Source organism: Podarcis cretensis, assembly GCF_951804945.1.
Source record: "Podarcis cretensis genome assembly, chromosome: 2".
Lineage (NCBI taxonomy): Eukaryota > Metazoa > Chordata > Lepidosauria > Squamata > Lacertidae > Podarcis > Podarcis cretensis.
This window is the reverse complement of record NC_137171.1, coordinates 123,456,857-123,599,644: the sequence shown is the minus strand read 5'-3', so window position 1 is coordinate 123,599,644 and position 142,788 is coordinate 123,456,857. Positions and strand designations below refer to the sequence as shown.

The 142,788-nt window shown below is 43.1% G+C and overlaps 4 protein-coding genes across 4 annotated transcripts; all 4 read right to left on the bottom strand.

Annotated features, from left to right (window-relative positions):
* Nucleotides 1-2,271: 2,271 nt before the first annotated feature.
* On the bottom strand, nucleotides 2,272-14,755 carry LOC307210981 (vomeronasal type-2 receptor 26-like; the record flags this gene model as incomplete). Its single annotated transcript, XM_079967179.1, has 9 exons — nucleotides 2,272-3,182; nucleotides 4,005-4,131; nucleotides 5,073-5,300; nucleotides 7,215-7,465; nucleotides 7,775-8,021; nucleotides 8,331-8,622; nucleotides 12,257-12,605; nucleotides 13,065-13,247; nucleotides 13,756-14,755. 9 exons carry the CDS (start codon nucleotides 14,753-14,755, stop codon nucleotides 2,272-2,274), a joined length of 3,588 nt encoding a protein of 1,195 aa, XP_079823305.1.
* A 10,515-nt stretch (nucleotides 14,756-25,270) lies between these two features.
* Nucleotides 25,271-72,486, bottom strand: LOC307210980 (vomeronasal type-2 receptor 26-like; the record flags this gene model as incomplete). Its single annotated transcript, XM_079967178.1, has 16 exons — nucleotides 25,271-26,169; nucleotides 26,771-26,897; nucleotides 28,136-28,363; nucleotides 29,732-29,798; nucleotides 30,372-30,541; nucleotides 30,822-31,061; nucleotides 36,595-36,654; nucleotides 38,195-38,422; nucleotides 40,827-41,120; nucleotides 62,520-62,759; nucleotides 66,582-66,641; nucleotides 68,183-68,393; nucleotides 69,406-69,510; nucleotides 70,918-71,102; nucleotides 71,404-71,642; nucleotides 72,474-72,486. 16 exons carry the CDS (start codon nucleotides 72,484-72,486, stop codon nucleotides 25,271-25,273), a joined length of 3,366 nt encoding a protein of 1,121 aa, XP_079823304.1.
* A 13,091-nt stretch (nucleotides 72,487-85,577) lies between these two features.
* LOC307210979 (vomeronasal type-2 receptor 26-like) lies at nucleotides 85,578-115,137 on the bottom strand (the record flags this gene model as incomplete). The annotated part of the gene is made up of 4 exons (XM_079967177.1): nucleotides 85,578-86,476; nucleotides 87,078-87,204; nucleotides 99,625-99,852; nucleotides 114,964-115,137. 4 exons carry the CDS (start codon nucleotides 115,135-115,137, stop codon nucleotides 85,578-85,580), a joined length of 1,428 nt encoding a protein of 475 aa, XP_079823303.1.
* A 5,660-nt stretch (nucleotides 115,138-120,797) lies between these two features.
* Nucleotides 120,798-131,805, bottom strand: LOC307210978 (vomeronasal type-2 receptor 26-like; the record flags this gene model as incomplete). Its single annotated transcript, XM_079967176.1, has 5 exons — nucleotides 120,798-121,427; nucleotides 125,485-125,544; nucleotides 127,439-127,666; nucleotides 130,679-130,917; nucleotides 131,793-131,805. 5 exons carry the CDS (start codon nucleotides 131,803-131,805, stop codon nucleotides 120,798-120,800), a joined length of 1,170 nt encoding a protein of 389 aa, XP_079823302.1.
* Nucleotides 131,806-142,788: the final 10,983 nt, after the last annotated feature.

Here is a 142,788-nt window from a genome sequence, read left to right as displayed (position 1 = left end):
TTATAAATAATGAGTATAAAATTATGTCAAAAATGTATAAGATATTGCTGGAATGGAATACGAAAGATGAAGAGGTCAAATCGGTAATGATACAGTGGGCAAAGGATTTTGGGTACAATATTCAATTTGAAGATTGGGAAAAACTGTGGAAAGAGCATTTAAAATTTACAGCATGTATCACACTGAAGGAGAATGTGATGAAAATGTTTTATAGATGGTATATGACACCTGTAAAATTAGCAAAGATGTATAAGGTTGATAACAAATGTTGGAAGTGCAAAGATAAGGAAGGGACATTCTTTCATCAGTGGTGGGAATGTAAGAAAGTGAAAAGTTTTTGGGAAATGATATATAATGAGTTGAAAAAAATGTTAAGATATACTTTTGCGAAAAAACCCGAAGCTTTTCTTTTAGGTATGGTAGGAAAGGACATCAGAAGAAAGGACTGTAAGCTTTTCCAGTATGCGGTAACGGCAGCCAGAATCCTGTTGGCTCAGAAGTGGAAACAAGAGGAAATACCGACGATAGAAGAATGGAGACTAAAAATGACAGACTATGCAGAACTGGACAAATTAACTGGGAAAATTAGATATATTAAAGATCAAAAGTTCATCGAAGACTGGGGGAAATTTGTGGATTATCTGAAAAATATATGTGGTGTGAACACAACGCTAGCGGGATTTAAAGAGGCACTGTAAAAAAAGAAAATAAGTATTGTTTATGAGAAATAATAGGAGTAAGGAGGAAAAATGGCAATACGAAAGAAGGGAATGTGTACTGAAGGTGTAACTACGGATGATTGTCAGAGACGTTGAAGGAAGTCAAAAAATAACTATGATTTGTTGTATGCGGGATTGAACGAAGAATTGGAGGGAATTTTATAAAATGTATAATAATAAAAATTATTAAAAAAAAAAAAAGAAATACAATGAATGCTGGCATGTATAAAAGGTGGAATAGATTGGTTTAAAGTGTATCAATGGGACAAAAACATTACAAATCCCCATATAAATCAATGGGTAACACCAGCCACCCAGACACTTCATTCAGGCTCCAGCAATAAACACAGACCCTTCAACCAAGACTGGAGCTTAGTGGAGCTTGGGAGATGCCAAATTATCACTCCAACTAAGAAGGAGGAAGTCTTAGGGGGAGCCCCTGCAACACCACCTTCCCTGCCCAAGGAAAAACTTGGTTGCTCTATTCCTGGAAAAACTTGGTTGCTCTATTCAATAAGCGATCTGTCTGGATTGAGAGGCAGACCAAGGTAGAATCACTTTCAGCTACAATACTGAATGTCATTAACTGCATAAGCTACTGACCTTCCTTGGGCTCTAGGGATGCTAAAAGAACTGTGTTGTACATAGTTGTTCTACTATGTGCCAGTACAATATACTACCCCTGACCTTAGTTAACTGTCTGAGATATTTTCTTCTACAAGCAATGTTGTGGCTTCAATTACGCAATCCACTGGCAAGCTGACTGCACACTGCACACACCCCAACGTTACAAAAACATTTTCATCATTCATTATTTATGGGAAAGGAAGAGTAAAAACGTTTTGAAAAATACATTGAATTTTGCATAGCTCGCTGTTGTCATCTGTTGTCACATTTGTAAAATGCACTTTACAACACGTCTGAAATGTTTTACTTGCAGCTATTTAGCTGAGTCCTTAGAGAATCACATGACATATTTATTTTTTGTTGTTAGGTGCTCCTTTGTATTCAGATCAGGCCTCAGTACAATAATGTGGCACAGATTGGCATAATACGCTACAAGAATTTACTGAAATGGCGCAGTTGACAAATAGCCTGAGAGGCAACTCAAAACAAAAATTTATGCAAAAGTGGGATAGATATAAGATATATCTTCAAAAATACAGTAAGGGGTCACTATCTATGCTAGCATTCAATTGACGTTGGAGAGAGACTGAGTTGAGAAATAAGACCAAGGGTACATATTGATACAGGAATGTATTAGATAAAATGCAAAGAAATATACAATAATAAGAGTACATTCATTTGTAAAAAAAGAAAAAGAAAAAAGGAATATACAACAGGATAGACAGGAAGTCCAATGTATGGGTACATATATGATTTTGGAATAGGTTTTTGTCCTTGTTTTTGCTTCTTCTTTTAGTATATAAACTTTGTATACATGTTGAAAATTATAGTACAATAAGCCTTGTGATGTAATATGATAATGTTTACTGGTGAAACATAAGAACTTTAATAAATAAGTAAAATGTGTAGCTGAGCCCTTAGAGAATCATATGGCATCTTTAATTTGAGTTGTTAGGTGCTCCTTCGTATTCAGATCAGGCCTCAGCACAATAATGTAGCACTTAGGGAGGAAGATACAACCGAGAAGCCCAGCACTGGACGCTAAAATAGAGAAGACCTGCACGGCTACCATGTATTTCCCCCTGGTGCTCAGGTAGGTGGGCACAAAGGACACCCAAACACTGCAGAAGACCAGCATGCTGAAGGTGATCAGCTTGGCCTCATTGAAGGCCCCAGGCAGCTTCCTGGCTAAGAAAGCCACCATAAAACAGATGGCAGCCAGGATGCCCATGTAGCCCAGGGCACTGTAAAACATAGCAACAGACCCTTCATTACATTGCACAATGATCTGTCCAGCCTGGGAGTGCATGTCAGACTCTGGGAATGGAGAAGAGATCCCTAGCCAGATGGTGCAGATAACCACTTGGACACTGGAACAGGAAATGACAATGGAGTTCATCAGACTCTTCCCCAGCCATCTCCTCAATCTGTTTCCTGGCTTAGTAGCAAGAAAGGCCAGCACCACAGCGATGGTTTTTGCCAACACAGAAGAAACTGCAGTGGAGAAGATGATGCTGAAAGCTGTTTGCCGGAGAAGGCAAGTCACTCTCTTTGGCTCCCCAATGAACAGGAAGGAAGACAAAAAGGAAAGCAGGAGAGAAATGAGGAGGATGTAAGAGAGGTCCCTGTTGTTGGCTTTGACGATGGGTGTTTCCTTGTATTTAATGAAGATTCCCAAGGCAAAGCCTGTTGTTAAAGACAGGAATAGGGAAAGGAAAGCTAAAATGATTCCCAAGTAGTCTTCATAAGCCAGGAAGGTGATAATCTTGTGGATACATTGATCTCGGTCTTTATTTGGATGTTGATCTTCTGGACATTTGATGCAATGATCTGCATCTAAGGAGGAGGAGAAAAGAGGTCCAAACATCATTCATATGAATAACCATCTGTGTTCTACAATACGAGGAAGAATAATGCTGATGCAAGGGTGATCAGGGAAGGAGGCATTGTAGGGAGGGAGAGGCAAAAGTTTGTTTATTTCCTTTTTCAATGTTTACCATAGCACCCTGACTTTCTTTCAAGGAGAGAGAGGGTTTCCTTGCTTTTTCTCACCCAAACAACCTTGGGATATAGGTATAGCTGAGAAACTCTCACCTCCACGGACATGGGCCTGGTGTCGACATTGTACAGCTTTCACCAAATACCAACGACATGCCTCTTTACCTTGAGCTTTTACAGTTCATATTTTGTCTTCTGGGGCCCATATCATTTGGGTGTGTGTTTTTTTCTTTTATTCTTCTGGTCTATTTGCAATTATTTACTTTTATATATTTATCTCCAGCAACATTTCAGTTAGCTGGATTGGAGAAAATTTGTTAGAAGTATAATTGTTCACTATTAAGTTTGTACATATGTCTTTAAGTAGGTAGCACAAACATTTTTGTATTTCTTCCATGTAATAATTTTAATATGATTTATTTTATTTTGTATTGTGCTTTCACTAAGTGAACATTTACTATTGTGTTTTTAATATGTATATTTTTAAAAAAACCTCATTTTCTTTTTGGTGTGGTTTTGGTTCTTTTCTCACTGAGGGCACCGTTTAATATCCCTAAATAAATGCATTGTGGGCAGTGCATCCAAAGTTCTCCACTTCGCTCTCCACTTTTTGGCCAGAGATTCCTATTCTTATTCTCCTTCTAACTTGGAGTCACCCACCTTCACAAATAGAGATTGTCCCTTCTGCACATGGAGCACAAGAATAGCAGCAAATCGGCTTTCCTTCTTGAACCACTTTGGTGTATCCAGGTAGACAGATTTTGGTACACCTGGAGAAAGGCGCGGTCTAGCCATAAAGAGAAAAAGGAACATCAAGGGGAAATTGTTAGGAATTTTTGTGTCTATAGAGGTTATTCATAGAGTTTGGAAACAAACCAACTGGATCTCTGGTTCCACTGGCTCCGAACCCTTTGCTCACAAGAGCGCTTCTGTTGCAGAACAACATGGCAGGGAAATCTCTTTGGTGTGTTTCCTTCAACATTCATATCCCAGATAAGTATATTTAAGGCAAAAGATACAGTAACAATCTCTGAACAGCAGCAACAACAAAACAACAGCAATTAAACAGGCAATAAAACATACCAGCTACTGAAGATGCTAGCTTAAAAAAAATGATTCTAGATTCAGGTAGGTAGCTGTGATGGTCTGACGCAGTCGAAATAAATAAAAAAATTAAAAAATTGTCCAGTAGCACCTTAGAGACCAACTAAGTTTCTTCTGGGTATACGCTAAAGTGTGCATGCACACGAAAGCATATACCATATTTTTGCTCTATGAGACTCACTTTTTCCGTCCTAAAAAGTAAGGGGAAATGTGTGTGCGTCTTATGGAGTGAATGCAGGCTGCGCAGCTATCCCAGAAGCCAGAACAGCAAGAGGGATTGCTGCTTTCACTGCACAGCGATCCCTCTTGCTGTTCTGGCTTCTGAGATTCAGAATATTTTTGTTCTTGTTTTCCTCCTCCAAAAACTAGGTGTGTCTTGTGGACTGGTGTGTCTTATAGAGCAAAAAATACGATATTTCCTCCATGGATATAAAATACCATCCACACCACATACTCCTTTTATGCAGTGGAGCCCCCCTGAGCTGTCAGTTCCAACCCCTGCACCATATTCAATGAGATTTGCTCCCTGTTAAGCGTCCAAAGGATTGCAATTGAAGCCTCACATGAATTATTCAAAAATATTTACAGCTTAAGGAATGTTACATGGAATCAAGTGTCCCTTACCTGGTTAAACCGTTTTGGCCACACAATGGCTTCTGGGCTAATGGTGAAGTTCATGTCAGCGGATGCCTTTCTCTGTATACTCCCTATTTTCACTCTGACACGAGACTTATTGGGAAACATCACCCAGTTCTCAATATCAAACTCGGCTGGCAGCTTCCCATTTTCATCCAAATGCAGTCCATCGATGGAGCCATTTGAAAACTGGATTTCTCTTAAGAAAGGGTGAAGCTGCAGTGACAGGGAAACATCAGATAAACTGCCTGTATTCTGTACGGTGTTTTATACTATATTCAGTTCTTTTGTATCATTTTTAAAAACTGTTTTGTTTTGTTTTACTGTATTGTAAGCTGGCCTGGCAGCTTTTGACAAATGGCAGTATATAAATGCTGAGATAAAAATGAAAAGAGAGCCCATCTCAACCAAGTGTAGAATCCTATGGCCAGGAGACCTTGTGCCTATGCAGTCTGTTTTCTAGGTGCTACTAACTGTTGATGGGCATCTTCAAGACTCAGCAGGGACAGAGGAAGAGGTGAGAAGGGTCCAACTTCAGCTGAGAAGGCTGGATCTCTCTGTGGGCAGCAAGGAGGAACCACCAGAAAGTGTGGGGGGTCTTCTGACAAAATTTGACCTCAGCCAGAAGCCTCACAAAACTGGATTTGCTTCAGTAACGGACAGACATTTTGTCTCACTACTCAATTGGATTCCAGTTGGTTTTGGGGTTTTTTAAGTGTATACAAAATGTGGAGTTTGGGGGGGGGGTGTCATACAGTTGGAATGCTGCATATAAGAGGCAGTCAATGTTAGGGACAGTACGTACACAACTTGTTTAAGGGTAGAATTCACTGGGGTGTGTGGTGTGTTAGGGAAGGTAGTTTGTCCACCTTTGATCCTCAGCTCTCCCTCGTGGCTCCTAGAAGGTGCCAGCATGTGACAGCAGCCACACTCTGGGAAATGGCTTTGACTAAACCAGGTGAGGGGGGGCTGATGGGTCTCAAGCTCTTGGTGAGTTAGGGACCTCCTTTGTATACAAAAAGCCAGGCTCCGGAGGATTGAGCGGGTGAGACCAAGAGTGGCTCCTATGGTCAAGAAGGTGGTTACTGCATGTGCTATAGAGGGAAATGAAAGCTGGATGGGGTTTTTGCAACCTGAGAAACTAGCCAGGGCCGTCTTAAGTATATCTGGTGCCGTGGTGCAAAGATCCCTCTGGCGCCCCCCATCACTCTGTATCCCAGAGTTGCTGACCTTTCTACGGCGCTGCCAGTAGCTTTGTGGGGCTGGAGGAAGGGGGCAGCGGCTGGAGGGGGCTCCTCCGGCGGGGAAGAGATGGAGGTTTCGGGCGCGGCACTGCTTCAGCGAGACAGGTGAGGGGAGCGAGCTGATGCCGGGAGGCCCAAACAACCTCCACCTCTTCCCTGACGCCCTGGTGCCCCACACCACTTTCCTCTATGGGCAAGACACCCCTGAAGCCAGCCCTTCTAGGAGAAGGGAAGCTTGGATGCAGCCTTGCAGCCATACACATTTGTGAGAAAGGTTTCAGGAGTAAACCCTGAGGAACAGCCCATAACTGCTGCCCTGTAAGGCATCTTCAGGAGAAGGAAAGGCTAAGGAGTAAACCCTACACAAAGCTGGAGTCCCAAAGCAGGTTAAGGGGCATCTTGTGTTCCTCCTTCCGCCAACTCCTGCATCCACCCTAGTGCCCAACACATTGTTTTCCTTTCATTTGGACCATAACAATGAGAGTGAGGGGAGGGTATTCTTCTGCTCTAGGTCGCCCAGGACCTCCAAACACACTGTCCACGCTTGCATAGTAGATGTCAACCAGTAACTCCTACTGATAAAGGGTGTAAGTAAGCAGAAACAATGCTTTCCATTCATTTGGCTTTTGTTTTCTATGTATGTTGAGATGGGGAACTTGTGCAGTTGGAATTTATTATTGTAGTTATTAGTAGTATTTCATTTCATTTCATTTCATTTCATTTCATTTCATTTCATTTCATTTCATTGTACCTTGCCCATCAGACTGGGTTGCCGCAACTTCCAATATACAAAAACAGAACAGAACATCATACATTTTGTAAAAAACAAAACAAAAACCTGGCTGGGACAATGAATTTCGGTGTGAAAAAATGGGGAAAGAATTACCTGCCATGGCTGCAGCCTTTGATGTTCCAACCTGTCTCTTCCACCTCCCATCACCATCCACTTTGATTTAGATGAATAGGCAGCATTTAAGGCATGTGCAACAACTTGGACATTGAAGTAAGTGTTGTAGCTATCTTGAGACAGGGCTGTCTCCATCTCTTCTTTGGGCAGAATCTCCAGTTTCTCCTCCTCTGTGCATCTGGTCTCGCCTTTTGCAGCCAACACATGCTTTGAATATGAACAATGAAATGCTGTGTTCCAAAATTGTTGGAGAGCAGATGAGTATGGACTATTGTAGCCACAGCTGGTCCTTCTTTGAGCCTTCAATACAAAGGACAAAGAACCATGGATGTACTGGAACAGAGCAGGAGGAGAAGACATATATGTATTGGTGTCCTGAAAAGCTGCCGCAATCCAGATTTTTGCCCCAATTTCTTTCCCAAATGTCCCTTGTAGTGTCATGATTGGAATCCATCCCATTCGATTTATTTCGTGGTAAACAATGACACTGACTTGTGTCCAGGTAATGAATGGTTCAATTAGACCAAGCATTTGATGACCATTCTTTTCTGGAAATCTTTTTGATAATGCAATGCAAATTCCTTTCTTGATCATTAAAGACCTCAAGGCACTTGTGAACCTTTCTCCGTTGTCATTGTCTGGAGCAATGAGGCCAATCCACGTCCATCCAAAATGCAGGAGTAACTCAACAATCCCATGGTACTGAGTTTCTTCTTTGGGGACGATCCGGTAGACAAAAGGGAACTGAACTTCTTCAAGTGCCTGAGCAATAAAGCCATAACTGATCTAGGGGGGAATAGAAGAGTTTGGTGTTTTACTTTGCTTTCAGAGGAAAAGACCAGATACTAACCTGGGATGATCAATATCTAACAAACTGTGTACTGGCTGAAGCTGAGAGTTTTATTCTGAAGCATTGGGAGTGTATGAGGTGGGAGGGGGGCTTGGTTTTATTAAATCAATCAATCAATCAATCAATCAATCAATCAAGCTTTGAAGAAAAACCCATGGAGCCATGGCTCAGGATTTTCTTGCTCCTGTTATATTGCTGAACTTCTCCACTATCCCTCCATTCCTGTGCCCCACCCCTGCAAATACCTGAGGGATTTTGTAGGAGCCTGACAAGACTGAAATCCCTTTTGAGATGTCAGAATTTGATCCTTCAAGAACAGCCAGGAATTTGCTCTGTTTTCCACAGTGATAGTTGGGAATATTGCCTTCCCTGCCTGCAACCAGGTCTAGCATGGCCTCAGATGTCCTCCGGGCATCAAAGTAGTTCTCATAGAGGTTGTAGCCCAGGGTGATGTTGGGTAAGAGCCTAGGATCCTGGTTGATCTCTTGAATGGTGAACAAGAAGGACAAGGCATACCAGTAGGAAACAGGGGTGAACCTGCAATTCAATATAATCATTAATTGTCAAACTGCTGTTCAGCATTTAATAAAACTAAACACTATTTGAACCCCAAATAATGGTCTGTATGCTTGTGTGAGACATATCCTTGTTGCAAATGTGAAAACTCATTTGCCGCTTAAGAATAAAAATGGGCGAATTCACACTTCATTGCAGAATAGAAGCACACAGCCTTCAAATAACTAAACACAACACACACACACACAAACGATGCACACACACACACACACACACACACACACAAACGATGCCTTATGAGGAACGGCTAAGGGAGCTGGGCATGTTTAGCCTGGAGAAGAGGAGGTTAAGGGGTGATATGATAGCCATGTTCAAATATATAAAAGGATGTCACATAGAGGAGGGAGAAAGGTTGTTGCGTGTTGAGTTCCACAGTGCCACCCACCAAATAATTCACACTACACACTTCCATTTTTGTTTAAGGTTTTTGGCATAATTTTGGCCACAACTTTATTCAAATACAAAAAATGTGAGTGGTTGCTTAGGCATTGGTTATGACTATCTGTCCATGCCCTCAGGGACAGAGCTGGCAATCCGTACACCAACGGAATCCAGTGTGGGAAACAAGTATTGGGTGAGAAAGTGGAGCTGGGCATCAGTCCCGCACTTCTCCCCCTCATGTTCCTGCGGGGCTTGCACGGCCCAGGTCCAACGCCATGAACAAGGACGAAAAGAATGGCAAGCCCCTGGATTCCTTTAACGGAATTCCCTTCGCATCATTTGGAGGGGTAGGCACTTACCCCTCCAAGCACCATTTAACCAATGCCTAACCGCCAACCTTACAAGTTGTGACGATTTGCTACGCAGTAGGCAAAAACCAAATGGCACAAGCCAATCAGCCAAATGGCAAAATTCCTACCAGGCCCCCGCACCAAGGCGAACGACCCCATGACAGGCATAGCAAGGTCAAGCGATATGACAAAACCACCCTATAAAAGGGAGGGAGGGCGGGTGATCCGATCCAAACGGCCAAGAGGACGTCCCCTCGACTGGCCCCTATATTTAAAGCCTCTGACCCCTCCTTCAAATTAGCAACATCAAAAAATCCCCAGCAACCCGTTTAACCATTTAAAGGCTGGGTTATACCAAATTTGCCTAATCATGCCAGGGTGGCCTGCTCCCCAACCGCAACACGTGCTCTCTGTTAGGGAGAACACGCTTTGCGTGTTGAGTTCCACAGTGCCACCCACCAAATAATTCACACTACACACTTCCATTTTTGTTTAAGGTTTTTGGCATAATTTTGGCCACAACTTTATTCAAATACAAAAAATGTGAGTGGTTGCTTAGGCATTGGTTATGACTATCTGTCCATGCCCTCAGGGACAGAGTTGGCAATCCGTACACCAACGGAATCCAGTGTGGGAAACAAGTATTGGGTGAGAAAGTGGAGCTGGGCATCAGTCCCGCACTTCTCCCCCTCATGTTCCTGCGGGGCTTGCACGGCCCAGGTCCAACGCCATGAACAAGGACGAAAAGAATGGCAAGCCCCTGGATTCCTTTAACGGAATTCCCTTCGCATCATTTGGAGGGGTAGGCACTTACCCCTCCAAGCACCATTTAACCAATGCCTAACCGCCATGGAGCCCGCAGCTCACCGCCAACCACTCACAACCCCAACCAAGCCCTCAGCTTGGCCACCACTGCACCCAGCCAAGCCTCATTCCCTGAGGCAGAAAGATGCACACCGTCATCTCTGAAAAGGGATACAGCCTGAAAATGAATCATTGGATGTGAAATCACATCTCCGCCCAGCTCAAAAATCTTCTTAACCACCGCTGAATTGATGCGCTTTCTGGCCCTTTCCGTGGCTTCTGGGCAACGACTGCCCAACCAGATGCGGCGGCGCAACAGCTTAGACCAAAATATTTTTGCTGCTGGCACCCATGCCTGCAGCATCTCCAAGTCACTCAAAATTGCCGCACGTAGGGAAAGACAGTCCATGGATACCAGGTCGTTCTCGCCCAGCTGCACCACTATAGCCGAGGGAGGCCCCTCCAAGAGCAACTGGCTCCGGATTCGCGGCAGGAACTCTGACCAGCGCATTCCCCGTCTGGCCAGCCATGACAGCCGTACATGTGGAGGAAAGCCGAGGCCTGGACCCAGTCTGGACTGACGTGCTGCAACACCAGCCCAATGGATGATGCTGTGCCCCACCAACCAGATGCGGACAGCCGCTAGACCTGAGGTAAACAAAGCAAAACAATGTAAGAATCCAAGATTATTAGCGAACATAAACTCGAAACGCATCAGACTTCCAGCGGCCCAAATCCTTTATTCTATCTGCCGACAAGCCCCAGTGAGCAGCCGTCGTTGCAGCCCCAATCCTGAAGGAATGAGGGGCGAAACCAGAGGCCGTGCCATCACAGGCCAAAATCGCCTTTCGCATCACCTGTGCGAACTGGCGTCTCGTTAGGGGCAACCCATTTTCATGCTTGAACAGAGGCCCATCACCTGAGGGGCGCACTGCTAAATACTTGCTGACGTCCTTTACAGGGCAAGGGCCTGACTCCCCCGTAGCAGGGAGCCGAATGACGGCACCCCTACCCTTCTGATCAGTCTTGGAGCTCCTGACTGTGATTATTACCTCTGCCGGGAATAACTGCAGATCCCGGACCAAAAGGCCCCTGGAACGACCATTTCTGTGGTCCTCCAGCACGAGTTCACCCACTCTCAACGCTCCAAAAAAGGCAATAGAGAAGGCAGCCGAGAAAAGGCGAGCCTCATACCCTGACCAGCACACCACCCGCAGCCTCTTACGCATCCTACTCAACAAGTCAAAAGAAATTGGGTGCCGTGATGCTGGCCGGGGAGGACGAAGCCTCCCCCAGCCCTCCAGGGCCTTGCGCACGACAAACTTTGAACAAGGGTCTTTATCAAAAAATGTCTTACAGAAAAATGCTATAGCAGCTGCCTGTATCCTAATAGTCTTAGCTGCACGCCCCAACTGAAATAAATGTGCCAAGTAACTTAACACCTGTGAGGAGGTGGGTGGGACTCCTATTAAATCGGTGGCTGCCTGTCGCATAAATGCCAAAAAATCAGTCCAGGCTTTTGTGTAAGATCTAAGGGTAGAAGGTGAAACAGATGCCGCTACTCCCTGCAAAACTAATTGCTGCCAAGGTTCCAGAGATGATCCGGGAAATATTCCGGACGTATCCGCGCCTCTGGAACCAGAAGTCTGAACCGCTCCATCTGAAAACGGGACAGAGCATCAGCAATTTCGTTAGACACCCCGGGAATAAAACGTGCAGAAAATACTATATTAAAACGTAAACAATGCAACACGAAGGCCCGCAATAAGGCCGACACCCTGGGTGAACGTGACGACAGCTTTGCCAGCACCGACACCACCGCCTGGTTATCGGTCCAGAAGCAAACACGACGGTTCCTGAATTCCTCGACCCACAAATGCACAGCCACTGCAATGGGAAAAAACTCGAGAAATGTTAGGTCCCGTGTAATCTCTCCTCCCTGCCACGCAGGCGGCCAACGTTTGGCACACCATCGGCCTTTCCAGTAAAGACCAAAACCCAGGGAACCTGCAGCATCAGATTGAACCTGAAAATCATTATGCAAATTTAACGTGTCTTGCCATAACGACACCCCATTGAAATCCTCCAGGAATTCAAGCCACATGGAAAGATCGGCCTTCACTTCCTTAGAGAGGCGCACTCGATGGTGAGGAGCCTTTAACCCCACCGTGAGACGAGCCAAGCGTGAACAGAAAGGGCGCCCGGGCGCCACCACCCTACACGCGAAGTTCAGGTGCCCTAACAAAGACTGTATTTGTCTCAGAGATACTTTCTTCAAAGGGAGAAGTTCCTCTATGACCGACTTCAAGGCCACCAGCTTGTCGCTTGGTAAGCTAGAAGTCTGGGCAACTGTGTCCAATAGGATGCCCAAGTAAGTCAGCTGAGTTGATGGACCCTCCGTCTTTTCTGCTGCAAGCGGAACCCCCAGCTCCCGCGTAAGATCCGCAAAGGCTTGAAGCAACACCAAGCAATCCCCAGTGTTGTGACCCGAGGCCAGTAAAAAATCATCCAGATAATGCGTGACCCCGCCCAGCCCTGTTTTAAATTTGAGGGCCCACTCCAAAAAGGTGCTAAAGGATTCGAAAGCGGCACACGCTACTGAACAACCCATAGGCATGGACTTATCAAAATAAAACTTTTCATCAAACTGGAAACCCAGCAACCAGAAATCATCTGGATGAATCGGGAGAAGGCGAAATGCCGACTCAATATCACATTTAGCCAATAGGGCAGCGCGGCCAAACTTCCGAATCATCTTGATCGCCTGATCAAGAGATGCGTATCTTACGGAGCAGAGTTCTGGAGGGATGACATCATTAACTGAGGTACCCCTGGGATGTGATAAATTATGAATTAAACGAAATTCACCCGGGGCCTTCTTCGGCACGATACCCAACGGGGACACGTGCAACTTAGGAAAGGGAGGGGCATCAAAAGGACCAGCCATCCGATGCATGGCTAGCTCTTTTGCAATCTTCCTGCGGGCTACCTCAGGTAGCTCACGTACTGATTTCTGGTTAAAAGGATTCCGTGCCACGGGAGGCATGGCTACTGGAATCCGAAAACCAACAGAAAAACCATCACTCAAATACCGTGCCGCGTCCCTATCAGGATAAGACTGCAACAAAAGTTGCAGAGCCGGCAAATGGATGGGGGTATAAGCCAGGGAGGTCAAAACCTCATTTTCCTGTGCCTGAAGTCGAAGGGAGAGAGACGTTTTGCTTGGGGGGTTGCTGCGAGCCCCCCTTTCCACCACGAAAGGGCCGGCGATACCCAAAGCAAGAGGAGGCAGGATGCGTACCATTGCATTTCTCGCATAAGTGCGCGTATTTACACCCCTGTCGCTGACAGGAACCCTTATTAAAATCCCAGCATGGAAGGCGACGGCTAGGCCGAAACGCCAGGGACCTCGCCTTCTGCTGCTCTGGCACCTTCTTATCGATGAGTGGAGCTACATGTGTTGTCCACACATCGAGATCCTTACGATCCCATCTAGCTGAGGGAATCTTGGCAGCACGGCGCCTGAAGTTCTCATCATATTTTATCGCAGCTCTCTCACCAGCATTGGTGAAGGCAGAGCGAACAATAGATAGATAAACGATTAAATGAAGAGATCTCCGTGGATAAGCTGCCACCACAATGCCAGCAAAGACCTGGAAACAATCGAGCCAGCGCTCGAAAGTCCTGTCTGTAGCGAGGGCGCCCTGGCGTTTCTTTGACAAATTCCCCTTCTCCTGGTCCTCCGAAGGAGGGGCCAGTTTAAAAATGTCCACATAGCGACCGTTCAGTATCCTAGATCGCAGTTTTGTTGACAAGTGCGCACCTGGGATGATGTCTCTGGCGGAATTGGTAGAGACTTTAACGTCAGGTACCAACACGCCATCCCTGCACTCTAGAACAGCCCCATACCTTGCCCGGTGCGAGTTGGCCCTGCGATCCCAAGCCCACCGAGGCAGCCCCGATGCAGATTCTCCAAAACCCCAATAAAGTTCCCTTGCAGCGCCAGTCTCATCATCAGAACTGGAAGATGACGTACCAGAAGAAGTGGAAGATGATTCACCCCTCCTCCTCTTAGCGCGCTTTCGGGAAGACCTCTTGCGGCGACGTTTTCCACCTGAAGACTTCCTGGCAGGGACTGGCAGACTGTCCTCAATGGAAGTCTCAGAATCAGGGCTCAGCTGCGAAGTACCTGGAGCTGATTGAGGAGAAACAACAAGTGAGAGGCCAGAACCCAGCGCCACCTCATCCGAAGGTCGGGTGCGCACACTTCGGCGGGTGGAAACTGCCAAAGGGTTTTGCCTCCCCACATCCCTCCCAGAGGGACGACGAGGCCTCCGTGAACGACCGCGAGAAGCAGGTAAGTCACGGGGCTGGGGCAGCTGGGAATGAGTTATCAAGCCCCTAGACGAGCCATCTTCACTAGAAGACGGAGACACCGGAGACGATGCCACCACTGGACGAGGACGCCCTCTGGACGTGGAAGGCTGGTCCGAGCAGTGTTGAAGGAGACCATCCATTTCAGCTGCGAAGCGAGACAAGGCCGCTGGATTGCCCGCCATACTTTCCACCAACGATTGCACCCGTCCCACCGATTGGCTTGGGGTGGGAGACCGAAGTGCCTGCGATGGACCTCTAATAGGCCGTTTTTCACCAGAGGCCGAACCGTGACGAGCGGCAACTTTCTTAGGAGCCATACCTGCTAAATGGAATCAAATTGAGAATTAAAAATTGCAGTAGCCCAATGACACCGCTGGACCCGGATAAGGAATTACAGGAGGCAGAAATACTCCAAAACTATAATAACGCAAAACAATACAAAAGCAACAAGTGCCCAGTATTCAAGACAGTGACTACTACCTATCTATATATCTAACTATTTATATATCTCCTATCTATATGTTATTAATTTATTATTATTTATTAATTAATTTATTTATTATTTATTATGTATTTATTAACTATTTTAATTTTATTATTTATTTTATTATTATTATTATTATTATTATTATTATTATTATTTTATTATTATTATTATTTGCCAGGTACCCTAAATGTTGGAAAATAAACAATTAAATGGATGCACCTCCTTCCTCTACCAGCAGGGGCACCATACAGCCCCCAATCTCCCAAACCAGCGGATGCAGCGCTGCCCTGGGCCACCAGGGGGAGCCTGAGGCAGAAGAACCAGCTGCAGTAACTGTACTTGGCCACCAGGGGGAGCCTGAAGCAACCACGACAGATTCTCCTCCCGCGGTGGTGCTTCACAGGGGAAACAAAATGGCGGGCGCAAGCTCAATCCGCTGCTCCCGATCCCGGGAAGCGGCCCCCAGCAGACCCAGCAGGACAGAACCGGGGGAACCGGGAAGCCTGGTCCCCAATCACCGCCGCGCTGGCCCCAGCGGCGCTACCGCCGCGGAAACCGAGCCGCCCGCTCAAAAGCGAGCGGCCCACGCCACGCGCCGCCCGCGCCGAGCGGCCCGCGAACGCAGGGGCGAGGGGCACCCCCCTAGCCGACAGGCGCCGCTGCGGCCCTGCAGCGGCCAGGAAAATGACCGTCGCGCCGCGGCTCGGAAGCCGCGAAAGGTAAGGGGGGAAGGGACGGTTTTTAAAAGAATATGGGGGGGGGGGAAACGACTGCCAGGCCCGAGCAGCTCAGCGGCACCACCACCAGGCCCGAGCAGCTCACCTGAAACCTAAACGGAGCTCCAGGCCCTAGCCGAGAAGAAAAACGGGGGGGGGGGGGGAGGGGGGGAGAGGGAGAAAACTTTTAAAATCGGGCCCCGACGGCAACAGGCAGCTGGCAGTGGGCTCCAATCCCGTTAAAACCCGATGCCTAGCCCGAAGGCAGGGCCCGGTAGGCCGGGGAGGGGGGAACCCACCCTCTAGCCTTGAGAAAAGACTACCTTTTTCAGATATAAAGAAGGAATCTAAATTAAAGGGATAAAGGATATAGTTAGTGATAGGGCGGGGAGGCAATGGGATAAAGGAAACGAAGGAATCAATTAGAAACGAAGGAAAAAAGGACGAAAACAGCAATTTAGGGTAGGCCCCAGTAAAATGAAAGCCAAGGCAGAGTACAACCGTCTCCACGCCGCTCCTGATCCGATCCAAACGGCCAAGAGGACGTCCCCTCGACTGGCCCCTATATTTAAAGCCTCTGACCCCTCCTTCAAATTAGCAACATCAAAAAATCCCCAGCAACCCGTTTAACCATTTAAAGGCTGGGTTATACCAAATTTGCCTAATCATGCCAGGGTGGCCTGCTCCCCAACCGCAACACGTGCTCTCTGTTAGGGAGAACACGCTTTTTCTGCTGCTCCAGAGAAGCGGACACGGAGCAATGGTTCCAAACTACAAGAAAGAAGATTCCACCTAAACATTAGGAAGAACTTCCTGACAGTAAGAGCTGTTTGACAGTGGAATTTGCTGCCCAGGAGTGTGGTGGAGTCTCCTTCTTTGGAGGTCTTTAAGCAGAGGCTTGACAACCATATGTCAGGAGTGCTCTGATGGTGTTTCCTGCTTGGCAGGGGGTTGGACTCGATGGCCCTTGTGGTCTCTTCCAACTCTATGATTCTATGATTGCATACATTACTTTGTATCGGGGGATTCGGGGGGGGGGTTCGTGTTATTCCAGTGGGGGGGGGGAGTTCTTTTAGATTTGATAATGTTTTAAGAACATGTATATAGTAGCTGTGTAACCAGAGGATTCCTGCAGCAGAACTTCAAGATCATTACTCTTTACCATTCCTGGCCATTTCTGGGTTGACAATGAAGAAAATTCCTTTCCCATACAGTTCTATTTACATGTGTTTTTTTATTGCCTCAGGTGATAATTGCTGCATTGCAGGGGGTTGGACCAGATGACTTTGGGGTCCCTTCTAACTCTACAATCCTATGTCTCTATGATTCTAAGAAGACAACAATTTACACTATATGCATAAAGTTAGAAGCTACTGGTGTATCATGATCCACACACTATAAACTAACTAAGTCAAGTAGATTAATCCTTGTCTCAGTCTGTATCAGAGTCTACAGTCCATCAGGTTGTTGTAGTCACACTGGAAGCTTGACTCAGTCTGAAGGCTGAAAGGCTAATGGATTCAGAAGACTATAAATTAGCCAACACACACACACACACACACACACACACACACACAGAGAGAGAGAGAGAGAGAGAGAGAGAGAGAGAGAGAGTTTTCTCCTTCAGTGAGAAAAAACTGGGGGGACGGACCCTTTCATAATGAGTCATGACAGATGTCTATATCCTTGACCTGTTTTCAGGAGGTCCACCTCAGCTGGCCTTCGAACCCTGAACAGAAATCAGAGGATAGGCAAGAGACAGGCCCAAGCACGATTAATGCAATTAACACCCATATTTAAATGACACTAACATGACTAACGTTGCTTTCAGCTATAAAGCAGAGACCCACAGAAGGAGAGTTGCCTTGTAATTCATTTTTTTATCCCTGAGGAAACTGCTCTCTTCTCAATCTCATTATACTTTGACACCAATTATGCCAACATCTTCCAGGAGTAAGCTCCAGAAGGCGGAAGGGGAAAAGAATGACAAAGAATCTAATTTTCACCCAAATATCAGGAGAAAATATTTGTAACTGTCACCCAAGTTCTTACACCTATCAACACTGTCTGAGTACCTGAGGGAACTTGATCCATTTTGTTTCCACCTATATTCCTATTAAACTTGGGGGTACATTTGCCAACAATGGTCACCTTTGATTTTGCGTAATTAATTCTGAGTTGCTCTGATTGGCAAAATTCGTATAGTTTGTTCAAGTTTGTTACAATACTATTAATATGGAGGTTGAATAGGGGTGATTCTAGCAGACAACCTTGTCTGACTCCTTTATTAGTCCTGATTTCCTTCGTCAGACCTCCTTCTGTACTGATCCTTACCCTTATGAACGTATTACTGTGTAACTCTTGCACATGTTGCTTTGATATTCAGCACTTTTCCTGAAGACAGAAGGGAAACTTCGCAGTATGATTTTTGGAAGGCCACAGCCTCTTCAGCCCTGAAATAGGGGCTATTTCCCTAGTAAATAGGAACCAATGGTGTGGAGACGCAGAAACATGAGATCCACCAGAAAGTACTTACTTACCCCTCAAGTCTGGTTAGCGGGGTGTCGGAAAATACATATGGAAGTTGCCTATGATAATTTCTTGGGGATATGATTCCGCTGATGAGGAAGTCTCCAGGCCGGTAATAATTGTGTGCTTTATTTTCATCCTTGATCAGATTCAAGGGGCATTTTGTTCTTGGGTTCTCACAGACTCGAAAGGGCATCAGGAGAAGCAGCAGAAGCAGAAGCAGCAGGACTCTCATTTCGGCTCTGCCTCCTAGACCTCCCCTGTGAGTGGCTCCTCTCTCCTCTAGAGCTAGCCAATCAGCAAAAGAGAAAAGGAGTTCTTACATCACCCAATCTGCTGTGGTTTCACCAATACAGTTCTTCTTCAGAACCATTAAACTACATGCATATCTATCTTGACTCAATCACACTCTTATTCTGGACACTAATCTTCCCGCTCCCACCGGTTCAGTGCAATAAATAACCTTGTGCTACCTTGCTTCTGATGTTTGTGCAATCCCTAGAAATATCTCTTGAGCTTTGGCAAGAATAAGGATAAATTACCATGATTTTGATAATTATAAAGGTGGAAGTTCACTTCTGCAACATCTTTGAGTAGTTGTGTGACTCAAGTGGCTGGGGCAAAGCTGGGAGGTAGGGGGAAACATGTTTGTGAGAAATCAGAGGTGTAGCTCCCAAGTTTAACAAGAGTCAATTGGAGTGGGGTGAGTTTGGGCTGAAATTATTGTGGGAATGTTCAGGGTGGAAGAAGAGGACATATTGTTTATTAATATCCATCCTTACTTGCGCTAGCAAGTTCCTTTACTTAGCAGAGTTTACATTCCCATTCTCAGGCACAGCAGAAATCTGGTTGCAGGCTCGTTAGAACCTCTTACTATTATGCAATTCAATCTCCCTCAGATTGAATTGTATGTTCCTGGTAAGATCCCTTTTCAAATCCCTCCCAAAAAAATAACGACACCACGGATGTCAGGGTACTGCCTCAGCTCAGAGGCGAGAGGCAGAAGGGCAGTTGGGTTACAGGGAGCCTCCGAAGATCATGAGAAGCAGCACTTCCTCCGCGGAGGGGGGAAGCCACGCTTCCAGTGGGGAAGGGGTGCAGGGCTCGGAGGATGCAAGGGAGAGCCAGAGCATGAACAAAGCGGGGGGGGGGGAGGCAGGTCCCCCTCTGCCCACGCCCTCTCTGCACAGTCGGTTTATGCGCAGAGACGGGAGGCGTAGGATGGGGGTCAAGAGACTACTCTGCTGGGGAAAGTTTAAAGACCTCCCACTCCCATATTCTGCTAGCGAGTGAGCAGACATGGAATTGAGTCGATCTGCATTGTGAACGTTTTGGACAGACAATAAAGCTTTGAAAAGACCACGGGGAGTCTTGCCTGTTTGCTCTCGAGCAACCACGCTGGCACACATCACAACAGTCTTAAAGGTAAAGGTAAAGGTACCCCTGCCCGTACGGGCCAGTCTTGACAGACTCTGGGGTTGTGCGCCCATCTCACTTAAGAGGCCAGGGGCCAGCGCTGTCCGGAGACACTTCCGGGTCACGTGGCCAGCGTGACATCGCTGCTCTGGCCAGAGCCAGAGCCAGAGCCAGAGCCGCACACGGAAACGCCGTTTACCTTCCCGCTGGTAAGCGGTCCCTATTTATCTACTTGCACCCGGAGGTGCTTTCGAACTGCTAGGTTGGCAGGCGCTGGGACCGAGCAGCGGGAGCGCACCCCGCCGCAGGGATTCGAACTGCTGACCTTTCGATCGGCAAGTCCTAGGCGCTGAGGCTTTAACCCACAGCGCCACCTGCGTCCCTAACAACAGTCTTATTCGTAAGCAATAAAAAGAAAGTTTACTCACGATCAGGCAGAGCACAGTGTGCTCCCTGAAGGCAGGATGGAGGCTTAATGTTACAAGCCTATACAAACAGGTTTACCCCATATGTGGGTTGACCTAGTGACTGCAGTTAGCAGTCCGGGAAGTTTTCAGGACAAAAGGAAGATCGAAAAGAGAGTGAGTGGCGGCATTCCTTGGCCTTTTACCAGGTCTGGAAAGGTCATGCCCACCCACTAGTCACATGCAAGGAACGATGCTCCAGGCCAGGAGGAACAGGAAGTTTTGACTGGCTGGACCAAACATTCCCTTGCATGTCCACTCTAGCAAAACAAGGAATGTTGTATTTGACTGCTCCCAGTGGGTTTCTTTATTTTATCCTGGGAAGTTTTGATATTTTTATGTGAAGTACTGTCCTGCACTGAAGAGTCCACTCCATTCCTGTCTTCCATGAGGCACCAATTTTCAGATGCAAAATCCGTCACCCTTTCCATAAGTCCCTTATAAAATATTGGTTTGTCTTCCTTGGGGGCATATACACCTACAACCAAAATTTAATTTTCTTGGATATTAACTTCCATCTCAACATATCTACATTGTTCATCAGAGAATATCCATTTGGGGCAGAACTGGGAATGTGTATATAAAGAACAACTTCATTTACCCCCTTCAGTCCTGCAAAGATAAATTCCTCACCCAATCTTTTTAAATCAAATATCTGATACCCTTTTCCCTAAAATGTGTTTCTTGTAAACAAATTTGATCCAATTTCAATGGTTTTCCCCCCAATAACGAAATATCTCTTTTCTCTTTTGAGGAGCATTTGCATCATTTATATTCCATGTTAAGTATTGGTAATCCATAGTTGAGCAGATTATTTTGTGACGCCTGTACCTGCACCCCCCATTTGTGATTTGCAAGTGAAATCTGTTCATCCAGAAATGGAGGTGTAATTGAGGAGGTCAAGTATGGGAGAGAAGTTGGGGGAGATCCTTCTCAGCTTGAGATCTCAGGAATCTCCTGTTGGTCAGAGCAGACAATATTGATTCTTGATGGTTCCATGTTCTGACTCAAGAAAGCAGGGCTGTGGAACCATTGGCCAAGGTGGTCCTCTCTATCTGGTCCTCTGTAGGCCACATACCCCTCCCTAGCCATGCCCCTTACTGGTCCTGCTTTGTGACATTCCTGTGTGTTTTTGCATGACTGATGTGCTGCCTTGAACTCTTATATTGCTCCTTGCTTGTCTGGATAGAGAATAGACAGGGGTGTGCATATGTATGTAGGAACTAGGCTGCAGCAGAAAAGGTCAAAGGGGGGAGTATTCATTGTGCTTTCCACTTTTGCCTCTAGCAATACCCACCATTGGCATATGCCCCCCCCCATAAGGTTGCCCAGAAGGGACTGTGGCCTGGTTTCATGAGCTCAAAGTAGCTACTCCATGTTGTGTGTGTGTGTCTGTGTGTTCACTTACATCCTAAAGGAATATCTTGGTCCTGGCACTTATGAAGGTACTTGGTTAGTTCAAGGCCAAGCTGACCTTTTCCCCACACTGACCCATGTCAAAACCGGGGAGCTACTTGTGTGAATTCTCATAAACATGTTTTCCTTCACCTCTGCACCTGCGCCTCAAGCCACATAGAAAATCGATGGTGTTGCCAAGGTGACGTTTCCTCTCGTATAATTATCCTTACTCTAGCCAAAGCTCTAGGGATTGAGCCAAAGATTGCCTGTGAGAAAAACCAGCCCAATATCAGAATCAAAGGCAAGGTAAGATCATTCATTGCATTGTGTCTGAAACTCCTGGTGTGTTAAATAGCCCCGATGCTGCTGAGAGTCTGTCTTTTCCATTCCCCAGTGCCATGAATAATCATGTTTGAGCATCTGAGGTCTAGACTTTTGAGTTTTGATATTTCTTTTCAGATGCATTGGGATGAGAAGTTTTCTTTATTTCCGAATTTTGTCCCATCGTATCCTCAGTAGTTTTGCTAGTAAGAAAAATAAAGTACATGCTCTGTATCACAAACAAAAAGCAACCAGTGCACCTCACTGAAAGTCTCACCCATTGTTAGGATTGTGCTTGTCTTTAGGAATCCTCAAATGGGCTATTTTTGGGTGTCAACACAAACATTTTGGGGGGATCCATGAAGAAGGGGAGCTGGGTCATTCGAATTGTCAGATCACCCACATCCACAGAGGGAAGCAGCACATCTAAGGAATGTTCACAGCGATGACACAGGCCAGATTTATTCAGGGAAAGCCCCATGGAGTCCTTGCTTTCCACAAAGTCTGAGCAGTCCCTTGTAAGATCGTGTCGGCATGCATGTTAAAATTCCCTTGGACCTCCAGATGAGGTGTTTCCAGGAGAACATCTGGCAGAACCTCAAGCAGCTGAAGTAGGGAGTTCTTGGTGCAGCAGGGAGGCTGGTACACCAACAGGAATCCTGCACTGCCCCTTTTGCCAGAGTTCCAGAACATGCACTCAGAAAACTGTGTCCTCCTAATAGGTCGCTTCATGAAAACTAAAGACTTCCTAAAAAATCATTGCAACCCCACTCCCCGCCAACATGACCTGAGTTGCTGTGCGTAAGAGAAACCTGGCATACAAGCAGTGGTAAGAACAGGCCAAGCTGCTGTGTCCAACCAAATCTGGGTTACTCATGCCAGGTCAATTCCCCCATCCATGATCAAGTCATAGATGGCACTGTTTTTATTGGTCATTGACATGGCAGTTAAAAGTTAATTTATTAATTTAAGTTACCACTAGTTGTGTTCTAAGACCAATTCACTGAAGCCCTAAGCAGCAGGAACACAGAACATAAAGCAGTTACACCTTCAGGATTGGACCATGGCACAGATGTCCAGGGAGCCCTGTTCGGGTTGCCATTGTCGGGATCTCTGCTCGGCCAAGCTGATAAATCTCATCTTCCGGAATCGCCCTCCCAACGAATAATTAACGACCTGAGCCTTTGATGAGGCTCCAAGGCACATTCCCCCCTTCAGCAGAGTTTCCAGCACAGGAAAGAGACAAGAGGTTTGGACTACACTGCAAAGACTTTTATTTCCAAGCTACACAGACAGCAAAGAAATATACATCCTCTCTCTATGAAAGCAGAGAGCAACTCAAACAAAGGAACAAAGGAAACATGACACCAGTAAACATCACATCCGTCTCCTGCCTCCGTGAGACTTCCAACAGCCTGGAAGGTCTCTGGAATGTAAACAGAGTCCTGTGACTCCAAGCAGCTGCTCAGTGGCAAAGAGAAACTAGCAGACATATGTCCTCTTTTTCCAGAGCATGAGAGCTGTCATAGCGATAAAAGTATAAGTTGGCAAATGTGTCCTCTATTTTGCTCTTCTAAATATGGCAGAGGGGGGAACTAGATCTAAGGAAGACTTTGAAAAATATTGGGTTTGACTCATTCTCTAGCTAAAAGAGCCCCAGTGGAGTTTAAGACTGAAATATCTGCAGCTTTTGCAAAGTGTGGGAAACATAGGTTGTTGGACTTTTAAACACCCTGGCATTAAGCACCAACAATGTGCTCCCCATGCCTCTACCCCTCTGGCAGTGAATAGACCACAAACTGAAGTAAGAGCACCAGCAGCGGACTTCCCTTGTTGGGTCGTGGTGGCAGTGCTGCAGAGCCACACAAGTGACTCAACAACTTTGGATGATCTCTTTGGATTTTTTAAAAAAGGTATCGTCTTATAACTGAAGGATTGTCTCCATCCCCTTCATTCAGCCTGGACACTGAGGTTCAGCTGCAAGGCTCTTCTGGAGGTTCCATCACTGCAAGAAGTGAGGTTAAAGGGAACCAGGCAGAGGGCCTATTCGGTACAGCCCACCCTCTAATTTATTACAGTCATACATTGGGTTACAGACGCTTCGGGTTGTGTGATTTCAGGTTGTGCACATCGCTGAACCCGGAAGTACCGGAAGAAGAAGAGTTTGGATTTGATATCCCGCCTTTCACTCCCTTTAAGGAGTATCAAAGCGGCTAACATTCTCCTTTCCCTTCCTCCCCCACAACAAACACTCTGTGAGGTGAGTGGGGCTGAGAGACTTCAAAGAAGTGTGACTAGCCCAAGGTCACCCAGCAGCTGCATGTGGAGGAGCGGAGACGCGAACCTGGTTCCCCGGATTACGTGACTACCGCTCTTTACCACCACACCACACTGGCTCTCAACAAGTTACTTCTGGGTTCTGGCGCTTGTGCATGCGCAGAAACGCTAAATCGCTCTTTGTGCTTGGCCAGAAGCGCCGAATCGGAACCCACGCTTGCGCAGACGCGGCACTGTGGGTTGATAACACTGCGGGTTGAAACGTGTTTCCCACACAGATCAAGTTCGCAACTCGATCATCCACTATATTATTATTATTACATGGGGGCGTCTTATAAACGAGAAAAGATGGTACATTTAAAGAAAATAAAGCGACATAAACAATTGAGATGTAATTTGCAAAAAATTATTGATGATAGTCACACTGCTTTAATAATGTATTCATGTTTCAAAGGTGAGAGTCAGTTCAGGTTTAGCTCAAGTGTTACTTTTCATCAGAAAATCCTCATGGAAGGAAAACCTGATGAATGCTTGAACTATGAAAAGAGCATTTGGTGGAACCCACACTGTGCATCCCACCAACGAATGATTATTGGGAAAGAAACAGGATAATATCACATCATGTTAGAAGTACTTATATTACTTCAAGCCTTGCTGCCCTTTTATATAACTCAGAAAGGTTAAAATAGTGTCCCTCTTTTATATTGCAATAAAGCTCAGAAGTTTCTCCTCCTTGGGTGGCCACATTGCATCTTGATTCATACAAGAATCTAAGCACTCAAAACCCACCAGGGAAGCATCTTCAGGCAGCTCAAGCAACAGCAACGGATCATCACCAACTTTTAGCAAGTATACAAGCTTTAAATATATATATAGAGAACCTTCTTCTGGCAAAAAAGAAAAGGATAAAGGGTATGTAACTGTATGTAAGTACCTATTGTAGAATAATAACAGGGACCCTGAAGCCCACTACATGTCCCAAGGTCCTGTATCAAACCTGAATTAAGTTCACACCAACTGTTTCTGATTAATATTCTGTTTTAAGCAAAACCCATCCCTTTATATAGCCTGGAGAATCTGCTGCCATCTTTAGGTTTTTGTTGTCAAGTGCTCCTTTGTGTTCAGATCAGGCCTCAGTATAATGATGTAGCACTTTGGGATGAAGATGCAGCCCAGAAGCCCAGCACTGGAGGCCAACATAGAGAAGACCTGCACGGCTACCATGTATTTCCCCTTGGTGCTCAGATAGGTGGGCACAAAGGACACCCAAACACTGCAGAAGACCAGCATGCTGAAGGTGATCAGCTTGGCCTCATTGAAGGCCCCAGGCAGCTTCCTGGCTAGGAAAGCCACCGTGAAGCAGATGGCTGCCAGGAAGCCCATGTAGCCCAGGGCACCATAAAACATGGCCACAGACCCTTCATTGCATTGCAGGATAATCTCTGCAGGCTGAGAGTGCATGTCAGACTCTGGGAATGGGGGAGAGGTACTCAGCCAGGTGGTGCAGATGACAACTTGGACACTGGAACAGGAAATGACAACAGCGTTGGCCAGACTTTTCCCCAGCCATCTCCTCACTCTGTTCCCTGGCTTGGTGGCCATGAAGGCCAGCACCACAGTGATGGTTTTAGCCAACAAAGAAGAGACGGCAACAGAGAAGATGATGCTGAAGACCATTTGTCGGAGAAGGCAGGTTTCTTTCTTTGGCCGACCTATGAATAGGAAGGAGGATGAAAAAGAGAGCAGGAGGGAGACAAGGAGGATGTAGGAGAGGTCCCGGTTATTGGCTTTGACTATGGACGTTTCTTTGTACTTAAGGAAGATTCCTAAAACAATGCTTGTCATTAATAGCAGCAAGATTGCAATGGAAGCTAAAAGGCTTCCCAAAGTTTCTTCATAGGTCAGGAAGGAGATACGTTTGGGAACACATTGAACTTGACCCTTGTCTGGATGCTGATCTTCGGGACATTTGGTACAATTCTTTGCATCTAAGGAGGAAAAAGGAGTGCTTTAGCATCATTTAAATCCATCACCATCTATGTTCTATTACATTTTAGGGGGAACGATGTCCATATAAGGGAGTGTCGGGAAAAAAGAATGTCTAAAAAGGGAGTGGACAAAATTGGTTATTTCACTGGCTTATTTAATATTTCTGCTTATACTGTTGCCTTCCTTCATGATGATAGAGGTGGTTTTCAAAAGTTTCTCAGTTTTATCACCCAAACAACCTTGCGATATAGGTAAAGCTGAGAGGCAGTGACCTCCCACAGAGGTGCTTCTTGTACAGCTTTTGCTGAATTTATACTGTCCTGTTCCATTGTTTTACCTTATATAAATGGTTTTACCTTATATAAATAATATATTTGACCACTGAGGATGCCCTCACCATGATCATTAATTTGTAGACCACCAATTGCTTCCTTTTCATTCTTTGTTTCAACCCACTTCCAAGAATGAACTTAGATGAATAGAGAAGGCAAAAAAAGAGACACATTCAAAAATGTCTTTTGACTCTTCACAGAAAGTCTTCCTAAGTGAATGTTTCCACAATTTCTATTCTCAAAAGGGCTCCTGTTTATATTCACCCACCTTCCTGAGCAGAGGTGGTCCCTTCTGCACATGGGGCACAAGCATAGCAGCAAACGGGCTTTCCTTCTTGAACCACTTTGGCGTATCCAGGTTGACAGCTTTTGGTACACCTGGAGCTAGGTATAGTCTAAACATAGAGAACATGCATCAAACAGAAAGTGTCAGGACTATTTGTGTCTCTGTCATTCATTTCTGGAGTTTGGAATGGACCTAAGAAGGGTCCCTATTCCCACTGACCCCAGGCACTTTTCCAGGGAAGCATTTTGATGCTGGACAACGTGGCAGGGAAAACTCTTTGGTGTGTTTCCTTTCTTGTTCAGAAAATTATATCTGCATATTCTATACAAAAGTATCCAAAAAGCAAATGACAAATCCTAGAATGACAGCGATAACAAAACAGCAGCAATAAAACATACTTATGAAGTTAAAATCAAAGGACCCCTAGATGGTTAAGCCCAGTGAAATTTGACTATGGGATGTGGCGCTCATCTCCACTTTCAGGCCAAGGGAGCCGGCATTCATCCTCAGGCAGCTTTCTGGGTCATGTGGCAGCATGACTAAACCACTTCTGGAGCAATAGGACACTGTGATGAGTGCCAGAGTGCACAGAAACACTATTTACATTCCCACTGCAATGGTACTTATTAATCTACTTGCACTCATATGCTTTTGAACTGCTAGGTTGGCAGCAGCTGAGACAGAGCAATAGGAAAAGCAGTTAAACAGACCATCACCTGAAGACTCCAACTTCAAAAACTGCCTCCTAAATTATGGTTACTTTATTATTCTTTTTCCAAAGCTAACACCATGCTTGTTAACCATCTAAGCACTGAGGCCAGGAGATGCCATCAAGATTCCAGGTAGCAAGAGCTCTCCTTTCCACTCCTTGCTTCCTGAAATCTGGACATGAATCTCATTCACCCCCTGGGCTGACTTTGGAAAACCTTGCATTACACTGATTAGGGCTTATCCACACTTCCTTTTGGGCCATCTTTCTAGTGACAGGTCCATTCATTAAAGCTCCATGTCAAAGCAGCCCTTTCCTCCCTCCCTCCCTCCCTCCCTCCCTCCCTCCCTCCCTCCCTTCCTTCCTTCCTTCCTTCCTTCCTTTTAGCAGTGAATCAGAGCAAATGGCAATTCAGGTTTCCACAGGAAAGTGCTGGCAGAAAAAAACACCATAAAACAAAAATCCTGCTCAGACACAGATCAGGACCTGTAAGTCGCATTGTGGCAGAAATGGAAGTCTCAATGAGCCCTTACTCCCCAGCAGGTGTGCAAGGGGCTGTAGTCAAAGCGCCCTTGGAATTATTCAGTAAGTGATTAGACCATTACAGATGTCATGCGGGATAAAGTAGAATGCCATACCTTCTCAAACCACTTGGGCCACACAATGGCTTGTGAGTTGATTGTGAACTTGGTGTCAGTGGATCCGTCTCTCCTTACACTCCCAACCAGCACTCTTACACGAGACTTATTGGGAAACATCACCCAGTTCTCAATGTCATAGTAGAATGGAATCTCCCCATTCTCATCCAATCTGAGGCTGCCCATGGAAGTATTCAAAAACTGAAGTCCTCCTAAGAAAGGGTGGAGCTGGAAGAGCAGTTAAAAACACCATAATTTATAAAATAGAAAAGTTGAATATCAGACCTCTACACTTTGAGCTCTAATCTCCTAGGAATTGGGGTCTGTGCATATTTCATCTGGACTCGTGAGCCTTTTGCAGCCATTCCTTTTTCTTTATTAGAACATTTGTAGGCAACTCATTGTATAAATTAATAAGGTTTCCCGGGAATAAGATAAATACAAAAGACAATAAAAATACTTCTTAAAAAATAAAAATAGCACAAATACCAAACTTTTTGAACATAGATGGTGCTACAAATCAGTGCACAGCATAGATGCCAACTCCATGGGGCCTGGGTGCCCAAGTACCTACAAAATTCCCCATGAAGGGGTCGGGCATCCACAAATTTTGGTGCCAGAGCCATGCATGCTGCATGACACCTACAGGCCCAGGCATAGGGGCCATATTGGCACTCCTAGTGCACAGTTAGACCCTTACCTTATGAACAGAACACTATTTCCCCAGCTGCTCACTGTATCACCATGGAAGGTTATTTGTCAATAGGGGTCACCTAGGTCTGCTCACAGCCAAGAGCATAGGAGTGGGATGTGTGGCCATTCAGAGTAGTCCCCCTGCCTGGTAAAATTATCTGAAAGTAGGGGGAATTTGCACATACATACTATCATGAGATTGAAACTTTTGTTGCTCAGTATTCTAGATAATGTGGAAGCCTGCAAATTGAAGACTTCTCCTTTCCGTTCAAAGTGTATCCGCTTTCAGTAGAACTTGCACAATGCCACAAAGGAGGACATTGTCTCCCATTATCATTGGATTGTGCTAATTTATTGGCATAGAGGTAAATTTTTTAACAGTTAATATAATTTAAATACAACCCCCCCCTTTTTTTTTAAAAAAAAAAATCTGTTTCTTTCAACAGCTTTTCCAACAAGCTGAGAAGGTCTTTGCTTTTCATGTTCCTTCTGTAGTTTTACAGTGTGTTTCATACTATCCAAGTTGTTAAAGAGCCCTGGACTCTTTTGACAAAGGCCAATTTTATCATGTTAAAGTTTAGATATTAATATATAATTAAAAATTCCTTCTGTTTTACAGTTGATGTTCAACTTCAAGTCCCAGCAGAGACACAGTGGGAGATGAGGAGGAACCAACTTCTGCGATGATGGCTGCATCTCTCTCAGGGCGCCAGAGAGGAAGAACTAGATGGTGGGGGACTGTTCTGACCTAACCACAATAGGCAGAAAGGTCTGCTTCTGCCACAAGACTCACTAATGAGATTTTCCACCAAAAGGAGCAAAAAGAAATAAAAACCCCAGTCCTAAATCTGAATCCAGTGGTGGGAAAATGAGTTGCAATTTGCAACAAGGAAAAGGAAATACCTGCCATGGCTGTAGCCTTTGACGTTCCAGCCTGTCTCCTCCACTCGCCATCAGCATGACCTTTGATCTGGATGAATATGCAGCTTTTAAAGCCTGAGCCACAGCTTGGATACTGAAGTAAGTGATATAGCTGTCTTGAGACAGGGCTCTATCCAGCTCCTCTTCAGGCAGCAACTCCAGTTTCTCATTCTCTGTGCATCTTGTCCGACCTTTCGCAGCCAATGTGTGCTTTCTATATAAACAATGAAATGCTTTATCCCAAAACTGTTCAAGAATTTTGAAAACTGGCACATAGGATTGGTATTTGTTCCTTAGTTGGGGCTTCATTATGAAGGACAAAGATCCATGGATGAACTGGAAGAGATCAGGAGCACTATGAAAACCAAAATTAACGTCTAGAAGACCTGTTGAGATCCAGACTTTCCCCCCAATTTGTTTCTCAAGAAATTGTTGTATTATCATGAGTTCAGTCCATGCCCCTTGACTGCTTTTATAGTAAACAAATATTTTGACTTGGTCCCATATTGTAAATGGTTCACTTGGGATGAGATATGGATTTAGGTTATGTTCTGGTATTCTTTTTAATAAGGCAATGCAAATTCCATTGCTGGTCATCAGAGGTGTCAAGGCACTCAAGAACCTTTCTCCATTATCATTGTCTGAAACCAAGAGGCGAGTCCACGTCCATCCAAAATTCAGGAGCAACTTGACAATCCCCCAATACTGACTTTCCCCCTTGGGGACCATTTGGTAGACAAAGGGGGCTTCAGTTTTCTCATCCAGTGTCTGAGTCATAACGCCATAACTGATCTAGTGAGGAAAGGAAGAGATTAGTGATTTGTTTGATTTTCAGGAAAAGGAATAGATACTGTATTTATTGTCTGTTATTACTTATTATCTGTTATTGTCTGAAAAAAATGTGCTTGCTGCGGTTGATTGCAGTTTTAGTCTGAAATATTTGGAGAGTGCCAGATTGGTGGATGGTGGAAGAAAGATCTACTATCACTAAGGGTTTTCTCACTTTTTCATTTCCCATATTGACTCTCCTGGGAAGAAAGTGGAATTTATTTCTTGTCCCTATCCTTCATACCTGTGGGATTTTGTAGATGCCAGACATGGCTGAAATCTCTTTCGAGATGGCAGAATTGCTCCCTTCAAGAACAGACAGCAGGTTATTCCATTCTCCACAGTTATAGTTTGGAATATTGCTTTGCCCTCCTGCAAGCAGGTCTAGCATGGCATCGGAAGTCATCCTTGCATCAAAAAAGTTCTCAAAGAGGTTGTAGCCCAAGGAGATGTTGGGTAAGAACCTGGAATTCTGGTTGATCTCCTGAACGGGGAACAAGAAGGACAAGATGTGCCAGTAGAACCTAGGCGTAAAACTGCAATTAAACATCAAATAAAAAAGGTCAGAAACCTATTGTAACCATGTAAAGAAAACAAATCTTCTTTCTAATTGATATCAATCTCAAAGTAGCTCATCCCCAAACAATGATATGTATGTTTGAAGTTTGGGCTGAGACAAGGAATATATTTTTATTATTATTTATGTAATAAATTTATATACCGCTCTTCATCTGAGGATCACCTAGTTACAAGGTGTAAATCTATTTACCACTTAAAAATAAAAACTAGGAGATTGCAAATTCCATTGCAAAGAAAGAAAGAAAACACACATCTTTCAAAGTGGAAAATTGCCTTTATTATTATGAATTAAGTAGAAACTGTTGGAGTGGTGTTGGAGAAGCATGACATCCAGCGGCATCTAATTACTTACCATCCAAGCCTTTTTGAGGGAATCTGGGAAAAAAAGAATGGGTCTTCTAGAGTCAACACACTTGGAGATATGATCCCACCAATTATGAAGTCTCCGGGCCGGTAGTAATTTTGTGTTCTACTTTCTTCCCAGATCTTAAAGGGACATATTTTTCCTTGATTTTTGCAGTCTCCATGTGTCATTAGCAGGAAAAGCAGGAGGGAAATCATTTTGCCTATGCCTCCTACTCTTCTCTTGTGGCTGCTCCTCTCTCCTCCCCAGCCAGGTAATCAGAATTCAAAAACACTTGCAAGAGGAATGCTGCAGTGACTTTCCCAGTATGGGCAACATTCAGGTATCCCTCAGCTGTTCATTCAGACTGTCTCTGACAAAACAGCTATTCTCTGCATCAGCCTTTCTCCCCAGGCACAGAGCTAGATATAACTTCCTGCTGTCCTTGATTGTGCTGTCTTGGCAACCTCCAGAAATATATCTTGATCTTGTCAGGAATAAATAGCTATGATTTTGATAATTATAAGGAGAATAAATTTGACACTGCAACAAACTTTAGTCATTGCAAAGTTTGGGTGGCAGGTGCAGAGCTGGAGGAAAAACATGTTTATAAGAAATCACAGGTGAATTGCCAAAGTTTGATGTGTGTGTGTATGTGTGTGTGTGTGCAAGTTTGGCCTCAACAGCATTAGGAAAGCTCTGCAGCCAGATGAGACCAAGTCCCATCTAGTCCAGCATCCCATATATTACAGTGTCTGATCATACACCTTTGGGAAGCTCACAAGCAGGGCATGGGGGTAAGAGCCCTTTGGTGGTCTTGTTCCGCAACAAACGCTATTCAGAGACAGTGCCAGATTTACGTATAAGCTAAACAAGCTATAGCTTACGGCCCCACTCTCTTGGGGGCCCCAAAAAAGGTTAAAGGGAAAAAACCTGCATGTACATTTCCAAAATATAGAATAAAAAACAAGGCATAGGGCACTGCAGGAAAATACATCTTTCTTCTGAAGTTCAGAGATGTCTTCTTGGCTCAGCATCAAATTGTGCAGGTTCCTAGAAACAGTTTCCCAGCACACAGCTATTAACTGATCTTTAGAAAAAAGAAATAAAAGAAACTGCAAAAAGAAAGCGAAGAAGAAATACAATGAATGCAACAACGAACAGAGATAGAGGTGGTGAAAAAGGTTAAATATTTGGGAATTTGGGTAACAGCCAAGAATATTGATCTATACCAAAATAATTACATCCCGGTATGGAAGGGAATAAAGAAGGATCTGGAGGTGTGGGCCAGAATGAAATTATCATTTTGGGGAAGAATTTCTACAATAAAAATGACGGTGCTACCAAAGATGTTATTCCTATTTCAGACCTTACCCATATTAAAGGGTACAGGAATTTTTAAAGAATGGCAAAAAGTGATTTCAAGGTATATCTGGCAGGGGAAGAAGCCTAGAATAAAATTTAAATTACTGACGGATGTAAAAGAAAGAGGAGGCTTCGCCCTGCCAGATATGAGACTATACTATGAAGCAGCCTGTCTATGCTGGTTAAAAGAATGGATAAAGTTAGAAAATAATGAATTATTAGATCTTGAAGGATTTGATAACAGATTTGGGTGGCACGCGTATCTTTGGTGTGATAAAAAAAGGGTTCATAAAGGATTTGGAAACCACATCTTCAGGGGTTCACTAATAGAGGTTTGGGAGAGATACAAGAATATACTGGAACCAAAAGTTCCACACTGGCTGTCCCCGTTAGAGGTAATAACTGTGAAGAAGATCAATATGAGAAATAAATGGGCCACTTATGGGGAACTGATAGTTAAAGAGGGAGGAAAATGGAAACTGAAGCCATATGAACAAGTTAAAGATCTAGTTTACGATTGGTTGCACCATTACCAAGTTAATGAAATATTTAAAAAAGATCTGAAGGAAAAGGGTTATGTGGAAAGGGAATCAAATTTCCAAAAGGACATTATAAATAATGAGTATAAAATTCTGTCAAAAATGTATAAGATATTGCTGGAATGGAATACGAAAGATGAAGAGGTCAAATCGGTAATGATACAGTGGGCAAAGGATTTTGGGTACAATATTCAATTTGAAGATTGGGAAAAACTGTGGAAAGAGCATTTAAAATTTACAGCATGTATCACACTGAAGGAGAATGTGATGAAAATGTTTTATAGATGGTATATGACACCTGTAAAATTAGCAAAGATGTATAAGGTTGATAACAAATGTTGGAAGTGCAAAGATAAGGAAGGGACATTCTTTCATCAGTGGTGGGAATGTAAGAAAGTGAAAAGTTTTTGGGAAATGATATATAATGAGTTGAAAAAAATGTTAAGATATACTTTTGCGAAAAAACCCGAAGCTTTTCTTTTAGGTATGGTAGGAAAGGACATCAGAAGAAAGGACTGTAAGCTTTTCCAGTATGCGGTAACGGCAGCCAGAATCCTGTTGGCTCAGAAGTGGAAACAAGAGGAAATACCGACGATAGAAGAATGGAGACTAAAAATGACAGACTATGCAGAACTGGACAAATTAACTGGGAAAATTAGATATATTAAAGATCAAAAGTTCATCGAAGACTGGGGGAAATTTGTGGATTATCTGAAAAATATATGTGGTGTGAACACAACGCTAGCGGGATTTAAAGAGGCACTGTAAAAAAAAGAAAATAAGTATTGTTTATGAGAAATAATAGGAGTAAGGAGGAAAAATGGCAATACGAAAGAAGGGAATGTGTACTGAAGGTGTAACTACGGATGATTGTCAGAGACGTTGAAGGAAGTCAAAAAATAACTATGATTTGTTGTATGCGGGATTGAACGAAGAATTGGAGGGAATTTTATAAAATGTATAATAATAAAAATTATTTAAAAAAAAAAAAGAAATACAATGAATGCTGGCATGTATAAAAGGTGGAATAGATTGGTTTAAAGTGTATCAATGGGACAAAAACATTACAAATCCCCATATAAATCAATGGGTAACACCAGCCACCCAGACACTTCATTCAGGCTCCAGCAATAAACACAGACCCTTCAACCAAGACTGGAGCTTAGTGGAGCTTGGGAGATGCCAAATTATCACTCCAACTAAGAAGGAGGAAGTCTTAGGGGGAGCCCCTGCAACACCACCTTCCCTGCCCAAGGAAAAACTTGGTTGCTCTATTCCTGGAAAAACTTGGTTGCTCTATTCAATAAGCGATCTGTCTGGATTGAGAGGCAGACCAAGGTAGAATCACTTTCAGCTACAATACTGAATGTCATTAACTGCATAAGCTACTGACCTTCCTTGGGCTCTAGGGATGCTAAAAGAACTGTGTTGTACATAGTTGTTCTACTATGTGCCAGTACAATATACTACCCCTGACCTTAGTTAACTGTCTGAGATATTTTCTTCTACAAGCAATGTTGTGGCTTCAATTACGCAATCCACTGGCAAGCTGACTGCACACTGCACACACCCCAACGTTACAAAAACATTTTCATCATTCATTATTTATGGGAAAGGAAGAGTAAAAACGTTTTGAAAAATACATTGAATTTTGCATAGCTCGCTGTTGTCATCTGTTGTCACATTTGTAAAATGCACTTTACAACACGTTTGAAATGTTTTACTTGCAGCTATTTAGCTGAGTCCTTAGAGAATCACATGACATATTTATTTTTTGTTGTTAGGTGCTCCTTTGTATTCAGATCAGGCCTCAGTACAATAATGTGGCACAGATTGGCATAATACGCTACAAGAATTTACTGAAATGGCGCAGTTGACAAATAGCCTGAGAGGCAACTCAAAACAAAAATTTATGCAAAAGTGGGATAGATATAAGATATATCTTCAAAAATACAGTAAGGGGTCACTATCTATGCTAGCATAATTGACGTTGGAGAGAGACTGAGTTGAGAAATAAGACCAAGGGTACATATTGATACAGGAATGTATTAGATAAAATGCAAAGAAATATACAATAATAAGAGTACATTCATTTGTAAAAAAAGAAAAAGAAAAAAGGAATATACAACAGGATAGACAGGAAGTCCAATGTATGGGTACATATATGATTTTGGAATAGGTTTTTGTCCTTGTTTTTGCTTCTTCTTTTAGTATATAAACTTTGTATACATGTTGAAAATTATAGTACAATAAGCCTTGTGATGTAATATGATAATGTTTACTGGTGAAACATAAGAACTTTAATAAATAAGTAAAATGTGTAGCTGAGCCCTTAGAGAATCATATGGCATCTTTAATTTGAGTTGTTAGGTGCTCCTTCGTATTCAGATCAGGCCTCAGCACAATAATGTAGCACTTAGGGAGGAAGATACAACCGAGAAGCCCAGCACTGGACGCTAAAATAGAGAAGACCTGCACGGCTACCATGTATTTCCCCCTGGTGCTCAGGTAGGTGGGCACAAAGGACACCCAAACACTGCAGAAGACCAGCATGCTGAAGGTGATCAGCTTGGCCTCATTGAAGGCCCCAGGCAGCTTCCTGGCTAAAAAAGCCACCATAAAACAGATGGCAGCCAGGATGCCCATGTAGCCCAGGGCACTGTAAAACATAGCAACAGACCCTTCATTACATTGCACAATGATCTGCCCAGCCTGGGAGTGCATGTCAGACTCTGGGAATGGAGAAGAGATCCCTAGCCAGATGGTGCAGATAACCACTTGGACACTGGAACATGAAATGACAATGGAGTTCATCAGACGCTTCCCCAGCCATCTCCTCACTCTGTTTCCTGGCTTAGTAGCAAGAAAGGCCAGCACCACAGCGATGGTTTTTGCCAACACAGAAGAAACTGCAGTGGAGAAGATGATGCTGAAAGCTGTTTGCCGGAGAAGGCAAGTCGCTCTCTTTGGCTCCCCAATGAACAGGAAGGAAGACAAAAAGGAAAGCAGGAGAGAAATGAGGAGGATGTAAGAGAGGTCCCTGTTGTTGGCTTTGACGATGGGTGTTTCCTTGTATTTAATGAAGATTCCCAAGGCAAAGCCTGTTGTTAAAGACAGGAATAGGGAAAGGAAAGCTAAAATGATTCCCAAGTAGTCTTCATAAGCCAGGAAGGTGATAATCTTGTGGATACATTGATCTCGGTCTTTATTTGGATGTTGATCTTCTGGACATTTGATGCAATGATCTGCATCTAAGGAGGAGGAGAAAAGAGGTCCAAACATCATTCATATGAATAACCATCTGTGTTCTACAATACGAGGAAGAATAATGTGATGCAAGGGTGATCAGGGAAGGAGGCATTCTAGGGAGGGAGAGGCAAAAGTTTGTTTATTTCCTTTTTCAATGTTTACCATAGCACCCTGACTTTCCTTCAAGGAGAGAGAGGGTTTCCTTGCTTTTTCTCACCCAAACAACCTTGGGATATAGGTATAGCTGAGAAACTCTCACCTCCACGGACATGGGCCTGGTGTCTACATTGTACAGCTTTCACCAAATACCAACGACATGCCTCTTTACCTTGAGCTTTTACAGTTCATATTTTGTCTTCTGGGGCCCATATCATTTGGGTGTGTTTTTTTCTTTTATTCTTCTGGTCTATTTGCAATTATTTACTGTTATATATTTATCCAACATCTCCAGCAACATTTCAGTTAGCTGGATTGGAGAAAATTTGTTAGAAGGATAATTGTTCACTATTAAGTTTGTACATATGTCTTTAAATAGGTAGCACAAACATTTTTGTATTTCTTCCATGTAATAATTTTAATATGATTTATTTTATTTTGTATTGTGCTTTCGCTAAGTGAACATTTACTGTTTTTTTAAATATATATATATTTTAAAAAAACAACTCATTTTCTTTTTGGTGTGGTTTTGGTTCTTTTCTCACTGAGGGCACCGTTTAATATCCCTAAATAAATGCATTGTCGGCAGTGCACCCAAAGTTCTCCACTTCGCTCTCCACTTTTTGGCCAGAGATTCCTATTCCTATTCTCCTTCTAACTTGGAGTCACCCACCTTCACAAGTAGAGATTGTCCCTTCTGCACATGGAGCACAAGAATAGCAGCAAATCGGCTTTCCTTCTTGAACCACTTTGGTGTATCCAGGTAGACAGATTTTGGTACACCTGGAGAAAGGCACAGTCTAGCCATAAAGAGAAAAAGGAACATCAAGGAGAAATTGTTAGGAATTTTTGTGTCTATAGAGGTTATTCATAGAGTTTGGAAACAAACCAACTGGATCTCTGGTTCCACTGGCTCCGAACCCTTTGCTCACAAGAGCGCTTCTGTTGCAGAACAACATGGCAGGGAAATCTCTTTGGTGTGTTTCCTTCAACATTCATATCCCAGATAAGTATATTTAAGGCAAAAGATACAGTAACAATCTCTGAACAGCAGCAACAACAATTAAACAGGCAATAAAACATACCAGCTACTGAAGATGCTAGCTTAAAAAAAATGATTCTAGATTCAGGTAGGTAGCTGTGTTGGTCTGACGCAGTTGAAATAAATAAAAAAATCCAAAAAATGTCCAGTAGCACCTTAGAAACCAACTAAGTTTGTTCTGGGTATAAGCTGAAGTGTGCATGCACACGAAAACTTATACCCAGAGCAAACTTAATTGGTCTCTAAGGTGCTACTGGATAATTTTTTAATTTTATTATTTTTTAAAAAATGCTTCCTGATTTGTTTTTGTTTTTTGCCCAGTCATGGAATCAAGGGTCCCTTACCTGGTTAAACCGTTTTGGCCACACAATGGCTTCTGGGCTAATGGTGAAGTTGATATCAGCAGATGCCTTTCTCTGTATATTCCCTATTTTCACTCTGACACGAGACTTATTGGGAAACATCACCCAGTTCTCAATATCAAACTCGGCTGGCAGCTTCCCATTTTCATCCAAGTGCAGTCCATTGATTGAGCCATTTGAAAACTGGATTTCTCTTAAGAAAGGGTGAAGCTGCAGTGACAGGGAAACATCAGATAAACTGCCTGTATTCTGTACAGTGTTTTATACTATATTCAGTTCTTTTGTATCATTTTTAAAAACTGTTTTGTAAGCTGGCCTGGCAGCTTTTGAAAAATGGCAGTATATAAATGCTGAGATAAAAATGAAAAGAGAGCCCATCTCAACCAAGTGTAGAATCCTATGGCCAGGAGACCTTGTGCCTGTGCAGTCTGTTTTCTAGGTGCTACTAACTGTTGATGGGCATCTTCAAGACTCAGCAGGGACAGAGGAAGAGGTGAGAAGGGTCCAACTTCAGCTGAGAAGGCTGGATCTCTCTGTGGGCAGCAAGGAGGAACCACCAGAAAGTGTGGGGTTCTTCTGACAAAACTTTGACCTCAGCCAGAAGCCTCACAAAACTGGATTTGCTTCAGTAACGGACAGACATTTTGTCTCACTACTCAATTGGATTCCAGTTGGTTTTGGGGTTTTTAAAGTGTATACAAAATGTGGAGTTTGGGGGGGGGGTGTCATACAGTTGGAATGCTGCATATAAGAGGCAGTCAATGTTAGGGACAATACGTACACAACTTGTTTAAGGGTAGAATTCACTGGGGTGTGTGGTGTGTTAGGGAAGGTAGTTTGTCCACCTTTGATCCTCAGCTCTCCCTCGTGGCTCCTAGAAGGTGCCAGCATGTGACAGCAGCCACACTCTGGGAAATGGCTTTGACTAAACCAGGTGAGGGGGGCTGATGGGTTTCAAGCTCTTGGTGAGTTAGGGACCTCCTTTGTATACAAAAAACCAGGCTCTGGAGGATTGAGCGGGTGAGACCAAGAGTGGCTCCTATGGTCAAGAAGGTGGTTACTGCATGTGCTATAGAGGGAAATGAAAGCTGGATGGGGTTTTTGCAACCTGAGAAACTAGCCAGGGCCGTCTTAAGTATATCTGGTGCCGTGGTGCAAAGATCCCTCTGGTGCTCCCCATCACCCCGTATCCCAGAGTTGCTGACCTTTTTACGGCGCTGCCAGTAGCTTTGTGGGGCTGGAGGAAGGGGGCAGCAGCTGGAGGGAGCTCCTCCGGCGGGGAAGAGATGGAGGTTTCGGGCGCGGCACTGCTTCAGCGAGACGGGCGAGGGGAGCGAGCTGATGCCGGGAGGCCCAAACAACTTCCACCTCTTCCCTGACGCCCTGGTGCCCCACACCACTTTCCTCTATGGGCAAGACGCCCCTGAAGCCAGCCCTTCTAGGAGAAGGGAAGCTTGGATGCAGCCTTGCAGCCATACACATTTGTGAGAAAGGTTTCAGGAGTAAACCCTGAGGAACAACCCATAACTGCTGCCCTGTAAGGCATCTTCAGGAGAAGGAAAGGCTAAGGAGTAAACCCTACACAAATCTGGAGTCCCAAAGCAGGTTAAGGGGCATCTTGTGTTCCTCCTTCCGCCAACTCCTGCATCCACCCTAGTGCCCAACATATTGTTTTCCTTTCATTTGGACCATAACAATGAGAGTGAGGGGAGGGTATTCTTCTGCTCTAGGTCGCCCAGGACCTCCAAACACACTGTCCACGCTTGCATAGTAGATGTCAACCAGTAACTCCTACTGATAAAGGGTGTAAGTAAGCAGAAACAATGCTTTCCATTCATTTGGCTTTTGTTTTCTATGTATGTTGAGATGGGGAACTTGTGCAGTTGGAATTTATTATTGTAGTTATTAGTAGTATTTCATTTCATTTCATTTCATTTCATTTCATTTCATTTCATTTCATTTCATTGTACCTTGCCCATCAGACTGGGTTGCCGCAACTTCCAATATACAAAAACAGAACAGAACATCACACATTTTGTAAAAAAACAAAAACCTGGCTGGGACAATGAAGTTCGGTGTGAAAAAATGCGGAAAGAATTACCTCCCATGGCTGCAGCCTTTGATGTTCCAACCAGTCTCTTCCACCTCCCATCACCATCCACTTTGATCTAGATGAATAGGCAGCATTTAAGGCATGTGCAACAACTTGGACATTGAAGTAAGTGTTGTAGCTATCTTGAGACAGGGCTGTCTCCATCTCTCCTTTGGGCAGAATCTCCAGTTTCTCCTCCTCTGTGCATCTGGTCTCGCCTTTTGCAGCCAACACATGCTTTGAATATGAACAATGAAATGCTGTGTTCCAAAATTGTTGGAGAGCAGATGAGTATGGACTATTGTAGCCACAGCTGGTCCTTCTTTGAGCCTTCAATACAAAGGACAAAGAACCATGGATGTACTGGAACAGAGCAGGAGGAGAAGACATATATGTATTGGTGTCCTGAAAAGCTGCCGCAATCCAGATTTTTGCCCCAATTTCTTTCCCAAATGTCCCTTGTAGTGTCATGATTGGAATCCATCCCATTCGATTTATTTCGTGGTAAACAATGACACTGACTTGTGTCCAGGTAATGAATGGTTCAATTAGACCAAGCATTTGATGACCATTCTTTTCTGGAAATCTTTTTGATAATGCAATGCAAATTCCTTTCTTGATCATTAAAGACCTCAAGGCACTTGTGAACCTTTCTCCGTTGTCATTGTCTGGAGCAATGAGGCCAATCCACGTCCATCCAAAATGCAGGAGCAACTCAACAATCCCTTGGTACTGAGTTTCTTCTTTGGGGACGATCCGGTAGACAAAAGGGAACTGAACTTCTTCAAGTGCCTGAGCAATAAAGCCATAACTGATCTAGGGGGGAATAGAAGAGTTTGGTGTTTTACTTTGCTTTCAGAGGAAAAGACCAGGTACTAACCTGGGATGATCAATATCTAACAAACTGGGTACTGGCTGAAGCTGAGAGTTTTATTCTGAAGCATTGGGAGTGCATGAGGTGGGAGGGGGGCTTGGTTTTATTAAATCAATCAATCAATCAATCAATCAATCAATCAAGCTTTGAAGAAAAACCCATGGAGCCATGGCTCAGGATTTTCTTGCTCCTGTTATATTGCTGAACTTCTCCACTATCACTCCATTCCTGTGCCCCACCCCTGCAAATACCTGAGGGATTTTGTAGATGCCTGAGAAGGCTGAAATCTCTTTTGAGATGTCAGAATTTGATCCTTCAAGAACAGCCAGGAATTTGCTCTGTTTTCCACAGTGATGGTTGGGAATATTGCCTTCCCGGCCAGCAAGCAGGTCTAGCATGGCCTCAGATGTCCTCCGGGCATCAAAATAGTTCTCATAGAGGTTGTAGCCCAGGGTGATGTTGGGTAAGAGCCTAGGATCCTGGTTGATCTCTTGAATGGTGAACAAGAAGGACAAGACGTACCAGTAGGAAACAGGGGTGAACCTGCAATTCAATATAATCATTAATTGTCAAACTGCTGTTCAGCATTTAATAAAACTAAACACTATTTGAACCCCAAATAATGGTCTGTATGCTTGTGTGACACATATCCTTGTTGCAAATGTGAAAACCCATTTGCTGCTTAAGAATAAAAATGGGCGAATTCACACTTCATTGCAGAATAGAAGCACACAGCCTTCAAATAACTAAACACAACACACACACACACAAACACACACACACACACACACAAAGGCTGTGATTGCTGCAGTAGTCTTGGCTGCTTCAAAGGGAGTGGGGAAATACCCCTTTCCTGAAACAGAGAACTCTTGTCTATGGAATAGGGGATATAAGCCTGCAATCCCCACCCTGCTTATCTACTGCATCTGCAGCATTTTCTTTTCAGCAGGCATGGACTGTGCTGTCAACAAAAGTCACTTTTAGCCACACCAATGATGGACAGGGCAGCTCTTTTCTCAAGCAAGCCATCAAGATGCACTTCTTGTTCCCTTTCTCTGAGACTGTCTTGGGTCCATGAGATTAGGGGGCAGACACAGCAGTGAGGAAGGATCCTTAGGAATATGTTTCCATGCCCAGAGCCAAATTGAGTCCCAAGATACATTGTACTTGACTGCATACATTACTTTGTATCAGGGGATTCGGGGGGGGGGGGGTTCGTATCATTCCAGTGGGGCGGGGGGGGGGAGTTCTTTTAGATTTGATAATGTTTTAAGAGCATGTATATAGTAGCTGTGTAACCAGAGGATTCCTGCAGCAGAACTTCAACATCATTACTCTTTACCATTCCTGGCCATTTCTGGGTTGACAATGAAGAAAATTCCTTTCCCATACAGTTCAATTTACATGTTTTTTTTATTGCCTCAGGTAATAATCCCTGCATTTCAGGGGGTTGGACCAGATGACTTTGGGGTCCCTTCTAACTCTACAATCCTATGTCTCTATGATTCTAAGAAGACAACAATTTACACTATATGCATAAACTTAGAAGCTACTGGTGTATCATGAGCCACACACTATAAACTAACTAAGTCAAGTAGATTAATCCTTGTCTCAGTCTGTATCAGAGTTTGCAGTCCATCAGGATGTTGTAGTCAAACTGGAAGCTTGACTCAGTCTGAAGGCTGAAAGGCTAATGGATGCAGCAGGCTATAAATTAGCCAACACACACACTCACACAGAGATTTCTCCTTCAGCGAGAAAAAGCTGGGGGGACGGACCCTTTCATAATGAGTCATGACAGATGTCTATATCCTTGACCTGTTTTCAGGAGGTCCACCTCAGCTGGCCTTCGAACCCTGAACAGAAATCAGAGGAGCGACGTGGGGTGAGTGGCGTGGTGCTTTGAATTGACTGCTTCTTTCATGGAGTGAAGCCGCATTGCTGTTGTTGGAGAGCGCTGACTTTTTCCTGTGGACAATTGGACTTTAAACAACTACCCGTGAGTAGAATGGAAAATTGGATTTTCAAATACCTTAATTTGGCATCGAAACGGGAAGGTTTTAAACAGGAAGTCCACCTTCCTTTTTTGTAAATAGATTGAAGCAAAAACACCACAAGCTAAAGTCTTGGAAAGCCTTTGGTAAAGGATTAAATTTCCATTGGTTAAAGTTACAAAAAACCCCTTGGAAGCAGGAGAAGAGGGGGGAAATTCTGGACCTAGCGAGCCTGCAGGAGAGAGTAAAAAATCAAATTACCACTGCTCTGAACCTGGAAAAGGGCTGTCAGAAAAAGTGATGTTTTGGGAGAGTTCATTGACTATGAACAGAACGTATTTGACAGCTAGCTAAATAAGAGAAAGATACTGTTTCCATTGTCCTCTTCTGCATTTAAAAAGGAGGAAAAGTACCTGAAAATTGAAACTATCTTTATTGCTTGAGTTGTGCTTGAAAGGACTGATACAAGTGGAGACTGTATCCCTCTAGAGGGAGCTTTTGAAACTGTTACAGGAGTGTAACTGGGAAAGCTCCAGCTGCAAGATAAAGAATTGCGAGAACTAGAGATGGACCTTGGACTTTTTAAAAATGTTGACAGGAGAAGCCATAGTAACTGCATTATGCAAGATAAGCTATTTGCTGGAACAGCTTCATAAAAAGACGGATGACATGACTATTAAAATTGACAACTTTGGACAAAAAGCGATTAATTTGGGACAAAAAGTGAGCACCAAAACAGAAAGTATTCAGGATTTGGTTCAGGAATCTACTTTGGCAGGACAAAGTGTGGAGGAGAAGGAGAAAGCTGTTGTTGCCAAACCTAAAGTAATACTAGCGGGATCCTCAGCCTCACAGAAGCAAACTGATGACTATAAGTTGAGGCCTTTTACGATTGAATTTAGGAAAAGTCAGATTTTGGGGGTTGGAGCCCGGCTTGGATTGAAGAAGGAAAGTTGGAAAGATCCCTCTATGCAGGGATTAATGGACTTTTGGGATATGGACTTGGGTCAGGAGGAGATTGAAGCTCTGCGGGCCTTTGGACTTGGAAGAATCTTGAAACATGTTCTGAAATACTGTTTGGATCTTAATTTTAGCCATGGAAATTTGGCTGACATGTCGAGAAGGAATAAAAGCATTGTTAGGTTGGAGTTTCCCCGAGATCTGTTCTCTAGCATTAAAGAACATGAAGAAGATCTGCAGAAGGGACGTGGAAAAGAGTTAAGAGCCTCGGACATAAGATCTCCAGGTTGATGGACTATATGGAATTGACGGAAAGGACTGGCAGAATCCGAGACCAAGGAGAAGAGATGGTGGAACAAGATTGGGAAAGTTAAAGTTTATTTATAGAAATACTGTAAAATTAATGAATGATAGAAAAATGTTGGAATGAAATTTTATGGCCTTAGTGGAAATGTTATAAGGAGTTAAGCATATATAAGTATTCTAGTTTCAATGGAAAATAAGGTTAAAAATATGTTAAGATATCTATAGTATGACAGAAAACAGAGAAAGATGGAAAGGATTTGCTGAAATAATTAATAGAAGTGGAATACAAAAAGGGAGGCGAGAGGAGGTCGATGAAACAAGGGAATGAAAATAGAGTTTGGAAAAGGAGTGATGTATGCTTTTAAATTGTTTTTGTTTTGTTCAGTTTGGGGTTAGGGTTAGGGACAGGATTTTGTTTAGTTTAATGTGGTTAGTTTAATGTGTTAAGGTTGTGTTGTGTATTGTTTATATTATGTATTGTATTGTTTTCTTTTTGTTTTCTTTTGTTTTCTTTTGCTCTTTTCTCTTTTTTGTAAACTTTAAAAGTAATAAATATTATTTGAAAAAAAAGTATTGGTAATCCATAGCTGAGCAGAATTTTTTGTCTCACCTGTACCTGCACCCCCCCCCCCATTTGTGATTTGCTAGTGAAATCTGTTCATCCAGAAATGGAGGTGTAATTGAGGAGGTCAGGTATGGGAGAGAAGTTGGGGGAAATACTTCTCAGCTTGAGATCTCAGGTACCTCCTGTTCGTCAGAACAGATAATATTGCTTCTTGATGGTTCCAGGAAAGCAGGGCTGTGGAACCACTGGCCAAGGTGGTCCTGAAAGCCTCTCTATCTGTTCCGGCGTAGGCCACATACCCCTCCCTAGCCATGCCCCTTACTGGTCCTGCTTTGTGACATTCTTGTGTGTTTTTGCATGACTGAAGTGCTGCCTTGAACTCTTATATTGCTCCTTGCTTGTCTGGATAGAGAATAGACAGGGGTGCATATGTATGTAGGAACTAGGCTGCAGCAGAAAAGGTCAAAGGGGGGAGTATTCATTGTGCTTTCCACTTTTGCCTCTAGCAATATCCGCCATTGGCATATGCCCCCCCCCCCCCAAGGTTGCCCAGAAGGGACTGTGGCCTGGTTTCATGAGCTCAAAGTAGCTACTCCATGTTGTGTGTGTCTGTGTGTTCACTTACATCCTAAAGGAATATCTTGGTCCTGGCACTTATGAAGGTACTTGGTTAGTTCAAGGCCAAGCTGACCTTTTCCCCACACTGACCCATGTCAAAACCAGGGAGCTACTTCTGTGAATTCTCATAAACATGTTTTCCTTCACCTCTGCACCTGCGCATCAAGCCACATAGAAAATCTATGGTGTTGCCAAGGTGACGTTTCCTCTCGTATAATTATCCTTACTCTAGCCAAAGCTCTAGGGATTGAGCCAAAGATTGCCTGTGAGAAAAACCAGCCCAATATCAGAATCAAAGGCAAGGTAAGATAATTCATGGTGTGTAAAATAGCCCCTATGCTGCTGAGAATCTGTCTTGTCCATTTCCCAGTGCCACAAATGATCATGTTTGAGCACCTGAGGTCTAGACTTTGAGTTTTGATATTTCTTTTCAGATGCATTGGGATGAGAAGTTTTCTTTGTTTCTGAATTTTGTCCCATGATATCCTAAGTAGTTTTGCTAGTAAGAAAAATAAAGTACATGCTCTTGTTGAATGGTTACTTTAAATGTAAAGGTTCATCATTGTTCCACCTAATGTGTATGTCTTTAAGGGGCCAGAGCAAGATAACGAGACCCAGCTTTACAGCTGTGAAACATAGCAGGTGCTGCTGAGTTGCATTGATTAAGGTGTGTCAGCATTTGCATGGAGTATATAAGGAGCAGCACCTAGCTCTACCATTACCCTGGGGGTTGGGTTGGTGGTTGGGTCTGGTTTGTTGATGTATTTAGTGTAAATGGAGTTTTTGTTTTTTGTAATTAAAACCTTGCTTAAGTTATTTTGAGTCCCTTTCTTTTTAATGCATGGTCTCCCCAGCAAGCTCTCTGCAGCGCTACCATACTGCAAAAAGCCAACATCTTTGGTTATGGGCCCAGCTGCTGAGTGGATGACTGCATATTTTTGGACTCTGAGAAAGGTTTGAAAACTCCTTCTCCTGTTAGTGTAGTTTTTGTGGGTCTGGAAGATTTCCAGAATGGTTGACCGGGTTCCTGAAGCTGAGAAGGCTCTGGTCTTCTCACAGCTAACAGATGAGAACTATAGTTTATGGTCTTTTCGGGTGGAGGCGCTTTTGACCTCTAGGGAAGTATGGACCTATGTGACTGATGACCCTCCTGACCCTGTAACTAATGCTTGGTCGAAAGGAGATGCAAAAGCCAGGGCGATAATTAATTTGGCAGTTAGCGACCAGCAAGTAGTCTATATAAGGAATAAGAAAACTGCCAAAGAAATGTGGGACAGTCTTGCAGCAGTGCATGTTAGAAAAGAATCAGCGTCTGCATTGACGTTTTTCAAGCAGTTGTACCAGACTAAGTTGCAGCCTGGTGGTGATTTGGCAGCACACTTGAGACGTCTGGAGGCAATACGCGGCGAATTAATTCGAAGGGACATGGACATACCTGATATTCAGTATGTTTTTATCATTCTTTGTTCCCTTAATGAGGACTTTGATGGTATAGCTAGCCAGATATCTGCCGTCCCACCAGCACAATTAACTGTGGAAGGGGTGACGGCAAGATTAATGGGCGAGTTGGATAGAAGGGAGGCTTGTGCCATAAGCACTCCTATTTCCAGAAGTAATGAGGAACGCCATATGCAACCTTTTGGTGATGCGACTGCATTTAAAGCTGCAAAGCGTTGTTGGTTCTGCAATAAGCAAGGACATTTTGCAAAGGACTGCAGATCCAAAAGAAAGCAAAGTACTCCTAAGCCTGTTTCTGCTCGTCAGTCACGGTTGTCATCTCAGCAGCCAACATCGCACCGTAAAGACAGAAATGAGCCGCGAGCTTTTCATGCTCGGACTGCAGATCATAAAAGAATTAAAGGTGCCAAGTGGAATTCTTTTATTGTGGACTCAGGAGCTTCTCACCACGTTTGCAACAATCGAAGCTTGTTTATTTCTTTCGAAGAGGAAATTGGTAATGTACATTTAGCCAATTCACAAGTCTTGCAGTCACTTGGCAGAGGTACTGTTAAACTTGACTCTTTAAATATTACAATAGCGAACTGCATTTACTGCCCATCAGTGGACAATTTATTATCAGTAAGGTGTTTTGCTCGTCACGGCATAAGTGTGCGTTTCTTAAATTCAATGTGTGAGTTTTTTGAGGGGAACAAACGTCTATTGTATGCCCGGGACTCTGATGGTTTATATGGACTGTATTTTCGCACCTACTCCCAATCGCCTATAAATTGCAGAGCAGCACAGTCAAGCCAGGGGTTGAGGAATGTAAGGCCACATTCTGGGTGTGTCCATGAGGCGCACAGAATTCTGGGACACTTGAATTTTGCTGATGTAATTAGGACGAAGAATATTGTTAATGGCCTCAACTTAAAACCATGTAAATTCTTTATGCAATGTCTATCTTGTTGCAAGAATAAGATTAAGGTTGCACGCAAGGGTAGGTGCTCAGATAGGAAAGTAACTGAGCCATTTGAGCGTGTACATTGTGACTTAGTTGGGCCACTCCCGCCATCATTAGGAGGTTCTAAGTACTGGCTCACTCTCATAGACCAGTATAGTAGATATTGTTGGACTTATGCAATAGCTGAGAAGTCCCAAGCATTTGAGAAATATAAAGTTTTTTGCAACTGGGTAAAAACACACTTTAACAAACCTATTAAGAACCTGTTTTCTGACCGGGGCGGAGAATTTGTTTCTGAGGATTTTGAGAAATTCCTGGAAGCGCAGGGGACTACTCATGAGTTATCTTGCCCCCGAAGTCCCTGGCAAAATGGGCTTGTTGAAGTTGTGCAGCGTGACTTACAGGCAGGGGTTAAAACGTATCTGCACGATGCCAATCTGCCCAAAGACTTTTGGGCTGAAGCGCTTAATGCTTTTTGTTATGTCAGAAATCGCAGTTATCATTCTGGTTTAGATGTCACCCCCTATGAGAAGCTGTTTAAAAAACGCCCTAATCTGAAATACCTACGCATTTGGGGTTCAGATGTAATTATGCATTATCCCGCTAAGCAAAAATTGGGTGAGCGTAGTGTCCAGGGAAAATTAATGGGCTACCAGCAGGGGGCGTACAGAATTTACATACCAGCAACTGGCAAATTTCATATTACCAGAAGCATGATACAAACTGTAAATTGGAATGGAGTTGCTGTTTTCCAAGATACTGACGGTATAGATAGTACTGAGGAAGAAGAGGAAGCAGCAGCAGCAGCAGGAAATGGTGATTCTGAATTAATGGAAAAAGACAAAAAGCCTGTTGAATCTGATAATTTGTTTGATGATTTAAAGTCACAGGCACCTGAGGGGAGGTTAGATTCTCTTGATTTTTCTGACCATGAGCTTAGCCTACAGGCACCTCTTCAGTCTGACAATGATGATTTACAACCTGAAACTAGTGGTTCCCTTAGTCCTATTAAGTCTGAGGAGTCTGACTCTCTTTCTGGACTAAGACGTTCAGATAGAAAGAGGCAGAAGCCACAACATTTTGCAGATGAACATTTTAATACTGTGTATGCCAATAAGGCGGTTTTTGAGCCAAAAAGCTACAATGATGTTCAGAATTTACCTAAGCACCAAGCTGCAAATTGGTATAAAGCTATGAACTCTGAGATAGCTTCTTTAAAAGAGCATAACACTTGGTCTCTTGTACCACAAACCCCAGATATGAGACTTATTGATTCAAAATGGGTTTATAGAGTTAAAATGAATGACAAAAATGAAGTTGTAAGGTACAAAGCAAGATTAGTTGCTAGAGGATTTCAACAAATTCCAGGCGAAGATTATGATTTGTGTTATTCACCAAGTGTAAAATATGAAACAGTTAAACTTTTGTTAAAAGATGCATCACAACGTGGACATTCTGTTTATCACCTAGATATAAAAACTGCATATTTGTTTGCAGATTTAAAAGAACAAATTTTTATGCGTGTCCCTGAAGGCATAGACGCCGCTGAAGGTTTGGTATGCAAATTAAATAAATCCCTTTATGGTCTGCACCAAAGTGGAAGGAATTGGCACCAAACTTTAGCAAAAGAATTGCTGGATATTGGTTTTTCACAAGGAAAGGCAGACAATTGTGTGTTTATAAAGGAAAGGGCAAACTCTGTAACAAAGATATGTGTGTATGTAGATGACGTGTTAATTTCTACAAAAACTAAACAAGAATATGAAGAAGTAGTATCACAGTTACAGAAGAAATTTGATGTGGTGGAATTAGGCATAGCTAAAAATTACTTATCCATGCAAATTGAGAAAGGCAAAAATGGATCTTTTCTGGTTCATCAAACTGCAAAAATTGATGACCTTGTTGAAATGCTACGTTTAGAAAATGCAAATGGGAAGGAAACGCCTATGGTGTGTGGTTTCACCTTTACAGGTGAAGATAAGCCATTCCCTAACAAAACTTTGTATCGTTCTGCTATAGGCAAGCTAAATTTCATTCAAAGAATCTCAAGACCAGATATAACTTATGCTTTTCACTTTCTGGCAAAATTTGTGGAAAAGCCCACTACACAATGTTTCTCTGCTCTTAAGAGAGTGGTAATGTACCTTAAACATGCCAAACATTATAGGTTGCAGTTTACATCAAGTATTGACAAAGGTTTTGAAATTTTCTGCGATGCATCTCATGCAGTGGAACAAAATAATTGCAGGGGTGTGTCTGGTATGGTGTTTTGTTATAACGGTTGTCCATTTGAATGGAAGTCCCAGACACAAACCATTATTTGTCTCTCCACAACAGAGAGTGAATTATGTGCATGCGTTCAGGCCACTCGTGATGTAGAATGGTATCTGCAAGTATTTGCAGACCTACAGATGCAAGTAACGCTACCAGTAAAAGTTTACCTTGATTCCCAGAGCGGACTCGCTATCCTATGTTCAGAAACCAATACGCAGCGCACTAGAGTCTTAAGATTACGTCTGCAGTTTGTAAAGAAACTAATTGCTGATGAAATGATTGTATTTGAATATGTTCCAGGTGACAATCAAATTGCGGACATTTTTACAAAAGCACTTCCAAAGGTTACACATGAAAGACATGTACAAAATATGCTTTATGTTTTTGTTCCACAATAATGAACCACAGGGGAAATGTTGAATGGTTTCTTTAAATGTAAAGGTTCATCATTGTTCCACCTAATGTGTATGTCTTTAAGGGGCCAGAGCAAGATAACGAGACCCAGCTTTACAGCTGTGAAACATAGCAGGTGCTGCTGAGTTGCATTGATTAAGGTGTGTCAGCATTTGCATGGAGTATATAAGGAGCAGCACCTAGCTCTACCATTACCCTGGGGGTTGGGTTGGTGGTTGGGTCTGGTTTGTTGATGTATTTAGTGTAAATGGAGTTTTTGTTTTTTGTAATTAAAACCTTGCTTAAGTTATTTTGAGTCCCTTTCTTTTTAATGCATGGTCTCCCCAGCAAGCTCTCTGCAGCGCTACCATACTGCAAATAGTCAACAGCTCTGTATCACAAACAAAAAGCAAGCAGTGCTCCTCACTGAAAGTCTCACCCCTTGTTAGGATTGTGCTTGTCTTTAGGAATCCTCAAATGGGCTATTTTAGGGTGTCAACACAAACATTTTGGGGGATCCATGAAGAAGGGGAGCTGGGTCATTCGAATTGTCAGATCACCCACATCCACAGAGGAAAGCACCACATCTAAGGAATGTCCACAGCGATGACACAGGCCAGATTTATTCAGGGAAAGCCCCATGGAGTCCTTGCTTTCCACAAAGTCTGAGCAGTCCCTTGTAAGATCGTGTCGGCATGCATGTTAAAATTCCCTTGGACCTCCAGATGAGGTGTTTCCAGGAGAACATCTGGCAGAACCTGAAGCAGCTGAAGTAGGGAGTTCTTGGTGCAGCAGGGAGGCTGGTACACCAACAGGAATCCTGCACTGCCCCTTTTGCCAGAGTTCCAGAACATGCACTCAGAAAACTGTGTCCTCCTAATAGGTCGCTTCGTGAAAACTAAAGACTTCCTAAAAAATCACTGCAACCCCACTCCCCGCCAACATGACCTGAGTTGCTGTGCGTAAGAGAAACCTGGCATACAAGCAGTGGTAAGAACAGGCCAAGCTGCTGTGTCCAACCAAATCTGGGTTACTCATGCCAGGTCAATTCCCCCATCCATGATCAAGTCATAGATGGCACTGTTTTTATTGGTCATTGACATGGCAGTTAAAAGTTAATTTATTAATTTAAGTTACCACTAGTTGTGTTCTAAGACCAATTCACTGAAGCCCTAAGCAGCAGGAACACAGAACATAAAGCAGTTACACCTTCAGGATTGGACCATGGCACAGATGTCCAGGGAGCCCTGTTCGGGTTGCCATTGTCGGGATCTCTGCTCGGCCAAGCTGATAAATCTCATCTTCCGGAATCGCCCTCCCAACGAATAATTAACGACCTGAGCCTTTGATGAGGCTCCAAGGCACATTCCCCCCTTCAGCAGAGTTTCCAGCACAGGAAAGAGACAAGAGGTTTGGACTACATTGCAAAGACTTTTATTTCTAGGCTACACAGACAGCAAAGAAATATACATCCTCTCTCTATGAAAGCAGAGAGCAACTCAAACAAAGGAACAAAGGAAACATGACACCAGTAAACATCACATCCGTCTCCTGCCTCCGTGAGACTTCCAACAGCCTGGAAGGTCTCTGGAATGTAAACAGAGTCCTGTGACTCCAAGCAGCTGCTCAGTGGCAAAGAGAAACTAGCAGACATATGTCCTCTTTTTCCAGAGCATGAGAGCTGTCATAGCGATAAAAGTAGAAGTTGGCAAATGTGTCCTCTATTTTGCTCTTCTAAATATGGCAGAGGGGGGAACTAGATCTAAGGAAAACTTTGAAAAATATTGGGTTTGACTCATTCTCTAGCTAAAAGAGCCCCAGTGGAGTTTAAGACTGAAATATCTGCAGCTTTTGCAAAGTGTGGGAAACATAGGTTGTTGGACTTTTAAACAACCTGGCATTAAGCACCAACAATGTGCTCCCCATGCCTCTTAACCACTACACCACACTGGCTCTCAACAGGTTACTTCTGGGTTCTGGCACTTGTGCATGCGCAGAAACGCTAAATCGCTCTTTGCGCATGGCCAGAAGCGCCGAATCGGAACCCACGCGTGCGCAGACGCGGCACTGTGGGTTGATAACACTGCGGGTTGAAACATGTTTCCCACACAGATCAAGTTCGCAACTCGATCATCCACTATATTATTATTATTACATGGGGGCGTCTTATAAACGAGAAAAATGGTACATTTAAAGAAAATAAAGCGACATAAACAATTGAGATGTAATTTGCAAAAAAATATTGATGATAGTCACACTGCTTTAATAATGTATTCATGTTTCAAAGGTGAAAGTCACTTCAGGTTTAGCTCAAGTGTTACTTTTCATCAGAAAATCCTCATGGAAGGAAAACCTGATGAATGCTTGAACTATGAAAAGAGCATTTGGTGGAACCCACACTTTGCATCCCACCAACGAATGATTATTGGGAAAGAAACAGGATAATATCACATCATGTTAGAAGTACTTATATTACTTCAAGCCTTGCTGCCCTTTTATATAACTCAGAAAGGTTAAAATAGTGTCCCTCTTTTATATTGCAATAAAGCTCAGATGTTTCTCCTCCTTGGGTGGCCACATTGCATCTTGATTCATACAAGAATCTAAGCCCTCAGAAGCCAACAGGGAAGCATCTTCAGGCATCTCAAGCAACAGCAACGGATCATCACCAACTTTTAGCAAGTATACAAACTTTAACATATATATATAGAGAACCTTCTTCTGGCAAAAAAGAAAAGGATAAAGGCTATGTAACTGTATGTAAGTACCTATTGTAGAATAACAACTGGGACCCTGAAGCCCACTACATGTCCCAAGGTCCTGTATCACCTGAATTAAGTTCACACCAACTGTTTCTGATTAATATTCTGTTTTAAGCAAAACCCATCCCTTTATATAGCCTGGAGAATCTGCTGCCATCTTTAGGTTTTTGTTGTCAAGTGCTCCTTTGTGTTCAGATCAGGCCTCAGTATAATGATGTAGCACTTTGGGATGAAGATGCAGCCCAGAAGCCCAGCACTGGAGGCCAACATAGAGAAGACCTGCATGGCTACCATGTATTTCCCCTTGGTGCTCAGGTAGGTGGGCACAAAGGACACCCAAACACTGCAGAAGACCAGCATGCTGAAGGTGATCAGCTTGGCCTCATTGAAGGCCCCAGGCAGCTTCCTGGCTAAGAAAGCCACCACGAAGCAGATAGCAGCCAGGAAGCCCATGTAGCCCAGGGCACCATAAAACATGGCCACAGACCCTTCATTGCATTGCAGGATAATCTCTGCAGGCTGGGAGTGCATGTCAGACTCTGGGAATGGGGGAGAGGTACTCAGCCAGGTGGTGCAGATGAGAACTTGGACACTGGAACAGGAAATGACAACAGCGTTGGCCAGACTTTTCCCCAGCCATCTCCTCACTCTGTTCCCTGGCTTGGTGGCCATGAAGGCCAGCACCACAGTGATGGTTTTAGCCAACAAAGAAGAGACGGCAACTGAGAAGATGATGCTGAAGACCATTTGTCGGAGAAGACAGGTCTCTTTCTTCGGCCGGCCAATGAATAGTAAGGAGGATGAAAAAGAGAGCAGGAGGGAGACAAGGAGGATGTAGGAGAGGTCCCGGTTATTGGCTTTGACTATGGACGTTTCTTTGTATTTAAGGAAGATTCCTAAAACAATGCTTGTCATTAATAGCAGCAAGATAGCAATGGAAGCTTGAACACTCCCCAAAGTTTCTTCATAGGTCAGGAAGGTGATAATTTTGGGAAGGCATTGAACTTGACCCTTGTCTGGATGCTGATCTTCGGGACATTTGGTACAATGTTTTGCATCTAAGGAGGAAAAAGGAGTGCTCTAGCATCATTTAAATCCACAACCATCTATGTTTTATTACATTTTAGGGGGAACAATGTCCATATATGGGAGTGTCAGGTAAAAAGAATGTCTAAAAAGGGAGTGGACAAAATTGGTTTGTTCAATTGCTTATTTAATATTTGTGCTTATCCTGTTGGCTTCTTCCATGATGATAGAGGCGGTTTTGAAAAGTTTCTCATTTTAATCACCAAAACAACCTTGTGATACAGGTAAAGCTGAGAGGCAGTGACCTCCCACAGAGGTGCTTCTTGTACAGCTTTTGCTGAATTTATACTGTCCTGTTCTATGTGAAATGGTTTTACCTTAAATAAATAATATATCTGATTACTGAGGATGCCCTCACAATGATCATTGATTCGTAGTCCAGAAATTGCTTCCTATTCATTCTTTGTTTCAACCCACTTCCTAGAATTAACGTAGGTGAATAAAAAAAGAGAAGCGAAAAAAGGAGGCACAATCAAAAACGTCTTTTGACTCTTCAAAGAAAGTGTTCCTAAGTGAATGTTTACACAATTTATATTCTCAAAAGGGCTCCTGTTTATATTCACCCACCTTCCTGAGCAGAGATGGTCCCATCTGCACATGGGGCACAAGCATAGCAGCAAACGGGCTTTCCTTCTTGAACCACTTTGGCGTACCCAGGTTGACAGGTTTTGGTACACCTGGAGCTAGGTACAGTCTAAACATAAAGAACATGCATCAAACAGAAAGTGTCAGGACTATTTGTGTCTCTGTCATTCATTTCTGGAGTTTGGAATGGACCTAACAAGGGTCCCTATTCCCACTGACCCCAGGCACTTTTCCAGGGAAGCATTTTGATGCAGGACCACGTGGCAGGGAAAACTCTTTGGTGTGTTTCCTTTTTTTTTTGGACAATTATATTGGACTGTTCTATGCAAAAGTATACATTAAAAAAGCAATTTTAGAACCCTAGAATGACAGTGATAACAAAACAGCGGCAATAAAACATACATATGAAGTTAAAATCAAAGGACCCCTAGATGGTTAAGTCCAGTGAAATTTGACTATGGGATGTGGCGCTCATCTCCACTTTCAGGCAAAGGGAGCCGGCATTTGTCCTCAGGCAGCTTTCTGGGTCATGTGGCAGCATGACTAAACCACTTCTGGTGCAATGGAACACTGTGATGAGTGCCAGAGTGCACAGAAACACCATTTACATTCCCGCTGCAGCAGTAATTTTTTATCTACTTGCCCTGGTATGCTTTTGAACTGCTGGGTTGGCAGCAGCTGGGACAGAGCAACGAGAGCAGCAGTTAAACATACCATGATCTGAAGACTCCAAATTCAAAAAGTGCCTCCTGAATTATGGTTTTTATTTTTATTTTTCCAAAGTGTTTTGAGTCCTGGCAAAGAATGGGGAGATGAGCCTCTTGGGGCAGCCTCCTCCACTTAGCCCCTCTCTCTCCCACCCCTCTATTAATGCCATTGCTGCTGCCAGTAATGCTAATTGCTTAAGGTGGCATCCCTGGTGTCAATATTACAGCATTCGGTTTCTAGTCGACCCCTACCTGCACCTCAACCTCCAATCAACCCCTCTCCACACCATAGTAAGCTGGCACCACGCTTCTTAAGCGTCCAGGCACTCAGTCCAGGAGATGTCATCAAGATTCCAGGGAGCAAGAGATCTCCTTTCCACTCTTTAATTCCTCAAGTCTAAACATGAATCTCATTCACCCCCTGGGCTGACTTTGGAAAACTCTGCACTCCACTGATTAGGGCTCACCCACACTTCCTTTTTTGCCACATTTCTAGTCACAGGTCCATGTCAATGCTCCATGTCAAAAATTTTCCTCCATCCATCCATCCACCCATCCATCCATCCATCCATTCATCCTGTCTAGCTGTCTCAGTGCTTCCCCTAAGAAAACCCACATTTTAGCACTGAATCAAAGCAAATGGCAGTCAGGTTTTCCACAGGAAGTGCTGGGACAATAAACGAAAACAAAACCCTGCTCTGACCCAGATGAGGACCTGTAAGTCAAATTGTGGCAGAAATGGAAGTCCCAGTGAGCCCTTATTCCCAGCAGGTGTGCAAAGGGCTGTAGTCAAAGTGTCCTTGGAATTATTCATTAAGTGATTAGACCATTACAGATGTGGGATAAAATAGAATGCCATACCTTCTCAAACCACTTGGGCCACACAATGGCTTGTGAGTTGATTGTGAACTTGGTGTCAGTGGATCCGTCTCTCCTTACACTCCCAACTGGCACTCTTACACGAGACTTATTGGGAAACATCACCCAGTTCTCAATGTCATAGTAGAATGGAATCTGCCCATTCTCATCCAATGTGAGGCTGCCCATGGAAGTATTCAAAAACTGCATTCCTCTTAAGAAAGGGTGAAGCTGGAACAGCAGGAAAAAACACCAGCCTTTATGAAATAGAAAAGTTGAATATAAGCCCTCTACACTTTGAGCTCTAATCTCCCAGGAATTGGAGACACATTTCATCTGGACTCATGAACCTTTTGCAGCCATTTCTTTTTCTTTATTAGAACATTTGTAGGCAACTCATTGTATAAAATAACAAGGTCTCCAGAGAATAAGATAAATACAAAAGACAATAAAAATACTACATAAAAATAAAAATAGCACAAATACCAAACTTTTTAAACATAGATGGTCCTACAAATCAGTGCACAGCATAGATGCCAACATCATAGGGCCCTGGGTGCCCAAGCACCGACAAAATTCCCCATGAAGGGGTCGGGCATCCACAAATTTTGGTGCCAGAGCCATGCATGCTGCATGACACCTACAGTCCCAGGCATAGGGCCATATTGGCACTCCTAGTGCACAGTTAGACCCTTACCTTATGAATAGAACACCATTTCCTCAGCTGCTCACTGTATCACCAGGGAAGGTTATTTGTCAATAGGGGCCACTCAGGTCTGCTCACAGCCAAGAGCATAGGAGTGGGATGTGTGGCTGTTCAGAGTAGTCCCCCTGCCTGGTAAAATTATCTGAAAGTAGGGGGAATTTCCCCTTCATGGATCATTGCCTTGCCATGGCGAAGGGGCTTGAATAACTCAGACAAGCTATGAACTATGCTGAGTAGGGCACCCAAGATGGACAGGTCATAGTGGAGAGTTTTGACCAAACGTGTTCCACTTGGAGGAGGAACCGGCAAACCACTCCAGTATCCCTGCCAAGAAAACTCCATGGACAAAGACAACAGGCATATAAAAGTTATGACCCTGGAAGATGAGCCCCTCAGGTCTGAAGGCGTCCAACTTGCTACTGAGGAAGAGCAGAGGACAAGTGCAAGTAGATTCAGAGCTGATGAAGCGGCTGGGCCAAAGCCGAAAGGACGCTCAGTTGCGGATATGCCTGGAAGCGAAAGGAAAGTCCAATGCTGTAAAGAAAAATATTGCATAGGAACCTGGAATGTAAGAACCATGAACCTGGGTAAGTTGGATGTGGTCAAAAATGAGATGGCAAGAATAAATATTGACATCCTGGGCATCAGTGAACTAAAATGGACGGGAATGGGCGAATTCAGTTCGGATGACCATCATATCTACTACTGTGGGCAAGAATCCCATAAGAGAAATGGAGTGGCCCTCATAGTCAACAAAAGAGTGGCAAAAGCTGTACTGGGATGCAATCTCAAAAATGATAGAATGATCTCGATACGAATCCAAGGCAAACCTATTAACATCACAGTAATCCAAATTTATGCACCAACCACTGGTGCTGAAGAAACTGAAATTGACCAATTCTATGAAGACTTACAACACCTTATAGAAGTGACACCAAAGAAGGATGTTCTTCTCATTATAGGGGATTGGAATGCTAAAGTAGGGAATCAAGAGATAAAGGGAACAACTGGCAAGTTTGGCCTTGGAGATCAAAACGAAGCAGGGCAAAGGCTGAGTTCTGTCAAGAGAACAAGCTGGTCATCACAAACACGCTTTTCCAACAACACAAGAGACGTCTCTACACATGGACATCACCAGATGGGCAGCATTGAAATCTGATTATATTCTCTGCAGCCAAAGATGGAGAAGCTCTATACAGTCAGCAAAAATAAGACCTGGAGCTGACTGTGGCTCAGATCATCAGCTTCTTATAGCAAAATTCAAGCTTAAACTGAAGAAAGTAGGAAAAACCACTGGGCCGGTACGATACAATCTAAATCAAATCCCTTATGAATACACAGTGGAAGTGAGGAACAGGTTTAAGGATTTAGATTTGCTGGACAGAGTGCCTGAAGAACTATGGATGGAAGCTTGCAACATTATACAGAAGGCAGCAACGAAAACCATCCCAATGAAAAGGAAATGCAAGAAAGCAAAGTGGCTGTCCAACGAGGCCTTACAAAAAGCAGGGAAGGGAACGTAAGCAAAATGTGAGGGAGATCATGAAAGATACAGGAAATTGAATGCAGATTTCCAAAAAATAGCAAGGAGAGACAAGAAGGCCTTCTTAAACGAGCAATGCAAAGAAATAGAAGAAAACAACAGAATGGGAAGAACCAGAGATCTGTTCAAGAAAATTGGAGATATGAAAGGAACATTTCATACAAAGATTACCATAACAGAGGACAAAAGTGGTAAAGACCTAACAGAAGCAGAAGACATCAAGAAGAGGTGGCAAGAATACACAGAGGAATTATACCAGAAAGATATGGATGGCTCGTACACCCCAGGTAGTGTGGTTGCTGACCTTGAGCCAGACATCCCGGAGAGTAAAGTCAAATGGGGCTTAGAAAGCACTGCAAATAACAAGGCCAGTGGAAGTGATGGTATTCCAGCTGAACTATTTAAAATTTTAAAAGACGATGCTGTGAAAGTGCTACACTCAATATGCCAGCAAATTTGGAAAACTCAGCAGTGGCCAGAGGATTGGAGAAGAAGTCTACATCCCAATCCCAAAGAAGGGCAGTGCCAAGAATGCTCCAACTACCACACAATTGCACTCATTTCACATGCTAGCAAGGCTTTGCTTAAAATTCTAAAGGTAGGCTTAAGCAGTATGTAGACCGAGAACTCCCAGAAGTGCAAGCTGGATTTCGAAGGGGCAGAGGAACCAGAGACCAAATTGCAAACATGTGCTGGATTATGGAGAAAGCTAGAGAGTTCCAGAAGGACATCTACTTCTGCTTCATTGACTATGCAAAAGCCTTTGACTGTGTCGACCACAGCAAACTATGGCAAGTTCTTAAAGAAATGGGAGTGCCTGATCACCTCATCTGTCTCCTGAGAAATCTCTATGTGGGACAAGAAGCTACAGTTAGAACTGGGTATGGAACAACGGATTGGTTCAAAATTAGGAAAGGAGTATGACAAGGCTGTATATTGTCTCCCTGCTTATTCAACTTATATGCAGAATTCATCATGCGAAAGGCTGGGTTGGATGAATCCCTAGACAGAATTAAGATTGCCGGAAGAAATATCAACAACCTCAGATATGCAGATGACACAACCTTGATGGCAGAAAGTGAGGAGGAATTAAAGAACCTTTTATTGAGGGTGAAAGAGGAGAGCTCAAAATACGGTTTGAAGCTCAACATCAAAAAAACGAAGATCATGGCCACTGGTCCCATCACCTCCTGGCAAATAGAAGGGGAAGAAATGGAGGCAGTGAGAGATTTTACTTTCTTGGGCTCCATGATCACTGCAGATGGTGAAAGCAGCCACAAAATTAAAAGACCCCTGCTTCTTGGGAGAAAAGCAATGACAAACCTAGACAGCATCTTAAAACACAGAGACAGCACCTTGCCAACAAAGGTCCGTATAGTTAAAGCTATGGTTTTCCCAGTAGTGATGTATGGAAGTGAGAGCTGGACCATCAAGAAGGCTGATCGCCGAAGAATTAATGCTTTTGAATTATGGTGCTGGAGGAGACTCTTGAGAGTCCCATGGACTGCAAGATCAAACCTATCCATTCTTAAGGAAATCAGCCCTGAGTGCTCACTGGAAGGACAGATCCTGAAGCTGAGACTCCAAGACTTTGGCCACCTCATGAGAAGAGAAGACTCCCTGGAAAAGACCCTGATGTTGGGAAAGATGGAGGGCACAAGGAGAAGGGGACGACAGAGGACGAGATGGTTGGACAGTGTTCTCGAAGCTACCAGCATGAGTCTGACCAAACTGCGGGAGGCAGTGGAAGACAGGAGTGCCTGGCGTGCTCTGGTCCAGGGGGTCATGAAGAGTCGGACACGACTAAATGACTAAACAACAACAGGGTGAATTTACAAATACATACTTCCATGAGATTGAAACTTTGGTTTCTCAGTATTTTAGATAATGTGGAAGCCTGCAAATTAAACTCTCTCCTTTCCCTTAAAAGTGTAGCCGCTTTCAGTGGAACTTGCACAATGCCACAAAAGAGGACACCGTCTCCCATTATCATTTGGTTGTGTTAATTTATTGGCATAGAGGTACATTTCTTAATATTTTTATTTCAACAGCTTTTCCAGCAAGCTGAGAAGCTATTTGCTTTTCATGTGCTTTCTGTAGTTTTACAGTGTGCTTCATACTATCCAAGTTGTTAAACCGCCTTGCACTCTTTTGACAAAGGCCAATTTTATCATGTAAAAGTTTAGATATTAATCTATAATTCAAAATTCCTTCTGTTTTACAGTTGATGTGCAACTTCAAGTCCCAGCAGAGACACAGTGGGAGATGAGGAGGAACCAACTTCTGCTATGATGGCTGCATCTCTTGCCAGAGAGGAAGAACTAGATGGTGGGGGACTGTTCTGACATAACCAGAATAGGCAGAAAGGTCTGCTTCTGCCACAAGACTCACTAATGAGATTCTCCACCAAAAGGAGCAGAAAGAAATAAAAATCTCAGTCCTAAATCTGAATCCAGTGGTGGGGAAATGAGTAGCAACTTGCAACAAGGAAAAGGAAATACCTGCCATGGCTGTAGCCTTTGACGTTCCAGGCTGTCTCCTCCACTCGCCATCAGCATGACCTTTGATCTGGATGAATATGCAGCTTTTAAAGCCTGAGCCACAGCTTGGACACTGAAGTAAGTGATATAGCTGTCTTGAGACAGGGCTCTATCCAGCTCCTCTTCAGGCAGCAACTCCAGTTTCTCATTCTCTGTGCATCTTGTCCGACCTTTCGCAGCCAATGTGTGCTTTCTATATAAACAATGAAATGCTTTATCCCAAAACTGTCCAAGAATTTTGGAAACTGGCACATAGGATTGGTATTTGTTCCTTAGTTGGGGCTTCATTATGAAGGACAAAGATCCATGGATGTACTGGAAGAGATCAGGAGCACTATGAAAACCAAAATTAATGTCTAGAAGACCTATTGAGATCCAGACTTTCCCCCCGATTTGTTTCTCAAGAAATTGTTGTATTATCATGAGTTCAGTCCATGCCCCTTGACTGCTTTCATAGTAAACAAATATTTTGACTTGGTCCCATATGGTAAATGGTTCACTTGGGATGAGATATGGATCTACGTTATGTTCTGGTATTCTTTTTAATAAGGCAATGCAAATTCCATTGTTCGTCATCAGAGGTGTCAAGGCACTCAAGAACCTTTCTCCATTATCATTGTCTGAAACCAAGAGGCCAGTCCACGTCCATCCAAAATTCAGGAGCAACTTGACAATCCCCCAATACTGACTTTCCCCCTTGGGGACCATTTGGTAGACAAAGGGGGCTTCAGTTTTCTCATCCAGTGTCTGAGTCATAACGCCATAACTGATCTAGTGAGGAAAGGAAGAGATTAGTGATTTGTTTCACTTTCAGGAAAAGGAATAGATACTGCATTTATTGTCTGTTATTACTTATTATCTGTTATTGTCTGAAAAAATGTGCTTGCTGCGGTTGATTGCAGTTTTAGTCTGAAATATTTGGAGAGTGCCAGATTGGTGGAAGAAAGATCTACTATCACTCAGGGTTTTCTCACTTTTTCATTTCCCATATTGACTCTCCTGGAAAGAAAGTGGAATTTATTTCTTGTCCCTATCCTTCATACCTGTGGGATTTTGTAGATGCCAGACATGGCTGAAATCTCTTTCGAGATGGCAGAATTGCTCCCTTCAAGAACAGCCAGAAGGTTATTCCATCTTCCACAGCTATAGTTTGGAATATTGCTTTGCCCCCCTGCAAGCAAGTCTATCATTGCATCGGAAGTCATCCTTCCATCCAAAAAGTTCTCAAAGAGGTTGTAGCCCAAGGAGATGTTGGGTAAGAATCTGGAATCCCGGTTGATCTCCTGAACGGAGAACAAGAAGGACAAGATGTGCCAGTAGAACCTAGGCATAAAACTGCAATGAAACATCAAATAAAAAATGTCAGAAACCTATTTACCATGTAAAGAAAACAAATGTTATTTCTAGGCAATCTCAAAGTAGCTCATCACCAAACAATGATATGTATGTTTGCAGTTTGGGCTGAGACAAGGAATATATTTTTATTATTATTTATGTAATAAATTTATATACCGCTCTTTATCTGAGGATCACCTAGTTACAAGGTGTAAATCTATTTACCACTTAACAATAAAAACTAGGAGATTGCAAATTCCATTGCAAAGAAAGAAAGAAAACACACATCTTTCAAAGTGGAAAATTGCCTTTATTATTATGAATTAAGTAGAAACTGTTGGAGTGGTGTTGGAGAAGCAAGACACCCAGTGGCATCTAATTACTTACCATCCAAGCCTTTTTGAGGGAATCTGGGAAAAAATGTATGGGTCTTCTAGAGTCAACACACTTGGAGATATGATCCCACCAATTATGAAGTCTCCGGGCCGGTAGTAATTCTGTGTTTCACTTTCTTCCCAGATCAGATTCAAGGGACATATTTTTCCTTGATTTTTGCAGTCTCCATGTGTCATTAGCAGGAAAAGCAGGAGGGAAATCATTTTGCCTATGCCTCCTACTCTTCTCTTGTGGCTGCTCCTCTCTCCTCCCCAGCCAGGTCATCAGAAGTCAAAAACACTTGCAAGAGGAATGCTGCAGTGACTTTCCCAGTATGGGCAACATTCAGGTATCCCTCAGCTGTTCATTCAGACTGTCTCTGACAAAACAGCTATTCTCTGCATCAGCCTTTCTCCCCAGGCACAGAGCTAGATATAACTTCCTGCTGTCCTTGATTGTGCTGTCTTGGCAACCTCCAGAAATATATCTTGATCTTGGCAGGAATAAATAGCTATGATTTTGATAATTATAAGGAGAATAAATTTGACACTGCAACAAACTTTAGTCATTGCAAAGTTTGGGTGGCAGGTGCAGAGCTGGAGGAAAAACATGTTTATAAGAAATCACAGGTGAATTGCCAAAGTTTGATGTGTGTGTGTATGTGTGTGTGTGTGTGTGTGTGCAAGTTTGGCCTCAACAGCATTAGGAAAGCTCTGCAGCCAGATGAGACCAAGTCCCATCTAGTCCAGCATCCCATATATTACAGTGTCTGATCATACACCTTTGGGAAGCTCACAAGCAGGGCATGGGGGTAAGAGCCCTTTGGTGGTCTTGTTCCGCAACAAACGCTATTCAGAGACAGTGCCAGATTTACGTATAAGCTAAACAAGCTATAGCTTACGGCCCCACTCTCTTGGGGGCCCCAAAAAAGGTTAAAGGGAAAAAACCTGCATGTACATTTCCAAAATATAGAATAAAAAACAAGGCATAGGGCACTGCAGGAAAATACATCTTTCTTCTGAAGTTCAGAGATGTCTTCTTGGCTCAGCATCAAATTGTGCAGGTTCCTAGAAACAGATTCCCAGCACACAGCTATCAACTGATCTTTAGAAAAAAGAAATAAAAGAAACTGCAAAAAGAAAGTGAAGAAGAAATACAATGAATGCTGGCATGTATAAAAGGTGGAATAGATTGGTTTAAAGTGTATCAATGGGACAAAAACATTACAAATGCCCATATAAATCAATGGGTAACACCAGCCACCCAGACACTTCATTCAGGCTCCAGCAATAAACACAGACCCTTCAACCAAGACTGGAGCTTAGTGGAGCTTGGGAGATGCCAAATTATCACTCCAACTAAGAAGGAGGAAGTCTTAGGGGGAGCCCCTGCAACACCACCTTCCCTGCCCAAGGAAAAACTTGGTTGCTCTATTCCTGGAAAAACTTGGTTGCTCTATTCAATAAGCGATCTGTCTGGATTGAGAGGCAGACCAAGGTAGAATCACTTTCAGCTACAATACTGAATGTCATTAACTGCATAAGCTACTGACCTTCCTTGGGCTCTAGGGATGCTAAAAGAGCTGTGTTGTACATAGTTGTTCTACTATGTGCCAGTACAATATACTACCCCTGACCTTAGTTAACTGTCTGAGATATTTTCTTCTACAAGCAATGTTGTGGCTTCAATTACGCAATCCACTGGCAAGCTGACTGCACACTGCACACACCCCAACGTTACAAAAACATTTTCATCATTCATTATTTATGGGAAAGGAAGAGTAAAAAGGTTTTGAAAAATACATTGAATTTTGCATAGCTCGCTGTTGTCATCTGTTGTCACATTTGTAAAATGCACTTTACAACACGTTTGAAATGTTTTACTTGCAGCTATTTAGCTGAGTCCTTAGAGAATCACATGACATATTTATTTTTTGTTGTTAGGTGCTCCTTTGTATTCAGATCAGGCCTCAGTACAATAATGTGGCACAGATTGGCATAATACGCTACAAGAATTTACTGAAATGGCGCAGTTGACAAATAGCCTGAGAGGCAACTCAAAACAAAAATTTATGCAAAAGTGGGATAGATATAAGATATATCTTCAAAAATACAGTAAGGGGTCACTATCTATGCTAGCATTCAATTGACGTTGGAGAGAGACTGAGTTGAGAAATAAGACCAAGGGTACATATTGATACAGGAATGTATTAGATAAAATGCAAAGAAATATACAATAATAAGAGTACATTCATTTGTAAAAAAAGAAAAAGAAAAAAGGAATATACAACAGGATAGACAGGAAGTCCAATGTATGGGTACATATATGATTTTGGAATAGGTTTTTGTCCTTGTTTTTGCTTCTTCTTTTAGTATATAAACTTTGTATACATGTTGAAAATTATAGTACAATAAGCCTTGCAATGTAATATGATTATGTTTACCGATGAAACATAAGAACTTTAATAAATAAAAAAAAAAAAAATTCAAAAATAAATAAATAAATTGTTTTTATTTGCAGCTGTGTAGCTGAGCCCTTAGAGAATCATAGGGCATCTTTAATTTGAGTTGTTAGGTGCTCCTTTGTATTCAGGTCAGGCCTCAGCACAATAATGTAGCACTTAGGGAGGAAGATACAACCGAGAAGCCCAGCACTGGACGCTAAAATAGAGAAGACCTGCACGGCTACCATGTATTTCCCCTTGGTGCTCAGGTAGGTGGGCACAAAGCACACCCAAACACTGCAGAAGACCAGCATGCTGAAGGTGATCAGCTTGGCCTCATTGAAGACCCCAGGCAGCTTCCTGGCTAGGAAAGCCACCATAAAACAGATGGCAGCCAGGATGCCCATGTAGCCCAGGGCACTGTAAAACATAGCAACAGACCCTTCATTACATTGCACAATGATCTGTCCAGCCTGGGAGTGCATGTCAGACTCTGGGAATGGAGAAGAGATCCCTAGCCAGATGGTGCAGATAACCACTTGGACACTGGAACAGGAAATGACAATGGAGTTCATCAGACTCTTCCCCAGCCATCTCCTCACTCTGTTTCCTGGCTTAGTAGCAAGAAAGGCCAGCACCACAGCGATGGTTTTTGCCAACACAGAAGAAACTGCAGTGGAGAAGATGATGCTGAGAGCTGTTTGCCGGAGAAGGCAAGTCGCTCTCTTTGGCTCCCCAATGAACAGGAAGGAAGACAAAAAGGAAAGCAGGAGAGAAATGAGAAGGATGTAAGAGAGGTCCCTGTTGTTGGCTTTGACGATGGGTGTTTCCTTGTATTTAATGAAGATTCCCAAGGCAAAGCCTGTTGTTAAAGACAGGAATAGGGAAAGGAAAGCTAAAATGATTCCCAAGTAGTCTTCATAAGCCAGGAAGGGGATAATCTTGTGGATACATTGATCTCGGTCTTTATTTGGATGTTGATCTTCTGGACATTTGATGCAATGATCTGCATCTAAGGAGGAGGAGAAAAGAGGTCCAAACATCATTCATATGAATAACCATCTGTGTTCTACAATACGAGGAAGAATAATGCTGATGCAAGGGTGATCAGGGAAGGAGGCATTGTAGGGAGGGAGAGGCAAAAGTTTGTTTATTTCCTTTTTCAATGTGTACCATAGCACCCTGACTTTCTTTCAAGGAGAGAGAGGGTTTCCTTGCTTTTTCTCACCCAAACAACCTTGGGATATAGGTATAGCTGAGAAACTCTCACCTCCACGGACATGGGCCTGGTGTCGACATTGTACAGCTTTCACCAAATACCAACGACATGACTCTTTACCTTGAGCTTTTACAGTTCATATTTTGTCTTCTGGGGCCCATATCATTTGGGTGTGTTTTTTTCTTTTATTCTTCTGGTCTATTTGCAATTATTTACTGTTATATATTTATCCAACATCTCCAGCAACATTTCAGTTAGCTGGATTGGAGAAAATTTGTTAGAAGGATAATTGTTCACTATTAAGTTTGTACATATGTCTTTAAATAGGTAGCACAAACATTTTTGTATTTCTTCCATGTAATAATTTTAATATGATTTATTTTATTTTGTATTGTGCTTTCGCTAAGTGAACATTTACTGTTTTTTTAAATATATATATATTTTAAAAAAACAACTCATTTTCTTTTTGGTGTGGTTTTGGTTCTTTTCTCACTGAGGGCACCGTTTAATATCCCTAAATAAATGCATTGTCGGCAGTGCACCCAAAGTTCTCCACTTCGCTCTCCACTTTTTGGCCAGAGATTCCTATTCCTATTCTCCTTCTAACTTGGAGTCACCCACCTTCACAAGTAGAGATTGTCCCTTCTGCACATGGAGCACAAGAATAGCAGCAAATCGGCTTTCCTTCTTGAACCACTTTGGTGTATCCAGGTAGACAGATTTTGGTACACCTGGAGAAAGGCACAGTCTAGCCATAAAGAGAAAAAGGAACATCAAGGAGAAATTGTTAGGAATTTTTGTGTCTATAGAGGTTATTCATAGAGTTTGGAAACAAACCAACTGGATCTCTGGTTCCACTGGCTCCGAACCCTTTGCTCACAAGAGCGCTTCTGTTGCAGAACAACATGGCAGGGAAATCTCTTTGGTGTGTTTCCTTCAACATTCATATCCCAGATAAGTATATTTAAGGCAAAAGATACAGTAACAATCTCTGAACAGCAGCAACAACAATTAAACAGGCAATAAAACATACCAGCTACTGAAGATGCTAGCTTAAAAAAAATGATTCTAGATTCAGGTAGGTAGCTGTGTTGGTCTGACGCAGTTGAAATAAATAAAAAAATCCAAAAAATGTCCAGTAGCACCTTAGAAACCAACTAAGTTTGTTCTGGGTATAAGCTGAAGTGTGCATGCACACGAAAACTTATACCCAGAGCAAACTTAATTGGTCTCTAAGGTGCTACTGGATAATTTTTTAATTTTATTATTTTTTAAAAAATGCTTCCTGATTTGTTTTTGTTTTTTGCCCAGTCATGGAATCAAGGGTCCCTTACCTGGTTAAACCGTTTTGGCCACACAATGGCTTCTGGGCTAATGGTGAAGTTGATATCAGCAGATGCCTTTCTCTGTATATTCCCTATTTTCACTCTGACACGAGACTTATTGGGAAACATCACCCAGTTCTCAATATCAAACTCGGCTGGCAGCTTCCCATTTTCATCCAAGTGCAGTCCATTGATTGAGCCATTTGAAAACTGGATTTCTCTTAAGAAAGGGTGAAGCTGCAGTGACAGGGAAACATCAGATAAACTGCCTGTATTCTGTACAGTGTTTTATACTATATTCAGTTCTTTTGTATCATTTTTAAAAACTGTTTTGTAAGCTGGCCTGGCAGCTTTTGAAAAATGGCAGTATATAAATGCTGAGATAAAAATGAAAAGAGAGCCCATCTCAACCAAGTGTAGAATTCTATGGCCAGGAGACCTTGTGCCTGTGCAGTCTGTTTTCTAGGTGCTACTAACTGTTGATGGGCATCTTCAAGACTCAGCAGGGACAGAGGAAGAGGTGAGAAGGGTCCAACTTCAGCTGAGAAGGCTGGATCTCTCTGTGGGCAGCAAGGAGGAACCACCAGAAAGTGTGGGGTTCTTCTGACAAAACTTTGACCTCAGCCAGAAGCCTCACAAAACTGGATTTGCTTCAGTAACGGACAGACATTTTGTCTCACTACTCAATTGGATTCCAGTTGGTTTTGGGGTTTTTAAAGTGTATACAAAATGTGGAGTTTGGGGGGGGGGTGTCATACAGTTGGAATGCTGCATATAAGAGGCAGTCAATGTTAGGGACAATACGTACACAACTTGTTTAAGGGTAGAATTCACTGGGGTGTGTGGTGTGTTAGGGAAGGTAGTTTGTCCACCTTTGATCCTCAGCTCTCCCTCGTGGCTCCTAGAAGGTGCCAGCATGTGACAGCAGCCACACTCTGGGAAATGGCTTTGACTAAACCAGGTGAGGGGGGCTGATGGGTTTCAAGCTCTTGGTGAGTTAGGGACCTCCTTTGTATACAAAAAACCAGGCTCTGGAGGATTGAGCGGGTGAGACCAAGAGTGGCTCCTATGGTCAAGAAGGTGGTTACTGCATGTGCTATAGAGGGAAATGAAAGCTGGATGGGGTTTTTGCAACCTGAGAAACTAGCCAGGGCCGTCTTAAGTATATCTGGTGCCGTGGTGCAAAGATCCCTCTGGCGCCCCCCATCACTCTGTATCCCAGAGTTGCTGACCTTTCTACGGCGCTGCCAGTAGCTTTGTGGGGCTGGAGGAAGGGGGCAGCGGCTGGAGGGGGCTCCTCCGGCGGGGAGGAGATGGAGGTTTCGGGCGCGGCGCTGCTTCAGCGAGACAGGTGAGGGGAGAGAGCTGATGCCGGGAGGCCCAAACAACTTCCACCTCTTCCCTGACGCCCTGGTGCCCCGCACCACTTTCCTCTATGGGCAAGACGCCCCTGAAGCCAGCCCTTCTAGGAGAAGGGAAGCTTGGATGCAGCCTTGCAGCCATACACATTTGTGAGAAAGGTTTCAGGAGTAAACCCTGAGGAACAACCCATAACTGCTGCCCTGTAAGGCATCTTCAGGAGAAGGAAAGGCTAAGGAGTAAACCCTACACAAATCTGGAGTCCCAAAGCAGGTTAAGGGGCATCTTGTGTTCCTCCTTCCGCCAACTCCTGCATCCACCCTAGTGCCCAACATATTGTTTTCCTTTCCTTTGGACCATAACAATGAGAGTGAGGGGAGGGTATTCTTGTGCTCTAGGTCGCCCAGGACCTCCAAACACACTGTCCACGCTTGCATAGTAGATGTCAACCAGTAACTCCTACTGATAAAGGGTGTAAGTAAGCAGAAACAATGCTTTCCATTCATTTGGCTTTTGTTTTCTATGTATGTTGAGATGGGGAACTTGTGCAGTTGGAATTTATTATTGTAGTTATTAGTAGTATTTCATTTCATTTCATTTCATTTCATTTCATTTCATTTCATTGTACCTTGCCCATCAGACTGGGTTGCTGCAACTTCCACTATACAAAAACAGAACAGAACATCACACATTTTGTAAAAAACAAAACAAAAACCTGGCTGGGACAATGAATTTCGGTGTGAAAAAATGGGGAAAGAATTACCTGCCATGGCTGCAGCCTTTGATGTTCCAACCTGTCTCTTCCACCTCCCATCACCATCCACTTTGATTTAGATGAATAGGCAGCATTTAAGGCATGTGCAACAACTTGGACATTGAAGTAAGTGTTGTAGCTATCTTGAGACAGGGCTGTCTCCATCTCTTCTTTGGGCAGAATCTCCAGTTTCTCCTCCTCTGTGCATCTGGTCTCGCCTTTTGCAGCCAACACATGCTTTGAATATGAACAATGAAATGCTGTGTTCCAAAATTGTTGGAGAGCAGATGAGTATGGACTATTGTAGCCACAGCTGGTCCTTCTTTGAGCCTTCAATACAAAGGACAAAGAACCATGGATGTACTGGAACAGAGCAGGAGGAGAAGACATATATGTATTGGTGTCCTGAAAAGCTGCCGCAATCCAGATTTTTGCCCCAATTTCTTTCCCAAATGTCCCTTGTAGTGTCATGATTGGAATCCATCCCATTCGATTTATTTCGTGGTAAACAATGACACTGACTTGTGTCCAGGTAATGAATGGTTCAATTAGACCAAGCATTTGATGACCATTCTTTTCTGGAAATCTTTTTGATAATGCAATGCAAATTCCTTTCTTGATCATTAAAGACCTCAAGGCACTTGTGAACCTTTCTCCATTGTCATTGTCTGGAGCAATGAGGCCAATCCACATCCATCCAAAATGCAGGAGCAACTCAACAATCCCATGGTACTGAGTTTCTTCTTTGGGGACGATCCGGTAGACAAAAGGGAACTGAACTTCTTCAAGTGCCTGAGCAATAAAGCCATAACTGATCTAGGGGGGAATAGAAGAGTTTGGTGTTTTACTTTGCTTTCAGAGGAAAAGACCAGATACTAACCTGGGATGATCAATATCTAACAAACTGTGTACTGGCTGAAGCTGAGAGTTTTATTCTGAAGCATTGGGAGTGCATGAGGTGGGAGGGGGGCTTGGTTTTATTAAATCAATCAATCAATCAATCAATCAAGCTTTGAAGAAAAACCCATGGAGCCATGGCTCAGGATTTTCTTGCTCCTGTTATATTGCTGAACTTCTCCACTATCCCTCCATTCCTGTGCCCCACCCCTGCCAATACCTGAGGGATTTTGTAGGAGCCTGACAAGACTGAAATCTCTTTTGAGATGTCAGAATTTGATCCTTCAAGAACAGCCAGGAATTTGCTCTGTTTTCCACAGTGATGGTTGGGAATATTGCCTTCCCTGCCTGCAACCAGGTCTAGCATGGCCTCAGATGTCCTCCGGGCATCAAAATAGTTCTCATAGAGGTTGTAGCCCAGGGTGATGTTGGGTAAGAGCCTAGGATCCTGGTTGATCTCTTGAATGGTGAACAAGAAGGACAAGGCATACCAGTAGGAAACAGGGGTGAACCTGCAATTCAATAATAATAATTAACTGTCAAACTGCTGTTCAGCATTTAATAAAACTAAACACTATTTGAACCCCAAATAATGGTCTGTATGCTTGTGTGAGACATATCCTTGTTGCAAATGTGAAAACCCATTTGCCGCTTAAGAATTAAAATGGGCGAATTCACACTTCATTGCAGAATAGAAGCACACAGCCTTCAAATAACTAAACGCAACACCCACCCACCAAAAGGCTGTGATTGCTGCAGTAGTCTTGGCTGCTTCAAAGGGAGTGGGGAAATACCCCTTTCCTGAAACAGAGAACTCTTGTCTGTGGAATAGGGGATATAAGCCTGCAATCCCCACCCTGCTTATCTACTGCATCCGTAGCGTTTTCTTTTCAGCAGGCATGGACTGTGCTGTCAACAAAAGTCACTTTTAGCCACACCAATGATGGACAGGGCAGCTCTTTTCTCAAGCAAGCCACCAAGATGCACTTCTTGTTCCCTTTCTCTGAGACTGTCTTGGGTCCATGAGATTAGGGGGCAGACACAGCAGTGAGGAAGGATCCTTAGGAATATGGGTCCATGCCCGGAGCCAAATTGAGTCCCAAGATACATTGTACTTGACTGCATACATTACTTTGTATCGGGGGATTCGGGGGGGGGGGTTCGTGTCATTCCAGTGGGGCGGGGGGGGGGGGAGTTCTTTTAGATTTGATAATGTTTTAAGAGCATGTATATAGTAGCTGTGTAACCAGAGGATTCCTGCAGCAGAACTTCAACATCATTACTCTTTACCATTCCTGGCCATTTCTGGGTTGACAATGAAGAAAATTCCTTTCCCATACAGTTCAATTTACATGTTTTTTTTATTGCCTCAGGTAATAATCCCTGCATTTCAGGGGGTTGGACCAGATGACTTTGGGGTCCCTTCTAACTCTACAATCCTATGTCTCTATGATTCTAAGAAGACAACAATTTACACTATATGCATAAACTTAGAAGCTACTGGTGTATCATGAGCCACACACTATAAACTAACTAAGTCAAGTAGATTAATCCTTGTCTCAGGCTGTATCAGAGTCTGCAGTCCATCAGGATGTTGTAGTCAAACTGGAAGCTTGACTCAGTCTGAAGGCTGAAAGGCTAATGGATTCAGAAGACTATAAATTAGCCAACACACACACACACACACACACACACACAGAGAGAGAGAGAGAGAGAGAGAGAGAGAGAGAGAGAGAGAGAGTGTTTTCTCCTTCAGTGAGAAAAAACTGGGGGGACGGACCCTTTCATAATGAGTCATGACAGATGTCTATATCCTTGACCTGTTTTCAGGAGGTCCACCTCAGCTGGCCTTCGAACCCTGAACAGAAATCAGAGGATAGGCAAGAGACAGGCCCAAGCACGATTAATGCAATTAACACCCATATTTAAATGACACTAACACGACTAACATTGCTTTCAGCTATAAAGCAGAGACCCACAGAAGGAGAGTTGCCTTGTCATTCATTTTTTTATCCCTGAGGAAACTGCTCTCTTCTCAATCTCATTATACTTTGACACCAATTATGCCAACATCTTCCAGGAGTAAGCTCCAGAAGGCGGAAGGGGAAAAGAATGACAAAGAATCTAATTTTCACCCAAATATCAGGAGAAAATATTTGTAACTGTCACCCAAGTTCTTACACCTATCAACACTGTCTGAGTACCTGAGGGAACTCGATCCATTTTCTTTCCACCTATATTCCTATTAAACTTGGGGGTACGTTTGCCAAAAATGGTCACCTTTGATTTTTCGTAATTAATTCTGAGTTGCTCTGATTGGCAAAATTTGTATAGTTTGTTCAAGTTTGTTACAATACTATTAATATGGAGGTTGAATAGGGGTGATTCTAGCAGACAACCTTGTCTGACTCCTTTATTAGTCCTGATTTCCTTTGTCAGGAACGAATGGCATGGAGACGCAGAAAGATGACCTCCACCTGCAAGTACTTGTTGTTGTTGTTGTTTAGTCGTTTAGTCGTGTCCGACTCTTCATGACCCCATGGACCAGAGAACGCCAGGCACTCCTGTCCTCCACTGCCTCCCGCAGTTTGGTCAGACTCATGCTGGTAACCTCGAAAACACTATCCAACCATCTCGTCCTCTGTCGCCCCCTTCTCCTTGTGCCCTCCATCTTTCCCAACATCAGGGTCTTCTCCAGGGAGTCTTCTCTTCTCATGAGGTGGCCAAAGTACTGGAGCCTCAGCTTCACAATCTGTCCTTCCAGGGAGCACTCAGGGCTGATTTCCTTCAGAATGGAGAGGTTTGATCTTCTTGCAGTCCATGGGACTCTCAAGAGTCTCCTCCAGCACCATAATTCAAAAGCATCAATTCTTCGGCGATCAGCCTTCTTTATGGTCCAGCTCTCACTTCCATACATCACTACTGGGAAAACCATGGCTTTAACTATACGAACCTTTGTTGGCAAGGTGATGTCTCTACTTCTCAAGATGCTGTCTAGGCCTGTCATTGCCCTTCTCCCAAGAAGCAGGCGTCTTTTAATTTCATGGCTGCTGTCACCATCTGCAGTGATCATGGAGCCCAAGAAAGTAAAATCTCTCACTGCCTCCATTTCTTCCCCTTCTATTTGCCAGGAGGTGATGGGACCAGTGGCCATGATCTTCGTTTTTTTGATGTTGAGCTTCAGACCATATTTTGCACTCTCCTCTTTCACCCTCAATAAAAGGTTCTTTAATTCCTCCTCACTTTCTGCCATCAAGGTTGCGTCATCTGCATATCTGAGGTTGTTGATATTTCTTCCGGCAATCTTAATTCCGGCTAGGGATTCATCCAGCCCAGCCTTTTGCATGATGAATTCTGCATATAAGTTAAATAAGCAGGGAGACAAAATGCAGCCTTGTCTGCAAGTACTTACTTACCCCTCAAGTCTGGTTAGCGGGGTGTCGGAAAATACATATGGAAGTTGCCTATGATAATTTCTTGGGGATATGATTCCGCTGATGAGGAAGTCTCCAGGCCGGTAACAATTGTGTGCTTTATTTTCATCCTTGATCAGATTCAAGGGGCATTTTGCCTCAGGGTTTTCACAGACTCAAAAGGGCATCAGGAGAAGCAGCAGAAGCAGCAGCAGCAGCAGGTCTCTCATTTCGGCTCTGCCTCCTAGACCTCCCCTGTGAGTGGCTCCTTTTTCCTCTAGAGCTAGCCAATCAGCAAAAAGAGAAAAGAAGTTCTTGCATCACCCAATCTGCTGTGGTTTCACCAATACGGTTCTTCTTCAGAACCATTAAACTACATGCATATCTATCTTGACTCAATCACACTCTTATTCTGGGCACTAATCTTCCCACTCCCACCAGTAAGGTAAAGGTAAAGGTAAAGGTACCCCTGCCCGTACGGGCCAGTCTTGACAGACTCTGGGGTTGTGCGCCCATCTCACTTAAGAGGCCAGGGGCCAGCGCTGTCCGGAGACACTTCCGGGTCACGTGGCCAGCGTGACAAAGCTGCATCTGGCGAGCCAGAGCCGCACACGGAAACGCCGTTTACCTTCCCGCTGGTAAGCGGTCCCTATTTATCTACTTGCACCCGGAGGTGCTTTTGAACTGCTAGGTTGGCAGGCGCTGGGACCAAGCAGCGGGAGCGCACCCCGCCGCAGGGATTCGAACCGCCGACCTTTCGATCGGCAAGTCCTAGGCGCTGAGGCTTTAACCCACAGCGCCACCTGCGTCCCACTCCCACCAGTACAGTGCAATAAATAACCTTGTGCTACCCTTGCTTCTGATGTTTGTGGAATCCCTAGAAATATCTCTCAAGCTTTGGCAAGAATAAGGATAAATTACCATGATTTTGATAATTATAAAGGGGGAAGTTCACTCCTGCAACATCTTGGAGTCCTTGTGTGACGCAAGGGGCTGGGGCAGCGCTGGGAGGTGTGGGGGGGACATGTTTGTGAGAAATCAGAGTTGTAGCTCCCAAGTTTAACAAGTCAGTTGGAGTGGGGTGAGTTTGGGCTTAATTTAGTGTGGGAATGTTCAGGGTGGAAGAAGAGGACCTATTGTTTATTAATATCCATCCTTACCTGCGCTAGCAAGTTCCTTTAGTTAGCAGAGTTTACATTCCCATTCTCAGGCATAGCAGAAATCTGGTTGCAGGCTCGTTAGAACCCCTTGTTGTTGTTGTTTAGTCGTTTAGTCATGTCCAACTCTTTGTGACCCAATGGACCAGAGCACGCCAGGCACTCCTGTCTTCCACTGCCTCTTGCAGTTTGGTCAAACTCATGCTGGTAGCTTCGAGAACACTGTCCAGCCATCTCCCCTTCTGTCATCCCCTTCTCCTTGTGCCCTCAGTCTTTCCCAGCATCAGGGTCTTTTCCAGGGAGTCTTCTCTTCTCATGAGGTGGCCAAAGTACTGGAGCCTCAGCTTCAGGATCTGTCCTTCCAGTGAGCACTCAGGGCTGATTTCCTGCAGAATGGATAGGTTTGATCTTCTTGCAGTCCATGGGACTCTCAAGAGTCTCCTTCAGCACCATAATTCAAAAGCATCAATTCTTCAGCGATCAGCCTTCTTTGTGGTCCAGCTCTCACTTCCATACATCACTACTGGGAAAACCATAGCTTTAACTATACAGACCTTTGTTGGCAAGGTCTGTTTTTAAAGATGCTGTCTAGGTTTGTCATTGCTTTTCTCCTCAGTAGAACCCCTTACTATTATGCAATTCAATCTCCCTCAGATTGAATTGTATGTTCCTGGTACGATCCCTTTTCAAATCCCTCCTAAAAAGGCTGAGAGAATGGCTGCTTCTTGAAAACACTGACGAGCTGGATCTAGAAGGTTTTAACAATGTATTTGGGTGGCATGCATATTTGTGGTATGATAAGCACATAAAGCGTTTAAAAACCATATTGTCAGAAAAGCACTATTTAACGTCTGGATAAGATATAAGGACTTACTCGAAAATAAAACCCCAAGGTGGTTGTCACCAATGGAAGCGAAGGCTCTGAAAAAGCTCAATATGGAGGCCAAATGGCCGAAATATTGGGAAATTTTGGAACAAGAGGGAGATAGATTAAAACTACAGAGTTTTGAAAAACTAAAAAATAGAGTGCGAGATTGGCTCCATTACTATCAAATAATGGAGGCATATAATCTGGACAAAAAAATTGGCTTCCAGGTGGAAAAATCAAAATTGGAAATAGAACTGTTAGATCCCAAAAGTAAGAATTTGTCAAGAATGTATAACTTGCTGTTGAAATGGAACACTCAGGATGAAACGGTGAAATCAGCTATGATTAAATGGGCACAAGATGTTGGACATAATATTATGATGGCTGACTGGGAACAGTTATGGACCACAGGTATGAAGTTTATGGCATGCAATGCCTTAAGAGAGAATATAATGAAAATGATATACAGGTGGTACATGACACCAGTCAAGCTCGCAAAAATCTATCATTTGCCCGATAATAAATGTTGGAAATGTAAAGAGACTGAAGGTACATTCTTTCACCTTTGGTGGACATGCCCAAGGATTAAGACATTCTGGGAGATGATTTATAATGAAATGAAAAAGGTATTTAAATATACCTTTCTGAAGAAACCAGAGGCCTTTCTCCTGGGCATGGTCGGCCAATTGGTGCCAAAGAAGGATAGAACTTTCTTTATGTATGCTACAACAGCAGCAAGAATACTTATTGTAAAGTACTGGAAGACACAAGATTTACCCACCCGGGAAGAATGGCAGATGAAGGTGATGGACTACATGGAACTGGTGGAAATGACTGGCAGAATCCGAGACCAGGGAGAAGAGTCGGTGGAAGAAGATTGGAAGAAATTTAAAGCTTATTTACAGAAACATTGTAAAATTAAGGAATGTTAGAAGGAGGCTGGAATGAAGTTATGTGGCTTTAGCAGAAATATTATAAAGGACTAAGTAAAAATAGACTGTTAATAGATGAAAGGAGGAAAGGTAAAGCTACATTATATTAAGATAAATTATAGGATAAAAATTGGGAAAGATGGAAAGGATTTGCTGAAATAGCAAACCAACTAGAATACAAAAAAGGGAGGTGCGAGGAGGTCAAGAAAACAAGCAAATGAAAGATAAGTTATGGGAAGGTTCGTTGTGTTTTTTTTTAAATTGTTTCTATTTCTCGGTTTTTCTGTTTTTTTATAATTATTATTTTTCTTTTTTCTATTCTTTTTTTCCCTATATTGTGATGTGTTGTTTAGTTTTTGTTTAACTTGGTGTTCTCTCTTTTTCCTTTTGTAACCTTTAAAACCTAAATAAATATTATTTTAAAAACAAAAAAACAAAACAAATCCCTCCTAAAAAAATAAAGACACCACAGTCTTATTCATAAGCAATAAAAAGAAAGTTTACTCACGATCAGGCAGAGCACAGTGTGCTCCCTGAAGGCAGGCGTAATGTTACAAGCATATACAAACTGTTTTACCCCATATGTAGGTTGACCTAGTGACTGCAGTTAGCAGTCTCGGAGGTTCGCAGGACAAAAGGAAGATCGAAAAGAGAGTGAGTGGCGGCATTCCTTGGCCTTTTACCAGGTCTGGAAAGGTCATGCCCACCCACTAGTCACATGCGCAAGGAACGATGCTCCAGGCCAGGAGGAACAGGAAGTTGTGACTGGCTGGACCAAACATTCCCTTGCATGTCCACTCTAGCAAAACAAGGAATGTTGTATTTGACTGCTCCCAGTGGGTTTCTTTATTTTATCCTGGGAAGTTCCGATATTTTTATGTGAAGTTCTGTCCTGCATTGAAGTGTCCACTCCATTCCTGACTTCCACGAGGGACCAATTTTCATATGCAAAATCCGTCAACCTTCCCATAAGTCCCTTATAAAATATTGGTTTGTCTTCCTTGAGTGCATGTACACCTACAACCAAAATTTAATTTTCTTGGATATTAACTTCCATCTCAACATATCTACTTTGTTCATCAGAGAATATCCATTTGGGGCAGAACTGGGAATGTGTATATAAAGAACATCTCCATTTAGCCCCCTCAGTCCTGCAAAGATAAATTCCTCACCTAATCTTTTTAAATCGAATATCTGATACCCTTTTTCCTAATGTGTGTTTCTTGTAAACAAATTTGATCCAATTTCAGTGTGTGTCCCCCCCCCCCAAAAAAGCGAAATACAGTGGTACCCCAGGTTACATACGCTTCAGGTTACAGACTCCGCTAACCCAGAAATAGTGCTTCAGGTTAAGAACTTTGCTTCAGGATGAGAACAGAAATCCTGCTCCGGCAGCGCAGCGGCAGCAGGAGGCCCCATTAGCTGAAATGGTGTTTCAGGTTAAGAACAGTTTCAGGTTAAGTACAGACCTCCGGAACGAATTAAATACTTAACTTGAGGTACAACTGTATCTCTTTTCTCTTTTGAGGAGAATTTGCATCATTTATATTCCATGTTAAGTATTGGTAATCCAGGACTTCCGGGTTGGCGCCTCCAGTAATGGCAGAGCTCCTCCGATCGGGAGGAACTTGCTCCATGGAAAGCAGGGTCTGACTGCCATGGCGAAGGCAGAGACCCACTGAAATCACAGGCGGGAGAAGCTTGGGAACTTGGGATTCGGCTGGCACCTTTTGCACCTCCCCTACTCGCGGGGAAACCCTGTTTTGGGGATCCGGAGCGACGTGGGGTGAGTGGCGTGGTGCTTTGAATTGACTGCTTCTTTCATGGAGTGAAGCCGCATTGCTGTTGTCGGAGAGCGCTGACTTTTTCCTGTGGACAATTGGACTTTAAACAACTACCTGTGAGTAGAATGGAAAATTGGATTTTCAAATACCTTAATTTGGCATCGAAACGGGAAGGTTTTAAACAGGAAGTCCACCTTCCTTTTTTGTAAATAGATTGAAGCAAAAACACCACAAGCTAAAGTCTTGGAAAGCCTTTGGTAAAGGATTAAATTTCCATTGGTTAAAGTTACAAAAAACCCCTTGGAAGCAGGAGAAGAGGGGGGAAATTCTGGACCTAGCGAGCCTGCAGGAGAGAGTAAAAAATCAAATTACCACTGCTCTGAACCTGGAAAAGGGCTGTCAGAAAAAGTGATGTTTTGGGAGAGTTCATTGACTATGAACAGAACGTATTTGACAGCTAGCTAAATAAGAGAAAGATACTGTTTCCATTGTCCTCTTCTGCATTTAAAAAGGAGGAAAAGTACCTGAAAATTGAAACTATCTTTATTGCCTGAGTTGTGCTTGAAAGGACTGATACAAGTGGAGACTGTATCCCTCTAGAGGGAGCTTTTAAAACTGTTACAGGAGTGTAACTGGGAAAGCTCCAGCTGCAAGATAAAGAATTGCGAGAACTAGAGATGGACCTTGGACTTTTTAAAAATGTTGACAGGAGAAGCCATAGTAACTGCATTATGCAAGATAAGCTATTTGCTGGAACAGCTTCATAAAAAGACGGATGACATGACTATTAAAATTGACAACTTGGGACAAAAAGCGATTAATTTGGGACAAAAAGTGAGCACCAAAACAGAAAGTATTCAGGATTTGGTTCAGGAATCTACTTTGGCAGGACAAAGTGTGGAGGAGAAGGAGAAAGCTGTTGTTGCCAAACCTAAAGTAATACAAGCGGGATCCTCAGCCTCACAGAAGCAAACTGATGACTATAAGTTGAGGCCTTTTACGATTGAATTTAGGAAAAGTCAGATTTTGGGGGTTGGAGCCCGGCTTGGATTGGAGAAGGAAAGTTGGAAAGATCCCTCTATGCAGGGATTAATGGACTTTTGGGATATGGACTTGGGTCAGGAGGAGATTGAAGCTCTGCGGGCCTTTGGACTTGGAAGAATCTTGAAACATGTTCTGAAATACTGTTTGGATCCTAATTTTAGCCATGGAAATTTGGCTGACATGTCGAGAAGGAATAAAAGCATTGTTAGGTTGGAGTTTCCCCGAGATCTGTTCTCTAGCATTAAAGAACATGAAGAAGATCTGCAGAAGGGACATGGAAAAGAGTTAAGAGCCTCGGACATAAGATCTCCAGGTTGATGGACTATATGGAATTGACGGAAAGGACTGGCAGAATCCGAGACCAAGGAGAAGAGATGGTGGAACAAGATTGGGAAAGTTAAAGTTTATTTATAGAAATACTGTAAAATTAATGAATGATAGAAAAACGTTGGAATGAAATTTTATGGCCTTAGTGGAAATGTTATAAGGAGTTAAGCATATATAAGTATTCTAGTTTCAATGGAAAATAAGGTTAAAAATATGTTAAGATATCTATAGTATGACAGAAAACAGAGAAAGATGGAAAGGATTTGCTGAAATAATTAATAGAAGTGGAATACAAAAAGGGAGGCGAGAGGAGGTCGATGAAACAAGGGAATGAAAATAGAGCTTGGAAAAGGAGTGATGTATGCTTTTAAATTGTTTTTGTTTTGTTCAGTTTGGGGTTAGGGTTAGGGACAGGATTTTGTTTAGTTTAATGTGCTTAGTTTAATGTGTTAAGGTTGTGTTGTGTATTGTTTATATTATGTATTGTATTGTTTTCTTTTTGTTTTCTTTTGTTTTCTTTTGCTCTTTTCTCTTTTTTGTAAACTTTAAAAGTAATAAATATTATTTGAAAAAAAAGTATTGGTAATCCATAGCTGAGCAGAATTTTTTGTCTCACCTGTACCTGCACCCCCCCCCCCATTTGTGATTTGCCAGTGAAATCTGTTCATCCAGAAATGGAGGTGTAATTGAGGAGGTCAGGTATGGGAGAGAAGTTGGGGGAAATCCTTCTCAGCTTGAGATCTCAGGTACCTCCTGTTCGTCAGAACAGATAATATTGCTTCTTGATGGTTCCAGGAAAGCAGGGCTGTGGAACCACTGGCCAAGGTGTTCCTGAAAGCCTCTCTATCTGTTCCGGCGTAGGCCACATACCCCTCCCTAGCCATGCCCCTTACTGGTCCTGCTTTGTGACATTCCTGTTTTTTTTTGCATGACTGATGTGCTGCCTTGAACTCTTATATTGCTCCTTGCTTGTCTGGATAGAGAATAGAGAGGGGTGTGCATATGTATGTAGGAACTAGGCTGCAGCAGAAAAGATCAAAGGGGGTTTTTCATTGTGCTTTCCACTTTTGCCTCTAGCAATATCCGCCATTGGCATATGCCCCCCCCCATAAGGTTGCCCAGAAGGGACTGTGGCCTGGTTTCATGAGCTCAAAGTAGCTACTCCATGTTGTGTGTGTGTGTGTCTGTGTGTTCACTTACATCCTAAAGGAATATCTTGGTCTTGGCACTTATGAAGGTACTTGGTTAGTTAAAGGCCAAGCTGACCTTTTCCCCACACTGACCCATGTCAAAACCAGGGAGCTACTTCTGTGAATTCTCATAAACATGTTTTCCTTCACCTCTGCACCTGTGCATCAAGCCACATAGAAAATCTATGGTGTTGCCAAGGTGACGTTTCCTCTCGTATAATTATCCTTACTCTAACCAAAGCTCTAGGGATTGAGCCAAAGATTACCTGTGAGAAAAACCAGCCCAATATCAGAATCAAAGGCAAGGTAAGATAATTCATGGTGTGTAAAATAGCCCCTATGCTGCTGAGAATCTGTCTTGTCCATTTCCCAGTGCCACAAATGATCATGTTTGAGCACCTTAGGTCTAGACTTTGGGTTTTGATATTTCTTTTCAGATGCATTGGGATGAGAAGTTTTCTTTGTTTCTGAATTTTGTCCCATGATATCCTAAGTAGTTTTGCTAGTAAGAAAAATAAAGTACATGCTCTGTATCACAAACAAAAAGCAAGCAGTGCTCCTCACTGCAAGTCTCACCCCTTGTTAGGACTGTGCTTGTCTTTAGGAATCCTCAAATGGGCTATTTTTGGGTGTCAACACAAACATTTTGGGGGGATCCATGAAGAAGGGGAGCTGGGTCATTCGAATTGTCAGATCACCCACATCCACAGAGGGAAGCACCACATCTAAGGAATGTCCACAGCGATGACACAGGCCAGATTTATTCAGGGAAAGCCCCATGGAGTCCTTGCTTTCCACAAAGTCTGAGCAGTCCCTTGTAAGATCGTGTCGGCATGCATGTTAAAATTCCCTTGGACCTCCAGGTGAGGTGTTTCCAGGAGAACATCTGGCAGAACCTGAAGCAGCTGAAGTAGGGAGTTCTTGGTGCAGCAGGGAGGCTGGTACACCAACAGGAATCCTGCACTGCCCCTTTTGCCAGAGTTCCAGAACATGCACTCAGAAAACTGTGTCCTCCTAATAGGTCGCTTCGTGAAAACTAAAGACTTCCTAAAAAATCACTGCAACCCCACTCCCCGCCAACATGACCTGAGTTGCTGTGCGTAAGAGAAACCTGGCATACAAGCAGTGGTAAGAACAGGCCAAGCTGCTGTGTCCAACCAAATCTGGGTTACTCATGTCAGGTCAATTCCCCCATCCATGATCAAGTCATAGATGGCACTGTTTTTATTGGTCATTGACATGGCAGTTAAAAGTTAATTTATTAATTTAAGTTACCACTAGTTGTGTTCTAAGACCAATTCACTGAAGCCCTAAGCAGCAGGAACACAGAACATAAAGCAGTTACACCTTCAGGATTGGACCATGGCACAGATGTCCAGGGAGCCCTGTTCGGGTTGCCATTGTCGGGATCTCTGCTCGGCCAAGCTGATAAATCTCATCTTCCGGAATCGCCCTCCCAACGAATAATTAACGACCTGAGCCTTTGATGAGGCTCCAAGGCACATTCCCCCCTTCAGCAGAGTTTCCAGCACAGGAAAGAGACAAGAGGTTTGGACTACATTGCAAAGACTTTTATTTCTAGGCTACACAGACAGCAAAGAAATATACATCCTCTCTCTATGAAAGCAGAGAGCAACTCAAACAAAGGAACAAAGGAAACATGACACCAGTAAACATCACATCCGTCTCCTGCCTCCGTGAGACTTCCAACAGCCTGGAAGGTCTCTGGAATGTAAACAGAGTCCTGTGACTCCAAGCAGCTGCTCAGTGGCAAAGAGAAACTAGCAGACATATGTCCTCTTTTTCCAGAGCATGTCCACTTCTTAAAAATGAGAGCTGTCCTAGCGATAAAAGTAGAAGTTGGCAAATGTGTCCTCTATTTTGCTCTTCTAAATATGGCAGAGGGGGGAACTAGATCTAAGGAAAACTTTGAAAAATATTGGGTTTGACTCATTCTCTAACTAAAAGAGCCCCAGTGGAGTTTAAGACTGAAATATCTGCAGCTTTTGCAAAGTGTGGGAAACATAGGTTGTTGGACTTTTAAACACCCTGGCATTAAGCACCAACAATGTGCTCCCCATGCCTCTACCCCTCTGGCAGTGAATAGACCACAAACTGAAGTAAGAGCACCAGCAGCGGACTTCCCTTGTTGGGTCGTGGTGGCAGTGCTGCAGAGCCACACAAGCGACTCAACAACTTTGGGTGATCTCTTTGGATTTTTTAAAAAGGTATCGTCTTATAACTGAAGGATTGTCTCCATCCCCTTCATTCAGCCTGGACACTGAGGTTCAGCTGCAAGGCTCTTCTGGAGGTTCCATCACTGCAAGAAGTGAGGTTAAAGGGAACCAGGCAGAGGGCCTATTCGGTACAGCCCACCCTCTAATTTATTACAGTCATACATTGGGTTACAGACGCTTCGGGTTGTGTGATTTCAGGTTGCGCACATCGCTGAACCCGGAAGTACCGGAAGAAGAAGAGTTTGGATTTGATATCCCGCCTTTCACTCCCTTTAAGGAGTATCAAAGCGGCTAACATTCTCCTTTCCCTTACTCCCCCACAACAAACACTCTGTGAGGTGAGTGGGGCTGAGAGACTTCAAAGAAGTGTGACTAGCCCAAGGTCACCCAGCAGCTGCATGTGGAGGAGCGGAGACGCGAACCTGGTTCCCCGGATTACGTGACTACCGCTCTTAACCACTACACCACACTGGCTCTCAACAGGTTACTTCTGGGTTCTGGGGCTTGTGCATGCGCAGAAACGCTAAATCGCTCTTTGCGCTTGGCCAGAAGCGCCGAATCAGAACCCACGCGTGCGCAGACGCGGCACTGTGGGTTGATAACACTGCGGGTTGAAACGTGTTTCCCACACAGATCAAGTTCGCAACTCGATCATCCACTATATTATTATTATTACATGGGGGCGTCTTGTAAACGAGAAAAGATGGTACATTTAAAGAAAATAAAGCGACATAAACAATTGAGATGTAATTTGCAAAAAATTATTGATGATAGTCACACTGCTTTAATAATGTATTCATGTTTCAAAGGTGAGAGTCAGTTCAGGTTTAGCTCGTGTTACTTTTCATCAGAAAATCCTCATGGAAGGAAAACCTGATGAATGCTTGAACTATGAAAAGAGCATTTGGTGGAACCCACACTGTGCATCCCACCAACGAATGATTATTGGGAAAGAAACAGGATAATATCACATCATGTTAGAAGTACTTATATTACTTCAAGCCTTGCTGCCCTTTTATATAACTCAGAAAGGTTAAAATAGTGTCCCTCTTTTATATTGCAATAAAGCTCAGAGGTTTCTCCTCCTTGGGTGGCCACATTGCATCTTGATTCATCCAAGAATCTAAGCCGTCAAAAGCCACCAGGGAAGCATCTTCAGGCAGCTCAAGCAACAGCAACGGATCATCACCAACTTTTAGCAAGTATACAAGCTTTAAATATATATATAGAGAACCTTCTTCTGGCAAAAAAGAAAAGGATAAAGGGTATGTAACTGTATGTAAGTACCTATTGTAGAATAATAACAGGGACCCTGAAGCCCACTACATGTCCCAAGGTCCTCTATCAAACCTGAATTAAGTTCACACCGACTGTTTCTGATTAATTTTCTGTTTTAAGCAGCACCCATCCCTTTATATAGCCTGGAGAATCTGCTGCCATCTTTAGGTTTTTGTTGTCAAGTGCTCCTTTGTGTTCAGATCAGGCCTCAGTATAATGATGTAGCACTTTGGGATGAAGATGCAGCCCAGAAGCCCAACACTGGAGGCCAACATAGAGAAGACCTGCACGGCTACCATGTATTTCCCCTTGGTGCTCAGATAGGTGGGCACAAAGGACACCCAAACACTGCAGAAGACCAGCATGCTGAAGGTGATCAGCTTGGCCTCATTGAAGGCCCCAGGCAGCTTCCTGGCTAGGAAAGCCACCGTGAAGCAGATGGCTGCCAGGAAGCCCATGTAGCCCAGGGCACCATAAAACATGGCCACAGACCCTTCATTGCATTGCAGGATAATCTCTGCAGGCTGAGAGTGCATGTCAGACTCTGGGAATGGGGGAGAGGTACTCAGCCAGATGGTGCAGATGAGAACTTGGACACTGGAACAGGAAATGACAACAGCGTTGGCCAGACTTTTCCCCAGCCATCTCCTCACTCTGTTCCCTGGCTTGGTGGCCATGAAGGCCAGCACCACAGTGATGGTTTTAGCCAACAAAGAAGAGACGGCAACAGAGAAGATGATGCTGAAGACCATTTGTCGGAGAAGGCAGGTCTCTTTCTTTGGCCGGCCAATGAATAGGAAGGAGGACAAAAAAGAGAGCAGGAGGGAGACAAGGAGGATGTAGGAGAGGTCCCGGTTATTGGCTTTGACTATGGACGTTTCTTTGTACTTAAGGAAGATTCCTAAAACAATGCTTGTCATTAATAGCAGCAAGATTGCAATGGAAGCTAAAAGGCCTCCCAAAGTTTCTTCATAGGTCAGGAAGGAGATACGTTTGGGAACACATTGAACTTGACCCTTGTCTGGATGCTGATCTTCGGGACATTTGGTACAATTCTTTGCATCTAAGGAGGAAAAAGGAGTGCTTTAGCATCATTTAAATCCATTACCATCTATGTTCTATTACATTTTAGGGGGAACGATGTCCATATAAGGGAGTGTCGGGAAAAAAGAATGTCTAAAAAGGGAGTGGACAAAATTGGTTATTTCACTGGCTTATTTAATATTTCTGCTTATACTGTTGCCTTCCTTCATGATGATAGAGGTGGTTTTCAAAAGTTTCTCAGTTTTATCACCCAAACAACCTTGCGATATAGGTAAAGCTGAGAGGCAGTGACCTCCCACAGAGGTGCTTCTTGTACAGCTTTTGCTGAATTTATACTGTCCTGTTCCATTGTTTTACCTTATATAAATGGTTTTACCTTATATAAATAATATATTTGACCACTGAGGATGCCCTCACCATGATCATTAATTTGTAGACCACCAATTGCTTCCTTTTCATTCTTTGTTTCAACCCACTTCCAAGAATGAACTTAGATGAATAGAGAAGCCAAAAAAAGAGACACATTCAAAAATGTCTTTTGACTCTTCACAGAAAGTCTTCCTAAGTGAATGTTTCCACAATTTCTATTCTCAAAAGGGCTCCTGTTTATATTCACCCACCTTCCTGAGCAGAGGTGGTCCCTTCTGCACATGGGGCACAAGCATAGCAGCAAACGGGCTTTCCTTCTTGAACCACTTTGGCGTATCCAGGTTGACAGCTTTTGGTACACCTGGAGCTAGGTACAGTCTAAACACAGAGAACATGCATCAAACAGAAAGTGTCAGGACTATTTGTGTCTCTGTCATTCATTTCTGGAGTTTGGAATGGACCTAAGAAGGGTCCCTATTCCCACTGACCCCAGGCACTTTTCCAGGGAAGCATTTTGATGCAGGACAACGTGGCAGGGAAAACTCTTTGGTGTGTTTCCTTTCTTGTTCAGAAAATTATATCTGCATATTCTATACAAAAGTATCCAAAAAGCAAATGACAAATCCTAGAATGACAGCGATAACAAAACAGCAGCAATAAAACATACTTATGAAGTTAAAATCAAAGGACCCCTAGATGGTTAAGTCCAGTGAAATTTGACTATGGGATGTGGCGCTCATCTCCACTTTCAGGCCAAGGGAGCCGGCATTCATCCTCAGGCAGCTTTCTGGGTCATGTGGCAGCATGACTAAACCACTTCTGGAGCAATAGGACACTGTGATGAGTGCCAGAGTGCACAGAAACACTATTTACATTCCCACTGCAATGGTACTTATTAATCTACTTGCACTCATATGCTTTTGAACTGCTAGGTTGGCAGCAGCTGAGACAGAGCAATAGGAAAAGCAGTTAAACAGACCACCACCTGAAGACTCCAACTTCAAAAACTGCCTCCTAAATTATGGTTACTTTATTATTCTTTTTCCAAAGCTAACACCATGCTTGTTAACCATCTAAGCACTGAGGCCAGGAGATGCCATCAAGATTCCAGGTAGCAAGAGCTCTCCTTTCCACTCCTTGCTTCCTGAAATCTGGACATGAATCTCATTCACCCCCTGGGCTGACTTTGGAAAACCTTGCATTACACTGATTAGGGCTTATCCACACTTCCTTTTGGGCCATCTTTCTAGTCACAGGTCCATTCATTAAAGCTCCATGTCAAAGCAGCCCTTTCCTCCCTCCCTCCCTCCCTCCCTCCCTCCCTTCCTTCCTTCCTTCCTTCCTTCCTTCCTTCCTTCCTTTTAGCAGTGAATCAGAGCAAATGGCAATTCAGGTTTCCACAGGAAAGTGCTGGCAGAAAAAAACACCATAAAACAAAAATCCTGCTCAGACACAGATCAGGACCTGTAAGTCGCATTGTGGCAGAAATGGAAGTCTCAATGAGCCCTTACTCCCCAGCAGGTGTGCAAGGGGCTGTAGTCAAAGCGCCCTTGGAATTATTCAGTAAGTGATTAGACCATTACAGATGTCATGCGGGATAAAGTAGAATGCCATACCTTCTCAAACCACTTGGGCCACACAATGGCTTGTGAGTTGATTGTGAACTTGGTGTCAGTGGATCCGTCTCTCCTTACACTCCCAACCAGCACTCTTACACGAGACTTATTGGGAAACATCACCCAGTTCTCAATGTCATAGTAGAATGGAATCTCCCCATTCTCATCCAATCTGAGGCTGCCCATGGAAGTATTCAAAAACTGGAGTCCTCCTAAGAAAGGGTGGAGCTGGAAGAGCAGTTAAAAACACCATAATTTATAAAATAGAAAAGTTGAATATCAGACCTCTACACTTTGAGCTCTAATCTCCTAGGAATTGGGGTCTGTGCATATTTCATCTGGACTCGTGAGCCTTTTGCAGCCATTCCTTTTTCTTTATTAGAACATTTGTAGGCAACTCATTGTATAAATTAATAAGGTTTCCCGGGAATAAGATAAATACAAAAGACAATAAAAATACTTCTTAAAAAATAAAAATAGCACAAATACCAAACTTTTTGAACATAGATGGTGCTACAAATCAGTGCACAGCATAGATGCCAACTCCATGGGGCCTGGGTGCCCAAGTACCTACAAAATTCCCCATGAAGGGGTCGGGCATCCACAAATTTTGGTGCCAGAGCCATGCATGCTGCATGACACCTACAGGCCCAGGCATAGGGGCCATATTGGCACTCCTAGTGCACAGTTAGACCCTTACCTTATGAACAGAACACTATTTCCCAGCTGCTCACTGTATCACCATGGAAGGTTATTTGTCAATAGGGGTCACCTAGGTCTGCTCACAGCCAAGAGCATAGGAGTGGGATGTGTGGCCATTCAGAGTAGTCCCCCTGCCTGGTAAAATTATCTGAAAGTAGGGGGAATTTGCACATACATACTATCATGAGATTGAAACTTTTGTTGCTCAGTATTCTAGATAATGTGGAAGCCTGCAAATTGAAGACTTCTCCTTTCCGTTCAAAGTGTATCCGCTTTCAGTAGAACTTGCACAATGCCACAAAGGAGGACATTGTCTCCCATTATCATTGGATTGTGCTAATTTATTGGCATAGAGGTAAATTTTTTAACAGTTAATATAATTTAAATACAACCCCCCCTTTTTTTAAAAAAAAAAAAAATCTGTTTCTTTCAACAGCTTTTCCAACAAGCTGAGAAGGTCTTTGCTTTTCATGTTCCTTCTGTAGTTTTACAGTGTGTTTCATACTATCCAAGTTGTTAAAGAGCCCTGGACTCTTTTGACAAAGGCCAATTTTATCATGTTAAAGTTTAGATATTAATATATAATTAAAAATTCCTTCTGTTTTACAGTTGATGTTCAACTTCAAGTCCCAGCAGAGACACAGTGGGAGATGAGGAGGAACCAACTTCTGCGATGATGGCTGCATCTCTCTCAGGGCGCCAGAGAGGAAGAACTAGATGGTGGGGGACTGTTCTGACCTAACCACAATAGGCAGAAAGGTCTGCTTCTGCCACAAGACTCACTAATGAGATTTTCCACCAAAAGGAGCAAAAAGAAATAAAAACCCCAGTCCTAAATCTGAATCCAGTGGTGGGAAAATGAGTTGCAATTTGCAACAAGGAAAAGGAAATACCTGCCATGGCTGTAGCCTTTGACGTTCCAGCCTGTCTCCTCCACTCGCCATCAGCATGACCTTTGATCTGGATGAATATGCAGCTTTTAAAGCCTGAGCCACAGCTTGGATACTGAAGTAAGTGATATAGCTGTCTTGAGACAGGGCTCTATCCAGCTCCTCTTCAGGCAGCAACTCCAGTTTCTCATTCTCTGTGCATCTTGTCCGACCTTTCGCAGCCAATGTGTGCTTTCTATATAAACAATGAAATGCTTTATCCCAAAACTGTTCAAGAATTTTGAAAACTGGCACATAGGATTGGTATTTGTTCCTTAGTTGGGGCTTCATTATGAAGGACAAAGATCCATGGATGAACTGGAAGAGATCAGGAGCACTATGAAAACCAAAATTAACGTCTAGAAGACCTGTTGAGATCCAGACTTTCCCCCCAATTTGTTTCTCAAGAAATTGTTGTATTATCATGAGTTCAGTCCATGCCCCTTGACTGCTTTTATAGTAAACAAATATTTTGACTTGGTCCCATATTGTAAATGGTTCACTTGGGATGAGATATGGATTTAGGTTATGTTCTGGTATTCTTTTTAATAAGGCAATGCAAATTCCATTGCTGGTCATCAGAGGTGTCAAGGCACTCAAGAACCTTTCTCCATTATCATTGTCTGAAACCAAGAGGCCAGTCCACGTCCATCCAAAATTCAGGAGCAACTTGACAATCCCCCAATACTGACTTTCCCCCTTGGGGACCATTTGGTAGACAAAGGGGGCTTCAGTTTTCTCATCCAGTGTCTGAGTCATAACGCCATAACTGATCTAGTGAGGAAAGGAAGAGATTAGTGATTTGTTTGATTTTCAGGAAAAGGAATAGATACTGTATTTATTGTCTGTTATTACTTATTATCTGTTATTGTCTGAAAAAAATGTGCTTGCTGCGGTTGATTGCAGTTTTAGTCTGAAATATTTGGAGAGTGCCAGATTGGTGGATGGTGGAAGAAAGATCTACTATCACTAAGGGTTTTCTCACTTTTTCATTTCCCATATTGACTCTCCTGGGAAGAAAGTGGAATTTATTTCTTGTCCCTATCCTTCATACCTGTGGGATTTTGTAGATGCCAGACATGGCTGAAATCTCTTTCGAGATGGCAGAATTGCTCCCTTCAAGAACAGACAGCAGGTTATTCCATTCTCCACAGTTATAGTTTGGAATATTGCTTTGCCCTCCTGCAAGCAGGTCTAGCATGGCATCGGAAGTCATCCTTGCATCAAAAAAGTTCTCAAAGAGGTTGTAGCCCAAGGAGATGTTGGGTAAGAACCTGGAATTCTGGTTGATCTCCTGAACGGGGAACAAGAAGGACAAGATGTGCCAGTAGAACCTAGGCGTAAAACTGCAATTAAACATCAAATAAAAAAGGTCAGAAACCTATTGTAACCATGTAAAGAAAACAAATCTTCTTTCTAATTGATATCAATCTCAAAGTAGCTCATCCCCAAACAATGATATGTATGTTTGAAGTTTGGGCTGAGACAAGGAATATATTTTTATTATTATTTATGTAATAAATTTATATACCGCTCTTCATCTGAGGATCACCTAGTTACAAGGTGTAAATCTATTTACCACTTAAAAATAAAAACTAGGAGATTGCAAATTCCATTGCAAAGAAAGAAAGAAAACACACATCTTTCAAAGTGGAAAATTGCCTTTATTATTATGAATTAAGTAGAAACTGTTGGAGTGGTGTTGGAGAAGCATGACATCCAGCGGCATCTAATTACTTACCATCCAAGCCTTTTTGAGGGAATCTGGGAAAAAAAGAATGGGTCTTCTAGAGTCAACACACTTGGAGATATGATCCCACCAATTATGAAGTCTCCGGGCCGGTAGTAATTTTGTGTTCTACTTTCTTCCCAGATCTTAAAGGGACATATTTTTCCTTGATTTTTGCAGTCTCCATGTATCATTAGCAGGAAAAGCAGGAGGGAAATCATTTTGCCTATGCCTCCTACTCTTCTCTTGTGGCTGCTCCTCTCTCCTCCCCAGCCAGGTAATCAGAAGTCAAAAACACTTGCAAGAGGAATGCTGCAGTGACTTTCCCAGTATGGGCAACATTCAGGTATCCCTCAGCTGTTCATTCAGACTGTCTCTGACAAAACAGCTATTCTCTGCATCAGCCTTTCTCCCCAGGCACAGAGCTAGATATAACTTCCTGCTGTCCTTGATTGTGCTGTCTTGGCAACCTCCAGAAATATATCTTGATCTTGTCAGGAATAAATAGCTATGATTTTGATAATTATAAGGAGAATAAATTTGACACTGCAACAAACTTTAGTCATTGCAAAGTTTGGGTGGCAGGTGCAGAGCTGGAGGAAAAACATGTTTATAAGAAATCACAGGTGAATTGCCAAAGTTTGATGTGTGTGTGTATGTGTGTGTGTGTGCAAGTTTGGCCTCAACAGCATTAGGAAAGCTCTGCAGCCAGATGAGACCAAGTCCCATCTAGTCCAGCATCCCATATATTACAGTGTCTGATCATACACCTTTGGGAAGCTCACAAGCAGGGCATGGGGGTAAGAGCCCTTTGGTGGTCTTGTTCCGCAACAAACGCTATTCAGAGACAGTGCCAGATTTACGTATAAGCTAAACAAGCTATAGCTTACGGCCCCACTCTCTTGGGGGCCCCAAAAAAGGTTAAAGGGAAAAAACCTGCATGTACATTTCCAAAATATAGAATAAAAAACAAGGCATAGGGCACTGCAGGAAAATACATCTTTCTTCTGAAGTTCAGAGATGTCTTCTTGGCTCAGCATCAAATTGTGCAGGTTCCTAGAAACAGTTTCCCAGCACACAGCTATTAACTGATCTTTAGAAAAAAGAAATAAAAGAAACTGCAAAAAGAAAGCGAAGAAGAAATACAATGAATGCAACAACGAACAGAGATAGAGGTGGTGAAAAAGGTTAAATATTTGGGAATTTGGGTAACAGCCAAGAATATTGATCTATACCAAAATAATTACATCCCGGTATGGAAGGGAATAAAGAAGGATCTGGAGGTGTGGGCCAGAATGAAATTATCATTTTGGGGAAGAATTTCTACAATAAAAATGACGGTGCTACCAAAGATGTTATTCCTATTTCAGACCTTACCCATATTAAAGGGTACAGGAATTTTTAAAGAATGGCAAAAAGTGATTTCAAGGTATATCTGGCAGGGGAAGAAGCCTAGAATAAAATTTAAATTACTGACGGATGTAAAAGAAAGAGGAGGCTTCGCCCTGCCAGATATGAGACTATACTATGAAGCAGCCTGTCTATGCTGGTTAAAAGAATGGATAAAGTTAGAAAATAATGAATTATTAGATCTTGAAGGATTTGATAACAGATTTGGGTGGCACGCGTATCTTTGGTGTGATAAAAAAAGGGTTCATAAAGGATTTGGAAACCACATCTTCAGGGGTTCACTAATAGAGGTTTGGGAGAGATACAAGAATATACTGGAACCAAAAGTTCCACACTGGCTGTCCCCGTTAGAGGTAATAACTGTGAAGAAGATCAATATGAGAAATAAATGGGCCACTTATGGGGAACTGATAGTTAAAGAGGGAGGAAAATGGAAACTGAAGCCATATGAACAAGTTAAAGATCTAGTTTACGATTGGTTGCACCATTACCAAGTTAATGAAATATTTAAAAAAGATCTGAAGGAAAAGGGTTATGTGGAAAGGGAATCAAATTTCCAAAAGGACATTATAAATAATGAGTATAAAATTATGTCAAAAATGTATAAGATATTGCTGGAATGGAATACGAAAGATGAAGAGGTCAAATCGGTAATGATACAGTGGGCAAAGGATTTTGGGTACAATATTCAATTTGAAGATTGGGAAAAACTGTGGAAAGAGCATTTAAAATTTACAGCATGTATCACACTGAAGGAGAATGTGATGAAAATGTTTTATAGATGGTATATGACACCTGTAAAATTAGCAAAGATGTATAAGGTTGATAACAAATGTTGGAAGTGCAAAGATAAGGAAGGGACATTCTTTCATCAGTGGTGGGAATGTAAGAAAGTGAAAAGTTTTTGGGAAATGATATATAATGAGTTGAAAAAAATGTTAAGATATACTTTTGCGAAAAAACCCGAAGCTTTTCTTTTAGGTATGGTAGGAAAGGACATCAGAAGAAAGGACTGTAAGCTTTTCCAGTATGCGGTAACGGCAGCCAGAATCCTGTTGGCTCAGAAGTGGAAACAAGAGGAAATACCGACGATAGAAGAATGGAGACTAAAAATGACAGACTATGCAGAACTGGACAAATTAACTGGGAAAATTAGATATATTAAAGATCAAAAGTTCATCGAAGACTGGGGGAAATTTGTGGATTATCTGAAAAATATATGTGGTGTGAACACAACGCTAGCGGGATTTAAAGAGGCACTGTAAAAAAAGAAAATAAGTATTGTTTATGAGAAATAATAGGAGTAAGGAGGAAAAATGGCAATACGAAAGAAGGGAATGTGTACTGAAGGTGTAACTACGGATGATTGTCAGAGACGTTGAAGGAAGTCAAAAAATAACTATGATTTGTTGTATGCGGGATTGAACGAAGAATTGGAGGGAATTTTATAAAATGTATAATAATAAAAATTATTAAAAAAAAAAAAAAGAAATACAATGAATGCTGGCATGTATAAAAGGTGGAATAGATTGGTTTAAAGTGTATCAATGGGACAAAAACATTACAAATCCCCATATAAATCAATGGGTAACACCAGCCACCCAGACACTTCATTCAGGCTCCAGCAATAAACACAGACCCTTCAACCAAGACTGGAGCTTAGTGGAGCTTGGGAGATGCCAAATTATCACTCCAACTAAGAAGGAGGAAGTCTTAGGGGGAGCCCCTGCAACACCACCTTCCCTGCCCAAGGAAAAACTTGGTTGCTCTATTCCTGGAAAAACTTGGTTGCTCTATTCAATAAGCGATCTGTCTGGATTGAGAGGCAGACCAAGGTAGAATCACTTTCAGCTACAATACTGAATGTCATTAACTGCATAAGCTACTGACCTTCCTTGGGCTCTAGGGATGCTAAAAGAACTGTGTTGTACATAGTTGTTCTACTATGTGCCAGTACAATATACTACCCCTGACCTTAGTTAACTGTCTGAGATATTTTCTTCTACAAGCAATGTTGTGGCTTCAATTACGCAATCCACTGGCAAGCTGACTGCACACTGCACACACCCCAACGTTACAAAAACATTTTCATCATTCATTATTTATGGGAAAGGAAGAGTAAAAACGTTTTGAAAAATACATTGAATTTTGCATAGCTCGCTGTTGTCATCTGTTGTCACATTTGTAAAATGCACTTTACAACACGTTTGAAATGTTTTACTTGCAGCTATTTAGCTGAGTCCTTAGAGAATCACATGACATATTTATTTTTTGTTGTTAGGTGCTCCTTTGTATTCAGATCAGGCCTCAGTACAATAATGTGGCACAGATTGGCATAATACGCTACAAGAATTTACTGAAATGGCGCAGTTGACAAATAGCCTGAGAGGCAACTCAAAACAAAAATTTATGCAAAAGTGGGATAGATATAAGATATATCTTCAAAAATACAGTAAGGGGTCACTATCTATGCTAGCATTCAATTGACGTTGGAGAGAGACTGAGTTGAGAAATAAGACCAAGGGTACATATTGATACAGGAATGTATTAGATAAAATGCAAAGAAATATACAATAATAAGAGTACATTCATTTGTAAAAAAAGAAAAAGAAAAAAGGAATATACAACAGGATAGACAGGAAGTCCAATGTATGGGTACATATATGATTTTGGAATAGGTTTTTGTCCTTGTTTTTGCTTCTTCTTTTAGTATATAAACTTTGTATACATGTTGAAAATTATAGTACAATAAGCCTTGTGATGTAATATGATAATGTTTACTGGTGAAACATAAGAACTTTAATAAATAAGTAAAATGTGTAGCTGAGCCCTTAGAGAATCATATGGCATCTTTAATTTGAGTTGTTAGGTGCTCCTTCGTATTCAGATCAGGCCTCAGCACAATAATGTAGCACTTAGGGAGGAAGATACAACCGAGAAGCCCAGCACTGGACGCTAAAATAGAGAAGACCTGCACGGCTACCATGTATTTCCCCCTGGTGCTCAGGTAGGTGGGCACAAAGGACACCCAAACACTGCAGAAGACCAGCATGCTGAAGGTGATCAGCTTGGCCTCATTGAAGACCCCAGGCAGCTTCCTGGCTAAAAAAGCCACCATAAAACAGATGGCAGCCAGGATGCCCATGTAGCCCAGGGCACTGTAAAACATAGCAACAGACCCTTCATTACATTGCACAATGATCTGCCCAGCCTGGGAGTGCATGTCAGACTCTGGGAATGGAGAAGAGATCCCTAGCCAGATGGTGCAGATAACCACTTGGACACTGGAACATGAAATGACAATGGAGTTCATCAGACTCTTCCCCAGCCATCTCCTCACTCTGTTTCCTGGCTTAGTAGCAAGAAAGGCCAGCACCACAGCGATGGTTTTTGCCAACACAGAAGAAACTGCAGTGGAGAAGATGATGCTGAAAGCTGTTTGCCGGAGAAGGCAAGTCGCTCTCTTTGGCTCCCCAATGAACAGGAAGGAAGACAAAAAGGAAAGCAGGAGAGAAATGAGGAGGATGTAAGAGAGGTCCCTGTTGTTGGCTTTGACGATGGGTGTTTCCTTGTATTTAATGAAGATTCCCAAGGCAAAGCCTGTTGTTAAAGACAGGAATAGGGAAAGGAAAGCTAAAATGATTCCCAAGTAGTCTTCATAAGCCAGGAAGGTGATAATCTTGTGGATACATTGATCTCGGTCTTTATTTGGATGTTGATCTTCTGGACATTTGATGCAATGATCTGCATCTAAGGAGGAGGAGAAAAGAGGTCCAAACATCATTCATATGTGTCAGAGCTGCCTCCAGGTCCCAGCTCACAGAGGACCAACGCTAGGCTGTAGTTATGTACAAAAGTCTTTATTGCGATTCAGTTTCCATTTTAAAGCCGCAGCGTGCAGCTCTATGTCTCGACCTTAGACCGGCGAAGTCCCATCTGAGTCTCCTCCCCTTCCACACCAGTTTAAGACTCTCGCTTTGCTCCACCTCTTCCTAAGTTCCTTTCTCCTCTGGGCCCTCCTGCCCGCTAGGGTCTCATCCTTCCTGGACTCCTCTGACGCTGACCCTGACGATTCTTGCCCCTCCTTCCGGCGGGCTTTAGGACCTGGTTCCCTATCCGGACTACCTTCTGTGCCGCTCGCCTGTACCTTTGAACTTGGCGCGCGCGCCCAGCCTGCAACTTTCCTCTTGACCGTTAACTCGCTCTCCGATGGAGGCGTGGTCAACCCTGACTCATCTTCTCTCGCTGGTGGTGCATATGTGGGCTCTGACACCTGGGACTCCTCCCCCCCACTACGCTCTGGTGGGGAAGCTGGTCCTGATTTCCAACTGCTGCTCTGGTAGTCCCCGCTGGCCCCTTGCTTCTGGGGTGTCCCCCTTGGGTCGCCCCTTGCCCTGCCCATCGGCGCCCCCTTCTGTGAATCTTCCGATTCGCTGGAGAGGCTCATGGAATCTATCGGGCTGCTGTCATATTCTCCTACGCTGCCCTCGGATTGCTCCCCCTCGCTTTCCATCTCCTCTCCTCCCTGCGCTCCCGCTGAGTCCCTGACAATATGAATAACCATCTGTGTTCTACAATACGAGGAAGAATAATGCTGATGCAAGGGTGATCAGGGAAGGAGGCATTGTAGGGAGGGAGAGGCAAAAGTTTCTTTATTTCCTTTTTCAATGTTTACCATAGCATCCTGACTTTCCTTCAAGGAGAGAGAGGGTTTCCTTGCTTTTTATCACCCAAACAACCTTGGGATATAGGTATAGCTGAGAAACTCTCACCTCCACAGACATGTGTCTGGTGTCGACATTGTACAGCTTTCACCAAATACCAACGACATGCCTCTTTACCTTGAGCTTTTACAGTTCATATTTTGTCTTCTGGGGCCCAGATCATTTGGGTGTGTGTTTTTTTCTTTTATTCTTCTGGTCTATTTGCAATTATTTACTTTTATATATTTATCCAACATCTCCAGCAACATTTCAGTTAGCTGGATTGGAGAAATGTTGTTAGAAGGATAATTGTTCACTATTAAGTTGGTACATATGTCTTTAAATAGGTAGCAGAAATATTTTTGTATTTCTTCCATGTAATAATTTTAATATGATTTATTTTATTTTGTATTGTGCTTTCACTAAGTGAACATTTACTATTGTATTTTTAATATATATTTTTTTAAAAAAACAACTCATTTTCTTTTTGGTGTGGTTTTGGTTCTTTTCTCACTGAGGGCACCGTTTAATATCCCTAAATAAATGCATTGTGGGCAGTGCACCCAAAGTTCTCCACTTCGCTCTCCACTTTTTGGCCAGAGATTCCTATTCCTATTCTCCTTCTAACTTGGAGTCACCCACCTTCACAAATAGAGATTGTCCCTTCTGCACATGGAGCACAAGAATAGCAGCAAATCGGCTTTCCTTCTTGAACCACTTTGGTGTATCCAGGTAGACAGATTTTGGTACACCTGGAGAAAGGCACAGTCTAGCCATAAAGAGAAAATGAACATCAAGGAGAAATTGTTAGGAGTTTTTGTGTCTATAGAGGTTATTCATAGAGTTTGGAAACAAACCAACTGGATCTCTGGTTCCACTGGCTCCGAACCCTTTGCTCACAAGAGCGCTTCTGTTGCAGAACAACATGGCAGGGAAATCTCTTTGGTGTGTTTTCTTCAACATTCATATCCCGGATAAGTATATTTAAGGCAAAAGATACAGTAACAATCTCTGAACAGCAGCAACAACAAAACAACAGCAATTAAACAGGCAATAAAACATACCAGCTACTGAAGATGCTAGCTTAAAAAAAATGATTCTAGATTCAGGTAGGTAGCTGTGATGGTCTGACGCAGTCGAAATAAATAGAAAAATTAAAAAATTGTCCAGTAGCACCATAGAGACCAACTAAGTTTCTTCTGGGTATACGCTGAAGTGTGCATGCACACGAAAGCATATACCATATTTTTGCTCTATGAGACTCACTTTTTCCGTCCTAAAAAGTAAGGGGAAATGTGTGTGCGTCTTATGGAGTGAATGCAGGCTGCGCAGCTATCCCAGAAGCCAGAACAGCAAGAGGGATTGCTGCTTTCACTGCACAGCGATCCCTCTTGCTGTTCTGGCTTCTGAGATTCAGAATATTTTTGTTCTTGTTTTCCTCCTCCAAAAACTAGGTGTGTCTTGTGGACTGGTGTGTCTTATAGAGCAAAAAATACGATATTTCCTCCATGGATATAAAATACCATCCACACCACATACTCCTTTTATGCAGTGGAGGCTCCCTGAGCTGTCAGTTCCAACCCCTGCACCATATTCAATGAGATTTGCTCCCTGTTAAGCGTCCAAAGGATTGCAATTGAAGCCTCACATGAATTATTCAAAAATATTTACAGCTTAAGGAATGTTACATGGAATCAAGTGTCCCTTACCTGGTTAAACCGTTTTGGCCACACAATGGCTTCTGGGCTAATGGTGAAGTTCATGTCAGCGGATGCCTTTCTCTGTATACTCCCTATTTTCACTCTGACACGAGACTTATTGGGAAACATCACCCAGTTCTCAATATCAAACTCGGCTGGCAGCTTCCCATTTTCATCCAAATGCAGTCCATCGATGGAGCCATTTGAAAACTGGATTTCTCTTAAGAAAGGGTGAAGCTGCAGTGACAGGGAAACATCAGATAAACTGCCTATATTCTGTACGGTGTTTTATACTATATTCAGTTCTTTTGTATCATTTTTAAAAACTGTTTTGTTTTGTTGTACTGTATTGTAAACTGGCCTGGCAGCTTTTGACAAATGGCAGTATATAAATGCTGAGATAAAAATGAAAAGAGAGCCCATCTCAACCAAGTGTAGAATCCTTTGGCCAGGAGACCTTGTGCCTGTGCAGTCTGTTTTCTAGGTGCTACTAACTGTTGATGGGCATCTTCAAGACTCAGCAGGGACAGAGGAAGAGGTGAGAAGGGTCCAACTTCAGCTGAGAAGGCTGGATCTCTCTGTGGGCAGCAAGGAGGAACCACCAGAAAGTGTGGGGGTCTTCTGACAAAACTTTGACCTCAGCCAGAAGCCTCACAAAACTGGATTTGCTTCAGTAACGGACAGACATTTTGTCTCACTACTCAATTGGATTCCAGTTGGTTTTGGGGTTTTTTAAGTGTATACAAAATGTGGAGTTTGGGGGTGTGTGTGTCATACAGTTGGAATGCTGCATATAAGAGGCAGTCAATGTTAGGGACAATACGTACACAACTTGTTTAAGGGTAGAATTCACTGGGGTGTGTGGTGTGTTAGGGAAGGTAGTTTGTCCACCTTTGATCCTCAGCTCTCCCTCGTGGCTCCTAGAAGGTGCCAGCATGTGACAGCAGCCACACTCTGGGAAATGGCTTTGACTAAACCAGGTGAGGGGGGCTGATGGGTCTCAAGCTCTTGGTGAGTTAGGGACCTCCTCTGTATACAAAAAACCAGGCTCCGGAGGATTGAGCGGGTGAGACCAAGAGTGGCTCCTATGGTCAAGAAGGTGGTTACTGCATGTGCTATAGAGGGAAATGAAAGCTGGATGGGGGTTTTGCAAGCTGAGAAACTAGCCAGGGCCGTCTTAAGTATATCTGGTGCCGTGGTGCAAAGATCCCTCTGGCGCCCCCCATCACTCTGTATCCCAGAGTTGCTGACCTTTCTACGGCGCTGCCAGTAGCTTTGTGGGGCTGGAGGAAGGGGGCAGCGGCTGGAGGGGGCTCCTCCGGCGGGGAAGAGATGGAGGTTTCGGGCGCGGCGCTGCTTCAGTGAGACAGGTGAGGGGAGCGAGCTGATGCCGGGAGGCCCAAACAACCTCCACCTCTTCCCTGACGCCCTGGTGCCCCGCACCACTTTCCTCTATGGGCAAGACACCCCTGAAGCCAGCCCTTCTAGGAGAAGGGAAGCTTGGATGCAGCCTTGCAGCCATACACATTTGTGAGAAAGGTTTCAGGAGTAAACCCTGAGGAACAACCCATAACTGCTGCCCTGTAAGGCATCTTCAGGAGAAGGAAAGGCTAAGGAGTAAACCCTACACAAATCTGGAGTCCCAAAGCAGGTTAAGGGGCATCTTGTGTTCCTCCTTCCGCCAACTCCTGCATCCACCCTAGTGCCCAACACATTGTTTTCCTTTCCTTTGGACCATAACAATGAGAGTGAGGGGAGGGTATTCTTGTGCTCTAGGTCACCCAGGACCTCCAAACACACTGTCCTGGCTTGAATAGTAGATGTCAACCAGTAACTCCTACTTTCATCCAACTGTTGTGCAATAAGTCTCAAACTCTGGGCCGTTGCATTGGTTACAAGTTCCACTACTGCTTGCCATCGAATTATTCTGTTTAGATTATAAATAGGATCCCGTGCCCCTTGTATGAGCTCACCAGGATTCCAGGAGGCAGGATCATAATAGGCTATAATGCGCTCTGGTGGCCAATCATCAGTATCGCTCCAACTTTGGGTACTTCCTCCTGCTATATGAGAAATATCAGCGTTTCTTCGTGTACACTTGGCCGAACTAGTGGGCATAATCCACATTGGTGGTAATACCCATCCCAAGAAACAAGTCCCACTCCATTTGGAAGGGAGTTTCTTGTATGCCCATTCTCCACATATCCACTACAACCATCGGGTCTGAGGTTTCTGGTACGTGGAGTGCATAAGGCGAAATATCAAAAGGGGTAGAGAGTTCACAGTGCAGTATGTTAGATTGCCTTTTTCTGTCACAGTTATGTTCCATACCATTTTCCATGCATGAATAAAAGGAGGTGCACAGGGCAAGGTATTCCGAGTTCGATAGGTAGTACCGTTTGCCCAGGTTTGACTATTCTTAATATAATCCCAAGTATAGTGGCAATGAGAAGAGCCTATCATGGTAGGATCAGCTGCATCTGATGATTTATGTACACAGAATTCCCCTTGCACAGGTATAACTCGTATTGGTTTAGTTGAGTTCCATCCGGGGAAATTCTGTACTTCTGTTTGGTGTGGCATTTTGCTTACCATACCAATGGCATTTAATGGTATCGGTAATAAGGGCATACCTCCCTCTGAATCATCTGGCCCAAGAGAGCAAACAAGGCAATTAGTCCTATTTGCAACATTGGCTACCATCTCAGCTAAGCCTACCCACATATTGTGGTCATGGCGGAATCCATATTTAGCAAATTTGGTCAGATTCAAGGACCCTTCCCCTTCCCAAGGGATCAGGATTAATAATAAAATCATGTTGATTTCTAGCATATGCATTCCTTCCACAAAAGATTACCTTATTGTGATAGCAAATAAATATTAGTCCCAATATAATTCCCCCAGTGACAGAAATGGGGAACCACCAAGACCAAAACATATATCCCGAGGATCCCCAATGAGTAATATCCCTTATAATTGTTCCACAAGGGGGCAGTCAATCAATTGTATAAGAGAATCTTCCCGTTCACAGTCACTGGTTCAGACGCTCCTCAAGCTTCAGGCGTGCGCAGGTCAGCCAGCTTCCAGGTTGTGGCTGCAGCAGGCCGGTCGTCTAATGTTGCCCGTGACCTAGCCCATTCCCGGTAGGGCTAGATACAGGGGTTTTTGGAGAGAGTCAGTTTTAAAGGATTAGAGGGGTCACCTTTGCACGTCCAACTGCCTTCGGACTTCTTCAAACGGGAGTGATGAATCCAGGGGGTCACCTCAGCTACCTTCACCGCTGTTGGAGTAGAGAGCAAGACGGTGTAAGGTCCACGCCACTTAGGTGCAAGTGGATCGCGTTTCCACTCTTTCACCCATACGCTATCGCCAGCCTGGAACTGATGAATCGGCTCGGCAATGCTGCATGGCGTGCGCTCGAGGGCCCACCTGTTAAGAGAAACAAAAACACGGGAGAGAGATTGCACGTGTTCCTGTGTCACATGGTCTCCTATTTGTTTAAGGTCAGCTGGAATATCCTGAACAAAGGAGGGTGGCCTCCCATACAGGAGCTCAAAAGGTGACAACTTAAGTCTTTTTGTGGGTGCACACCGAACACGAAACAGTGTTATGGGTAACACATCTACCCATCCCAATCCCGTTTCCTGGGTTAATTTTGCCAATTGGGTTTTCAGAGTCCGATTCATTCTTTCAGTTTTCCCTGAACTCTGAGGCCTATATGCTGCATGCAGTCTCCATTTCACTTGTAGGACTCGACATACTTCTTGTACTACTTGATCAATGAATGCTGGCCCATTATCACTTCCAATGCATCTAGGCAATCCAAACCTCGGGATCAATTCAGTGAGGAGTCTCTTAGTTACCTCTCGTGCCTTTTCAGTTCGGGTGGGAAAAGCTTCAACCCATCCGGTAAGAGTATCTACAAACACAAGGAGATACTTGAATCCCTTAGAAGGGACCAGCTCTGTGAAGTCCACAATTAGGCTTTCCATGGGGACGTATCCCACATGCTGAATTCCAGGAGGTTGTACCGGTCCCTGCCTGGGATTGTTTTTAGCACAAAGAACACATTTCTGTGAAATGCAAGTTGCTAATTGTGATAGATTAATAATATACAACTTCCGACTGAGACTCTCTCTGGTTGCAGTACCGCCAAGGTGAGTAGATTCATGATAATTTCTTACAATTGTGCCTGCTAGATGATGAGGTACATAAATCCTATTGTCCGGCAGGATCATCCAACCGTCCTTCACAACTGCTCCTTCCTGTTCAGCCCACTTCCTCTCTTCTGGGGTATAGTGAGGTTTAACTTCTTCTGGAACTACCTCTGGTATGAGGGCTGCTATAAATCCTCCCACAGGCTTTGGGGCTGCCTCTCGGGCTGCTTTGTCAGCAGCATGATTTCCTCTGGTTATTGGATCCCTTCCTCGTCCATGACCTTTGCAGTGCATTACAGCAATCTGTTCTGGAGCCCATACTGCTTCCAACAGGATTTCTACTTCAGGTCCATATTTCAAGGCCTTCCCGTGGGCTCCGATTAGACCTCTTTCTTTCCATAGAGCTCCATGTGCATGCAGGGTTAAGAAGGCATATTTAGAATCAGTATAGATGTTTGCCTTACATCCAGCTGCCAATTGCAGAGCTCTAGTTAAACCTATAAGTTCAGCTTTTTGTGCTGAGGTGCCAGCAGGCAAAGCTTCAGCTTCCACAACTTCCTCATTAGTGACCACAGCATATCCTGCTCGTTTGGCACCTTCATGCAGGTAACTGCTACCATCAGTATAATATACAACATCTGGATTTTTCAATGGCTCATCTTTCAGATCGGGTCTACTGGAATAAACTTCATCCATTATTTGGAGACAATCATGTGATTCTTCATCATCTACCTCTGGTAGGGGCAGCAAAGTCGCTGGATTGAGCATATTCACTACTCGTAGATGAATCCTGGGATTTTCACACAATAGGCCTTGGTATCTAGCCATTCTTGGGTTCGTCAGCCAATAACTACCCTTATATTCCATGAGTGTCAGAACAGCATGAGGTACATTCACATACATCGTCTGGCCAAAGGTAAATTTATCAGCTTCTTTGACAAGGCTTGCAGTGGCCGCTACTGCCCTTAGGCATGGAGGCCATCCTTTTGCTACTGAGTCCAATTGTTTAGACAAATAAGCTACTGGACGGTTCCAACTTCCTAATCTCTGGGTCAGGACTGCCGCTGCAATCCCATTCTGTTCATGTACATACAGCTGAAAGGGTTTTTCCGAATTAGGCAATCCAAGGGCTGGGGCCTCCATAAGTCGTTGTTTGATAACTAAAAAGGCTTGTTTCTGCTCAGGTCCCCATACAAATGGGTCCTTTTCTGCACCTCGAGTGCTTTCATGTAGGGGCTTGGCCAGACTGCTGAAATCAGGTATCCATAGTCTACAAAACCCTGCTGTTCCCAGGAATCCTCTGAGTTGTTTTCTTGTGGTAGGTTCCTTGATAAGGCAAATAGCTTCTTTCCTCTCTGGTCTCAATGCTCGTTGTTGGTGTGAGATGTCAAAGCCCAAATATTTGACCTTTTCTAAACATAACTGTGCCTTTTTCTGGGAAACTCGGTAGCCAGCTTCCCAGAGCAAGTGGAACAGTTCCTCTGTCCCTTCTTTACAGGTATCAAAATCCTTTGCCGCTAGTATAAGGTCATCTACATATTGCAGAACCACCTTTTCTCCTGGTATTGAGGGGTAACTTGTTAGATCCTTCGCCAAGGCAGTGCCAAATAAAGTTGGGGAATTTTTGAATCCCTGGGGCAATCTTGTCCAGGTTAGCTGGCCTTTTGTTCCTGTCAAAGGGTCTTCCCACTGGAAGGCAAATATAGGTTGGCTCTGTGGTGCCAGCCGGCAAAAGAAGAATGCATCTTTCAAGTCCAATACAGTAAAAAATGTTGCTTCTGGTGGGATCAAACTCAGCAAGGTATATGGGTTTGGTACATTTGGGTGCAAGGTCTCGATAGCCTGGTTTACGAGCCTCAAGTCCTGTACTGGCCTGTATTCATCTGTCCCAGGTTTTCGAACAGGCAAAAGGGGTGTGTTCCATTCTGATTGGCAGGGCTTAAGCAGACCATATTTTAATAGGCGGTCTAAATGTTTCTGGATGCCCTCTGCTGCTCGCCGGGGTAAGGGATATTGCTTTACAGATACAGGGGTAGCCATAGGTTTTAGGGTTACTACAATTGGAGCTATATTCTTAGCCATTCCTGGTGGGCTATTTTCGGCCCATACTCCTGGTGGCACCTGTAGAGTTCGGAGGAGCTTGTTTAATTCTGTATCCAATGTGAGCTGGACTTGCAAGGCTGACATTAGGCGCCATGATTGTTCCTTAGGTACTGAGAGGGTAATTATTCCTGCTGCTTTTGATGGCAGTTTCATTTCTGGACCTCGAGGAGTGAAGGTGATTTGGGCCTGCAATTTGGACAGCATATCTCTGCCTAAGAGAGGTATTGGACACTCAGGTGTATACAAAAACTGATGGGTTAAACGATGTCCCCCAATCTGGCATTCCAAAGGTTGGAGGAAAGACCTCTTAGCTGACTGTCCAGTGGCACTTTTAATGACTACACTTTTGGATGCCTTTTTCTGCAATAGTTCTGGGAGTAATTGAATCGTGACCGTGGGCTCCTGGAAGCCTAACTTTATGGAGTCCGGTCGTTCCTAGTCTTGGGTAAAATCCTCTTCTGCCAGTCCAATGAAATTGTCTCTACTCCGTCCTTGTCCAGGTCTCTGATATCTTCCATCTCAGATCATTCCTCGTCCCCGTCCCTGGTTTCTTGGGCCGGAGCCTGGGCCTGGGCCTGGGCCTGGGCCTGGGCGTACTTCTTCCAACCTCAAGGGTTCAGGACACTCCCGCTTCCAGTGACCCTCCTTCTTGCAATTTGCACATTGATTCCTTCCCAGTGGTGGATTCTTTCCCCGTCCTCTCCCTCCATTTAAGGGGCGGTAGTCTTGCTTCACTGCTGTGGCTAGCATTACCATCTTTTCCTTCTGCCACTTCTTCTTCTCTTGTTTCTCAGCCTCATCCCTATTCCGATAAACTCGGCGTGCAGTGGCCATAATTTGGCTCATCAGCATCCCTTCCCATCCTTCTGATTTCTGAATTTTCTTACGAATGTCAGAAGCGCACTGGGCCACAAATGTAGCAGTAATCATTCTGCTGTTTTCAGGGGCTTCAGGGTCAAAAGGAGTCCATATACGATAGGCTTCCTGCAGCCTCTCTAAAAAGTCTCCTGGACTCTCATTTGGTTTCTGTTCTACTTCTGAGACTTTAGACATATTAGTGGGCTTCTGGCATGCCCTGCGGATACCTTGCACAAGTGTCTGGCGGTAGGTGGTAAGTCTGGCCAGGTGAATTGCATTGTTTGGATCCCAATTAGGATCTTCCAAGGGAAAGTTGTCCTGAAGATGACGATCAATATTATAAATATTTCCCACTCTGGCCTGCTCACGCAAATATATCTGTGCTTTTTCAATTATGTCTCTCCTTTCCTCAGTGGTGAAAAGAGTATTTAGGAGCTGGCGACAATCTGTCCAAGTAGGACTATGAGTATTTACTATTGAAGTCACCAAGTCCGTCATAGCCTGAGGTTTTTCTGCAAAAGATGGGGTGTGTGTTTTCCAATTCATCAGATCCGTAGTCGTGAATGGAATATATTGCAGGGTCGAAGTTTGAGGTGGCCGTGGTCCGGGTTGCCCGTTAACCAGCACAGGCTCCTCAAGTGCATCAAATACTCTTCTAAGAGGGGCTACTACGTGACCTTTCTCTTCACTTTGCTCTAGGGGCCTCAAATCATAGGGGATGGTATCTGTCCCAAGGCGTTCTTTTAGCAGCTTTATACGCCTGGCTGTATTGCTTGCTGACCGATCAAGGTCTCCCTGTAACTTCTGTAATATTTCTCTGGGACTTGGATGTACAGGGGTTTGGGGTGGGCAATCAGTTGTTCCACTAAAGGAGACTGTAGATGGAGGTCTATTAGGAGTCACAGGTGGAATAACCACTTCTGCTTGGGCTTTATTATAGGACTCCAATGCCTCCTGAAGATATTTATCATAATCTATCAAGGAATCAAGCTCTGTGACTCCACCCCCATTATTCATTCCACTTTCTTGCCTTGGGGTTACAACTGGTGGAGTGTTTGGATTAGGCTCCCTTCGATGTGGAGCATAGGGTGGAGGTGGAAGCACCTCTTCCTCTGGTCCCTCAAAAATGGGTTTGAGTTTATTTGGCAAGATTCCTTTCCTAGCTTCGGCTTTTACAGCCAATAATTTGCATCGTTTGACTTTGCATTCCCTTATCCATGGAGGATTTTTATTTAATGTGCTCAGCCAAGAATCTATATATGAAAATTGTTCTGGGCACCCTCCAGTTTCTTTGGTGATATCAGACCAAAGTTTGCTTACTAAATTTATATCAAAGGTTCCCTGAGATGGCCATCCAGTATTTTGTTTCGGCCACTCTAATTCACATAACGTTCTCAAGTGCTCTGGCGTCATTTTGACTCCATATGCCCCTGAGAAGGCTTTCTTAAAATTATTTAACATACATTCAAGAGGTGTATTTCCCCCCTTTGAACCCCCAACTCCCATTGTATGGCCCTGTGAAGTATCCACTCAGTCACTCACACATGCGCTTTGTGAGGTTCTTTGCCTTAGTGAAGTCGCCTTACTAGGAACCGAAGTACTGCCCACTCCACACTCAGGTCAGCTACAGATTGCTCTGTACTTTCTCACACATACAATGCGCTGGATACTTCACCACACTCTACCTCCCAACCTTTCCCTACACCAGATCACCATCTGATGTACCCAGCCACCTAGTGTACTCAGTTCCCCCTTACTGAGACGCAGAAGTTTGATCAAGACTTCTCTTCCTCCCAATTAATTGGAGGGCCTCAAATCCCTTTGTGCACTTACCCTTGGCTGGTTCCCTGTTTATTTCTCTGGTTCCCCCCGGTCCGTCGCCGCCAGTGAGCAGGGTATCAGACAGACGAGTCTTCTGCGTTCCCCTGGAAAAATTTTCCAGTGCGCGCTTGGGTAAGCAGTGGTCCTCTCTCTTGTACCCTGCCCAGTAGGGCGAAGGGGCTGCGTTCCAGCAGACCACTTATCCGAGTCACAGGGGCACCATAAAATGTAGCACCCTGCTTGTGGTTAACGCTTAGCTGGAATGAAATATTCAACGCAGCAATAGAGAAATTAAAATAGTAATTTATTTGTCAGACAAATAAATATGAGGCACAGTGGTATATGGTTACCAAGCTCTGGCCTGGCCTCCTGCCATTCTGGCCAGCACTTATATTTCCTTAACCCAGCCCCCTTGCTCCTCCTTTGGCTGCCTCTGTCCAATCAGCCTGGTTGAAATTCCTATTGGCTGTTTGCTAGAACCAATCACAAAAGATACCACCATTTCCTATTGCCTTTTATGGGAAATAAAAGCTATATTTATAATTGGCAAACAAGTAGCCATTAACCTCTACAAGGCACCTTAATTACCAAATCACCTTTGCCTCCTTAATTCTAAAATAGAGCAGATGGCTAAAACAGATGGTGGCTAATTCTATTTTAAACAGGTATCAAAGATCTTTTGTACGCATCATCAATGAAAGATCTCCTTCATTGGAGGTTGCTTTAAACAAAAACCTGACAACCATCTGTCTAGAGTGCTCTGATGGTGCTTTCCTGCCCGACAGGGGGGCTGGGCTGATGGCTGACTTAATTTCAGGATAGTTACAACTCTTACAACTATATGAAATAAGAACCCAACATTTCTTAAATCCTTTGCATAATTACATTTAAGCCAATATATTTAATACATAACATATATATTTTTTTTTATAAGCAAAGACGTTTTCAAAGTAAGAAAAAACTTAAAAACACTTTCTTTCCCTATTTCCATTAGCTCTTGCCCTTAGCAAAATGTGGCTCAAGTCTCTAACGGGAGGCACAATAATTCTTACTATTTACCAACTTAGTTGTAGCTTAATTGTACTCTGCAACATGCAAGGTCAGTGACCTCGCTCTCAGCCTTTTATGACCGCAATAAACCAGAGGGCCTCTCTGGCCAAGAGGATGAACATCTGCCAAAATCTTAGCCAGCCTAGTTCCTGCCTGGCATGAAACATTTGTGAATTTGAACTCATTTTTAAGATACAACCTTGATCAAAAAATATAAGCTTGATAAAAATGCAGGCTTATGATTAGATGCCTCAATACATTGGGTTACAGATGCTTCGGGTTGTGTGATTTCAGGTTGCGCACATCGTTGAACCCGGAAGTACCGGAAGAAGAAGAGTTTGGATTTGATATCCCGCCTTTCACTCCCTTTAAGGAGTATCAAAGCGGCTAACATTCTCCTTTCCCTTCCTCCCCCACAACAAACACTCTGTGAGGTGAGTGGGGCTGAGAGACATCAAAGAAGTGTGACTAGCCCAAGGTCACCCAGCAGCTGCATGTGGAGGAGCGGAGACGCGAACCTGGTTCCCCGGATTACGTGACTACCGCTCTTAACCACTACACCACACTGGCTCTCAACAAGTTACTTCTGGGTTCTGGCGCTTGTGCATGCGCAGAAACGCTAAATCGCTCTTTGCGCTTGGCCAGAAGCACCGAATCGGAACCCACGCGTGCGCAGACGCAGCACTGTGGGTTGATAACACTGCGGGTTGAAACGTTTTTCCCACACAGATCAAGTTCGCAACTCGATCATCCACTATATTATTATTATTACATGGGGGCGTCTTATAAACGAGAAAAGATGGTACATTTAAAGAAAATAAAGTGACATAAACAATTGAGATGTAATTTGCAAAAAATTATTGATGATAGTCACACTGCTTTAATAATGTATTCATGTTTCAAAGGTGAGAGTCACTTCAGGTTTAGCTCAAGTGTTACTTTTCATCAGAAAATCCTCATGGAAGGAAAACCTGATGAATACTTGAACTATGAAAAGAGCATTTGGTGGAACCCACACTGTGCGTCCCACCAACGAATGATTATTGGGAAAGAAACAGGATAATATCACATCATGTTAGAAGTACTTATATTACTTCAAGCCTTGCTGCCCTTTTATATAACTCAGAAAGGTTAAAATAGTGTCCCTCTTCTATCTTGCAATAAAGCTCAGAAGTTTCTCCTCCTTGGGTGGCCACATTGCATCTTGATTCATCCAAGAATCTAAGCCCTCAAATGCCACCAGGGAAGCATCTTCAGGCAGCTCAAGCAACAGCAACGGATCATCACCAACTTTTAGCAAGTATACAAGCTTTAACATATATATATATAGAGAACCTTCTTCTGGCAAAAAAGAAAAGGATAAAGGCTATGTAACTGTATGTAAGTACCTATTGTAGAATAATAACAGGGACCCTGAAGCCCACTACATGTCCCAAGGTCCTGTATCAAACCTGAATTAAGTTCACACCAACTGTTTCTGATTAATATTCTGTTTTAAGCAAAACCCATCCCTTTATATAGCCTGGAGAACCTGCTGCCATCTTTAGGTTTTTGTTGTCAAGTGCTCCTTTGTGTTCAGATCAGGTCTCAGTATAATGATGTAGCACTTGGGAAGGAAGATGCAGCCCAGGAGCCCAGCACTGGAGGCCAACATAGAGAAGACCTGCACGGCTACCATGTATTTCCCCTTGGTGCTCAGGTAGGTGGGCACAAAGGACACCCAAACACTGCAGAAGACCAGCATGCTGAAGGTGATCAGCTTGGCCTCATTGAAGGCCCCAGGCAGCTTCCTGGCTAGGAAAGCCACTGTGAAGCAGATGGCAGCCAGGAAGCCCATGTAGCCCAGGGCACCATAAAACATGGCAGGAGACCCTACATTACATTGCAGGATAATCTCTGTAGGCTGCGAGTGCATGTCTGAGTCTGGGAATGGAGGAGATATTCCCAGCCAGGTGGTGCAGATGAGAACTTGGACACTGGAACAGGAAATGACAACAGCGTTGGCCAGACTTTTCCCCAGCCATCTCCTCACTCTGTTCCCTGGCTTGGTGGCCATGAAGGCCAGCACCACAGTGATGGTTTTAGCCAACAAAGAAGAGACGGCAACAGAGAAGATGATGCTGAAGACCATTTGTCGGAGAAGGCAGGTCTCTTTCCTTGGCCGACCAATGAATAGGAAGGAGGATGAAAAAGAGAGCAGGAGGGATACAAGGAGGATGTAGGAGAGGTCCCGGTTATTGGCTTTGACTATGGACGTTTCTTTGTACTTAAGCAAGATTCCTAAAACAATGCTTGTCATTAACAGCAGCAAGATAGCAATGGAAGCTAGAAGGCTTCCCAAAGTTTCTTCATAGGTCAGGAAGGAGATACTTTTGGGAAGGCATTGAACTTGACCCTTGTCTGGATGCTGATCTTCGGGACATTTGGTACAATTCTTTGCATCTAAGGAGGAAAAAGGAGTGCTTTAGCATCATTTAAATCCATCACCATCTATGTTCTATTACATTTTAGGGGGAACGATGTCCATATAAGGGTGTGTCAGGAAAAAAGAATGTCTAAAAAGGGAGTGGACAAAATTGGTTATTTCATTTCTGCTCATACTGTTGCCTTCCTCCATGATGATAGAGGTGGTTTTCAAAGGTTTCTCAGTTTTATCACCCAAACAACCTTGCGATATAGGTAAAGCTGAGAGGCAGTGACCTCCCACAGAGGTGCTTCTTGTACAGCTTTTGCTGAATTTATACTGTCCTGTTCCATGGTTTTACCTTATATAAATAATATATTTGACCACTGAGGATGCCCTCACCATGATCATTAATTTGTAGACCACCAATTGCTTCCTTTTCATTCTTTGTTTCAACCCACTTCCTGGAATGAACATAGATGAATAGAGAAGCCAAAAAAGAGACACATTCAAAAATGTCTTTTGACTCTTCACAGAAAGTGTCTCCAAGTGAATGTTTCCACAATTTCTATTCTCAAAAGGGCTCCCGTTTATATTCACCCACCTTCCTGAGCAGAGATGGTCCCATCTGCACATGGGGCACAAGCATAGCAGCAAACGGGCTTTCCTTCTTGAACCACTTTGGCGTATCCAGGTTGACAGCTTTTGGTACACCTGGAGCTAGGTACAGTCTAAACACAGAGAACATGCATCAAACAGAAAGTGTCAGGACTATTTGTGTCTCTGTCATTCATTTCTGGAGTTTGGAATGGACCTAACAAGGGTCCCTATTCCCACTGACCCCAGGCACTTTTCCAGGGAAGCATTTTGATGCAGGACAACGTGGCAGGGAAAACTCTTTGGTGTGTTTCCTTTCTTGTTCGGACAATTATATCTGCATATTCTATACAAAAGTATCCAAAAAGCAAATGACAAATCCTAGAATGACAGTGATAACAAAACAGCAGCAATAAAACATACTTATGAAGTTAAAATCAAAGGACCCCTAGATGGTTAAGTCCAGTGAAATTTGACTATGGGATGTGGCGCTCATCTCCACTTTCAGGCCAAGGGAGCCGGCATTCGTCCTCAGGCAGCTTTCTGGGTCATGTGGCAGCATGACTAAACCACTTCTGGAGCAATAGGACACTGTGATGAGTGCCAGAGTGCACAGAAACACCATTTACATTTCCGCTGCAACGGTACTTATTTATCCACTTTCACTGGTATGCTTTTGAACTGCTAGGCTGGCAGCAGCTGAGACAGTGCAATGGGAGAAGCAGTTAAACATACCACCACCCGAAGACTCCAACTTCAAAAACTGCCTCCTAAACTATGGTTACTTTATTATTCTTTTTCCAAAGCTAGCACCATGCTTGTTAACTGTCCAAGCACTCAGGTCAGGAGATGCCATCAATATCCAGGGCGCAATTGTTCTCCTTTCCACTGTTTACTTCCTGAAGTTTGGACGTGATTCCCATTCACCCCCTGGGCTGACTTTGGAAAACCTTGCACTCCACTGATTAGGGCTTATCCACACTTCCTTTTGGGCCATCTTTCTAGTGACAGGTCCATTCATTAAAGCTCCATGTCAAATCAGCCCCTTCCTTCCTTCCTTCCTTCCTTCCTTCCTTCCTTCCTTCCTTCCTTCCTCCCTCCCTCCCTCCCTCCCTCCCTCCCTCCCTCCCTCCCTCCCTCCCTTCCTTCCTTCCTTCCTTCCTTCCTTCCTTCCTTTTAGCAGTGAATCAAAGCAAATGGCAATTCAGGTTTCCACAGGAAAGTGCTGGCAGAAAAAAAACACCATAAAACAAAAATCCTGCTCAGACACAGATCAGGACCTGTAAGTCGCATTGTGGCAGAAATGGAAGTCTCAATGAGCCCTTATTCCCCAGCAGGTGTGCAAGGGGCTGTAGTCAAAGCGCCCTTGGAATTATTCAGTAAGTGATTAGACCATTACAGATGTCATGTGGGATAAAGTAGCATGCCATACCTTCTCAAACCACTTGGGCCACACAATGGCTTGTGAGTTGATTGTGAACTTGGTGTCAGTGGATCCGTCTCTCCTTACACTCCCAACCAGCACTCTTACACGAGACTTATTGGGAAACATCACCCAGTTCTCAATGTCATAGTAGAATGGAATCTCCCCATTCTCATCCAATCTGAGGCTGCCCATGGAAGTATTCAAAAACTGGAGTCCTCCTAAGAAAGGGTGGAGCTGGAAGAGCAGTTAAAAACACCATCATTTATAAAATAGAAAAGTTGAATATCAGACCTCTACACTTTGAGCTCTAATCTCCTAGGAATTGGGGTCTGTGCATATTTCATCTGGACTCGTGAGCCTTTTGCAGCCATTCCTTTTTCTTTATTAGAACATTTGTGCTAATTTATTGGCACAGAGGTAAATTTCTTAACAGTTACTATCATTTAAATATAAATCCTTTTTAAAGAATCCATTTATTTCAACAGCTTTTCCAGCAAGCTGAGAAGCTATTTGCTTTTCATATTCTTTCTGTAGTTTTACAGTGTGTTTCATACTATCCAAGTTGTTAAACCGCCCTGCACTCTTTTGACAAAGGCCAATTTTATCATGTAAAAGTTTAGATATTAATATAGAATTAAAAATTCCTTCTGTTTTACAGTTGATGGGCAATTTCAAGTCCCAGCAGAGACACAGTGGAAGATGAGGAGGAACCAACTTCTGCTATGATGGCTGCATCTCTCTCAGGGCGCCAGAGAGGAAGAACTAGATGGTGGGGGACTGTTCTGACATATCCACAATAGGCAGAAAGGTCTGCTTCTGCCACAAGACTCACTAATGAGATTTTCCGCCAAAAGGAGCAAAAAGAAATAAAAATCTCAGTCCTAAATCTGAATCCAGTGGTGGGAAAATTTGCAACAAGGAAAAGGAAATACCTGCCATGGCTGTAGCCTTTGACGTTCCAGCCTGTCTCCTTCACTCGCCATCAGCATGACCTTTGATCTGGATGAATATGCAGCATTCAAAGCCTGAGCCACAGCTTGGACACTGAAATAAGTGATATAGCTGTCTTGAGACAGGGCTCTCTCCAGCTCCTCTTCAGGCACCATCTCCAGTTTCTCATTCTCTGTGCATCTTGTCCGACCTTTCGCAGCCAATGTGTGCTTTCTATATAAACAATGAAATGCTTTATCCCAAAACTGTCCAAGAATTTTGGAAACTGGCTCATAGGATTGGTATTTGTTCCTTAGTTGGGGCTTCATTATGAAGGACAAAGATCCATGGATGAACTGGAAGAGATCAGGAGCACTATGAAAACCAAAATTAATGTCTTGAAGACCTATTGTGATCCAGACTTTCCCCCCGATTTGTTTCTCAAGAAATTGTTGTATTATCATGAGTTCAGTCCATGCCATGTAACTGCTTTTATAGTAAACAGATATTTTGACTTTGTCCCATATGATTAATGGTTCACTTGGGATGAGATATGGATCTAGGTTATGTTCTGGTATTCTTTTTAATAAGGCAATGCAGATTCCATTGTTGATCATCAGAGGTGTCAAGGCACTCAAGAACCTTTCTCCAGTATCATTGTCTGAAACCAAGAGGCCAGTCCACGTCCATCCAAAATTCAGTAGCAACTTCACAATCCCCCAATACTGACTTTCTCCCTTGGGGACCATTTGGTAGACAAAGGGGACTTCAGTTTTCTCATCCAGTTTCTGAGTCATAACGCCATAACTGATCTAGTGAGGAAAGGAAGAGATTAGTGATTTGTTTGATTTTCAGGAAAAGGAATAGATACTGTATTTATTGTCTGTTATTACTTATTATCTGTTATTGTCTGAAAAAAAATGTGCTTGCTGAGGTTGATTGCAGTTTTAGTCTGAAATATTTGGAAAGTGCCATTTTGGTGGATGCTGGAAGAAAGATCTACTATCACTAAGGGTTTTCTCACTTTTTCATTTCCCATATTGACTCTCCTGGAAAGAAAGTGGAATTTATTTCTTGTCCCTATCCTTCATACCTGTGGGATTTTGTAGATGCCAGACATGGCTGAAATCTCTTTCGAGATGGCAGAATTGCTCCCTTCAAGAACAGACAGCAGGTTATTCCATTCTCCACAGTTATAGTTTGGAATATTGCTTTGCCCCCCTGCAAGCAGGTCTAGCATGGCAGCAGAAGTCATCCTTGCATCAAAAAAGTTCTCAAAGAGGTTGTAGCCCAAGGAGATGTTGGGTAAGAACCTGGAATCCCGGTTGATCTCCTGAACGGAGAACAAGAAGGACAAGATGTGCCAGTAGAACCTAGGCATAAAACTGCAATGAAACATCAAATAAAAAATGTCAGAAACCTATTTACCATGTAAAGAAAACAAATGTTATTTCTAGGCAATCTCAAAGTAGCTCATCACCAAACAATGATATGTATGTTTGCAGTTTGGGCTGAGACAAGGAATATATGTTTATTATTATTTATGTAATAAATTTATATACCGCTCTTCATCTAAGGATCACCTAGTTACAAGGTGTAAATCTATTTACCACTTAACAATAAAAACTAGGAGATTGCAAATTCCATTGCAAAGAAAGAAAGAAAACACACATCTTTCAAAGTGGAAAATTGCCTTTATTATTATGAATTAAGTAGAAACTGTTGGAGTGGAGAAGCATGACACCCAGTGGCATCTAATTACTTACCATCCAAGCCTTTTTGAGGGAATCTGGGAAAAAATGTATGGGTCTTCTAGAGTCAACATACTTGGAGATATGATCCCAGCAATTATGAAGTCTCCAGGCCTGTAGTAATTGGGTGTTCTACTTTCTTCCCAGATCTGATTCAAGGGACATACTTTTCCTTGATTTTCGCAGTCTCCATGTGTCATTAGCAGGAAAAGCAGAAGGGAAATCATTTTGCCTGTACCTCCTACATGCGGGTGGTGCTGTGGTCTAAACCACAGAGCCTAGGGCTTGCCTATCAAAAGGTCGGTGGTTCGAATCCCCGTGACGGTGTAAGTTCCATTGCTCAGTTCCTGCTACTGCCAACCTAGCAGTTCGAAAGCATATCAAAGTGCAAGTAGATAAATAGGTACCGCTCCAGCAGGAAGGTAAACTGCGTTTCCGTGCACTGCTCTGGTTTGCCAGAAGTTGCTTAGTCATGTGGGCATATTCCGACTCCCTCGGCCAATAAAGCGAGATGAGCACCGCAACCCCAGAGTTGTTTGCGACTGGACCTAATGGTCAGGGGTCCCTTTACCTTTACCTACACTTCTTTTTTGGCTGCTCCTTTCTCTTGCCCAGCCAGGTAATCAGAAGTCAAAAACACTTGCAAGAGGAATGCTGCAGTGACTTTCCCAGTATGGGTAACATTCAGGTTTGCCTCAGCTGTTCATTCAGACTGTCTCTGACATATCAGCTATTCTCTGCATCTACCTTTCTCCCCAGGCACAGAGCTAGATATAACCTCCTGCTGCCCTTGATTGTGCTGTCTTGGCAACCTCTGGAAATATCTCTTGATCTTGGCAGGAATAAATAGCTATGATTTCAATAATTATAAGGAGAATAAATTTGACCACTGCAACAAACTTTAGTCATTGCGAAGTTTGGGTGGCAGGTGCAGAGCTGGGAAAAACCATGTTTATAAGAAATCACAGGTGAATTGCCAAAGTTTGATGTGTGTGTGTGTGTGTGTGTGAGAGAGAGAGAGAGAGAGAGAGAGAGAGAGTTTGGCCTCAACAGCATTAGGAAAGCTCTGCAGCCAGATGAGACCAAGTCCCATCTAGTCCAGCATCCCATATATTGCAGTGTCTGATCATACACCTTTGGGAAGCTCACAAGCAGGGCATGGGGGTAAGAGCCCTTTGGTGGTCTTGTTCCGCAACAAATGGTATTCAGAGACAGTGCCAGATTTACGTATAAGCTAAACAAGCCATAGCTTACGGCCCCACTCTCTTGGGGCCCCCAAAAAAGGTTAAAGGGAAAAAACCTGCATGTACATTTCCAAAATATAGAATAAAAAACAAATAATATAAAACCTATATACAGCAACAGTGTTTTGTGTTGTGTATGGACCTATTAGGTCCATAAATTACAGTGTAGCCTATATACAGCACAAAATCCAGCAACAATTTGTTGTTGACCAAGGACAGGTGGACATATAAAGGGCCCCATTATCTTCAGTAGCTTGGGGCCTCATCAAACCAACCCACAGTTAGATCATTAAGAATTAACAATTGCTTGTTTCATTGAGGCATATGCCCCATGGGGCTTACTCCCAGGTAAATAAGTCCAGGTTCTGTGTGTCCCATTGAACTTAAAGGGAATTCTAGCTAACAAGGCATAGGGCACTGCAGGAAAATACATCTTTCTTCTGAAGTTCAGAGATGCCTTCTTGGCTCAGCACCAAATTGTGCAGGTTCCTAGAAACAGATTCCCAGCACACAGCTATTAACTGATTTTTAGAAAAAAGAAATAAGAGAAACTGCAAAAAGAAAGCGAAGAAGAAATACAATGAATGCTGGCATGTATAAAAGGTGGAATAGATTGGTTTAAAGTGTATCAATGGGACAAAAACATTACAAATCTCCATATAAATCAATGAGTAACACCAGCCACCCAGACACGTCATTCAGGCTCCAGCAATAAACAACCAGGAGCTTAGTGGAGCTTGGGAGATGCCAAATTAGCACTCCAACTAAGAGGGAGGAAGTCTTAGGGGGAGCCCCTGCAACACCACCTTCCCTGCCCAAGGCGGTTCTTGAATGAGAGGTGAGCAGGTTGAAACGGGCCACTATAGACAAAACAGGGTTAGGCTAGTGGTGGTGGTTGTTAGTAGAGGTGCTGTGTTCTCTGAGATCAATATTAGGCAGCAGAACAAGCTTGGAAGGAAGTTTGAATGGCAACCATTTGACTAAATGAAGAAATTTGAGGGATCTTTTAACATTATCTGTAAGTTTACAACCATGGCTAACCTGAACAGGAGTGCCATTTTGCCCCCACAATAGAATCATAGAATCATAGAATCATAGAGTTGGAAGAGACCACAAGGGCCATCGAGTCCAACCCCCTGCCAAGCAGGAAACACCATCAGAGCACTCCTGACATATGGTTGTCAAGCCTCTGCTTAAAGACCTCCAAAGAAGGAGACTCCACCACACTCCTTGGCAGCAAATTCCACTGTCGAAAAGCTCTTACTGTCAGGAAGTTCTTCCTAATGTTTAGGTGGAATCTTCTTTCTTGTAGTTTGGAGCCGTTGCTCCGTGTCCGCTTCTCTGGAGCAGCAGAAAACAACCTTTCTCCCTCCTCTATGTGACATCCTTTTATATATTTGAACATGGCTATCATATCACCCCTTAACCTCCTCTTCTCCAGGCTAAACATGCCCAGCTCCCTTAGCCGTTCCTCATAAGGCATTGTTTCCAGGCCTTTGACCATTTTGGTTGCCCTCCTCTGGACACGTTCCAGCTTGTCAGTGTCCTTCTTGAACTGTGGTGCCCAGAACTGGACACAGTACTCCAGGTGAGGTCTGACCAGAGCAGAATACAGTGGCACTATTACTTCCCTTGATCTAGATGCTATACTCCTATTGATGCAGCCCAGAATTGCATTGGCTTTTTTAGCTGCCACATCACACTGTTGGCTCATGTCAAGTTTGTGGTCAACCAAGACTCCTAGATCCTTTTCACGTGTGCTGCTCTCAAGCCAGGTGCCCGGTGCCATGGGTGCCATAGGGGGTGCCCCGTGCCATGGGTGTCATACAGCATGCATGGCCCTGGCACCAAATTTGTGGGTGCTCGGCCACCGACCTTCCTTGGGTCCTAGGGATGCTAAAAGAACTGTGTTGTACATAGTTGTTCTACTATGTGCCAGTGCAATATACTGTTGCTGACCTTAGTTAACTGTCTGACATATTTTCTTCTACAATGTTGTGGCTTCAGTTACGCAATCCACTGGCGAGCTGACTGCACACTGCACACACCCCAATGTTACAAATACATTTTCATCATTCGTTATTTATGGGAAAGGAAGAGAAAATACGTTTTGAAAAATACATTGAATTCTGCATAGCTCGCTGTTGTCATCTGTTGTCACATTTGTAAATTGCACTTTACAACACATTTAAAATGTTTTACTTGCAGCTATTTAGCTGAGTCCTTAGAGAATCACACGACATATTTAATTTTTGTTGTTAGGCGCTCCTTTGTATTCAGATCAGGCCTCAGTACAATAATGTGGCACAGACTGGCATAACACGCTACAAGAATTTGCTGAAATGGCGCAGTTGACAAATAGCCTGAGAGGCAACTCAAAACAAAAATTTATGCAAAAGTGGGATGGATATAAGATATGTCTTCAAAAATACAGTAAGGGGTCACTATCAATGCTAGCATTAAATTGACGTTGGAGAGAGACTGAGTTGAGAAATAAGACCAAGGGTACATATTGATACAGGAATGTATTAGATAAAATGCAAAGAAATATACAATAATAAGAGTACATTCATTTGTAAAAAAGAAAAAAAAAAGAAAAAGGAATATACAAGAGGATAGACAGGAAGTCCAATGTGTTGGTACATATATGATTTTGGAATAGGTTTTTGTCCTTGTTTTTGCTTCTTCTTCTTTTAGTATATAAACTTTGTATACATGTTGAAAATTATAGTACAATAAGCCTTGTGATGTAATATGATAATGTTTACTGGTGAAACATAAGAACTTTAATAAATAAGTAAAATGTTTTATTTGCAGCTTTGTAGCTGAGCCCTTAGAGAATCATATGGCATCTTTAATTTGAGTTGTTAGGTGCTCCTTCGTATTCAGATCAGGCCTCAGCACAATAATGTAGCACTTAGGGAGGAAGATACAACCGAGAAGCCCAGCACTGGACGCTAAAATAGAGAAGACCTGCACGGCTACCATGTATTTCCCCCTGGTGCTCAGGTAGGTGGGCACAAAGGACACCCAAATGCTGCAGAAGACCAGCATGCTGAAGGTGATCAGCTTGGCCTCATTGAAGGCCCCAGGCAGCTTCCTGGCTAGGAAAGCCACCATAAAACAGATGGCAGCCAGGATGCCCATGTAGCCCAGGGCACTGTAAAACATAGCAACAGACCCTTCATTACATTGCACAATGATCTGTCCAGCCTGGGAGTGCATGTCAGACTCTGGGAATGGAGAAGAGATCCCTAGCCAGATGGTGCAGATAACCACTTGGACACTGGAACAGGAAATGACAATGGAGTTCATCAGACTCTTCCCCAGCCATCTCCTCACTCTGTTTCCTGGCTTAGTAGCAAGAAAGGCCAGCACCACAGCGATGGTTTTTGCCAACACAGAAGAAACTGCAGTGGAGAAGATGATGCTGAAAGCTGTTTGCCGGAGAAGGCAAGTCACTCTCTTTGGCTCCCCAATGAACAGGAGAGAAATTCCAAGGAGAGAAATTAGTAATAATTGGAGTCTATGCACCTAACGAGGGGAAATCAGAGTTTTATAAGAAACTGCATGAGACGTTAATGGACTTTATAGATCGAAATATCATTTTGATGGGAGATATGAATGGCGTTGTCTCGACATATATGGATAAATCTGAAAGACAAGTAGTCACAAAAGATGGAAGACTACCAAAGACCTTTTTTGAATTGACAGACAATATGGACTTGATTGATATTTGGAGAACTAAAAATCCCCTAGGTAGAGAGGGGACCTTCTTCTCTGAAGCCAATTTGACCTGGACTAGAATAGACCAAATTTGGATTACAAGAGGGATGGCACCCAAGATTCGAAAGGTGGAAATCTGCCCCAAAATCTGCTCCGACCATAACCCAGTGAAGATGGATATGAAACTAACACCCACTGGTTCCTTTAGATGGAGAATGAATGACACCTTGTTTAGAGACTCTGAAATTGTGAAAAAGGCCCAAAAAACACTAAAAGACTACTTTGAGATAAATTTGAAGACTACCGTGGAGAAAAGAGTAATCTGGGATGCAAGTAAAGCTGTAATGAGGGGGTTTTTGATCCAGCAAAATGCTATAAAGAGGAAACTTCAAGAGGAGAAGAAAGAAAAGATTTTAGAGAAAATTAGAGAAGGCGAGAAGAGATTAAGGACTAAACCTAAGTCACAGGACATTCTACGAGAAATTAAATTACATCAGGCACAATATTTGAAAATGGTTAACCAGGATATAGAATGGAAAATTAAACAAATGAGACAAAAAACCTTCGAATCGGCCAATAAGTGTGGAAAGCTGCTAGCTTGGCAGCTGAAGAAAAGACAGAAATTAAATACTGTTACCAATCTTGAAGTAAATGGACGAAATATACAAAACCCACGGGAGATTCAAGACTGCTTCCAGAGATACTTTAAACAACTGTATTCACAAGGGCCACAGAATGAGATTAAAATCGAGAAATTTTTGGAAACAAATGGATTACAAAAAATTTCTCAAGAGAATAAACTAATACTGAATGACAAAATTTCTGAACAGGAGGTTGAAGGTGCCATTAAGAACCTGCAACTAAGCAAGTCTCCAGGCCCGGATGGGCTAACCTCCAAATACTACAAAGACATGAAAGATTACTTAATTCAACCTCTAATGGAGGTTGGCAATGAAATTATGGAAGGGAAAAGAGCGCCGGAGTCGTGGAAAGAAGCTTACATCACGCTTATACCGAAAAATGAGATAGAAAAGACACAACTAAAGAACTACCGCCCCATATCCCTACTTAATGTGGATTATAAAATTTTTGCTGATATTTTAGCTAGAAGATTGAAAAAAGTTTTAGCAACAATGATTCACAAAGACCAAGCTGGCTTTCTCCCAGGCAGACAATTGTCAAATAACACGAGAAACTTAATTGACATTTTAGAAAAGCTACAAGTTAATATAAATACAAAAGCTGTTTTAATATTTATTGATGCGGAGAAAGCCTTTGACAATATCTCTTGGAGCTTTATGAGGAAAAACTTGCAAGGGATGGGGGTTGGAGAAAGGTTTGGAAACGGTATAGGCGCGATTTACTCAGAACAGAAGGCGAAATTAATGGTGAATAATGCAGTTACGGAAGAAGTTAAGATAGAGAAAGGGACACGACAAGGCTGCCCAATTTCCCCTTTGCTTTTTATTTCAGTCCTGGAGGTTTTGCTGAACATGATTAGAAGGGACCAACAGATTCAGGGTATACAGGTCGGAGTTAAACACTATAAACTTAAAGCCTATGCAGATGACCTAGTACTGACGCTACAGGAGCCAATCCCTAGTTCTAAAAGAGCACTGGAAATAATACAAGAATTTGGTCGGGTGGCAGGTTTTAAATTGAATAAATCAAAAACTATGGTTTTAGAGAAAAATTTGACAGCAGTAGAGAAGGAAAGGTTTCAGGAAGAAACAGGTTTAATATTGGTGAAAAAAGTGAAATATCTAGGGGTGAACTTGACTTCGAAGAATGTAAATTTATTTAAAGATAATTATGAGAAGTGTTGGTCAGAAGTGAAAAAAGATCTTGAAATTTGGACAAATTTGAAACTTTCCTTACTGGGTAGAATTGCTGTTATCAAAATGAATGTATTGCCAAGAATGTTGTTTTTGTTTCAGACGCTACAAATCATTGACAAAATGGACTGTTTTGAGAAGTGGCAAAAAGAAATTTCTAGATTTGTCTGGCAGGGCAAAAAGCCCAGAATAAAATACAAAATTCTTACTGACGCAAAGGAAAGAGGGGGGTTTGCCCTGCCGGACTTTAAGTTATATTATGAAGCAGCAGCTTTTTGCTGGCTGAAGGATTGGCTACTTCTTGAAAACACGGATATTTTGGATTTGGAAGGATATGATAACGTTTTTGGGTGGCATGCATACTTGTGGTACGGTAAGGCTAAAGTGTACAAGACATTTAAAAACCATATTGTCAGGAAAGCATTGTTTAATGTCTGGATGAAATATAAAGATTTATTGGAAAATAAAACCCCTAGGTGGCTCTCACCTATGGAAGCAAAGGCCTTAAAAAAGCTTAATATGGAATCTAACTGGCCAAAATACTGGGAAATTCTGGAGCAGGAGGGAGATAAAGTGAAATTACAAAGCTATGAGAAACTTAAGGATAAGGTGCGAGACTGGTTACATTATTTTCAAATAAGAGAGGCCTATCACTCGGACAGGAAAATTGGTTTCCAGGTGGAAAAATCAAAGCTGGAAATAGAATTGTTAGAACCCAATGCTAAGATATTGTCGAGAATGTATAACCTGCTGTTGAAGTGGAATACTGAGGATGAAACGGTAAAATCTGCTATGATAAAATGGGCACAAGACGTTGGTCATAACATTATGTTTGTTGACTGGGAACAGTTGTGGACCACCGGTATGAAATTCACGGCATGTAATGCCTTAAGAGAGAATATTATGAAAATGATATATAGGTGGTACATGACCCCAGTCAAACTTGCAAAAATCTACCATCTGCCCGATAATAAATGTTGGAAATGTAAAGATACTGAAGGGACATTCTTTCACCTTTGGTGGACGTGCCCAAGGATTAAGGCTTTCTGGGAGATGATATATAATGAACTGAAAAAGGTATTTAAGTATACTTTCTTGAAGAAACCAGAGGCCTTTCTTCTGGGCATGGTCGGCCAATTGGTGTCAAAGAAGGACAGAACTTTCTTTATGTACGCTACAGCAGCAGCAAGAATACTTATTGCAAAATATTGGAAGACACAAGATCTACCCACTCTGGAAGAATGGCAGATGCAAGTAATAGACTATATGGAACTGGCTGAAATGACCGGCAGAATTCGAGATCAAGGAGAAGAGCAGGTGGAAGAGGACTGGAAGAAGTTTAAAGTCTATTTACAAAAACACTGTAAAATCTTTGAATGTTGAGGACATTGAAAAAGAAAAGAAGGGGTTCTAGTGACTGAGTTAATTAAGAGTACAAAGGGAGGGACTAAGAATCAAAATGAACAAAATTGAGCTTGCTGAACTAATTATTACATAGAATACAAGATCGGGAGGCGGGTGGAAGTAAGGAAAATAAGGTTTTGAAGGTTACAATTGGAAAGTGAGTTTATTTTTATGTTAAAATTTCCTTTTTCTTTTTTCTTTTTTTCTTATTTTTTGTTTATGCTGTTTTCTTTTCTTTTTTCTATAATGTTTGTGAAATTTTTTTTATTTTTTTTTTGTAATGTCTGTGAAAATATGCTTTTTTGTTCCTTTTTGTGGAAAATGTAATAAAAATTATTATAAAAAAAAAATGAACAGGAAGGAAGACAAAAAGGAAAGCAGGAGAGAAATGAGGAGGATGTAAGAGAGGTCCCTGTTGTTGGCTTTGACGATGGGTGTTTCCTTGTATTTAATGAAGATTCCCAAGGCAAAGCCTGTTGTTAAAGACAGGAATAGGGAAAGGAAAGCTAAAATGATTCCCAAGTAGTCTTCATAAGCCAGGAAGGTGATAATCTTGTGGATACATTGATCTCGGTCTTTATTTGGATGTTGATCTTCTGGACATTTGATGCAATGATCTGCATCTAAGGAGGAGGAGAAAAGAGGTCCAAACATCATTCATATGAATAACCATCTGTGTTCTACAATACGAGGAAGAATAATGTGATGCAAGGGTGATCAGGGAAGGAGGCATTGTAGGGAGGGAGAGGCAAAAGTTTCTTTATTTCCTTTTTCAATGTTTACCATAGCACCCTGACTTTCCTTCAAGGAGAGAGAGGGTTTCCTTGCTTTTTATCACCCAAACAACCTTGGGATATAGGTATAGCTGAGAAACTCTCACCTCCACAGACATGTGTCTGGTGTCGACATTGTACAGCTTTCACCAAATACCAACGACATGCCTCTTTACCTTGAGCTTTTACAGTTCATATTTTGTCTTCTGGGGCCCATATCATTTGGGTGTGTTTTTTTCTTTTATTCTTCTGGTCTATTTGCAATTATTTACTGTTATATATTTATCCAACATCTCCAGCAACATTTCAGTTAGCTGGATTGGAGAAATGTTGTTAGAAGGATAATTGTTCACTATTAAGTTGGTACATATGTCTTTAAATAGGTAGCACAAACATTTTTGTATTTCTTCCATGTAATAATTTTAATATGATTTATTTTATTTTGTATTGTGCTTTCACTAAGTGAACATTTACTGTTTTTTAATATATATATATATTTTAAAAAAACAACTCATTTTCTTTTTGGTGTGGTTTTGGTTCTTTACTTACTGAGCGCACCGTTTAATATCCCTAAATAAATGCATTGTCGGCAGTGCACCCAAAGTTCTCCACTTCGCTCTCCACTTTTTGGCCAGAGATTCCTATTCCTATTCTCCTTCTAACTTGGAGTCACCCACCTTCACAAGTAGAGATTGTCCCTTCTGCACATGGAGCACAAGAATAGCAGCAAATCGGCTTTCCTTCTTGAACCACTTTGGTGTATCCAGGTAGACAGATTTTGGTACACCTGGAGAAAGGCACGGTCTAGCCATAAAGAGAAAATGAACATCAAGGAGAAATTGTTAGGAGTTTTTGTGTCTATAGAGGTTATTCATAGAGTTTGGAAACAAACCAACTGGATCTCTGGTTCCACTGGCTCCGAACCCTTTGCTCACAAGAGCGCTTCTGTTGCAGAACAACATGGCAGGGAAATCTCTTTGGTGTGTTTCCTTCAACATTCATATCCCAGATAAGTATATTTAAGGCAAAAGATACAGTAACAATCTCTGAACAGCAGCAACAACAAAACAACAGCAATTAAACAGGCAATAAAACATACCAGCTACTGAAGATGCTAGCTTAAAAAAAATGATTCTAGATTCAGGTAGGTAGCTGTGATGGTCTGACGCAGTCGAAATAAATAAAAAAATTAAAAAATTGTCCAGTAGCACCTTAGAGACCAACTAAGTTTCTTCTGGGTATACGCTGAAGTGTGCATGCACACGAAAGCATATACCATATTTTTGCTCTATGAGACTCACTTTTTCCGTCCTAAAAAGTAAGGGGAAATGTGTGTGCGTCTTATGGAGTGAATGCAGGCTGCGCAGCTATCCCAGAAGCCAGAACAGCAAGAGGGATTGCTGCTTTCACTGCACAGCGATCCCTCTTGCTGTTCTGGCTTCTGAGATTCAGAATATTTTTGTTCTTGTTTTCCTCCTCCAAAAACTAGGTGTGTCTTGTGGACTGGTGTGTCTTATAGAGCAAAAAATACGATATTTCCTCCATGGATATAAAATACCATCCACACCACATACTCCTTTTATGCAGTGGAGGCTCCCTGAGCTGTCAGTTCCAACCCCTGCACCATATTCAATGAGATTTGCTCCCTGTTAAGCGTCCAAAGGATTGCAATTGAAGCCTCACATGAATTATTCAAAAATATTTACAGCTTAAGGAATGTTACATGGAATCAAGTGTCCCTTACCTGGTTAAACCGTTTTGGCCACACAATGGCTTCTGGGCTAATGGTGAAGTTCATGTCAGCAGATGCCTTTCTCTGTATACTCCCTATTTTCACTCTGACACGAGACTTATTGGGAAACATCACCCAGTTCTCAATATCAAACTCGGCTGGCAGCTTCCCATTTTCATCCAAATGCAGTCCATCGATGGAGCCATTTGAAAACTGGATTTCTCTTAAGAAAGGGTGAAGCTGCAGTGACAGGGAAACATCAGATAAACTGCCTGTATTCTGTACGGTGTTTTATACTATATTCAGTTCTTTTGTATCATTTTTAAAAACTGTTTTGTTTTGTTTTACTGTATTGTAAACTGGCCTGGCAGCTTTTGAAAAATGGCAGTATATAAATGCTGAGATAAAAATGAAAAGAGAGCCCATCTCAACCAAGTGTAGAATCCTTTGGTCAGGAGACCTTGTGCCTGTGCAGTCTGTTTTCTAGGTGCTACTAACTGTTGATGGGCATCTTCAAGACTCAGCAGGGACAGAGGAAGAGGTGAGAAGGGTCCAACTTCAGCTGAGAAGGCTGGATCTCTCTGTGGGCAGCAAGGAGGAACCACCAGAAAGTGTGGGGGTCTTCTGACAAAACTTTGACCTCAGCCAGAAGCCTCACAAAACTGGATTTGCTTCAGTAACGGACAGACATTTTGTCTCACTACTCCATTTGATTCCAGTTGGTTTTGGGGTTTTTTAAGTGTATACAAAATGTGGAGTTTGGGGGGGGTGTCATACAGTTGGAATGCTGCATATAAGAGGCAGTCAATGTTAGGGACAATACGTACACAACTTGTTTAAGGGTAGAATTCACTGGGGTGTGTGGTGTGTTAGGGAAGGTAGTTTGTCCACCTTTGATCCTCAGCTCTCCCTCGTGGCTCCTAGAAGCTGCCAGCAGGTGACAGCAGCCACACTCTGGGAAATGGCTTTGACTAAACCAGGTGAGGGTGGCTGATGGGTCTCAAGCTCTTGGTGAGTTAGGGACCTCCTCTGTATACAAAAAACCAGGCTCCAGAGGATTGAGCGGGTGAGACCAAGAGTGGCTCCTATGGTCAAGAAGGTGGTTACTGCATGTGCTATAGAGGGAAATGAAAGCTGGATGGGGGTTTTGCAAGCTGAGAAACTAGCCAGGGCCGTCTTAAGTATATCTGGCGCTGTGGTGCAAAGATCCCTCTGGCGCCCCCCATCACTCTGTATCCCAGAGTTGCTGACCTTTTTACGGCGCTGCCAGTAGCTTTGTGGGGCTGGAGGAAGGGGGCAGCGGCTGGAGGGAGCTCCTCCAGCGGGGAAGAGATGGAGGTTTCGGGCGCGGCACTGCTTCAGCGAGACGGGCGAGGGGAGCGAGCTGATGCCGGGAGGCCCAAACAACCTCCACCTCTTCCCTGACGCCCTGGTGCCCCGCACCACTTTCCCCTATGGGCTAGACACCCCTGAAGCCAGCCCTTCTAGGAGAAGGGAAGCTTGGATGCAGCCTTGCAGGCATACACATTTGTGAGAAAGGTTTCAGGAGTAAACCCTGAGGAACAACCCATAACTGCTGCCCTGTAAGGCATCTTCAGGAGAAGGAAAGGCTAAGGAGTAAACCCTACACAAATCTGGAGTCCCAAAGCAGGTTAAGGGGCATCTTGTGTTCCTCCTTCCGCGAACTCCTGCATCCACCCTAGTGCCCAACATATTGTTTTCCTTTCATTTGGACCATAACAATGAGAGTGAGGGGAGGGTATTCTTGTGCTCTAGGTCGCCCAGGACCTCCAAACACACTGTCCACGCTTGCATAGTAGATGTCAACCAGTAACTCCTACTGATAAAGGGTGTAAGTAAGCAGAAACAATGCTTTCCATTCATTTGGCTTTTGTTTTCTATGTATGTTGAGATGGGGAACTTGTGCAGTTGGAATTTATTATTGTAGTTATTAGTAGTATTTCATTTCATTTCATTTCATTTCATTTCATTTCATTTCATTTCATTTCATTTCATTGTACCTTGCCCATCAGACTGGGTTGCCGCAACTTCCAATATACAAAAACAGAACAGAACATCACACATTTTGTAAAAAAACAAAAACCTGGCTGGGACAATGAAGTTCGGTGTGAAAAAATGGGGAAAGAATTACCTGCCATGGATGCAGCCTTTGATGTTCCAACCTGTCTCTTCCACCTCCCATCACCATCCACTTTGATTTAGATGAATAGGCAGCATTTAAGGCATGTGCAACAACTTGGACATTGAAGTAAGTGTTGTATCTATCTTGAGACAGGGCTGTCTCCATCTCTTCTTTGGGCAGAATCTCCAGTTTCTCCTCCTCTGTGCATCTGGTCTCGCCTTTTGCAGCCAACACATGCTTTGAATATGAACAATGAAATGCTGTGTTCCAAAATTGTTGGAGAGCAGATGAGTATGGACTATTGTAGCCACAGCTGGTCCTTCTTTGAGCCTTCAATACAAAGGACAAAGAACCATGGATGTACTGGAACAGAGCAGGAGGAGAAGACATATATGTATTGGTGTCCTGAAAAGCTGCCGCAATCCAGATTTTTGCCCCAATTTCTTTCCCAAATGTCCCTTGTAGTGTCATGATTGGAATCCATCCCATTCGATTTATTTCGTGGTAAACAATGACACTGACTTGTGTCCAGGTAATGAATGGTTCAATTAGACCAAGCATTTGATGACCATTCTTTTCTGGAAATCTTTTTGATAATGCAATGCAAATTCCTTTCTTGATCATTAAAGACCTCAAGGCACTTGTGAACCTTTCTCCATTGTCATTGTCTGGAGCAATGAGGCCAATCCACATCCATCCAAAATGCAGGAGCAACTCAACAATCCCTTGGTACTGAGTTTCTTCTTTGGGGACGATTCGGTAGACAAAAGGGAACTGAACTTCTTCAAGTGCCTGAGCGATAAATCCATAACTGATCTAGGGGGGAATAGAAGAGTTTGGTGTTTTACTTTGCTTTCAGAGGAAAAGACCAGATACTAACCTGGGATGATCAATATCTAACAAACTGTGTACTGGCTGAAGCTGAGAGTTTTATTCTGAAGCATTGGGAGTGCATGAGGTGGGAGGGGGGCTTGGTTTTATTAAATCAATCAATCAATCAAGCTTTGAAGAAAAACCCATGGAGCCATGGCTCAGGATTTTCTTGCTCCTGTTATATTGCTGAACTTCTCCACTATCCCTCCATTCCTGTGCCCCACGCCTGCAAATACCTGAGGGATTTTGTAGATGCCTGAGAAGGCTGAAATCTCTTTTGAGATGTCAGAATTTGATCCTTCAAGAACAGCCAGGAATTTGCTCTGTTTTCCACAGTGATGGTTGGGAATATTGCCTTCCCGGCCAGCAAGCAGGTCTAGCATGGCCTCAGATGTCCTCCGGGCATCAAAATAGTTCTCATAGAGGTTGTAGCCCAGGGTGATGTTGGGTAAGAGCCTAGGATCCTGGTTGATCTCTTGAATGGTGAACAAGAAGGACAAGACGTACCAGTAGGAAACAGGGGTGAACCTGCAATTCAATAATAATAATAATTAATCGTCAAACTGCTGTTCAGCATTTAATAAAACTAAACACTATTTGAACCCCAAATAATGGTCTGTATGCTTGTGTGAGACATATCCTTGTTGCAAATGTGAAAACTCATTTGCCGCTTAAGAATAAAAATGGGCGAATTCACACTTCATTGCAGAATAGAAGCACACAGCCTTCAAATAACTAAACACAACACACACACACACAAACGATGCACACACACACACACAAACGATGCCTTATGAGGAACGGCTAAGGGAGCTGGGCATGTTTAGCCTGGAGAAGAGGAGGTTAAGGGGTGATATGATAGCCATGTTCAAATATATAAAAGGATGTCACATAGAGGAGGGAGAAAGGTTGTTTTCTGCTGCTCCAGAGAAGCGGACACGGAGCAATGGTTCCAAACTACAAGAAAGAAGATTCCACCTAAACATTAGGAAGAACTTCCTGACAGTAAGAGCTGTTTGACAGTGGAATTTGCTGCCAAGGAGTGTGGTGGAGTCTCCTTCTTTGGAGGTCTTTAAGCAGAGGCTTGACAACCATATGTCAGGAGTGCTCTGATGGTGTTTCCTGCTTGGCAGGGGGTTGGACTCGATGGCCCTTGTGGTCTCTTCCAACTCTATGATTCTATGATTGCATACATTACTTTGTATCGGGGGATTCGGGGGGGGGGTTCGTGTCATTCCAGTGGGGTGGGGGGGAGTTCTTTTAGATTTGATAATGTTTTAAGAACATGTATATAGTAGCTGTGTAACCAGAGGATTCCTGCAGCAGAACTTCAAGATCATTACTCTTTACCATTCCTGGCCATTTCTGGGTTGACAATGAAGAAAATTCCTTTCCCATACAGTTCTATTTACATGTTTTTTTTTATTGCCTCAGGTGATAATTGCTGCATTGCAGGGGGTTGGACCAGATGACTTTGGGGTCCCTTCTAACTCTACAATCCTATGTCTCTATGATTCTAAGAAGACAACTATTAACACTATATGCATAAAGTTAGAAGCTACTGGTGTATCATGATCCACACACTATAAACTAACTAAGTAAAGTAGATTAAAACTTGTCTCAGTCTGTATCAGAGTCTGCAGTCCATCAGGATGTTGTAGTCACACTGGAAGCTTGACTCAGTCTGAAGGCTGAAAGGCTAATGGATTCAGAAGACTATAAATTAGCCAACACACATACACACACACACACACACAGAGAGAGAGAGAGAGAGAGAGAGAGAGAGAGAGAGAGAGAGAGTTTTCTCCTTCAGTGAGAAAAAGCTGGGGGGACGGACCCTTTCATAATGAGTCATGACAGATGTCTATATCCTTGACCTGTTTTCAGGAGGTCCACCTCAGCTGGCCTTCGAACCCTGAACAGAAATCAGAGGATAGGCAAGAGACAGGCCCAAGCACGATTAATGCAATTAACACCCATATTTAAATGACACTAACATGACTAACGTTGCTTTCAGCTATAAAGCAGAGACCCACAGAAGGAGAGTTGCCTTGTCATTCATTTTTTTATCCCTGAGGAAACTGCTCTCTTCTCAGTCTCATTATACTTTGAGACCAATTATGCCAACATCTTCCAGGAGTAAGCTCCCGAAGGCGGAAGGGGAAAAGAATGACAAAGAATCTAATTTTCACCCAAATATCAGGAGAAAATATTTGTAACTGTCACCCAAGTTCTTACACCTATCAACACTGTCTGAGTACCTGAGGGAACTCGATCCATTTTCTTTCCACCTATATTCCTATTAAACTTGGGGGTACGTTTGCCAACAATGGTCACCTTTGATTTTGCGTAATTAAATCTGAGTTGCTCTGATTGGCAAAATTCGTATAGTTTGTTCAAGTTTGTTACAATACTATTAATATGGAGGTTGAATAGGGGTATTCTAGCAGAGAACCTTGTCTGACTCCTTTATTAGTCCTGATTTCCTTCGCCAGACCTCCTTCTGTACTGATCCTTACCCTTATGAACGTATTACTGTGTAACTCTTGCACATGTTGCTTTGATATTCAGCACTTTTCCTGAAGACAGAAGGGAAACTTCGCAGTATGATTTTTGGAAGGCCACAGCCTCTTCAGCCCTGAAATAGGGGCTATTTCCCTAGTAAATAGGAACCAATGGTGTGGAGACGCAGAAACATGAGATCCACCAGAAAGTACTTACTTACCCCTCAAGTCTGGTTAGCGGGGTGTCGGAAAATACATATGGAAGTTGCCTATGATAATTTCTTGGGGATATGATTCCGCTGATGAGGAAGTCTCCAGGCCGGTAATAATTGTGTGCTTTATTTTCATCCTTGATCAGATTCAAGGGGCATTTTGTTCTTGGGTTCTCACAGACTCGAAAGGGCATCAGGAGAAGCAGCAGAAGCAGAAGCAGCAGGGCTCTCATTTTGGCTCTGCCTCCTAGACCTCCCCTGTGAGTGGCTCCTCTCTCCTCTAGAGCTAGCCAATCAGCAAAAGAGAAAAGGAGTTCTTACATCACCCAATCTGCTGTGGTTTCACCAATACGGTTCTTGTTCAGAACCATTAAACTACATGCATATTCATCTTGACTCAATCACACTCTTATTCTGGACACTAATCTTCCCGCTCCCACCGGTTCAGTGCAATAAATAACCTTGTGCTACCTTGCTTCTGATGTTTGTGCAATCCCTAGAAATATCTCTCAAGCTTTGGCAAGAATAAGGATAAATTACCATGATTTTGAGCATCACTACTGGGAAAACCATAGCTTTAACTATATGGACCTTTGTTGGCAAGGTGATGTGTCTGTTTTTAAAGATGCTATCTAGGTTTGCCATTGCTTTTCTCCTAAGTAGAACCCCTTACTATTATGCAATTCAATCTCCCTCAGATTGAATTGAATGTTCCTGGTAAGATCCCTTTTCAAATCCCTCCTAACGAAATAAAGACACCACAGTCTTATTCATAAGCAATAAAAAGAAAGTTTACTCACGATCAGGCAGAGCACAGTGTGCTCCCTGAAGGCAGGCGTAATGTTACAAGCATATACAAACTGTTTTACCCCATATGTAGGTTGACCTAGTGACTGCAGTTAGCAGTCTCGGAAGTTCGCAGGACAAAAGGAAGATCGAAAAGAGAGTGAGTGGCGGCATTCCTTGGCCTTTTACCAGGTCTGGAAAGGTCATGCCCACCCACTAGTCACATGCGCAAGGAACGATGCTCCAGGCCAGGAGGAACAGGAAGTTGTGACTGGCTGGACCAAACATTCCCTTGCATGTCCACTCTAGCAAAACAAGGAATGTTGTATTTGACTGCTCCCAGTGGGTTTCTTTATTTTATCCTGGGAAGTTCCGATATTTTTATGTGAAGTTCTGTCCTGCATTGAAGTGTCCACTCCATTCCTGACTTCCACGAGGGACCAATTTTCATATGCAAAATCCGTCAACCTTCCCATAAGTCCCTTATAAAATATTGGTTTGTCTTCCTTGAGTGCATGTACACCTACAACCAAAATTTAATTTCCTTGGATATTAACTTCCATCTCAACATATCTACTTTGTTCATCAGAGAATATCCATTTGGGGCAGAACTGGGAATGTGTATATAAAGAACATCTCCATTTAGCCCCCTCAGTCCTGCAAAGATAAATTCCTCACCTAATCTTTTTAAATCGAATATCTGATACCCTTTTTCCTAATGTGTGTTTCTTGTAAACAAATTTGATCCAATTTCAGTGTCCCCCCAAAAACCCCCGAAATACAGTGGTACCCCAGGTTACACACGCTTCAGGTTACAGACTTCGCTAACCCAGAAATAGTGCTTCAGGTTAAGAACTTTGCTTCAGGATGAGAACAGAAATCGTGCTCCGGCAGCGCAGCGGCAGCAGGAGGCCCCATTAGCTGAAATGGTGCTTCAGGTTAAGAACAGTTTCAGGTTAAGTACAGACCTCCGGAACGAATTAAATACTTAACTTGAGGTACCACTGTATCGCTTTTCTCTTTTGAGAAGCATTTGCATCATTTATATTCCATGTTAAGTATTGGTATTCCATAGCTGAGCAGATTTTTTTTGCCACACCTGTACCTGCACCCCCCATTTGTGATTTGCTAGTGAAATCTGTTCATCCAGAAATGGAGGTGTAATTGAGGAGGTCAGGTATGGGAGAGAAGTTGGGGGAAATCCTTCTCAGCTTGAGATCTCAGGTACCTCCTGTTCGTCAGAACAGATAATATTGATTCTTGATGGTTCCAGGAAAGCAGGGCTATGGAACTACTGGCCAAGGTGGTCCTCTCTATCTGGTCCTCTGTAGGCCACATACCCCTCCCTAGCCATGCCCCTTACTGGTCCTGCTTTGTGACATTCTTGTGTGTTTTTGCATGACTGAAGTGCTGCCTTGAACTCTTATATTGCTCCTTGCTCGTCTGGATAGAGAATAGAGAAGGGTGTGCATATGTATGTAGGAACTAGGCTGCAGCAGAAAAGGTCAAAGGGGGGAGTATTCATTGTGCTTTCCACTTTTGCCTCTAGCAATACCCACCATTGGCATATGCCCCCCCATAAGGTTGCCCAGAAGGGACTGTGGCCTGGTTTCATGAGCTCAAAGTAGCTACTCCATGTTGTGTGTGTCTGTGTGTTCACTTACATCCTAAAGGAATATCTTGGTCCTGGCACTTATGAAGGTACTTGGTTAGTTCAAGGCCAAGCTGACCTTTTCCCCACACTGACCCATGTCAAAACCAGGGAGCTACTTCTGTGAATTCTCATAAACATGTTTTCCTTCACCTCTGCACCTGTGCCTCAAGCCACATAGAAAATCGATGGTGTTGCCAAGGTGACGTTTCCTCTCGTATAATTATCCTTACTCTAACCAAAGCTCTAGGGATTGAGCCAAAGATTGCCTGTGAGACAAGCCAGCCCAATATCAGAATCAAAGGCAAGGTAAGATAATTCATTGTGTTGTGTCTGAAACTCCTGGTGTGTTAAATAGCCCCTATGGTGCTGAGAGTCTGTTTTGTCCATTCCCCAGTGCCACGAATGATCATGTTTGAGCATCTGAGGTCTAGACTTTGAGTTTAGATATTTCTTTTCAGATGCATTGGGATGAGAAGTTTTCTTTGTTTCTGAATTTTGTCCCATCATATCCTAAGTAGTTATGCTAGTAAGAAAAATAAAGTACATGCTCTGTATCACAAACAAAAAGCAACAAGTGCTCCTCACTGCAAGTCTCACCCCTTCTTAGGATTGTGCTTGTCTTTAGGAATCCTCAAATGGGCTATTTTTGGATGTCAACACAAACATTTTGGGGGATCCATGAAGAAGGGTTGCTGGGTCATTCGAAGTGTCAGATCACCCACATCCACAGAGGGAAGCAGCACATCTAAGGAATGTCCACAGCGATGACACAGGCCAGATTTATTTAGGGACAGCCCCATGGAGGCCATGCTTTCCGTGAAGTCTGAGCAGTCCCTTGTAAGATCGTGTCGGCATGCATGTTAAAATTCCCTTGGACCTCCAGATGAGGTGTTTCCAGGAGAACATCTGGCACAACCTGAACCAAGGGAGTCCTTGGTGCAGCAGGGAGGCTGGTACACCAACAGGAATCCTGCACTGCCCCTATTGCCAGAGTTCCAGAACATGCACTCAGAAAACTGTGTCCTCCTAATAGGTCGCTTCATGAAAACTAAAGACTTCCCAAAAATTCACTGCTACCCCACTCCCCACCAACATGAGTGCATAAGAGAGACCTGGTGTACAAGCAGTGGCAAGAACAGGGCAAGCTGCTGTGTCCAACCAAATCTGTGTTATGCATGCCAGGTCAATTCTCCCATCCACGATCAAGTCATAGATGGCACCGGTCTTATTGGTGGTTAACCTGCAAAAGAAGTCTTAACTGAGGGTGGGTAGGGTGGGAGAGGCTCTGGAGCCAACTGACGATTCCCAGGTAAGATCCTCCCACTATTGTGCGGGCAGGTAGTTTCTCCCCCTACCTGACCTTGGCAACGCCTCCCCAGGCGGGATTGGGCAACTGACTGAGTTAGGTGTAGACGTCCACGTATCCCATCTGGGGGGAGGTGAAGCCAAGCCTGCGCTAATGGTGCCATATAGGGACCAGGGGGCTGCACGCACCACCCAAAGGGTGGCCCCCATTTAATGTGGGGAGCGGTCATTTGGGTTTTCACAAACCCTGTAGCCCTAACACATGTACTTTTATTCAGGTTTATTTCCTAAACTGTTCCCTAAATATATGAGTTAAACAGGACAATCAGCCTCTATAAATTTCAGATAGGCTAACTTTTGTCACTTTGCCAACAAAGACCTGTATAGTTAAAGCTATGGTTTTCCCAGTAGTGATGTATGGAGGTGAGAGTTGGACCATAAAGAAGGCTGATTGCTGAAGAATTGATGCTTTTGAATTTTGGTGCTAGAGGAGACTCTTGAGAGTCCCATGGACTGCAAGAAGATCCAACCTCTCCATTCTGAAGGAAATCAGCCCTGAGTGCTCACTGGAAGGACAGATCCTGAAGCTGAGGCTCCCATACTTTGGCCACCTCATGAGAAGAGAAGACTCCCTGGAAAAGACCCTGATGTTGGGAAAGATGGAGGGCACAAGGAAAAGGGGACGACAGGGGATGAGATGGTTGGACAGTGTTGTCGAAGGGACCAGCATGAGTTTGACCAAACTGCGGGAGGCAGTGGAAGACAAGAATGCCTGGTGTGCTCTGGTCCATGGGGTCACGAAGAGTCGGACATGACTAAATGACTAAACAACAACAAACTTTTGTCACAGAGCATCTCATTGTTCTTTGACAATTATCTCACAGGATCTGAAAGATTCCCCACCAGAGATTCATAACAATGCTTCATAAGTGTGAGTCTCTGTTTTCCCCACAAATGTTTGGATATGACCAGCTTCCTGCTCCAGTGTCCTGCTCAGAATTTAAAGCCACAGATGGGAGCCTTTTGCAAAGATGTTTTTCTCCAGCCCTGCACCTGTGCATGAAGAGTTCAGGATGCTGTGAAGGCAATGCGTCTTTCCCTTATAATTTTCAAAATCATAGTTATCATTCTCATCTTCTTCTCAACAAAACTCCAGATGTTTGTCCAAAGATCACCTTTGAGTCCATTGAAATAAACCTCAAAATTGAGAGCAATAATTGCACCTGAGCTGGAAATGCCTTCTGCACCTCTGGGATTTTGGGCTGAGCTTTAGGTAGGTCGGACTACGTGGGTGTGAGGTTTCAGATGTGAAGTCTTGGTTGGGCTCCATTCACATTAAGAATGCTACTGATCATTGTACAAAGAGTTTGGCTTCATCTAATGATTCTTTGAGAGGAGCAGTCACAAGGGAAGGGGCTGTTCCAGGAAGACACAGAATGGCACTGCTCCTGCGGCTCCTGCTGCTGCTGCCTTTTGCAGATTGTGGGATGGAGATGAAATGCCCCTTAACTTTGGAGAGAGATTGGCTAGACAGATTCAATTATTACAGGCCAGGAGACCACCTCATTGGTGGGGTCATCTCTGCCACAAGGGCTTTATTCAATCCACACAAATTCAATGAGCCTCCCTCAACCAGCTTTTACCAGTAAGTCATTTTATAGGCATGGGTTTACTGCTGCTCCACTAGCCACCGATTTCGTGAGCCCCAAATGCCAGGCTCTCTCCAGCTTCTCTTAAATCCCTGTACTTCTTTGGTGGATGCTACGACACCATCAGCCGCCAGCCTTTTCAGAAACCGCTGCTAGCAAAGTCCCTTTTCAACTCTAAAGCATAGTAGCATAGGACAATGACATAAATTTCATCTGCAGAACAAACACCCGATTCATTGTTTTTCAGCCCAGTGAGACAGAGCCATGTGTCTAAATCCATTTTATCTTGGTTTTGCGAGTGGGAAAGTTCAGGGCTCCCTAGCCTTTGCAGCTGTCCCTTCCTCCCCCAAATGCAATCCTTCCATGTACCACCTATGTAAACAGTAAACTTTGCTCAGTTCCAGCTTTTCTGTAGTAAAATAGGACCAGATTCACTATGAACCTCAGCAACCTAACAGCTGCTGGTACATTTTCAAAGAAACTCTTGTAAATCACTTTTAGATTACATATTTATTGCACATGCATTCTGTTTTGTTTCCACAGAGCTTGAAGGGAAGGTATATGATACCTGCTGTTTATTGAGCATTCTTACCTGTACTTACCTGTTTGCCTTATATGACATTGCAGAACAAACAAACAATACAAGCAACTCGCAGACCAGTATACTAGATAGCACTGTAATTCTTATTGCATAATATACATGATTTAGTAACAAAAACAAAATGTGTGCATTTGTAAATTCTCTAATATATTTGAAATCAATCTTTGAAAGTCCGCAGAAGTATAATAAGTCTATGGTTGAAACAAAGTAATAGATGCTATCCTGTGGGCTAAGTGGTAAAACTTTTCTTTAGGCTTTCATGGTGCCGAAGTAGTAAGTGAATAACAACGGACAGTGATCCCGGATAATCTGACTGTTTTTCTGGAATCTTCTTCAGCACAACCCATAGATTAGAAAAATGACCACTGAATAACCGTGTTATTGAATGTTGGATGCTTAAGATGTTGGCATATGTATGCTTTTGCAGGAAAGCATCCACAAAATATTGGCAACTCCTGTCCTTCTTGTTTGCCATTCAAGATATCAACCAGAATCCCAGGCTTTTACCCAACATCACTCTGGGCTACAGCATTCACGAGAACTTCTTTGATGGGAGGGTAACGTGCGAATCTTTGCTAGACCTGCTCTCCACTGGGCAGGCAAATGTTCCAAACTACAACTTGGGAGGACAGAATAACCTGCTTGCTGTTCTTGAAGGGGCTGACACTCAAAACTCCATCCAGATTTCGAACATGTTGGGCACCTACAAAATCCCTCAGGTAGGGACGGAGAGGGTGTGGCATCTTCTGGCTGACTGTGTGGTGTGGATGTTAAATGAAAATGGAGACAGACACTTGCTTCTAAAACAGTATTGCAAAAGTAAATAAATTGATTTACTTATTTGTATTGCAAAAGTGATTTGAGAGAGCTTTCACTGCTCCTGGAGGACAGCATACATCTTTCTTTTATCACGTACTCATCATTACTCAAATGGGATACTCAGAATTTGAAAACAACACAAGGGAGCCTCCCACATACCAGTTTACTGTAGACTTGATGCTTCTTATGTGTGAAAGATTTGTGTGCTCTTGATATCCAGTCGTCCTCATCAAAATGATGAGGACCTGGGATGTCAAGGCTCTGAATAACATCAGGTGGTTATGAGAATCAAAGGAAACTTATGAAACAACTATTATGAATATTGTAATGAAATGATCTGTGTTCCGTTTCAAATAGAATCTGGTAAAATAATAATAATAATAATAATAATAATAATAATAATAATAATAATAATTCTCAAGCAAAGGCAGACATTGACAGTTTTATTTTCTTCCCATTTCTTAAGGATCCCTAGCAAGGAATTTGCTTTTTCGCAGTTGCCACATGCTGAGTCCATATGAGCTACCTGCTAGGACCTCATGGTCTCATTCCTGGTCTGTCAATACTAGTTCAGACCCCATGAGTGTATATAGCAGATAGTAGGTTTGGGATTGCAGCCTTGAGCCACATTGGCTTTTTTCAATGAATAAGTAAGGGAATGGTGAGCAATGCTGACAAAAAGCCAGCAGGGCTGTTCCCTTTGGGCAAAACAGCAACATGGGAATGGTGATGGCTCTAAGTATGTTGTGTGTTTGTAAAAGAGTAGAGGAGACCAGCCATAGTCCTGGTGGTTGTATCCCTAATATTGGGGGAAACTGATACATTAAGTGAAACACAGAAAGTTTTGTTTTATTAATAAAATAATAATAATAATAATAATAATAATAATAATAATCCACTAGATATTTTAGAAATCTCTGAATTATGTACAACATTAAAATAGTAACAAAATCATAAAAACAAAGGTACAATATAAATCCAGCGAAACAGTAGTATAAAAGTATGCAAAAATAAATAAGAATAGGGATTTGAGGAACATGGTCCTGCTGAAGAAATGCCTAGGCAAAAGAATTTGTTATTTTGGGCTATGAAATCAGCTTTCATTCGAAATGTAACAAGCCAACAATCTTCCTTTCTTTGCTAGGTCAGTTATGCTTTTGTCTCTCATGTTCTGAATGATAAGAGGCAGTTTCCTTTTTTCTACCGGATGGTCCCCAAAGAAGAAGCCCTGTACCCAGGGATTGTCAAGCTGCTCCATCACTTCAGATGGACCTTCATTGGCCTCCTTGCACCAGACACTGACAATGGAGTGAGGTTCATGAAGACCTTGACACCTGTGCTCATTGAGAGTGGGATTTGTGTTCCCATCTCACAAATCGTCAAAGGAGGACTGAATTTTGCACCAATAAATTTTCTTTCATTTTCTAAGTGGAAACAAGTTAATCTGTTTGTTTACTACGTAGACAATATTTATGTCTTAAATGGAATTTTATTTATAGAACTGATGTACAAGTTGATAAAACCTGCCGGGGGGAAAGTCGTGATCACAACAGCAATGTGGGACATCTCATTGGAGTTGATGTATGGAGGCTTATCTTTCCAACCTATCCATGGTATTTTTTCTTTCTTAATTGAGACAAATAAACAGACAAACTATGGTGATTTGCTACCCCTATTGTTTGCTATCAATGAGTTTGTGGAGGAAGGTTTTAATTGTTCATATTTAAAGCATGCACTGGCAGTGAAAGGCTGTGCAAGGTGCAGAGAGAGAGAGAATCTGGAGATGCTGTCACAAGATGATTGGGCGGGAATCCTCTCTCTCGACAACCACAGGATCTACAACACGGTCCAAGCTGTGGCACACTCCTTAAATGCTGCAGATTCATCAAGATCTGGGCAAAGAGTTATGGACAGTCTGAAAATTCAAAAGCTACAGCCATGGCAGGTATTTCCTTTCTCATCTCAGATATCTCTACCAAATATGGAGACTGACTGTAAAGTCAATTGACTGTGGGGAGGTGAAATTTTGGAAACCCCTTTGTGAAGTGCCCTGAATTGGTCCCTCTTTATTCCCCCCTTACACTTCCTTCTAAGGAACAACGGTAACAATGCCAAACATTGGCCTAACCACCCGCTTTGTCTTCTGTGACTCATTTTAATTAAGACCCTTGCCTTTTACATATATGTTCCTTTGTGAATGGAATATCATACCCTCCAACATTTCTCTGAGGAAAATAGGGAGGCCCCAAATAATAATAATAATAATAATAATAATAATAATAATAATATTCTGCCCATCTAACTGGATTCCCCCAGCAGCTCTGAACAGTTTCCAACATATATGAAAACATAATAAAACATTAAATATTAAAAAGCTCCCCTATACTTGGGTACATTCATATGTCTTCTAAAGGTTGTGTAGTTGCTTAGCTCCTTGGCTCCAGGGGCACATTCATCCATACTCTCCAACATTTCTCTGATGAAAATAAGTACGTTCTAAGGGAAAGCAGGACATTCGGGGATCAAATAAAAAACCAGGACAGCTTCTGTAAATCCGGGACTGTGCCTGGAAAATAGGGACACTTGGAGGGTCTGGGATATGTCATTGCACAAGCTCTCCCTGAGCTATCTTCCCTCCTGACTGATGTGCTACTTGGGCACCTACCAAGCTCCACTAAGCTCCATCCTTTCTCCTAATGGGCTGTGTGTTGCTGGAGCCTGAATCAAGCAAGTGCCTGCTTAGCTTAGGTTCTCATTATGTTAATGACTGATATATATGGATATATGTACAGTGGTACCTCGGGTTACAGACGCTT